Consider the following 144179-nt stretch of genomic DNA (forward strand, 5'->3'; position numbering starts at 1 on the left):
TAACAATTATTCTGCGATCCTTCCAAGAAATTCTAAGCTAAGTAAGATTATTTTTCTAGTGTTCACAGAAGATTATTGCATGTTGGCCCTCAAGGATTATTGAATGCAGTGCGTTTAAAATTCTGGCCATTAGGGGGTAGAGATTTGGCGCGAAAAACAGTACCTCTCTGTGTGACATGCTTTAAATGCAAACCGATTTTGTCTTCACAGATTATGGGTAATTTACCATACGAGAGAATTAATAGATCACTCCCATTTAGTGTTTCAGGTTTGGATCTATGCGGTCCCTTTTATGTAACTTACAAGCATCAAAGAAAAGGCGTGCTAAATAAAATTTACATTTGTGTATGTATATGTTTTGTGACAGGAGCAATTCATCTTGAGCCTCTGTCAGATTTAAGTTCTAGTGCTTTAATTGCCACTCTAAAGCGTTTCATGGCCAGACGTGGCAAATGTGCGAAAATATTCACTGATAATGCCCCTAATTTTGTAGGAGTAAATTCTCTGTTGAAGAATTCTACTATGTAATTAATTTTCCTGATAAAACGTTTGCCTCATATTTAACGTCCGAAAGAATAGACTGGAACTTTATACCTCCGAGGTCCTCTCATTTCGGAAGGCTATGGGAAGCCGGTGTAAAGTCCATAAAGCATCACTTAAAGAGACGATAGGAAATTTGCATTTTACATATGAGGAGTTTGAAACTATAATTGTGCAGGTAGAAGGAATACTAAATTCGAGACCTCTTACACCCATTTCCAATGATTCTGATTGTTATGAAGTTTTGACCCCAGGTCATTTCTTAATAGGGAGATTGATACAGGCGATTCCGGAGTCATTGATAATAGACGTAAATAAAAATCGGTTAATCCGGGTGGCAGAGGGCAACAAAAGTAGTTCAGATTATTTGGAAGAAATGGTCAAATGACTATTTAGGAACTCTGCGGCAGAGAAACAAGTGGATGATAGAGAAGGACAATATTTCTGTTGGTACTATGGTACTTGTCAAGGAGGATTATTTACCAGTTTGCAAATGGATATTAGGTCGGGTTATTAAAGTCTATCATGGATCTGACAATAAAGTGAGAACTGTTAAAATCAAAACAAAATCAGGAGAATTGAAAAGAGCGATCACAAAGATCGCCTTTCTTCCTGTAGAAAAATGAAATGATATTTTTGCATGTGTGTAGTATTTTGTTCTAGTATTGTAATAGCAGTAATTATAGTAATAGTATTATGTTGTTTATAAGTATATTAATTTTGTTTTAAGAATGTTTGTATAATTTTTTGAAATTTTGTAATTTCAATCCGGGGGAGTGTTAAATCCCTTTGAAGCCAGATGGCGCTGCCATCGTTACTGTTTACAAAGGGAAAAAAAAAGTTATTACTCTACTTTAGAGTTGGCTTAAATGGCGAAGCAGAGAGTGAGTGTGGAAGCCTGAATGTCTTTCACAAATTAGTAAAATAAAGAAAACGAGATATTACAGATTTGTTTGTTAATTAGTTAAGAGTTACAGTCCATTTAGAATTTAAGCCGAACCAAGCATAATGAAATACTTTTGGTGTAATGAGGTGGAAGATACCTTTTTTACCTTCCACCTCATTACACCAAAAACATCGAAGCTATTCTCTGTCTTGAGGTTTTAAATTGATCTGTAAAAAAGCCTTTTCAGTGCCTGCTATAGTAGCAAACCTGCCGTCACAAAATCTCCACAGAAGAGAAGGAATTAGTTCTATCAAATTTGAGCCACACACTAAACACTGATTTTGAGCGGAAGACGATTTTTGCTGTGCAGATACATCAAACACTTGGTTGAATTGGAGTTGACCTAGTTTCTTTAATCACCGGTCCCCTATGCAGCAAATAGTGTTCGTAGTCAACATCTAGATTTTCCTTTTCTTCGATCACCCTTAAATTACACCTGACGTTAAAAGCTGGACTGTATGAAGAAAATAATTTCTGTTAAAGAAGTTTGTGGGTGGTAGATTCTAAACGCTTCGAAGCTGAAATCTTATTGGTGGGTAGTGGGATATGATTTTCAGCCCATGGTAGTGCGACTTCATAACGCCCTTCTGCGTTTAGAATTTTCAAAATCTGCATCTTTGTTTGCAAATCCCTTTCTTTTCTACTCTTTTTTTTGACCGGATTTGTTTTTCCGAAACCATCAAGTCTCTACAGTTGTGGGAGATTGGCATAATTATAAATAAAATATTAATCGTAGAATTTGCATCAGTATCCGGATAGGGTATTTTTGCCATTAAAGTCCATCCTAATAGTGTTCCAACAGCCACATTGGTGTGGCACACAACTGTGTGGCACACAACAGCCACACAGTCCACACGACAAATGAATTACTTTTCCATTAAACAAATTACCCGCTATTTAAGCCCCTATTAACAGAGCGGTTTCTAATGATTTATTTTTTCAAGGATTAATCCATCTGTCATAATATGATATCAGAAAGTTCTTTAATATATGATTCTATTTTATAAATAGGGATGTCAAAACAAATTTCTTGCTGGTCAAGGTCTTCAGAATTGCTGGGATAATCATCATTTAAGCTATAATATAATTTATGCTATTATGCTGTAGATCATTTATGCTATAAATATTTTTACATATATTCTGTATCAAAAATGTTTCTTGGGATGCTCTTTATTACCAAATAAAATTTTCCTCCTTAATTTTCTGTTATTCCATTTCCCTTACGATAAATTTCTTGAATAAGATCGTTAGGAACCCGAGTCGATTTCTTTTGAGTGCACGAATTATTTTTCCTTCATTTGTACCCCGTAATCTCACATACAACGTTTGTAAAAATGCTTTCACGCGGGCATGTTCGATTACTTAATGCTGTATCACTAATCCCATTTTGTTTCACTGCTGATATGTTTTATTTTCGTTGTTTATGTTCCTTTAATTTTTCTTCATTGCACACAACTCTGCAATGTCTGCCGCGACAGTTTTCGCAAATAATTTCACATTTGCAATCACGCATCCTCTGCCCAATTCTACAACGCAAAACACAACATGATTTCTTCAATAGAAATTATCTAATGTCATTTTTAATGTAGCTGTATATGCTTCGAAATCATGCCCTTTTCTACAAAAAAGTAGGCAGTTTGTTTATTTTTCGCAGTGTCTGTGCCACTGAAAAGTCCAACGACAGTGGGAACGTTTTACGTTTCATTAGCAGATGCTGGATACCTTACTTTACGTTACTTTCGAAACCGAAACCTTCATTTGCGAGAGATATTCTCTCTTCAACCTCTGCTTCAAAATTTAGAAAGTTCATTAAAGTAGCAAGTTTGTTTGATGATTTACTAGTTTCAAGTAAACCTATGTTTCTTTCCCATGCTGTAATAACATCTTCAGTTAAACATAATACATGCGTATTTTTTAGACGTGACGTTTGATGTCTCGAGTGCTCTCAGATGAGTTTTAATTTTATCATACAGCTTCGAAAGTCACGTTGCTGTGTTTCGGCTAAATGAATTATTCAGAATTAAGCTCAACAATTCTCTCACATATACTTCTATGAGGAGATCATCTTTGCCGAATGGAGCTTTAGGTCATTCAGTTACTTGATAATAATTGTCATCCGACGAGAGAAAAGAATCAACGATATGTCTTGCACACGATGCTTCAACAATGGCATGAAATAAATGTTGCATTTTATCTTCAGGTGTAATGTTTCAATAATCGTGAGTTATCTTAAACTGATCCCAGAAGCCAAACTATTCCTTAATATAAACCACTGAATTTTTTTACGTTCAATTTTTGGCAGTTAAACTTCCGATTTTGAACTGCAGCATTAAGAGTACTGTTATTTACCGAATTAATATTAAGCGCTATTTTCATACCTTTGTTCTAAGGCCGTAAATAAACCACTGAATCTTTTACGTTCAATTTTTGGCAGTTAAACTTCCAGTTTTGAACTGTAGCATTAAGAGTACTGTTATTTACCGAATTAATATTATGCGCTATTTTTCATACCTTTGTTCTAAGACCGTAAATAGTTTTCATAATAACCGCGTACGTAGCATCCAAAATCACTTTGAGAGCATTTAGGGTCTATAAAATATTATAATTAACTGTCAAGAATTGCAAGATATCTTGGTTCAAAAATCACTAATTCAAATCACACATAACATCAAGATACATGAACACTACGAATCAGATTTCTAAACTGCCAAGTTTATTCACGTCTAACACACATTCAACTGGCGGTGCCAGATCTAAGAATAAGAAGTATATATACATCATGAAAGATTTACGCCCTCTTTGGCGATTAAAATATATTTCCACGTAAAATTTCTTACAGGGTCATCAGATAATAATTTTATTAATTTTGTTTCTACCAAATCAAGCTCCAACCATTTTTCTTATAACTCCGTCATTAGGATTTAGATTTCTTCTATATCATATACTTCTTATCCTTAAGAGCCTTCCAGTTTATTAGATATTCGTGTAAAAACTCTTCTTAAAGGAGTACGTAATTTCTTTAGATCCTCAATTTTTAGATTTAATAAGTGATCATACATTTATAATCATAAAATAATACAGTAAATAAATCCCTTAAGCCGCCATCCGGGAGCGCCATTAATAATTAGAAGATAAATAATAATATGGGAAAAGCTAAAACTTTCCTTTTTTCATGGTGAATAGCTGAAAGAGGAATGCTGGTAAAAGAACTAATTAACTTCATTTTAACACCTTCAACAAACAATATATTTATTTAGTATTTAACAAAGAATCTGAATGATATGAGATTAATTACAAACACGGTAAGCAGCGTTCATTTCTGCTTCCGATGGTTATTGATTCTAATGTCTCTCTTCTTTATTTCAGTCTTCAGTTCACTTCACAGGGGATGAAAACACAGAGAAATAAAACAAGTTTAATTACAATTCTACTAAAATTAGCTACCTAAATACAAAATTCCTAACAATATCCATTTCAACAGCTCTTGAAGCCATTTGAACGATTTTTTGGGTGACATCTGTACGTACGAATAGAATAAAGGGTTGTTTTTATAAAAAGGATTGTAAAACGGATTTAAAATGCATTCAGAAAGAATTTTCTTTTTACTTCATTGTACGAACTAAAAAGGAAGTACTGTAACCGCGAAAAATTTCGGGTATCATATTTCAACGAAAATATTCATTTCCACCGCTATCGAATGCAATGTAATGATGTTTTTGCTTGGTATCTGTATGTAAGGACAGAATAAAGGACTCTTTCCCCCCAAAAAAATTATAAAATTGATTTAAAATTAATTCTGAAGAGATTTTTTTTCGTGGCGTCTGTACGTACATATCTTGCATAACTCAAAAACGACTAGCCTTAGAACGTTGACATTTTGTATGTAGGACTGCTATAACATGTAGATGTGCACCTCCCATCTTGGTTGCAATCGGCTGCACCAAAAATATATCCACTTTGTTACTTGGCTCAGTGAGCTCAGTTCTTTATCCTTATATGTTTGTAAAATGTGCATTTTTTGCTTTAAAAATGATTGAATTATGTTGCTCTCGTTAAGATTTTTATACCTTTAGTTAACGTGCATGCAATAATTGTGGAATTACCAACAGCTTAAAAATTTTTTAATTGCGGCTAAACCTAAGTTTTGATTGCCATGTCAGACATGTTTGTTTGCATTTGAAACTCATCAGAATAGTGAATTTGTTGCCAATCTAGATAAACTAAGCTTCGTAGCAAGAAAGTAACGTCTTCTTTTATTTTTGCGAATTAAATTATGCTTAATTCATTCTGGAGTTATCATTTAAGTTATTAGCTTGTTTTTGCGTAAAAACTGTAATTTTAATTGTAAAAATTGTTTTTTTAATTGTTTTAATTGCACTTGGTATTTTATGTTTTTCTATATTTTTCAAATTTTAATAAAAATATTTTGAATTTTTATGTATACATATTCAAAGAGCATATTTATGTATACATATGCACAGCTTTATACATATTCAAACGTCTTGATTGCAACGCTTTATTAACCTTTGCTGTTTTTTGCAGTATTAAATTTCACGAATAAAATGTAAAATTAATTTTCTTAAGGAGGCTACTTAGATTCAAACCATTGCAATGACTTTAATTTAATGCCTACGTATATTTGAGACATTTATATAAATATCAAATAAAATTATCACAGAAAATTAATTTTAATTATGTAAATTACCAACAATTATATAAATTAACAAAAGAAATTATGTAAATTAACAAAATTAATTTTCATTATGTAAAATAAGTGATAATGTTTTTTTTTTTTTTTTCTCAGCTTAAATACTTAAATTTCCTTGTTCAATTTATTTAACAAATTAAGAAAATGAACTCGCGCAAGATTGTAGCGCCTTTTTATGGCATTATGGTACTGTAAAGAGCCCTCTAGATACGTTTGAAACCTGACAGTTAACTTTTTAATGTATTTCTAAAATTTCGCTGTAAATTTGGCATTCCTCCTAGTAGTTCACCTGCGGTAAGTTCTTAATTAACGTCACGCTTGTCAACTGCTCTGTATGCTACATATGTATCACAGGAAATACTAAGCTTTCATTCATATCAGATCCATCTGCGGCCGAACTGATAAGAACGCTAAAGACTCTTGATCCAGCTTGGAGTCCTGGTAAACGGACTACCTTCATGCTTGCTTTCTGTTGTATGTGAATGGATTAGCTGAAATGTGCAACGTCACTCCACACCAGTTTATCTTAATAAGTCCTGATCAACACATTTTTTTCCTTAGGAAGGCAGCCTACACGTGCTTTGTCATTATCAAATAAATCATTAACATTCCACTAGTGATCAAGCGGTTAAAGAATGATGTATGCTCGTAGTTTGCTCTGTGTTCAAACCTAGGCGAAGGGACTGAATATATTGTTAGTTTTCGTGGTTTTCCCAATGTGTAATACTATTAATAAGAACCTGTTTCCCTTAGAATGTCCTCTACGAAGCCATCCGTTTCTTTAGGCAGATAGCCTTCGTGTGCTTTCCACATTCCAACAACCAAACAGTTTCATAAATTGCCTGTAATAAAAGTACTCATTATAATTTTCGGACCTTTACAATGAAAAAAAAATTGTTTTTACATAATTTGGTAATGAGTTGCTTTCATTTTGACATGGTGAATAGTACGCGTAGTTAACGAATTTTTATAAAATATTTTAAAGGACATGATAGCCTGATTTATAGTAGGTAAACTACAATGAAAAACCAGTGGACTAGAGACATCAAGTTATGATCACACTCCAGTTTTATTTTGAGTGTAAGGACTGTTAAATACGATCATTACTCCAATATTTAAAATAAAGCAGACATCCAGGATACTTCTGCAGTATTCTTCCTGAATTGCTATCAGAAACTGAATAAAAAAATCTGATGTGTACACCACATGACTTCCTTGTATGAAGTATTAAATTATGCGCATTTTTTCTTGCATTTAATTTAAACTTATTAGATTGAATTAAATGTACTTCGTCGATAGCGCATAAACCACAGTAGAATAAATGCACTCTATTTGTTTTATTAAAATTCACTATATTTGTTTACCGTAGCGACACTCTGGCGCTAGGTTCACTTAACAGCGTTATATTTCCTTCATATTATAACTCAGAATGCACAAAATTTATATAATTTGAAGAATTATCTAATCGTTGCCACATGTTCTATTCAAATACTATAATAAATCTAGAACAATGTATAAAAGAAATTAAGCAAACAAAACAAAAAGAAACAGTGTTTCACAGACAGTTCAGTATTTCTCATTCCAATAATTTAGTTCTCAATTCGCGACAAAGCAAAATACATAAAAACTCAAAATATCTACATTAAAAATTTTGAACTAAATCTTAAACACTTATTTCCTCGAAAAATTCCATAATGGATTAAGTATGATTTAATTCGCAATAATAAATGAAGGCGTTACCTTTGTTGTTGCGAAGCTTAGTGTCTTTCTAGATTGGCAACAAATCTACTATTCTGCTGTTTCAAATATAAACAAATATGTCCGTCATGTTATTTCAAAATTAGGCTTAACCACATTAAAACAGCTCTTAATAATTCTACAAATATTGCTTGCAAATTTCCTAAAGGCATAAAACCCTTAACTAAAAGATAATAACAACATAATTCAATCATTTTTAAAGCAAAAAATGTACAGTTTGTAAACATATAAGAGTAAAGAAACTTAGATCACTGAGCCGGGTAACAGAGTGGATATATATAAATATATTTATATACGTTTGGTGCGGCCGATTGCAACCAAAATACGAGGTGCACGTCTACATCTTATAGCAGTCCTATATACAAAATTTCGAAGTTCTGTGACTATTCCTTTTTGAGTTATGCGAGATACATACGTACATACGTACGTACAGACACCAAGTAAAATTCTCTTCAGAATTCATTTTAAAGCAGTTTTATAATTATTTTGGGGGAAAAAGAGTCCTTTATTCTACCCTTACGTACAGATGCCACGCAAAAACATCGTTAAATTGCATTCGATAGCGGTCAAAATGCTGCCTGAAACTTTTCGCAATTAGAATACTTCCTTTTTACTTCGTACAAGGATATAAAAATAGTTCCCTCTGAGAAAAGAACATAAAATGCTGAAGTATACTTTGTTTCAAAGAATTGACGAAAAGAAAAAAAAAAGCATGTTATTATCATGTAATAAAAAGCATGTTATTATCATGTAATAAAAAGCATGTTATTATCAAAAAGAACTTGCTGAAATAAATGCTATAATTTACCTTTTTAATTTTTCAGAAACTGATACATTTTTTTTTTTTTTGTAATTTCTTTTCATTTAATCTTTTACATGAGCACCTTCATAATATTTTCTTTGTCATAAAGATTATATGTCAGCAATCTTATATTTACGTCAGGAAAAAAAAACGGAGTTTCTCCCCTTATTTTCTCTTACAAATATGCTTCATTAGGGTATGTAAGTTGTATGCTTAATAAAGTGAATTTTTACAAACAGTATCAGATGAAGGTAAACAAGTTTAAGATTAAAAGTTCTTTAAACGTTAAAGCACTTAACATTTTATTTGCAAAATTAAAAATATAAGTAAGATCTTTAGAAAGTTTTAAGGCAAGAGAAGAAACTTATGGATAATGATTGTGCCCCAAAACAGTTTTAATAAAACAGAAACAGTTTTCAAAAAACTGATGCCAGAGGACATTTGTTTAAAATGTAACCTTAACAAAGAATCAAAAATAGAATTTAATGTTCGCGGCTGTATTGATTTTCTAAAATGCGAAGCAGAGACTAGGGAAGCGTAAATTTCATTGTTGCAAGAAGACAAAAGAATTCTAACTTCTCGAATTCTTCTAAAGTAGATGTTAATAATACCTGAAGTAATGCTAGCAAAACGAATAATACTCATCATTTTCCAATACAGCATTTTCTACCAATTTAAATCATAACTTCGAATATTGTTATGGCATGCATGAAGTGTTTTATTGTCATGTCTGATGTAAAAGTCGCAAAATGAAAAGGAAAGAATGGCGTTCAAATATTTCTGTCGTTCCCATATAAGTGCAGAATGTAAATGAAAGATTAAGGAACGTAAAATGTGTCTGATTGAAACTCATAATTAATATTTTTACTTTAAAACTTAGACATCAAAGGCGGTAACTGAAGCGAATCTTCGCGAGTTAAAAGAGAAGGTTTTGAAAAATCCAACAATAAGTTTTGACTCGTCAAACAAATCGAAAACTAATGAAAACTAATTCAATCTTACAAACGTTCGCAGACAGAAATCACTATTCTTCCGAAACGAAACTATGTATTATTTTATTTATCAGCACTTCTTCAAAATCATTTAATTTGCTTAAAAATTAAAACTTTTATTTTAGCAAACAGAACATTAATTAGTCTACTAGGATCGGTATTGGCCACCTGGGCTCGATGAAGTTTTAAAAAGTGTCAGTGTGAGGATCAATAAGTCGATTGTAAGTCGATAGACAAATATGTAGCACCTGCATAATAAATCGGCATAATAAAGATCCCACTGGATGAAAAAAAAATTATTAGTAAAATTGAAGTTAAATTTTTGATTCATGTAAAGTTATTTCATGTAGTAGGACGAAATCATATGAAATAAATGTAATGGGGAAATAGAGAAAAATTATTTAATGTCATCTTAGATCAATAATATTTTTATTAAATGTACGAATTTTTTTGCGCTGTGTTCAGTATAAAAGAGTAAAATGCAGGAAAATACACGGAAAAAAATATGAAGTCCGCAAAACTTACTCAGAAGGTAAGATATATTGCTATACACAAGCCACTTGCAAAGCATAAAGATTTTCGCTTTTAAGATATTGAAAACTCAGTTTGCCACTGTGTTTCATAAAACCGTTAAACTGCCATATATTTGATCTTGATGTTAGGATGCAACAACAGCTGATCGCACTGATATAGGGTATTTAAGCACAAGTCTTATTCAAAGCACTATATGCTTACGCAAAGTTTTGGAGAAAGAAAAATATCCCCAAATAATACTTACCTACTGAGTCTATATCATTGACCTTTCCCTCTTCTTTCCTAGCGGAAGCAGGCTCTAGTGAAGTCAGTAATTTATTACAGGAAACAAGAAACAGTTTGAATATTTTTGAACGAGGTGAACAGTTTTGCTATTTGTTTTAATTCCTTTTAAAATTAATTTCTTACTTAAGCTTTCAATTTACAATATATTTTAAACGCATCATTCACATCACCCTTGCCCTAGGCCTTTGGGTCGCTGTTTCTCTCTAGTCATTCTCTAGTAACTCTAGTCATTTACTAGCTATTTTCTCGAAGTTCCACTGTTTAAATTTCTTTTTTAGTAATTCACAACATTTGGTTTTACTTTTGGTTTTGAATTTTACTTTTACCCCTTCCTTGAATTTTACTTGAACTTTACCCCTGCCTATATGGATGACGAAACATGAGTAGTTGAAGAATTAGGTTTGAGGGCAACTTCCTCTTGATAAGTCTGTCTCCTGCCTGCTCAACAATTATTCACAATTTATTTTTTTGGAATAAAAATTTTTTTGGAATAATATTTTTTCATGGTTTTAGATACGTGCACTTAATTTACATATGCTCTTAGAATTTAAATAATATTGTAATAATCAGCTCGCAGCAGTAATCAATTTCATTTTTATTTTTATTTTTTATTTTTGCAAGTAAAATTTCTTAATTAAATTTTAATTTTATATTAGCTTTATACGAATAGAGAATATTTGTTAAATTCAAATTTCCTTCCTTTCAGCAATGGCGCAAGAGATTTATTTAAATTTAATTTAACTTTACTATTCTTTTGAAACGTATATATACATATAATATTAGTGATTCTTCATTTGAAATTTTAGTTCACTTAGAGATTTCATACAAGTTCTTTTAAGATGTTATGTATCATTAATAAACAAATGTTTAATACTTAGTAAAATCGTTAAGGGCTTTATCATACAAATTACTCAATTCTTGTCAAATTACTTAAAGAATGTCCTAAATATTTTCCTTGGAATATGAAAAGGCCAAAGCTAAATGTTTTTAAGATTTTTATTTTGCGTTTCTGCTTGACATTACTGATCTTGTTATATATAGTAGTCAGTATTTTATATAGTTCTAATAAATGTGTTTTTATCCATGTAAAATTAAAAAAAGGATTAAATCAAAACTTTAACTTGCATACTAAGATATAGAGCTAAGAGACATACAATATAGAGCCAACGGACTACTTTGCTATAGTCTCTTGGCTTTGTATTTATTATTTGGTTATGTTTGGCTCTATATTTGGTTATTTCCAGTTCTCTCTTCTAAAAGTAGTGACTGTTTATAATAAATCTTTGGAGACTGTGATTTCAAAATTTATGGTTTCTTTATTAGCCTGGCATAACGCTAATGATTTGGATATCTAGATAACGCTTCAGGCAATAATGATTTGAAATTTCCTTATCGAAGCGCATCAAATTTATCCAGTTAGACTAACTGGAATAAAACGTAACTGAAACTTAATCACACTGAATTAAATTTTCATCTTGAACTCGTTGAATATATTCTTTTACTTCCATCCTGTCAACCTGCTTGCTGTCTGCTGCTGCGATTTCTTTATTCAGATATTAAACATGGAAAATTCATTGAAAAATAGGCTCGCTTACTACACCAGTTTAGCTTTGTTTCCTTAAAAATGGTTGTCTGCAATTATAAAGAAATATTAGATTGGCCGTGATGGCAAGTATCTCCGCTTTCTATACAAAATTCTCATATGTATGTATACCATGTTAAAAAAATTCTTACGCAGCGTTTGTTTTCGTAACTATTGGTAGTAGATATATACTTCCATTTACAAAATTGTTTTAAATGTCGTAAATATCCTTTTTAATATTTTTAAATTTTAAAAAATCAATTTTCCATAATGTGCAAAATTTAGCTTCCATATCGTACCTTGATTTCTCTATTTATAATTAGGAAAATTGAATGTCTATTAAAAATAGTTAAAAAATACAAAACGTGTGACTCGCGTGCGATAGAAACTGACTGAGATATTTAGTTTTAGCATTTGATGTCATATTCAAGGGTAGTACACGAACTGAGAACAGAAATGCTTGCATTTGTCCACAATTAAAATATTAGTTTTGAAAAATGTATCCGGTGTTAACAGATTATGTACCGAGCATTTCTATCCAAAATTGCCTTGAGGAGTATTGATCAGCATGGAACGTTTTCGAAAAGGAAATCTTATTCATAGAATCTTGCAGAATTAGTTTTCTTAAGTAATACTGGTAGGATTCAGTATTAGAACATGCAGAAATCGATATATTATTTGCATGAATTCAAAATTAAAAATATTTCTAGTTCAGTACTTAAAGAGATTTTGGTATGGGAGTTACTGATAGGCAAATATTTCTTGTTTTGCTTGAAAATTTTGCAAAATACAATTGTTGTAAGAAATAGCTGTAATAGTTGTGAGAAAGATTATATAGAGGTATTTGAAATACTTTTTTAATTGATGGCGATTTAGGATTTCACCTGGAATGCCTAATAACCCTAATACCCTTATAATAGTGCCAAAGAAAATCGAAGCATCATTACATCTGAGAAATATTTTAGAACTTTACAGTAGAAATTTAGATTTCGTATTCAGTCACATAGGACACCAAGTGATATGATGCCGTTCATGAGTTAGTCGTAATAGACCAGGACACCAAACGAATCGAAAGTCTTTGTGGTGTCTCTCTTCATGAGTCATAATTTCAAAGATCGTTTCGTTTCAGGAGTCAAGGTTGGGAGAGCATTAGAATTTCAAATCAAAACTTCAAGATCTCTTAGAACACAGAAATAACATTTATTAACGATAAACTTATATTACTTCCGCTTATAGCGGCCATGAAACATAATCAAGCATCAAATAAATATGACATGCGTCATTCTTCATGTTCAAGCGTCAAGTGATATATTTTTCATCGGCGCGCATCAAGAGCGCCACCTATCTACCAAAAAGACGGAACATACTCCGCCCCGATGAACATTGGTTCATTACAACATTATTATAAAGATTTTCAATTTTAGATTCAAACAAGTTTTCCAAAAGTTCAACAGCATATCATATAAAATAAAAATGCATAATGACAAATTTAAATTGAATAACAACATTAAATTTAGTACAAAATTTTACAAATAAAACATACTTACAATCTCTAGAAGGAAAACAAAATAATGAAACTGCTAAATTACCATAATCCACAATTGTGGTCCATTCTCTGAATCAGAAACATAATTGAATTAATAATAATAATAAAGACACAAATTATGAATATGCAATTAATTTTTTTTAGAGTCTTATTCACTCAATGGTAAGCGGGAAAGTTTATGTATAGGACGCTTCATTTCGCCCAATAAAGTTTTTAGTTTCACAACACGAACTTTTCCATCAGCACCAGGATATAGTTCAATTACTCGTCCAAGTCGCCACTTTAATGGAGGCAAATTTTCGTCCTTTATCAAGACTAAGTCATTGAGGGCTAAATTTGGTTTATCCCTCAACCATTTGGTACGCCCTTGTAATTGTGAAAGATAATCTCTAGACCAACGTTTCCAAAAGCTCTGGAAAATTTGCTGTGTCAATTTCCATCTTTCAGCAGGGGTTAGCTTATTATTTGTAAGATCAGGTTCAGGAATTGCTGTTAATGTAGTCCCAATTAGGAAATGTCCAGGTGTTAAAGGATTAAAATCTTCAGGGTCAGATGAGATGGAAACTATTGGCCTGGAATTCAAACACGCCTCGATCTGTGTAATTAAGGTGTGAAATTCTTCGTATGTCAGAACCTGGGTCCCAATAGTCCGCTTTAAGTGAATCTTCATTTGTTTCACTCCAGCCTCCCAAAGGCCTCCAAAGTGAGGGGCAGCAGGAGGATTGAAGATCCATTGAATATTTTCACCGCTCAGGTAGTTTTGAACTGCTTCGTCAGAGGAAAGTGTATCTATGTATCTTCTTAATTCTCGATCAGCCCCAACAAAGTTGGTGCCTCTATCGGAAAAGATTTTCTTGGGTTTTCTCTGCGTGACACAAATCTTTTAAGAGATGCTAGGAATGCTTCAGTTGTTAGATCACTGACTACTTCTAGGTGAATGGCCTTTGTGGTGAAGCATATGTAAAGGCAAACGTAACATTTATATCTCATTCCTCCTCTTCCTTTCCTACCTTTAATTAAAAAGGCGCCTGCAAAATCTAGTCCTGTATTCGAGAATGTTCTATCCGGCAATACGCGAGAAGCAGGTAGGTCGCCCATTATCTGACTGGATGTGCTTGTTCGATTTTTAAAACATTTTATACATTTCCAAATTATTTTTCTTACAATTTCTCGGCCATTAACAATCCAATATTTCTGTCGCAGAGCAGATAATGTTAATGTGGCTCCTCCGTGAAGGTTCACTTCGTGAAAGTGTTTGACTATCAATTCAGTAACTTGGTGACTTTTGGGAAGAATGATTGGATACTTTGTGTTTTCTGAAAGATTCGAGTTACAGAGTCTACCACCGACTCTAAGGATTTCTTCTCTATCAAGGAAAGGATTTAATTTCAGGATTTTACTGCTGAGATTCAATTTCTTCCCTGCTTTCAAAAGTCTAATTTCTTCTCTAAATTCTGAATTTTGCATGATTTTAAAAATCAAATTGCTTGCCTTATCCAATTCTTGAACTGTTAAAAAACCCTTGAGTTTTAAAGATGTAGGTTTAATATTGAGGCAGAATCTTAAACACCATGCAGTTACGCGTTTCAATTTCTTCCAGGATGAAAACCTGGATGTCAATTCAAATTCAGCCTCTTGGCTAATAACAGAACATACAGTAGTTTGACGCTGTTCTACCTGTACCTCTTCCACCATAGGCTCGATCAAAGGATCAAAAAATGATGAAAATAAAATTTTCTCTTTTAACCACACTGGTCCATTGAACCAAAGTTTATTTCCCACTAAATCAGAAGCTCTTAATCCACGTGAAACTATGTCAGCCGGATTGTCATTTCCCTTACAGTATTTCCATTGCGAAGGTGATACAACATCTTGTATTTCACGTACACGATTAGCAACAAAGGGTTTCCATTTATCAGCGGTACCCCTGATCCAGTGAAGAACAATTTTAGAGTCACTAAAACAAAATACATTATCTTCTTGGATATTAAACAATTTCCTTAAATATTTAACTATTCTTGCGGCAATAATGGCTCCCATAAGTTCTAAACGAGGCAAGGTTAATTTTTTAAGTGGGGATACACGGCTCTTTGAAAGAACAAAAGACGTACAGCAAGAATCAGGATCACGAAAATATGCAACAGCTCCATCTCCCTTGACGCTGGCGTCACAAAAGACAAAAAGCTCTATTTTATCGAAATTTACACATTCATCATTTAATATGTATTTTCTAGGAATACACAAGTTGAGAATAACTTCAATTTCAAAGTACCAAGTTTTAAATTTTTCACTCAAATAACTGGGCAAAACTGTGTCCCAATCAATACCCAATTCCCATAACTCTTGTAATAAGAATTTTATTCTGATAACAAAGGGTGCAATGAATCCAACTGGGTCATAAATTTTTGGCACAATCTGTAATACCTTTCGCTTTGTAACGTGTTTCCAGTCAACTGGTTGTAAAAGTTCTTGTACATCTAATTTCAATGTATCCTCATCCAAATCCCAATTTATTCCCAGCACCTTTACCGTTTTCTTATCCAAATTATCTTCCTTATTAATTAAACCAATATCTTGCCAATGATTTTTTAAAGATACGGAATTTGATTCAAATTTTCTTAAGTTCATACCAGCGTCTTGAAGAATTTTAACTGCATCAGTTGATAATGAGAAAACTTCTTCAACGGAGTCTGCTCCATGGATAAGGTCATCAACATATAAGGACTTATTTAACATGTCAACAGCTTTGCTATATTTCTTTTCATAACCCTTAATATGATGTTTGATAGTGGCGGACAAAATAAACGAACTTGTTGTCATTCCAAACGGCACTCGGCACATTCGGAAAACCTTAAAGCCTAAACTATTGTCACTATCGTCGTAAGAATGATCAAACCACAAGAACCCTAAAAAATTTCTATCTTCACTATCAATTTGAATTTGGTGAAAAGCCTTCTCTATGTCTGCACAAAATGCAACTTTATGTATGCGAAATTTTAAAATTATATCCAACAAGTTAGGATTTAAATTAGGGCCTGATATCAAACATTCATTTAACGATTTAGCTCCTTCAGACTTAGAAGAGGCATCATAAACTATTCTCATTCTTGTTGTTACTTTTCCTTCACGTATAACGGGCCTATGAGGCATATAATAACAGTTAGGTTCATTTTCAACAAACTTACATTGCTCAACAATCCCCTTTTCAACTTGTTCTCTAATTATATTACCATATTCATTATATAGGAAATCATTTCCCTTTAATTTATGCTTTAGTCCTAGAAATCGTTGTTTAGCAACGAAAAAATTATCAGCGAGTTGTGATTTATTGTTCTTTCAAAAGAGTTTTGTTTCGTACCTGCCGTTATTAAATTTTAAACTGTCGTTAAAATGCTTAATAGTATCCAAATCAGTTTCCGAAAATGTTTTGTTTTCATTTTCAATTCCTATCGAATCCAGTTTCCAAAATGACTGCAAATCAAATGTGTTTCCTTCAACGGCAGATAAAAACAACGCATTAATTCGAGTATTATTATTTTTTACTTTACCCATCACTGTGTATCCAAATATGGTCGGTACTATAAACAAACCATCATTTATCATTGAATTACTTCCTGTTTGTATATACCAGAAATGCTCCGCGCCAAGCAGAATATTTATGTTCTCATTAACGGAACATTAATTGTATCCGAAAGTTCCAAGCCTTTTTTAGTCATAAATTCTTTAATGTTTTGACATGTTGATGGCGCCTGGAAGTTTATTGATGATATTAATTCTATCCCTATAGCTTCTACAACAAGGCAGCGATCATCGTTTTTATTTTTTATTTTTAGACTATATACATCAAATTCTTGCGAGTTACCGCGCTGATTTCCAAACGAATAAATTGTTAGAAATTCTTTTCTAATGACTTGCAATTCTAAATCGCGCGCTAACTTGTGGGTGATGAAGTTTCGTTCACTACCTGAATCAATTAATAATCTTACGATTCTCGATTTATTTTTGCTTTGAGCAATAACAGAACATGTCTGTAAAAGCACACTATTTTCAGGTTTTAGAGTGTTACAGTGGGAAGTAGATACTAAAGTTTTATTTTGCGTATCTGCGGAGTTAACATCTTTCATTTCTTTCGATTTCAAACGGCAGAAAAGTTTATTATGATTTTTGTCGTTACAATTTTCGCATGGTTGTATTTTTGAATGACAAAACGAGCGCAAATGTGATCTCAGAAAGCATCTGTAACAGCGACCTTCATGTTTTAATTTCTTTCGTTTTTGTTCGTCGGAAAATTTCAAACATCCGGCAGATGTATGTTCGTTTGATTTGCAGAATATGCAAAACATTTTTACCGATGTGTTAAAAGTAGAAGCTTGTGATTTGACTTTATAATTTTTTAACCCTTGTTTAGGATTAACCCCTGTGTATTTATTACCTTTTGAGCTATTAATCAAAATACTTGTTTCTCGGCATTCAGTTTCGATTTTAATGAACTCTATTAATTCACTTACTTCTATATTTTGGTTAGATGTTCTTTTTCTATGGAATTCAAGAGCTAAATCTTCAGGTAACAATTTAAGAATTATTGGGTTCAATAACTGTCCGTATGAACCGCTAGTAACATCTAAACTACTTAAATTTCTAACACAGATTTGTAACTGATCATAGAGCTTTCTTAACTCAAAAACATTTGAAGAACTTTTAACTGGTTCTAACTGTAACAACATCTGCATGAATTTTGATATAATAACATCTTTACGACCAAACCTCTCTTCTAAACTTTTAATGCATAGATCATAATTTTCTTCAGATAAAGCATAACCAGAAACACAATTATATGCTGAACCAGATAATAAACTTTTCAAATATGTAAACTTATCTATTTTAGATAAACTTGGATTAGAATGAATAGCATTATCATACGAATTAAAGAATTCGAGCCATTTACTGGGATCACCAGCAAATTTTTCAATGTTTAATTTAGGTAACTTTACTGAAGCACTACTTGTAACAACATTATTACCATTCAGAGTACTACTAATACTATTACTAGTTGCAATTATACTTCTTTCAACAACTTCATTACTGTTAATTTTCTTTACTTTACTAACAATCTTAGCTTTAAACGTTATAATTTTTTCATCATACTCTTCACATACAAGTAGTTCGTTATCATATTCTTTTTCATCAATTATGAGAGCATCGATCTTTGAGTCAAGAGTTTTAAGTTTCTCATGGTATTCAATTAACAATTCATATGATGAATTTAGATCTTCTACATGTTCTTTACTTAATGCTTCCGATAATAATTTCTCAAGTTTATTTAGAAGTGTAGTAACTTTACTACGTACAATAGCACGTTTCTTTTTCTCTTTTGCTAAATCATCCATTATGTTTCGTTTTCAAAGATCGATACCAAGAACAAATGAATCAAAAGTCTTACCTTTCAAAAGGTAATTCCCCTTGTCGCGGGTTTCAGACACCAGGAAAATATGTGGTGTCTCTCTTCATGAGTCATAATTTCAAAGATCGTTTCGTTTCAGGAGTCAAGGTTGGGAGAGCATTAGAATTTCAAATCAAAACTTCAAGATCTCTTAGAACACAGAAATAACATTTATTAACGATAAACTTATATTACTTCCGCTTATAGCGGCCATGAAACATAATCAAGCATCAAATAAATATGACATGCGTCATTCTTCATGTTCAAGCGTCAAGTGATATATTTTTCATCGGCGCGCATCAAGAGCGCCACCTATCTACCAAAAAGACGGAACAGTCTTGTAACATCGCAAAAGTCACTAATGACGTTTTGATGTCATATTACAGAATATTATAGATTAGATTTGGTTTAGTTTATCATAACGAAGCACACTATTCTTCTAATGGGAGGAAAGCTTTCGTGGAGGATTCTCAAAGGAAACTGTTTCATGTACATGTTACAGTTGAGAAAAACTACAAGAGCGCCCATGCCATATAAGCATTCTGTACCACGCCACGCTCATAGAGAAAAATCCGTACTTGTGATTGGACATCTTTCAGATGACATCATTTTCTTTGGGCGTAATGACGTTTAGACGAGATTCTTACAGTTTCGTTGTCGTTGAATGGCGCGCATGCGTGACACGGAAGCGTGCAATTTATCGTTTGTTTTCTTTGAAACGAAAAAAAATTTAGCTGCAGCGTTCTGCAGATGGCTTTCTTAATTATAAATTATAAAACCTTTTAAAAATGAAGATGGCTTATCTTATTTTATAATTTATGAAATTTAATCTCGTAAATTATACAATTTTTATAATAATAAAATTATAAAATCTTTCAAAGATGTTAATATCCCAAGCAATCTTAAAGGGCTTAGATTATATAAATATCTGAGTTCAAGAATTTAGTGCAAAAACCAAAACACGGCTATCTCGTTCCAACTGTAAAGGCATTGTGTTTCGCGTAAGTATATTATTATTATTATTGTTTCATTCTGTTTCTTTCCCATTACAGAAAATATTTCCTTTGCAAATGTTATGTTATTTACATGTTAATGTACATGTCATTCCAATATTCTGTTGCCTTAAGTGAAAGAAAAAAGTGCATTCAAGTACTGTCGCTGAGTTTTATACAGGTGTATAAGAAACGAAATTTCCTTCTCTGACAAACATTTTTATGCAAAGATACAAAAGATGTTGCACATTAAAAAATGGGCAATATTCATAATTTAATATTATTCAATTTAAAATATGTATCTTTATTTCTGTGTTCCAAATCTATATCAAATAAATAATATCTTCAAAATTAAATTTTACTTTTTCAGACTGATTACAAATATTGTGAATTTACTGTGTACTATGTTAGGTCCCAAAGTTGTTTTTACTATTTCCGAAAACTGACTTGTCTCATGCTTTCGTAGATTCCATGAGCAGAGGATGGATACATAATAAACATGAAATAATGAATTAATTATCACAACACCTTTAATATGATGGGTTTCAAATTAAGAATACATTTATTAAAAATCGCTGCACTTGATATTAATACACATTTACGGAGGTAGCACAAGGAGAAATAATTCTTTTTCTCTCTAGAGGAAAAAAGTCATTACATTTCTTATATTAAATTCATCTTAGCGCAATGTTGTAAGAAGTGTAATCTGTTCCCAACAAAAATACAACGCACGTAATAATCTTTTCGGCACTGCTATTAAAATGCAAACAAACGGTATGGAGGTGTACCCTCGAGCCCAAGCAAAGTCAAGGCGTTCCTATGCGTATAGGAAATGGTGTCATCGGAACTCATAGCTAGTCACGAGGAGGGACCTTTCCTTATGTGGGCGCGATACAGAATGCTTATATGCCACCGGGTTCGAACTCAGCTAGGAACTATCAGTGTTCTGCGATTTTACCGCTCGGCTGCTGGTGAGCCTAGAATATTATAGAACTTGTAGGAATGAAAAACATCCAGCTGATTTTAACTGAAATACACAGTTTGGTTGATCTCATGTCTCGAAGTAAAAAATTAGGGCGCCTCCTGATTTAAAAAAAGATTTTCGACAAAGAAATAACAACGAAATATACGTTCTACATTATTATGCACAAATATAAAAGATACTCACAGGTTAAGAAAAGAAATCCATTCATGTAGAAGCATTAAAAACCTGCTTCGGAAAATGCTGAACAGAGAGGACCTGTAATAGGTGCCGTAAATGGCACCCTTTTGTCGCCTGCCCTCATTCTAACCGTGATCAGTGATGAACATCGCAAGTAAGATAATGAGCAACAAGGAAACCTTTTTAGCCAGCGACCGTTGCCACACAGTTGAAACGGAATTCAGAGTGAAAGTGTAAGGGCTTGATTTCACAATAGTCAAAGTTAGGATGTATAAAATCAATTTTATATTAGTTTATACTTTCAGGAGTTCTGTTTTTAACCTCTTCGCTCTCGAGGTCGAATGAACGAATTCATCCTGTGTGCCCGTAACCTCGGAGAGCTAAATCTCACTGTGCGCTCGACGACATGTGTCAAGTTTTACATGCGAACATAAAATATATTTTTATTTAAATATTCGGATTCTACATATGTTATTTATTTTTTTCCTTATCATATGAACAGAAAATCCTAATATTTAAAATTAAGATAAAAATTCAGAATAAATTAATGTGCAGTATTAAAAATAATGATTATATTCCAAAACTTAAGAATTAAGTAATTAAGTAAAAAAAACTTTAAAATTTAAATATTAGAGATTATAATAAATATCTTACTATCATATTTATCTACAAAACGCTTAAGTCGCTTGCACTGTAATAAACGTTTCCAGATTGTGACCAGCGTCGTTAACACCAAGCGTTTAACTTTGGTAGAATAAAAGGATAAATGATAGTCATCAAAACAATTCTAACACTCCAGAGATTCTATTCAGTAAGTTTTCGCAGCATTCTGAAATAAGTTATGAGCATTTAAAATCTAAAATAAAACGTTCCTTTTCAGCATATCAAATAGGGTACAGTGGGACGTCAATGACACTTTGTTCTCATTTGATATGCTAGGTTCAGGGGTGCAAAACTGAGCCGTTATCCGTAAATAATATGCTGGGAGCGAATAGTAAAAGTGTTCCATTTTCTAGATTCTTGCTTTTTTCTATACGGCTAATTACGACTCACGAATAAATTGCAACATTAGATGCCACACCACATTACTTGTCGTTTTTAAAATTGTTTTTGAAACTAAACACTACAACAGCCTCTTTCGTTCTAAGTACTACTACTTTGACTTAAGATAGAGTTGAATCATTAGGAGGGATGTGTTTGAAATTATAATGTTTCAGCTTTACTACAGTAAAACTTTAACAATTCACTATTTTTATTTCTATATAAAATTTATTATGTTTTGTCCTTCATCATAGTAAGATGTTTTTGCTTTAAAGGATTTTTAAGCTTTAATTTAACAGTTCCATTCAATTTTAATTACACATCAAAGCGCATGTTATTGTGAGCTTATTGTCCCAAGGATTGATATCCTTGGGATATCCAAAGATTTATTTTTTCAGTGTTTGTCGCTTGTTTTTTTTTTTTTTTTTATTTGTATTTAATTTTCTAAACTATAGTTATTTCCTAACCTTGGTCAGGTATTTGCAGACTGAAAATTAACTCTTACTTCTCTTCTGTGTTTAATGTTTCATGTTTTGTTTTCTTGTGTTTTGTTAGATTAATTGTTTAGTTAGATTTAGACTTAGTCTGCACGACATGTTTAATGTTTTAATCAAATGAATTATTTTGATGATTTACAATTATTTGTTTTCTTTTAGAGAGGACTCTTGCAAAATCGGGAAGTTTTGCTCTTTTCATTAGGAACAGAGCTGATAAGGACACAAACCGTTTTGTAGTTTACTAAAATTTAAATTTAAATTTGGAAATTTTTGTCATTGTTATTTCAGAAAGAGGCTGTTCCATTTACTTCTCTTTATACCAACCCACTGACGGCGATGTGGTGAAAGATCTAAGTTCTTTATATTTCATTTTTCATTATTATTTACACTACATTTTTGGTTTACACTGTTTTTGCTTTCATTATTTGTAATTTTTATACATTTGTTGACTGAGTTTACAGAAATAATTGAAACTGCCAGAATAGAAATTTCAGTGTGCTGTATTTGACGGGTACAATAATGATATTCCTATGGATAAATATATCTTATTGTTTGAGAAAACTGTCAAACAAAAAATATTACCGATAAGGATAAGTTGTTGATATTTTCCGAACGAAGCTCTGGCATTTTTTCAACGAGAATGTGTCGAATTAGACTGGAAAGCTGTAAAAAACAAATTCTTCACATATTTCTCCACCGCGGATACTGTTACCTTCAATGCTTCTATTAATATTACTTACTCTAAAATCAATGACATTGATAAGTATTTTCGTCAAAAATTTAAATGTGCTGCTAATCTAAAATTAGATGACAAAATAAAAATTTAATCCTTGAATCAGGATCTACCCCAACAACAGGAAATGTTGCTCACTGTGCAAAATGTCACCAATTTAAACGACTGGATATTTTATAAATAGGATATAACTAGGACTTGTTCCCTAGCTCAAGTTCTTCTACTTTAGGTTCACTGGAAAAGGTTAGTCGAACACCAAGATTTTTATCTCCAAGACAAAGTGTTTACCAGTCTCGGTATCACAGTCCCCGGCCGTTTCCTGCTCGCTATTATACTCCTCAAAATCAGGCCTGGAGAAATTTCCACCCTATACAAATAGATTATATATACAGGGCATTTGCATCTTTAACCTAAGATAGTGAAAATTCCCAAAAAATGCTCCGAAAAATGAAATTATTTAAAAATAAAAATTCAAATTAATGAAAAACGTCCCTGCTGCCACAGGTAAATGTAATATCTGAAAATATTTTAAATTCTATTAATGCACAAATTGAATTTCTTGACAATAATCCCAATACTAAATTACTATCTTTATCAGCAGGCTTCGCTGTAACTAAAGTAATTAAATTGTTACGCAAAATTAATAAAATCACTAATATTATAGTGTTTTATGTTGTGAATTCTAAGTTGACTTATTACTATCATCATCTTGTGTTTCTTTATTTAAATTGCAATTTAATTTAATAACTATGAAGTATATCAGTTCAAACATATTATAAATAAAGGTGTTCAATTAGATAATCTTTTCAAAATAATTTTGTATGTAAAAATAATGGAAGTACTAAAATATTTGATAATTATGCTGAAAGTAATGATATTGCTAATGATCAGTTGCAAAAATTATCAAGTAACTATAATCACATATTTTCTAAAAACAAATCTGATGTGGGTTATATCAATACCTCCACGAGTAGTCTTAACTTCAGAATTACCTATAGCGTCTCGACCCTATAGAGTTTCTCCTAAAGGCATAGTGCAATTAAAAGACAAATAGATGAATCATTAAATGCTAGTATAATAAAACCTTCATTTAGTCCTTATGCTACACCTGTAACTTATAAAAGAGGTGAACATGCAAAAACCAGATTATGTATTGACTATCGGAAACTTTATCAAATTACTAAAACAGATTTGGAGCCATTCCTAGAATTGCTGCTGTGTTAGATCAGTTAACGAATGTAAAAATTTTTCTCCATCAGACTTAGCATCAGGTTATTGGCATATAAAATTAAATGAAAAAGGTACTGAAAATTGGCATTTACTACAAATTTTGGTCTTTATAAATTCAATAGATTTTCTTTTCGTTGGAAAAATTCCCCAGCTGTTTTTCTAAGAGCTCTTAGACAAATATTAAACAAATAACAGTTTAAATTTGCTTTAAATTATTTTGATGACATTATCGTATTTTACCCAAATTTTGATGAACATCTTAAACATCTTAAAATAATATTTGATATATGTGGAAAAGAGAATATAAAATTAAAACAATCTAAGTGTAATTTTGCTAAAGAAAAAATACATTTTCTAGGCTATGAGGTTCAAGCAGAAAAATATCAACCTAATAGTGCAAATATTAAAGTTTTTAAAAAAATGACATCCCCCTAAAAATGTTAAAGAATTAAAACGATTTTCAGGAAGTATAAACGTATACCATAAATTTATTCAAAAGTATGCAAAGGTTAAAGCTCCTTTAACAAATTTACTTAAAAAATATAGTCCTTATAATTGTACTAAGGAATGTCAAGTAGCTTTTCAAAAATTAAAGGAATCATTAATTTCAAGACCCATTTTAACTTTGTTTAATTCAAAATATTCTTCTCATGTATTTGTGGATACATCTAAAGAAGCTGTTGTTGCAGTTTTAAATTAAGAACATCCAGATGGTAACCTACATCCAATTGCTTTTCATTCTAGAAAATTAAGGTCTTATGAACAAAATTATGCAAATACTGAATCAGAGTGTTTAGCAATTATTGATGCCATAGATAAATTTTATTATTATTTACATGGTAATCATTCTAATGTACATACTGATCATGCTTCTTCAGTTTGGCTTAAGAATATTAAACATCCTACAGGTAGGTTATTCAGATGGTCTTTGAAATTATCTATACATGACTCTGATGTAAAATACAAAACAGGTTCTACTAATGTTCAAGCTGATGTATTAACTAGAAATCCTATTTGTCAATATTTAAGTTGGCAAATTAATTTATTATCATTAGAAGAAATTAAGGAATATCAAAGATAATGTTTGTAACCCTAAATATAAGAAAATTAATGATGTATTAACTATTAAAACCCAAGGACTGTATAAAATTGTAATTGCCATATCTCTTCGCATTAAGTTACTTAAAAAAGCACATCTACAGTTCGGTAATACTGGTGTATCCTCAATTCTAAATTTATTATCTCCTCAATACTGTTGGCCAGGAATTGTCCGATATGTTAGAAACTGTTGTAAACATTACGAAGCATGTCAGTTAATAAGGAAAATAAACAAAATAAATTTTGTTTTATGCAACCTTTACCATCCGTCAGTGAACCTTTTGAAATATTGTTACGGATTTTGTATTTATCTAGCTATTTTTAGTATAATTTGTAATTAAAATTGTTTTATATTTCATTGCAATGCAGCACGAGACTTAAATGAAGAGAAAGCTTTGCGGAACAGTTTAAAATTCAGGAGCAAGCTCATTTAACATTTCAATAGATAGATATCTTGAAGTTGAACTCTTTTCCTATCCAGAATGGTCTCTTTCAGGATTAAAAAGCTTGTAAAAGCCGAAGAAAAACATCTCAATTCAATTGTTTATTTAGTGCTGTTATTGATTGTAGCGAATTCGTGGTGAGTTCGGATTAGTTTTCTCAGTGTTTTGAATTGAGTTCTATTCAACGTTTTATTAGTTTAAAATATAACTACTGTGAGATATTGCGATATAGTACTAATATCTCTGAGGAAATTTCAGCATTTTATTTTATTTGTTGTGATAAGAATAAATTTCATTTACTTTTCATCGAACTTGTGCATTCAATTCATTACGAACCCGTACGCACGCAACAGTATTGTCTATTGACACTGTTGATGGATTAAACTGTTATAATTCTACTAAGAAATATATTCACATAATAATTGATCATGCTACTCGGTATATTTGGACTTTTTCTTCTAAAAGTGTAACTAGTGATACTTATATAAATTGTTTAAAACACGTTTTTGAATTTCAAGTACCAAAAAAAACTTTAAGTGATAGAAATGCTGCTTTTATGTTTTCAAAATTTATGCACATTTTAAGGAATCATAATGTAAAACAATTATTAAGTTTTACATTATGATTCTTTAAAATGTTTACCATTAGTTTGAGGCAATAGAACTCAAACTAATGGTAAACTTGAACGCGTTAATCAAACAACTAAGCTAAAATGTAAGCTAAAGTCTTACTATCAAGGTAATATTGTATGAACAAAATTATTACTCTAGGTTACTGAAGAATATAAAGCCCTCCGCATTCTAAAAGAAAATTCCCACCGTCCCATATAAAGAATGAAAAATTACCTTATAATTCCTTACTTCAACTCTACTAGGAACTAGGAACACTCGTAACACCCCCCTACAAATTTTATTAGACTGATTATATAAGTTATTTGTCTTATTTCAGTCTTAATCTTGTGTAATTTTGTATTTTCATTAAGTAATATGAAAGATTTTTGAAAGAAAAGCTTTGACAATGCTAAAAACCAGTTGCGTTTTTCTAAGAAACGGAAGTTTTTTGATATATTATAATTATGCATCCCCCAACCATCAGCAAGATGGTACGCTGGTTTTGTTGGAGAGGGCATGCCAATTAGTATTGTGTATTGCATTATATTATTATGTTTTTATATTGAATTTTCAGTGGTATTAAGTATGTGTAACCACAATAAGAAGAATTTATTCGATCAATCATAAATTAAGTATTATATTTCTACATGAAATTTCGCAGATCAATCTGCATTATAATGGAAATATTTTCATCAACAGAAACTTGAAAGACTTTTTAGTGAACATTTGTGAAAACATTCCAACATTTACCTTGTGTAACTGTTTTCATCAAGCGACTTAACAAAAACTTTTTCATTGGACATTCAAAAGACATTAGACATTTTCAGAACTTGACTTTAATTATTATACAGGGTTATCCAAATTAAACTTCCCCAACTCAGAGGCCTGTGCAGAGTGTTGTATGGGTCATAATGTGATGAAATTTTAAAAACAGACACTTCAGATCATGCGCTCGAGATTTATTACACAAAAAAAATTAGTACAAGAAGTTGCCGGTAGGTGCCGCTGTAACACTAGTTAATGTGCATATTGCAGCAACGTGATTTGCAGAAATAAAACTTCTGTGCAACGTATCTAAAAGACGAGCCCTACAGAACTGGAAGACAGGCCTGGCACAGGCAGTTGTTTCCAGCTCGCTGATGCACAATGGCGACTTTGAAAGACAAAGCTCTATTAGGGAAACTTTTCTACCAGAATGACGAGAACTCGTATGCTGCGATAAGAGTATTCCGTCGGCTGAAGATCTTACCCCGAGGACCAATGACACCACGCGCTGTACGAGACATGATGAAGAAGTTCGAAAGAACGGGACAGCTGGGAATTTTACCAGGTAGAGGACGACAGGTTGTGGAATCTGCACACGTAGAAGACGTTGCTTTGGCGGTCGTGGACCCCACTAGCCAATCGCCACGTGGTGTTGTCAGTGTGCCAATTGTTTCTCGTGCTGTTGATAAGCCCTATACGACCGTCTGGCGTGTGATGCGTCGAATCCTCGATTATTTTCCTTACAAAATCCATAGTCGTCAGGAGCTGTCCGACGGGGATCCTGCAGTTCGGGAAACATTTGAGTTGCAGTTCCTTGCCAGAATGGAAGTCGATGCTGCTTGGCCGTGGAACATCCTTTGGACGGATAAGGCCCATTTTACCTGAATGGTCAAGTGAATACGCACAACTGCCGCATTTGGGCAAGTGAAAACTCGCGCGCAATCCATCAAGTGCCCTTGAACCCTCCAAAGGTTACTGTATGGTGCGGTTTCACAGCAACATTCGTCATTAGGCCTTATTTTTTTGAAGAGGTGACTCCAACAGTGTTCAAAACCTGCTCTGTCACAGGAAAACGGTATCAGGACATGTTGACAACGTTTGTGATCCCTGAACTGCAACAACGTGGCAGCCTCCAGGACACGATATTTATGCAGGATGGTGCATCTCCCCATATTCTTCGTGGCGTTCAACAGGTGTTACGGGCAACTTTTACCGATGCACGTGTGATCAGCCGCTGTTTCCCTTCAGCTTGGCCTCCCCGCTCGCCTGATCTCACGCCATGCGAATTTTGGTTATGGGGATTCTTAAAGGATCGGGTCTACCGAGAACACCCAGCAACCTTGGCATATCCTGAAAGACGCGATTATTCGACATGTTCGTGGAATTGATGTGGACTTACTGCGTTCCGCTGTGCTTTGGAATTGCTTTGGGAATGGAAAGAGTTATGGAGAACCACGGCACACATATAGAACATCTGTAGAATGTCTTGTTGATCTGCAGCGCCATCAATCGGCAACTTCTTGTACTATTTCTTTTTTGTTTAATAAATCTCGAGCGCATGATCTGAAGTGTGTGTTTTTAAAATTTCATCACATTATGACCCATACAACACTCTGCACAGGCCTCTGAGTTGGGGAAGTTTAATTTGGATAACCCTGTATTTGCATTAATTTATTGTTTAACTTATTTACAAATTATATTTTTGTTGCAATACTTGTAAATTATCTGTTAAGTATTTCGTAATCTGTATATGAGAACGGTCATGAATCATGACGAGGCATAGGAAAATCTGCAGGCTATGTCCTTGATGCGTCCTCATGTCTTTCCTCATATGATAAACTTTCTCTTGCTTCGCTAATTCACTAATGCCTTTTTGCCACTCTGCTCTCTCAACCTTTCTTTTGAAGCGGGGAATATGTAAGATATAACAAAATACGATAGCTGTTTTAAGAATAAATGGCGACCTCAAAATTAACCACAAAATTAAATAAATTCATCTGTTCTCCCAAATTCGAGGTCCTTCCATGTCATATAACAACCTAAAATTAAAGAATCATAGCTTAGAATATTGTCTGCATCATACTGCATTATACTGTCTGCTCGAAAATAAAGATCTGTAATTTATAGAAATCCAGTTTCATTACCTTCGTCAGAACGCATTCAACCCCTTGGCATGACGATTCCAAGCTGATTCCTCCTACTCATTAAATTATCACACATATACATATATATGTGTGTGCATGTGTGTTTATTATGTGTTATTTTGTTTCTTTCTGAAACCATTTCCTTTCTCTTAATAATAAGTTATTTTTCCCATCCTTGCAGGTGATCAAAATGCTGTTCTTGGTTGTGCTACTCTTTGCGCTGTGTTGGCTTCCTTTCCAAATGTATAACATTCTTCAAGAGATAGTGCCAGAAATAAATAAGTAGGTCTTTTTTCGTTTTCAATAATAATCTTAGTTAATGAAATAAAATAAAATTTAGAGTTTGATTCTGTAATTTATAAAATGCATTCTTAAATTATTTCAACACTGATCCCTTGAACATATTTAAAATCTAGCAAAATCCAATTTTAATTTGATGTTGGTTTCTAGGAAAGCTCTATGCATTTAGAGGAATCCCGTATAATAATGTTTCGAAATCTAGTACGAAGATTCGGTACTATTAATGATTGCACTTTCAGAATGCTTTCATTCGGACTGAACAACTGAATTTTCGCCTTTAACGATAAGAAATGAATTATTAAAACTTCTTGATTGAAGAATTCATTACTTTTACATTTTTCATATCCTTTATGTAAAAGAATTGGTCCGACGAATTTGATAAAATTGGATAAAATTTTTCACAAAGAGAAATGAATATGAAATGAAATCATCAGCATTATAGAGTATTTGTATCCTTGTAAAAAATTTAAAATATAGAGTATAAAATTGGATTAATTTTTTATTTATTGAAATTTTCAACGACTGTTAATTGATAGAGTTTTTAGCTTATAAAGCATACTGAATATATAAATTAATTTTTCTCTTTTCAGCTTTTCCGAAGTAATCCATGTGAATTAAAATTTCATTTACCTTTCCTTTCTAATTACAATTTTTTATTATCTCTATGAGGGGGATCGTTTTGAATGGGGTCATAGGAGTCCTTTATAGTGTAATAATAATTTATTAACAGATTTAAGTTACACACGGACATTACATTTAATTTTAAGAAAATTACATAGCAAGAGTCTGATACAACCTATCAGGTTCATTACTTCGCCTTTTTCTCAAGTATTTCTCTGGTTATTCACTAGCGGGCACAATTGTTACTACAGTTAGTCCAATAGTTTATACGAGTATTAGCAGCATATTTTATAGTAAACGATTGGTTACATTTCTTTTTAAGCCACTAAGTATGGTTAATAACATGGTCACTTCATAACATAGGATGTCTCTAAAAGAAGTTCTTCATTTCAGGCTGTATTCACAAGGAAACTAAAGCGTATAATAATTCAGCTTTTATTTTAAAAAGAAGTGACAAATATTCTGTTTAGCTTCTTCCGTTTTCTTGAATATTAATATGTTTCCACATGATCTTTCTTGGTTCCGCTGTAAGTTGTAGAGTGATTAGGATTTTGAAGCTGAAGACGAGGTTCGAGTCCCGGCGAGCAATGCACTCGCCGGGACTCGAACCTCGGACCTCTCGAATACGCACCACAAAGGCATGCTGAGAAGGCGGGAGAAATACTTTATATACTCCTCATTTTAAAGGGCGACTGGGAATTAGGGCACAAAATCGTCAAATCCTGGTGTCGGAGAATCATCATCCACCACCTATTTTAGTTCGGGCACCACTGTAGATTTATTAGGTTAGTTTTGATGTCAGAAAGCTAAAGTAATTTGCAATGCCTTCGCCGGGACTCTAACCACAGACTCTCGAATACGCGAGGAGCATGCTGACCACTAAACCACGAAGGCATGCTAAGAAGGCGGGAGAAACACCTTATCAAGTAATTAATAGGCTGTCTTTTCCCACCCAGTTGCAATGAAGGAGGACAATGAGTGAGCAAAGGAAGTTCAACCTTTCTTTTAGCTCAAAGATCTGAGTAAGAGATCTTGTTTAGATTAGTAAATCTCTGAAATCTAAGAAATATACTAGTCCAATTACGGCCTCTCTGGAAATTCAGCCATGGATCATCCCTTTGTCAAGTGTATGTGTTTGCAACTTATACCACGCGAGCATGTCAGGGTGAATGTAATAAATCCCTACCCTCTTTCGCAGGGCGCCAAGGAAGAAACATTAGACCAAGTCAACAAAATCCAGGTGGGGACAAATACTGTTAAGTTTTCCTAAACTATGTGTTCGAAAAATCAGACTGTGCTTTCACCGGGATACAAAATATGGATCTTCCTCTTGATAAATGAACATTGTTTGCATAACTTCTTGCACACTTTGATTGTCGATAATGCTATTAGTAAGGAGTCTCAAAAGAAGGGATCGCTGCAATATACCAGTTTTGTTTTGCTTATTTAATCTGTAAATACCCTGTCTTACGATGATGCGACGTTATGGATTTCTGTGTTTGAAGCGTTCTGTGACGTATTTAGTAGATCGTAAGAGTATACAAAATCTTTATTTTGTTTTAAAGGAACGTTTTAAACTATTATAGGTTTTCGGCAAATTCAGTATGACCTTGTATACCTCTTTTGCTTGCAATCCCATATTCTAAAAATGTAATAAGAGATCTTTTTCTATGCAGTGGAGATTGAAACAAATGCCAAGTATACACAAAGCAAAATTAATAAAATAGAAACTGCGATATCAACATTGCTTGGATTTCAAAAACCTTCATAGACTTACGCCTTTCTTTCCTAAATTAATTACACGATAAAGCTACTTTAAAATCTATAAAGGCTTACATATTTAGAGTAAATATGCTTTTGACTATTACACTGTTTTATAAAATATATGCTAATAAAATAATTTAATGTAACTCCTGAGCAATGAATACTGGATATACTTATGAATACTATATATTATACTGATTAATTTTAAGAAAACATATAATTTCATTCATTAAAAAGATAATTTAAAATTTTTCTTAATTTAATTAGGAGCTTCTAAATCTTCCGAAAACTCATAGTCATTTCAGTTCTCAAAGGAATATCTATGCCTGTCTATACAATCTGTAGTTTAAGACGCATTTATATTTTACAGACCATTATTCTAATTTAAAATTATTTTAAAAAGGTTATTTATTAGAAACGGAAGATTTGTAAAAATTTAAAAATCAACAGTTTTTTAAAATGATTAAGTTATCTTTCTGTCTAAATTATAAAGCATTTTATATGCAGATAATTTCATAATTAGTGAATTTTTAAATTTACTTAGTTCTATATTCAGTAGCTCATGTGCATCAATGTCTAAAATTTCGTTTTTTTTTTCAATTACCTGATGTAATGTAAACCGCTAATTGAGTTTTATATATAAAGCTGTGCTGCAAGTTTGTTTTCGTATGTTTGGGAGCTCTAGGGTTGTAGGATCGAATTCTTTTAGCTGTCATGCAAAGATACGATTTCTCGCACAGACGCCAAGAACTAGAACGCAGGGAAAAGGTTTATATCGCCCTTTTATTTTATTAAAACTGTTTAACAAAAATGTCCGTACTTCGTGCTAACAGTAACACCGTCTACAAGTGGTGGTAGTTAAAAAATAATTTACAATAATTTAAATGACAAAGAGTAGTGTTGGAACTACTTAAAACTAACAGGCTGACTTAGGAACCTACTACGGCAATATACTTTAATAAACGACGAGAAGGCATATCAGCGACTAAGTTTAGCAAGAGGAAGAGACAAAATAAAACAACGTTCGCTAAGTTGACGTAATTCAGGCTCTGTCTAACTTTCTATTTTCGCTCGTTTAAATATACTTCTTCACTTTATTTGTATCCTGGAAATACGAGAAGAAACGACGAGTTCAGGAAAGATAATAAAAGTCAGAATAATTAGTTATTCAAACTAAGGAATACTCTACATCTTTCCTCGCCAAAATTTAACTATCGCATAAAAAGGCTTCAAAAGCATGGATAAGATATTTAAATTCTAAATCTAACTGTAAATCAACCTTTACAATCTAAATCTTACAGCCATACAATTTTTCTTTAAATTGTCTCGTCTTATCTCCTTCTAGGTACCTGGAAAGAAAATAGCTTAGATGAACGTTTAACATCCATTTAACTCCTTCCTGCTTTCCAGAATGTGTACTGAATATGAGAGCGTGTTTCCATGTAGAATAAGTATAACATTGTCAACTAAAGCCCATAATGCTTGTTTGAAACTGGACGTACTAAACCTCAGAAATACAGCCTACATTCGACTCTCAGCCTTGAGATGCTAATTCTAGTGAAACTTATTTAACGTAGTGTTGGCTGGAAAGCCTAACTTTAATTTTTAGCGCCCATTCCAGTATTAGTTTGAATTACAAATTCATTCATACACATTTATTTCCGTTACAAACGTGCAAACTATTTTCGGTCGTAACATAATTCACAACACCTTTAAATATATAATTTCTTACTTGCCTTAGCTGAAAATAATTTTAAGTTAAACATAGGCAAAAGTTTCTAGATTCTTGAGTAACGAAGTTGCTTCGATAAACTACCAATATGTAAGCATTTTTAAACCCAGTCTATACGACTAAAAGTGAACATCTTCTTATTTACATCAAAATAACTTGTTAGTGATCATACAACTTCTTGTTTAACTACCAGATTTTTCAAATATCAGAAGTATGGTTATTCAAGAAACCCATTTTAGAAATTCAAGTTAGAGTATTTCGAAATACAAGGTTTCCCACTTATAATATCAGTAAAACATACGAATGGAAAAAAGGAAAATGATGAAGGACAGTCATTTCACCATGAATAACATTTTAAAACCTTATTACTTTTTAACAACTAGGTAGAAAAAAAGTAATATTTATGTTGTTACTTTATTTTCTAATTATTATCATATATGGTAATCACTGCGGTTGCGAAACAAATGCATATTTAAACGAATTGCCGCTTTCATTTGACGTGCCAGCCATTTCATGAATTTTCTTATTAAAATATGTAAAATATACTAGTCATTTATCTTAAAATGAATTATTTATTTATTTCGTAATCATGAGTAAATGTTTCCTCCTCATTTATCTTTAAAAGACAGGAATTTCAAAAGTCGTTGCTGATGATTTGTCCGTAATGTTATTGAATCATCATCTACTTTCCTGTTATTTCTTTACCAATATCCAATATTCAGCTTAATTTTTTATTGAAGTTAGATTACTCTTACGTTGCTGATTCCTTATGTTGTTCTCTCTAACTTTGTTTCAAGCAAATCAGCATACTTGATCGTTATTTCTATCAAATAGCAAAATGAGAGATTTCTGTCTGGTTCCTAATTGAATGCCATGTAATATTTCTTTGATACTCTGCTGTTGCTTTGCATTCTACGAAGGAAATCAGATACCTGAAGCACACTTTTAACTCAGCTTTCTATTGTAATCTACGTTTATTTTGCTTTTCTACTTTAGAAGTTCATTCCCAGGACTTTTCTATCACTGAAGTGAAACGAATACTCTACCATTTATTCAATAACAATACATATCTTCACTCTTAAATGGCAGTTTGAACATGAAAGTAGTCCAAACTTTCTTACCACATCTATCAGATCTCTTACAACCCAGAAAAAATTGTAAACAATAGAAATGTAAACTTTTACTTCCGAATAAATTAATTTTAATAAATGACATAAAGAATGTATACTGCAAATATTTTCCAAACGCACTTCCAAAGAATTTTAATGCATGTTGATTTAAGGTTAAGGGATGTTATTAACTACTAACAATTTTAAATGAAAATCTCAAAATGTCAAAATCTGAGATTTAAAAGCGAAGAGAATTTTAATTTCTCTCGAGTCATGTTATTTCTGCATTTATTAGTTTTCCCAGTTATGATGCATAATTTCATTTAGTTACATGTGTATACACATAAAAATGAATAACTTATACAGTACTGAAAATAAAATGCATTCTACGTTTTGTCAGTATTCTCATAATACTGTTAGTATTCTTTAAAAAAAAGTTCAGGAATATAAATTGGAGAACTGCCGTAAGGGAAAACAGTCTCTGTAGAGAAGAATAGAGTCTCCTTTTTCTGAGTTTTAAATTGAAGAATGTTGCTTACAGAAAAGTTCTTGGAGTAACTTCTTTGAGTTCTTGGGGCTTTAGAACTTTTAATGGTGAGTACAGTAACTAAACCAGAATAAAATAATTGAGAAACTTCTTTTCAAAATTCATCGATCGGAATTTTTTCTTCTGGTTTATTCCGCGTTAGATGTCGTTTCAACAGTTCTCTTTTAAGGCTTTAACTATCATCGCACATTTTGCGTGACTGCTTTCAACTGTCATAACACACCCGAATAGCGTTAACTTTTATACCTGCAATAAAATTTTCAGTTTAATTCAATTGTTGTTTTTAATTTTCAGTATTACAGTTTGAAAATATCAGTTTCAACTCACAGATTTAGAAAAAATATTTAATGACTAGACACAATTCACAGAGAAAGTGTCAACATAAAAACTGTCCGTGTGTTCTTAAGAGAGAGAAGACAATGCAGGATATACTGTAACAAATGCAGTGAAACTTCTCATAACTGTCACCTGTCTACGATGACTTCCCTAACAATGACCAATTCTTTTAAGAAAAAATAAATATTACTGTTGATAAATATAATATTTTTCTTTTAGATGATCATTCTCTAACACAACCAATTGATTTGAAATTACCGTCAAAATATCTTGTCATCAGTAAAATGTTTGTGCACCAAATCGAGGCATTACAAATTCTCATTCTAGCATTACAATTTCTTCAGTAGTTAATCGTTTATGTAGCACTGATATTATACTTTCTCTACTTGATTAACTTATCTCATAAGCTTGATTCGACGCTTATGATACAGCACTGTTTAATGGCTCATCATATTCCTAAATTATTTACATTACTGTCGTCACAGTAGTAAACATATAGAGGGTCATCAAGAGCCACTTTGATGAGCTTTCATACTTTCATACTTCGTAATGTATTTGGAAGCATATCCGGATAAGAATGTAAAAAACCCGAAGCTCAAATCTCAGCAACGGCATTGCAGATTTTTAATATTTCCTGCTCTGAAATCAACGGAATTTTTCTAGAAGTTCATTCAAGTTTTTGCTTTTTTCACAGTGTGTCCTGTTATATGTCCAGTCTTTTTAACTAGTAAATTCGATACAAAGTCCGAGATCTGGACTTATCGGGACTTCGGCCATTCTGGATTTGGGATTTTTCCAGATATTAGAACATCAGTTTAAAGCTTGTAAGATGGCATGTAGAATTTATAAAATTAAAAATATACAATCGCGATTTATAAAATAATGAAGCATTTGTGATCTAAAGCAGGGATGGGCAATCTTTTTCGGTCTCGGGCCAAAAAAAAAAAAAAAAAAAAAGTTTGGCGGGCCAAGATAAATTTTTCTAAAATTTTGAAAACAATATACAAGTAATACTATTTAAATATGTTAATGAGATGAATGAAATTGGGATTTCATTTTTGAAAGTTAAAAATATTGAGATTCGCAGTGAGATGTACTGATTCTAAGGAACGAGGCTAAATGCGCATCTGCGAGTCTACTTCTGAAACAATTCTTTCTAAGGTTCATAGTTGAAAACACTTGTCCACATATATAAAATGAAGCAAACATAGCACTGATTTTCTGTGCGTGAGATATTATATTCGGGAAACTTACTTTCGACAGTAATTTTTAAAACGCTAACTTTGGCATATTTAGAAACACCTGCTTGAGATGACTCTTAGATTGCAACTCAATTAATTCAAGCTGTAAATCTGACCTCAGTGCTTCACCATTTACGTTGAAAAAATATCCAATGGTAAAAATCAAAATGGTAAAAATACCTATTTCTGTTTGAATGACACTGAAATCTTTAAATCTGCGTTTGAACTCAAAATGCAGTTTTTTTCAAACCATCTTCATAATTCTTACGCTTCTCTTCCTTTACCGAGAGTATTGAGTTTAACCTTGGGAAATGAGACAAGTCGTTCTTAGCTAGCTACCAAGCAAACAGATTTAGTTTAAAAGCTTTGAGATGAGCCCATATATCGTCGATAAATTGATTTTTCCCTTGCATCTTGACATTCAAGTTGCTCGTATGACAAAGAAGATCTGTGAAAAATACAAAGTCCGAAAGAAATGCTGTGTCTTTTAACATTTCACACTCCGCTGAACACTGTTTCTCATGCAAGAATGACAAAATGTTGTCTTTCAGCTGCCAAACTCGCTCGAAAACACATCCTGCACTATACCACCTAACTTTCATGTAATACAGTATATCAGAGTATTCAGATTGCCCGGGCTGAAGAAAATTTCGAAATTTCCTGTGGGTAAGTAGCACGAGATCGAATAATATTTACAAGATTCACGCCTGCATGAAGCACGGGTTCAATGCAGATTTGCACAGAGCATCTTGATGTATAACACAATGTATAAAAACAACTTTGTTCCCGGGATAGTTTTGATTACAGTCCAAGAAATCATGATTTTTTTCCTGACATATTTGGTGCTCCATCGGTCGTAATATTACATATATTTGTTATAGGCATTTTCAAAGTTAAAAGCCCTTCCTGAAATTCACGAAAAATAACACATCCGCTGTAGTTCCCTTTAAAGAACGCACGCACGCCAATTCCTCGGTAATTTCGAAGCTCTCATCAACGCTTCTTATAAATAATATTAATTGGGAACAATATCATTTATATCAGTGATTTCATTCATAGCTATGGAGTAAAATTTAAACTGGCAGTCTTTGACTTTAATTGTGATGTCAAATTTTTTATGGATGTCTTCGATTCTAGAAGTCACTGTTTTTCGACATAAGCTTACAGTCTCAAAATTATTTTTCTTATCTGGACATAAAACATCACACACGTGGAGCATGCAATCTTTAACGAACTCTCCATCATGAAAGCTTTATTATTTTTGAGCAATATTTTATACTACAATGCAACTAATATGTGTAGCTGCTTCTTGGATGCTGTCTACCTTCTTGAAAATATTTTGTCGGCCTGTCTTGAAAATATTTTTTATGAAGGCATTCTGCGTTTTGTTTTCTTTAATATTCGGACATTGCTTCGTAATTGGAATTCTTATGCTTAGATGTGAAATGACGGGAAATGTTCCAGAACAGACTCACGGGTTCATCTTTTACATCTGTAAAAAAAATATTTCCAGGTCCATTCCTCATTAAAAGCACGGTTTTCTGAATCAACTTTACGTTTTTAGTAGCCTTTTTGGGTTAAAATATTTTACGAATAAACCAAAGAAGCACTAGCTACCTCAAGTAGCACGGCAACGTCGTAATGACGTTGCAAACTCGTCGCGGGTCATGTTACAAAAACGTTGCAATACGCCGTCTTTAAGACGCGCTGATGTCCGCGAAACTCCACTGTTTTGCAACCCTTGCAAAGATGCCTTCATTACATTTTTGCAGATGAGGTTTCTGTCACATAGAACATTAACTTATATATCTCCAAGATATGCAAATGAAAGACTTTATAAAGTAGTTAATAAATACTTTATAAAGTAGTTAATAAATGTTATCAAAAATATTTCATACAAAAATATACCGAAATCTAATAACCAAACTAAAGTTCCCATATTCATATCTAAAATAAAATAATAGCCTAACAAACAAAATACATGGCAGCACTATTTAAGAAAAAACATGAACTAGCAGTGTTTGAAAGCATAAATAGCAGAAGGAAGGTAACAGAACAAAAATTTTCAATTAATACAAAATGTTTTGTGTTTTTTTAATAGTAAGGAATTAAAAATGCAGTAACTATGGATTGCAGTATTTACTAGTAATGCTGATGTTTCTTAACACCATTTCTTTCGATCATATGTTAATGCATTTACTTATCTTTTCGTTTCTACATTTTAGAATAGTGGTAGATTACAATGATTATTTCATGCATATTTTATGATAAATAACTTTCCTTTTGATACTGTACAGAAATAATTTAAATATCTATACACATCTTTATGTAATAATCTTAATATTGTTTATCTGTTTAAATTTAAAAGAAAACTTTGTGATGATAGGTTAATGACATAAAAAAATTAAAAATTGTTATCAATAGAAAAATAAAACTAGAACCCTTAATTTAATGTCACATAAAATAATGAACATATAAACTGGTGACAGAGCTTCCATGTAATAGCAATAAAGTTGCTAATACATTATTTTTCGCAAAGCTTTTATAAAAACTATAAATTGCCAGATAGTGAAAAAAAATGAATTTTGAAGCTCTGTAAATGGTTTCATTGGAAAGTAATGTGTGTTTAAACTTACTACAGCAGAATTTTACAATGCATAGGTCTTTCAATGTAATTCAAGTCTTTCAAGTTCCATGTAGTCAAGGAGTCTCATTAGCAAAGTAGGAAGGCAGATTTTAAATTACACCTGCCTGGGAAATTAATGCAGAATCAAAGAAGAAAATCTTTCTTCAGCATGAGACATCTTTACAAGGTGTAAAGCTGTACAAGTTAAGCAAAGCCCCTGATGGGAATATGTTAAGGAAAAGGACACGTTAAAGTCGGCTTCTAGTCTGAAAATTAAGGAAATCTGTTGCCATCCTTATGAAAGTATCTTTCTTCGCTCTTCATTGTTTATATAATAATGTATAGTATACGATAACAATATATAGTATACGAATGTAATAATATATAGTATATGATAGTAAGCTAAGTACGTTAAAGTAAGCTCTTAGTTAAATAGCACACGATGAAACTTTTTGTTTCTGTTCATTATGAATTTTTTTTGTTATCACAAACACATAAAAAGTAAACGAAGAAAATAGAATATACTTAAATTTAATAAAAAATAAAACCTAATTTCCAACATTCATTTATTGTGATAATCTAATAAACATACATAACGGCAATATTTAAAAAAAAAAAAAAAAAAAAAAAACGCGAATTACACAGTATTTGGAAGAATAGATACTACACGAAAAGTAATAAAACTGCAATCTGCAATCAATAAAAATCATTTGGTGTTTTTTAACATTAAACAATATAATATCACGTAATTGTAGATTACAATATTTCATAGAAATGCTAATGTTTCCTTAGCACTATTTTTTCGATCATATACGAATGTATATACACATTTTTAGTTTCTGCATTTTAGGATAATGGCAGATTACCATAATCATTTCATACACTGTTTAAAATGATTAACCTTTTTTGTATACCATACAAAAGACAACATGCTATAGAATGTGCATTAAAACCGTTTTTTTAGCAGTATGCCATATTTTTTAATGTATTGCTTTCTTGTTAATACATATATCTAATTAATCGTTAGTAGTCATATTAAGTACTGGTACCAGTCCAATAATTTCTTTGTATTTTGAAAGTAATGAACTTACCATAGCAGCTTGAATTGTTATTGCTTCTGCATTGATTGCATTTTCAGCAAAACCAGAAAGCGCCTTACCATTCTATGTTACTTTTGGTTTTATATGAATTAATTCTGAGCATCAACCTTTCACTCTGAACACAGTAATCAATTAATATGAATGATATACGATATAGCACTTGAGACGTTATAACCGAAGCACAACGCTAATCAGGGTATCCAAATATTGCACCGCTGGAATCACTAAAGATTGGAGGACACCACCATATAATTTTAATCACCGGAAACACATAAAGCACTCGAAACAGAACACTATTTTACTCCACGATTGTAGCACCTTGCATCCGATATTTTGGAAACGATGTATCCAAAATTCAAAATTTTGATGTCGTCTTGTAGAGCAGATATTCACAAACAAAATAAGTGCAAATTCGGCATTCCCACAATGATTTCTCCTCAATTCAGAGGCTTCCAAACAGGAGCTCACAGCAATGCAAATTCACTCGCTTAAGGCAGTTGTAAATAGATAGGGACAAAACAATAAGATTCACAGTGCGTTCTTTGATTGACAGTGCATTTACTTTTAATATAAGCAATATTATTTACATCAACATTGCTTAATTCAATTTCAAACATGAAGTCAGTCTTTTCAAATGCCTTACAGATGGCATCTTTACCAAATTACTTGAAAAAAACTGCTTCATAACATGACGTATATTTCATATATTAAGTGTATGCAATAACTGCTGTACGTTTTTCATGTCTCAGATTTTTCGAACAGTTTTCATTTGCTTCAAAATAAACTGGCTATCATTACATTCCTGTACATCGTCCTCTTTCTGTATTGAAGCTCTCCAGTATTTAATTCCGACGGTGAATTAGAAAATCATGAAGAAAAATTCACAAAAGTAAAATGGAGTCTCAACTAATTGCGCAGTTAGCAACTTGTTCAAATTTGGCAGCAAGCCAAAGCGCGCAAACTTCGAGATGTTCGTTTATATAAACATTCACTAAATAAAATACGTGGAATGTCATCGGTCGAAAAGCAATGCAGTGTCACTTTCAGCGATTTATGCGATTGCATTAAACCTTTCGACGGTTCTTTTGATAATTAAATAGAATCTTTTTAAATGGCATCGAAGAATTATTTCAACTGAATCGAATTACGAACAATGTTCACAAAATACGAAACTTACAAAAAAATATTTATCGGGCTCTCTAAAACATCTGGAATGCTAATGTCGCCAAATCCCGAGTGCACCGTATACTAGGATTAAACAAAGCATTTTCGAATACATGGAGATGAACAGAAGCGTAAAAACATAACAAACAGTTCATCAGAATTTTTATAGGTAATGAATTTCGTATTTTTGTTCACAGTTTCTCTAATTTTTATGTCAACATTTCTTAGTAATTTATCAAATCCATTAATTTTGTCGTTTTCCATCAAAAGTGTTAATACTTCTTTCTCCTTTTCCATTAATTTTTCCGTTCTGCTTCTCCTGACAGTCAGTGAGGTTTCCGTCATATATATTGTACAGCCGTTAAATATGCATGGATATGCATCGTCTTTCAACACTTGACGTTTTCTCGGAATTCTCAAAATCGCCTCGTTTTTACCCGTGAGTGCATCTTCATGCACAATCATATCTTCGCGAAAATTGTACTTTTTGCACGGTACGCGGTACAATGTTTCATATTATGTCAGTATATTAATTCAGATAAATTCGTCCTTACTTCAAAAATAATAAAGTCATGTTTCAGTAGAGAGATAATTGTTAACATGCGATTTGCATTGATTTCGGAAATATGATTTTTTTCAAATACATAAAATACATAACTTAATAACTTACTTTATAGATTAGTTTCATTTTTAAATATTTTGCTATAATATTTATAAAAAAATATTTTAATTATTAATTATTTTAACAAAATTTTAAACAATAATTTAGCACATATTTTTAGTACTAATTAAATTTAATTATTCAAAAGTATTTACATTAAACTTATATTTCATTAGATGAATCTACCTTAGATTAATATATTTTGATGAAATAAAGTAATGAAACACTGCAAAATAAATCTTATGCGGACTTCAGATTCTTGAAAGGGCAGATGTAGTCTCTTTTCATCCTAAAAGTAACGTTGATGAATTATGAAAAAGATGATAAAATGACCACGTCTAAAAGCGGTCATATCATGACTTTCCAAATTGCCAAGATGTCGCCAAATTGCCAAGATGCAACGGCAAATATTTTGCGTCTTCGCTGCGTTGTAAAGACGTCGTAAAATTTACCACGACCACTTTGCAATCTCTCGGACCAGTTTGCAACGTCTTTGCTACTTTGCCCCTTAAAGGCCCCAATAGGATCCATTACATTGAAACTGAGAAAGCAGAATTTATTGCTAAGTATCTGGAATCTCAGTTTCAACTTCACAATATACATGACACAACAACAGAAAATATTATCTCTAGCTTTCAGAACAATTACTCTCCCAATCCACGCACTGACAACATACCCCCAGTCATGCCATCGGAAGTCCTTGAGTGCATTCAACGACTCAAGAAGAAGAAAGCCCCAGGGCACGACAAGATCTCAAACAATATGATTAAATAATTCCCAAAATAAACTGTGTTCATCTTCGTCAAAATCATTAACCTGATCCTGAAATGGCAATATTTTCCTCAAGACTGGAAGCTTGCTACAATAACCCCGATATTAAAAACTAGAAAACCCTCAAACATACCATATTCTTACAAGCCCATCAGCCTCCTGCCATGCCTAAGTAATATTACCGAAGCAGTCATTCTTCAAAGAGTAAAGCATCTAGAAGATAATAAAATCCCCATCCCTTTCCAGTTTGGATTCTATAAGAATCTAGGTACAACAAACCAACTTTACAGAATTGTTGAAACGATAACTGAAGGAATGAAAAACAAGAAGATCACAGGTGGAATTTTTAGACATTTCCAAGGCTTTCGATCGCGTATGGCGAGAAGCACTCCTCTACAAAATACACAACCTGGGTTTCCCAGATTACATTACAGACATAATTAAATCCTATCTGACCGGTAGACACTTCGTAGTTTATGTTTATGGCTCTTATTCTACACAACGTCCAATATTAGCAGGAGTAGCTCAGGGGTTCATCTTGGCACCCACACTTTTTAATATTTATGTGAATGATATTCCTACAACACCCAACACGACACTCGCAATGTACGCAGATGACACAGCGATCCTGACGCAATCTGCATTTGTTGCATCAGTCATACAACGGTTACAAGCTCACGTAAATATACTTGAGATTTGACTGCAAAAATGGAAAATCCTTGTTAATGTGAACGAGACGCATGCCATCTTGTTTACCAAGTAAAAAAAAAATGATAAGAACTTGCATTTGTATGGAGCATCTATCCCCTGGGCTAAGAAGATCCCTTATCTCGGGCTTAAATTATCTCATATTAACTTGTTATTAATAATTTAATGTTAATATCTTGCTTAACTTTCTTACCTTTTTACAATAAAATACCGACTTACCTTAAAGTTGTGGCAAAATTTATTATGTAACTTGTTACTTAAATCTCTTCATATAGCTCAATTTTTTTTTAATTTAGAAATTTTCTTTGTGTTAATGCTCACATAATTAGTAATTTTTAAATTTTATTTGATACGAGTAGGGTCTTCGGCCTAGGTACCCTGGTGTATACACCATTCCTCCGTGAAACAGAACGTCTTGGCTACGTCATGTGCTACTTAGGAAGCTATACTTTTAATAATTTCACCACTATTCATAATGATGTTATATGTTCGAATCCATCAATAATATTATTAGAATTCGCGCCAAAAGAAAAAGACCGCTGGCTGGAGCTTAGAATACCACTATCTGCCACATGTGAGATCTAATTCACATATATTGGATTCCCATATGTCTGCTCCCTGAGAAAGGTATACCACTTGTTGGTGCTAATCTACAGCTATAACTAAGAAATAACTTCCGCTTTTAACACTTTACCGATTGAAAGCTGTCTGTGGTTGCTATTTCCGTCGATCTTGTAACACAATAATAGAGAGAATAAAAAGATCATCAGTTCTTTGAAAAAAGGGAAGAAAAGGACTATTTAAACAAAGTAGAAAAGGAGATGGATATATAATATATAAATATATATTTCTTTTAATTTACCTCGTACCGGCAAATTAAAATTCTATCCGTGGGCCGGATGGAACCTTCCGGCGGACTGTAGTAGGCCGTAGCTGGCCCGCGGGCCGTTGTTTCCCCATCCCTGATCTAAAGAGTAACAAAATTTACAAAAAAAAAAAAAAAAAAAAAAAAAAAAAAAAAAAAAAAAAGCTTAATATTTATCTGTTTACTTTATTAAACATTTCTTTCAACGTAAGTTATTTAAGTTGCGTTTTTGTGCTAATATTTTCTCTTTAATTCTGAAGACAGACATAATTTCTTATTCAATTACAAAGTTCCATTGTTCAAGTCCTGTAATTGCTGAGTCAAGAATTCCGACTAACTTGTTAAACGAAATTTTTTCATTTTCAATAACATCTGTGTCACTTTCTTCACTATCAGTAGCGGTATTTTCTGGATATAGAACCATACGGATATAGAACCATACATTCTGGATATAGAACCAACCATTTCGCCGTCCGTTAATTGATTGATAATTGGAGCATTGTCATCGCAATGAAAAATATCTCTTATATAATCTTCATTTATTACTGCTTCTCCACATTTCTTTAAAAAATCCATTAATTAGAAAATTTAATCTTTGGTTTGCGATATCCGAAAACCTTCACATTTGCGGCATCCTATTCATCAATCTTACCATGAAATATGCTAGCTGGCCATAAAGTAAAGAATTTTCTTAAGTATTTGAAGGCACATCCTCCCATGATCTTGCGATGCTCTACAATGCAAATTTTACTCTAAAATCTTTTTAAAATTCTTGAATAGTCTTGCCATTATTCAAGAAATTTAACATGGATTTTAACAATTCTATTTTATATTTGCATTTCAGCACTCGCATTATTCCGATATCCATAGGCTGAATGATGAACTTACAATTTGCAGGAAAGAATAATACGGGTATTATCTTTCACTAAAACTTTAAGTGAAGTATATGAGCCGAACAGTTGTATACGATTAGGACAATTTTCGCTTTATCAGGTAAACTAACCGAATTCTGTCGAGCCTCGGGTATAAAATGATTTTAAAACCAATCTTTCATTATGAAGCAAACAGTTGTCTACAATTAGGACAATTTTCGAGTTATCAGGTAAACTAACCGAATTCTGTCCAGCCTCGGTATAAAAGGATTTTAAAACCAATCATTTATTAACACTTGTGCTATCCGTGTTCTTTTAATTGCACGATAGATAACGGGAAACGTTTTACTCTTTTAAATGCGCGAGGTCGTGTATTTTTTCCGATTACGAAAAGTTTTTTCACTTGTGCTTTCCTGTCGCATTTGCGTAAGCTTTACTCTCTCTTTGGAATCTTTGACACCAGTTGGAGTCTTTTCTGTAGAGGTTGCCAAGATATTTCACCGTAGAGTTTGCGGCCATAAAAGACCAGCTTCATGAGCGTTGTGTATGTGTTCTGGAGATAACTTTAAACTACTCATAAGTTAATAAATTCATCTGCAAACAGCTCAGCATCCTCAGTATCAGCTCAAGCTTTTTTACCTGAAATTCTTAATTGCCTTATACCGTGGTGTCGAATATCTCAGTTTTTAAAAAAAGTTCCTTTTTCTGTTTTATGTTTTATGTCATAGTTGACCTTCTAATGCCATACTCCTCGCATAATTTTGAGAAATATATTTTGAAATAGATATACCTTTAGCCATTTTTTGCAGCAATTCACTTTTTGTTTAATGGACATCGAAACATGCTTTCGCTTTGTAGACCCTGTTGCAGGTCCAGAAAAAGAAACTCTTTTCGACATTATCGAAAGTTGAAACTTTAATTTTCATCATATTGCTGTAATAAAAACAGCCTGCAAAATATAATTGAGCTGGATAAATCAGAAAGTTAAGGAACATCGCAATCTGCTACATTGGCTGAAATTCCTTGGAATCACTAAAGTATAATTTTAGCCTAGCTTAATAGCGTCAACTATACATACATTATTGGCTATGTATCATGAGATTGGCAACGAACTACGATTTGTTCCGCTAAATTTTTTCTTGCTTCTGTTCCGCATTGAGACAAGCCAGATTGTATTAGTTATTTATTTTACTTATGTAGATATATCACCGCTTGATGCAATCTCTGCGGCTCCTAAATTCTGCTACCAAGCGCCTCACTAAGTTCTAAATTTTTGCTGCCCCTAACTTTTGGATCTCAGTGCTTTCCCTAAATTCTAAAAATATTTTTATCCTTTGAATTTGTTGCTCGGTGCTTCCTTAAAATCCAAAAATCTTGTCTTCCCTAAATTCTGCCGCTCGGTGCGGCCACATTAAAAGCTCTGGGTTTATGTGAAAAACAATCATTCTTAATTCAAATAGAACTTAATGTAATCTCTCGGCCTATGAGTATCATTAACAAAATCTATTTTTAACTAATGGAAAGAAATTTTTGTTAAATTTTTCCTCGTCAATATTACTTAGCGCATTTAACTTTAAATTTGTAATCATTGCCAAGCGTAATAACGCCAACATAAAAGGCTACCATACTGTTTGCATTGAAAAAAATTATTAATATAAAAAGAAATTGTTTGGGCTGCATGAGTCATTACTCAAGTTGTAATGTGCTGATAAACATGTGGTGATGTAAGCAAAATGTAGTAAATAATGATTCGCCAGGTTGACGTCAGGGATATAAAAAATCAACAATGTTTCTATCTAGAGCAGTGATTCTCTACCGGTGGTACGCAAGAGAAAAATTGGTGGTACCCAAAGAAACAAAGTATTTTTAACTATTAAATTCAAAAATCTCGTGAAGAGGAAGAACAATTGACAGAAATTTTCCGTGATAAAACTCTAAGTGAAGATTTCAAAAATAACACACTTGTTAACTTTTGGCTGAACCGAGAACCAGACATAAAGAATATGATCACTCTTAAATAGGCTCAAATTTCACACTACATTTTAGAATAAAAGTATTGTAACTTGGATTTTTCTAATTAAAATGGCAGCCAATTTTTAATCTAATATTTGTTTTATGTATGCATAATTAATACAAATATCTAATAGAACTTTGCAAGCTAGACGCGGTGGCAACGGCAAACGGAACGGAACGGAATATTCAACCGGTTATGCAAATAGCAATACGTATACATATATTTTAATATTTGTATTGAGAAACTGAAATATAATCATTGTAAAATGCAGTGGTGGTACTAAAGGCTTTCAGTTTTTGTTTAGATGGTACGTGTTTGTCAAAAGGTTGAAAACCGCTGATTTTAGAGTGCTTCGGTTTGAGATGTATGCCAAGCAGATACGCAGCTGCGGAGCCAAATTTTTGATCACACAAATTTGTAATAAATTATTGTTTCTTTAATAACGAAGTATGTATTTAGTGCGGAAGGCAAATTAAGAATCGGGGCTCTCCACATCCTTTATCTACGGGGGGGGATGTGCATGCATAAAGTGTTTTTAAAAAAATGTTGTTGGCGGTTTTGAGGTCCGGATTTTAGATCATTCCGTATATTGGACGTCCGGGCAGAAAATAAGAATAGTCACAAAATTTTAATATCACTGTGAAATTATAAGAAATGTTTCCCTTCTACACTTTCCTTCATAGTATAAGTTCATATAAATCCAGTAGTAATTGCACACACACTATCCAATGAATTAGAAACCTTTGAGATTTCCATTTGAATGCGTGCTAGGGATGAAGTATGCAATTTTTTATGGCGTGGTTTACACGTGGTTAGAATGCAAGTAAAAGTAAGGTGTAAGAATGCTTTTCACGATAAATGAAGTAAAATGGGAGAAACCAAAGATCTTTCACCATTTGAAAAGGGTGTTGGGAAAGAAGACGCTGAACATTTGAGGGTTAGAAACGGGTAATATGATCGGATGAATCACGCAACGCATTATTCTGCACTGATGGAAGATGTCGAATAATGCAAGAACCCCATGAAGCCACGAATTCATCTTGCCTCACTCGCACTGTGCAAGATGTGGTGGGAGTATCATGATATGGGGCATGTTCTGCTGACATGGAAGTTGTGCCCTGGTGTTCCTCGAGGGTAAACAAACAGTCATGAGCTACCTAGATATACTGGTAGATCAACTGCACCTTGCAGTGTTGCATTTTTACCCTGATGCCGAAGATGGAAGGATAATGCAACTATACATCGTGCCAGAAGTGTTCAAAACTGGTTCGCTGAAAATCAGTGTGACTTCCAACACCTTCCCTGTTGACCTCATAGCCCGTATTTTAACCCCATAGAAAATGTGTGGGATATGGTGGAAAGACGCATCCGACAGCACTCTCCTCTTCTGTCTAATTTACAAGATCTACAAAGCTGCATAGCCAATATATGGTATTCTGTTGACGTAAATGCACTCCAGAAGAATGTAGATCCGATGTCCATACAAATCAGAGCAGTTTATCCGTGCAAAAGGTGGTCCGATAAGTTATTGATCGTGGGTTTTTAATTCATTGGAGAGTGTATGTAGAAGATCACGTGTTAAAATCCTCGCAAGATATAAAAAAAAAAAAAAAAAAAAAAAAAAAAACCTAATTGACTCTACAAATGACATTCGACTAAAATATTGCGGACAGTAATCCGTCACCATTTGGAACTGGCGAATGTGTCCCGCACCTACCCATTCGCCCTTAAACGGAGGGGAGGGAAATATAAGGAGTTTTTGGATTCCTAATTGTGTGATTTCGCAATGTTTTTGATAGTACGTCCGTTCAGTAATCGGAAGATTAAGAATTCAAATCCGACAAGACATAACTAGCTTTACAAGTAGTTTGCGCTGAATAAGCTAATTTGCTCTGCAAATTACTAATTGATATAAATCAGATCCATTTGATCATTTGAGAAGAACTGAAGCTCTAATTAGCATGAAAGCGAATACGCAGCATATCATCCATAGCATTTTACCATTACCAATATGTTTTAATGTTATATCCCCTTCCCAGTCACGTAATTGGTATAATTATTTACAAGAGGAAAATTGGGATATGTTTTGTTAAACTGTGATATCCAACTGTTTTAAATCCAGAAAACCTGGAACAGTGGGTTTTTTTATATGCTGAAGAAAATTTTGCAAACTGAATCACATGTAATCATGCGGAATGTGGCCCAAGAAATTAACTTCGAGTAAATTAACTTCGAAAGTAAATTAACTTCGAGTTAAATAGTACACAAACAAAAAAATTCATCTTTCAAATCATAATGTATTTCTTCCGCCTTGCCTTCGTGGTGTGGGGGCCTGCACGCGTATTCCAGAGGTCCGCGGTTTGATTCCCGGCGAAGGCGTTGCTAATTTTTCATTTTTCTTGCTTCCAAAAAATATCTAATGTCTCTAGAAAATTAACACAAATGTGCAAGAAAGTATAGCTGACTTCACGTCCCAGTAAGCAAATATTATAAATACAGTGCTCTGGAAGGTTGAAAGAGTTACAACGAAACAGTAATGAATGGTAACTTTTTAAGCCAGATTTTTTATTACTGTTAACAGTTTTCCTATAAACTTTCTCGTAAATCCATTTAGAATGGAAATAGTTCAGTGCTGATGTGATTTTAAATAGCATGGTGGTTTACAACTTATCTGTAATTTTTAAAATTTGCCCTTTAGGTATAAAGATGCTTTCGGGATCCATCAAAATAAACCGTGTTTATGTATAATCTATATTATATTCATATAATATAACATGCAAAGAAAAAAAACCGCATTCAGTATTTAGAATTTATATACAAAATAGTTATTTTTCGATGCAAAAAAGGAATTTTTTCTCCTTAAAGACATGAAGTTTAGCATAAAATGATTTTTCTCACAATTGTTCTGGAATACCTGTGCTACTTTTTTAAAAATCAGCATATTGGCGAAAGACTTGTTTTTCTTTTTCGTATACTATCCTCATAATCATCCTTTTTAAATCTTACTTGTTTTCGAAAACATTTTTGGTAAGTTAAAAAAAAAGAGCTTATTCAGAAAATTCTGAACTCAGTATTCGGATACTTTGAACAAGCAGTTTATATTCAATAAAAATCTGAAAATAACAAGACATTCAATCCTTAGATATCCTTTAGATAATATGACTAATATTTTCGGGTAAAAATGTTTCATTTTCTTCCTCCGTAAGAATTGCTTTTAGGAGATCTTTCGTAGAAATGTAACGTTTATTTTTATTTTTCCCAACTCCCTCTATACATTAAGATACAATAACACGCCGAACAAATATCAATTTAGAAGTCAAACAACAAAATCGATTTTTGTTGTTTGACTTCTAAATTAATCCCCCTATACATGTTGGATAGAATTTAAATCCAAAGTATAGGGAACAGTTTTGATAACTGCAGAGTAGCTGTATAAAAACCACAAGCGAATGCTTAGGGCTGTATTTTTAGAATCGTTATCCTGATAAAACTTGTATATATTTTGCATTCCAAAATTTTCATCCAAACAATTTCACGTTTTCATTAAGAATATTTATATATTTATACTAATTTATATTATTTTCTATAAAAAGTAAATTTCTCACCGGGTGGGGGCAGTGAAGCATACCCTAAACATTATGCTTCTATCTTCATGATTAAACAAGCAATAGATGTTCCGGATTCCAAAAAGAAATTCCACAATTGCTCTATACCGAAAGGCAAATGTAAATTTGCCTTTCGGTAATGCATAGAGCAATTCATCCATCAGATGAATTAAGAGATGCAAATAAATTAAATTTTGACTCGCCCGCAAATTTAAAAATTCAATACTATAAATCTTTTCTTGCCATGGATATTTTTATTATTTTCTTGCTTGCGAGGAATTTTCTTCTTGCTGACTGTCCATTGTATTCATAGGCTTTAATGATTCTTCTAACAGCTTTCCGGTTACTCTGTGATATCTACTTGTATGCTTTTGGTATGACAGCTAAAGCACGTGTAGGAACTACACAGGAGAATGGTTGAAAGAAACCTTTATTAAACTCTTTCAGGTTCACAATGCGTCGACTTGACGCTAACAAACTACTCCTCACTTGGGCGATAACCCAAATAAAAAGAACTAAACTAAAAATTCGAAGATATTAACAAGCAGTATAATTACTCTACAGGGTTCATATAATCCTGTCATCTAAAACGGTGTAAAAGTCTAGGGGGCAGCAAAGTTACGCCGCTTTAATCAGCAATAAAAGGAGCCCGGAAGCTCCCGTTACAGAGGTACAGCGCTTGCCCGCACTCTCTAACTTTCCTTACTAGAACTCAGTATTTATACTTTTATTTCTCAAGCTGGAATTTGCATTAATTCACGCGCGCTACCAAATTTAAATATTGTGGCATTGACAATTAGGGGAATGAAGGCTTAGAGGAAACTTTAACTGGTTGTTTAAAATAAATTGTAGTGATATACTGCAACTGTTTAAAAACTTAATGCTCTTAAAACACTCAGAGAAGGTTACCCGAACTCAAAGGGCCACTAACAGTACTCTTTAAAAATATGGAGACATAATTTAGAATATTGTTAATATTTTGATGAGTGTATAGGGCACCGTAACGCACCCTTAAATTTAGTACACTAACCACTTAGTATTTTAATTATTTGGATGTTTATTGATAAATTGTAATTAATTTTAATTGCCGAGAAAGTATTTAAACTCTTTGATTTGATTATTTATGGGGAATATATTTCTGATTATTTATGGGATCTGATTATTTATGATTAATTGCTGCATGAATATTTCTTCTCTGGTGTTTATGAGGTTTTGAATAAATGGAATTGGACCTTGTTACTCTGAGTTGATTGAATATCGAGTTAATGAGTTGAAGTTATGATTTTAGTTTGCAAGGTAGCATTCTGTTTGCCCAAGCACCAGCAACGATTTATTCCTCTTTATTTTTCAGGTTATTGATTTATTTAAATTGCGAATTTGAATTTTCTTTGAATTAATTAATTTTAAGACGTCTAATAGTTTGATTGGGTCTAGATCAATCACGCAGTTCCTCAACATGGTTTAGGATTTCAGACTATTTACTTTAGTTAGATACTTTATATATATATATATTTGTTTTTATTTCTGTTTCTGCCCGGCACCAAAGGCACAATTTTATGTAAAACGAATTTTATGTACCATCATTTTTCAGCGATGGAACAAGATAAAGGCTTAATCTAGGTTTTTGTTTTTGCTTTCTTGGTTTTTTTTGTTTTGTTTTGTTTTAGGATTGTAAGCTCTTAATATCTGCATATGGTTCAGGACAGGTACGCTGATTGTTACAAATTAAAGATTAACAAGTACTGACGCTTTTAAATCGCAATTTTCCTACTTACTTGTAATACGCGAATGGTTGTCAAATAAATATTGCTTTTTAATGAACTGATCAAATCGATGATATTTTAGCCAAGCCCACAGTGTAAGCTTCCCACAGTGTAAAGTAAATCTATTGACGCTATTTGAAGGGGAAACAGGTAACGTCTAATACAGAATCATGGCTATGCATCAAGTTTTAACAATGCTGCTTCTTGAATTCCGTTTCGAACAGCAAATTATATGCAGTGAAGGAAATTCTGTCACATTTTCATATGCATAAAAGAAAGGTAATTTTTTTTTAAATATGAGTAAACTCTCTATTTAACTTGAGAGTTTCAAGAAATCCAACAACAAAGGACTAAGTTAAATTATTCTGTTCCTTATTTAGGAGAAACATTCAGTCAGATTTAGCCGTTTTCACAAAACTATCCAAAGTTTGTAAGGTATATTTCAATTTTATAACAGTTAGTATTTTAATTTAGTCAACCTTTCCTATCTTGCCTCGTTTCAACTTACAACTCTCCACCAGAATGATTTTTAGGATCACGTTGAATGCGAATGAATAAGAAATAGTATTAAAGGAAAGTTCAACTTACTTCGTGAGAAAGAGCTATGAATACTGAGTAGCGCAAGTTTGTCTTTGGGCTAAGTCTCTGTAACTGTTGTTAAGCTCGGCCGTTTATTAGGTGTCTTTTGATAGTTCGTCCGCTAGTTTAGATTACGGGCCAACTACTTTAGAACTAACTTAGCTTCAGCTAAATCTCTTAGTGAGATAGAGTTAGTTCTTACTTCTTTATTTTTAGTTTAATCCCATTCTCGAACTAAACTCTACAAGTTTAAAAAATATTTTCTTCTTATAATGCAAGTTAACTTTTCAAAATTTTATATTTGATAGTATTTGAGCTAAAGAATTTGGAAATGTATCTTATTTGAAAGAGCCGTTAAGGATAAGCAAAAGGTGTATTTGTATAGCAATTAAATTTTCAGTTCAATACGATACATTTTTTCGGTATAATATTATTTACATAATTAAATTAAACCTTCTTCCTCAGCTAACTGCTGAAATAAAATTGATGGATAAGAACAACGGAGAAAAACTCAAGAATGTTTTAGTTGAGTGACAGAAATAGAACCCTCTATTACTAACTCAGTTAAATCATGCAAAATGATGCCCCATTATTTGTTACCATTTAGCTCGAACATGCTTCGATTTCTGTCTTTTGATTTTATGCAGGCACATGTTTCCTTTTATATTTTTCATTCTCATAGCTAGAAAAGGAAGTTTTGTTTCATTTCCGATGCTAAAATACTGCAAATTTGCTTCCATTACACCTATTTTAGTTGCTCTTTATTACCTGTCTTATCATTTAACTCTTTATCGTATCTGTTTGTTAAATTTATTCTTAATCTTCCTACATTCGTTTTATTGTCTGTTTCACTGAGGTGAAATAATTTATTTGATCGTAGCTAGAGTGATATGAAGTTTGGAAAGTCTTGTAAGGAATAGATTGTCTAATTTATTGAAATAATTGTCAAGCTAGAAATGCGAACAACTTTAATATTATGCACATAATCAAGAATAACTTCAGTTGCTTGCCTGATATTTTTCAAAGCACCTCCTTTTATAATTTTTTAAACGTGTTATATCTAAGAGTTAATTAACAACTAGGTCTGAACTTGTGACTTTGTTTATCCAATTATCTTGCTTTGCGTCATTAATTCTAAACTTCAGTTAGTTAACTGTTCATAAATCTTCATTTATTTGTGTACTTATAAATGTGTCTCTAAAATGAATTCACTGCGATAAATTTTCTTTTAAGCAAACCTTATTCACGCGTTTCTTGTTTAATGAACCATTTGTTAGTTCAAAAGGTTCTATGCCTTAACTTAGCTCAGTTTTAATTAAATAGTATTGAAATGATGTTCCATTTTATTCAGGCTCTTGTTTAAGAAGCTTATTTAACTAAAATAACTTGTTTCTCAACAATTACAAGAGTCATGTAAAATTAAATAAAGGAATAAAAATCATTTTAAAGTTAAAATTAACTAAATGCGTATTTAAATATGGCCTGTATCTAATCCAAATATTAACGTAAATTTACATGGTAAAATTAAAATTTATTTTTCATTTAAATTTTCTGTTTTGTTCAGTTGTCTTGAGTCTGGAGAAGAAAAATATAATGTTGTTAATTCAGTAACAAGTCCTAATTTGTTTCTATCATGCTTGTCTAAATTGTAAAATTAAGTTTTTGAAAATATTCAATAATCTTGGTGACAGTAGTTTTTATTTTAATCATTCATGAATTTAAATATTTGACATTCAGTTTCAGTAACAGAACAATAGTCTTGCAAAATTCAGTTATCTAAATGCTAACAAATGCTGTTCCAAAAATTCAATAAGTCTGCACATAGTAAATCATATTTTAATAAATTAGTACTTATTTAAATATTTATTATTTAATTTCTGTAACTGAATAATTCGCGTGTAAAATTCCGTTGTCTGTCTTAATTGTTAAATTGGATTTCTCTGAAAATTCAACATGTTTGATTTATTTTCATAAATTACTTTGTTTCCAAGCTTTTGTTATTCATTTTTATGTAAAAACGTATATTTCTTACTTAAGGTCTTCCAAAAGTAAAGGAAATTAGTTATGCTAATCAAGATTTCAATTTTTCAATCAATTTTCTTTATAGAACATCGTTTCTTATAGAACGGGTGGGGATCCTAGTAAACTCTAATTAACTTAATTATTAAACATTTTTGAATGGAATAAAGTTTGAATAAGTAACAGCTTTTATCGCATTATACATATAGGTTTCAATTTAATATTTGCTACTACTTTGATGGTTTGTTTGATATGGCTTAGCTGACTATGGCAAAGCACACTAAGGTTATTTGCCTAAATAAAGGAATGCCTCCATGAGGAGGACTTTCTAGGGGAAATTGGCACATATACACTTTGCACATGTGGAATACAACGAAAACGTCTATGCAGCTAGCCCCTTCGCATGGAACCGAACCCAGGTCAAACCTAGTACTGAACCTACTACTGTTCAGCGATTTTACCGCTCAGCCGCGGGTTGGCGGCTACCACCTTCATGTGTACTTGATCAGGCTAGTATAATTTCATGTTCAAATAAATATCATTTGTTTTTCATATTAGATTTCTTTTTTCAAATAATTTTAATAGACATTTATATGTCAGCTCCTGTTTAATATAAAGCTCCATATATTATGTCGAGTTATTTCGCGTTAGTATGTACACGTATCCATTGTGCGTTTTTGTTATAAATGTATTTCTTAAATTTTATCTAACGTTTAATTTAGCTTTTCCTTCATGTTTTGTTAATAGGAATAAAGGTTTAGGTTTTTTTTATGCTGGAGACGTGAAAAACGTGCAGTGCTCTCAACGGGACTTGAACTGCAGATCTTCTGAATACACGTTGAGCATGCTTCCAACTACACGACGAAAGCACGCAGAAAGGAAGGAAAAAACACCTTACAAACGGAACATTTGTGTCAATGCTTGAAACTGAGAAAATGAGTTTAATATTTACATTCATTATCTTGTTGTACATATTTCTCTTAGATTCACTGCACTTGTGTATTCCTTAATTAATTAATTAATTATAATAACCCTCAATGACTAACGCGCATATTATAAGATCTAGACTATACTTCGTACCTCTTCTTCATATCAGCTTCATGACAAGCATTTATACAATTAGAACAAGCCCAAGCACTCCTGCTTTCTGCAAAATATTCTTAATGTATTGACATTTTTTTATTATTGTTTCTTGGTGGTTGAAGAAACAGTCTCATTAAAATGTCATTCGTTATGCCAATCTAATTGTTTGTCAGAAATATTGTTGGTAATTAGTTGCACATATCCATGGGGATGCTTTCCTCACTTCATCAGGTTCAATGTTCCGTCTTACTTTCTTTGGGAACATGCAAGGACCTGACTCGGAACAGGGAGCTTACTAAAGCTATGTTCAATAACTGTGGGAAGTAGACAAGATACACAGGAAGGGTATACAAGACCCTTTATTTTTCACTCTTTACAATAATTTCCGTACTTCGGAATAAAAAGACCAACTACTTGTGGTCTGAACGTAAGAATATAAAAATATAACTAAACTCTAACTTAAATTTGGAATAATCAACAAGGGCCTACGTGTAAGATTGGCCGGATATTAACAGGAAGCCGTATGTAGTACAGAGAACTGTTAACACTACAATACGTTTAAAATTATCACGAGGATTAAACCTCTGGCCTGGAAGGCAAACAGCAACAATTATCTCAGGATCCGGACGGTTTCCATACAAGATTTTGAAGACGTGAATTTTTCTTAAAATAAAGCTTGAGAGATTTTCGATTCTTTGCTGATATATGCTGAAAAGTTCCGGTTCTAATTTCGCACGATCCCTTACGACAGGGAAGGCTTTTACTAGGGCAGTCTTGAAATTCTCGTAAGTATAGGTGGGACTTCCTGCTTGACCCAAGAGACTTCTGCCTATACATTTGAACCAGTTAAGCGCTTGGCCCCTCAAAGCGCTGGTAGCTAAGGTAACTTTTTGAAACTCGTGCACGGGGTAGAGCATGAAGTGGTCATCCAATTTTTCCAAAAAACTGGTTACCGATGAGTTTCCATTAAATGTTGCTTCTGGTTTCATCGAAGCGCGCATGGTCTGGACGATGTAACCAAATCCTTCCAGGGCGGCAGCTGACATTTCTGGATTCTGAGCCGCTTCTGCAGGCAGCACAGGTTCTTCTTGAAACTCGGCCATGGTTATTCTTCTTCGTTGGGCGCCACTATCAGGTTCAATGTTCTGTCTTACTTTCTTTGGGAACATGCAAGGACCTGACTCGGAACAGGGAGCTTACTAAAGCTATGTTCAATAACTGTGGGAAGTAGACAAGATACACAGGAAGGGTATACAAAACCCTTTATTTTTCACTCTTTACAATAATTTCCGTACTTCGGAATACAGAGACCAACTACTTGTGGTTTGAACGTAAGAATATAAAAATATAACTAAACTCTAACTTAAATTTGGAATAATCAACAAGGGCCTACGTGTAAGATTGGCCGGATATTAACAGGAAGCCGTATGTAGTACAGAGAACTGTTAACACTACAATACGTTTAAAATTATCACGAGGATTAAACCTCTGGCCTGGAAGGCAAACAGCAACCGAGTAAAACTTCTAAGGTAAGCGGCCTCCTTCGACTAGCTCCTTCCTCTCTCTCGCTTGGCAAAAAGCCACAACTTAAGTACTTGGCGTTCGCCAGACAAATTTTGCATAAATAAGTTAACGCTTTTAATTCTGGCCGGAAGTAGAAAATAAGAAGTCATAGTAAAGATTTAAAATAAAATAAACGTTAGTAAAACTTAAGATCCTTACAACTTAACGACAATTACGCGTATTAAATAAGCTCTATACAGTACAGTATGCCTCATCTGCAAAAGGACGACTGCTGGGAATCGTGGACCGCGCTTATTCTGAGGTCATCAACAGAAGTGTATTTCATGGAGTCAAGTCAGCTCTGGACTGGTTGTTAAGTGATAGGAATGTGCAGTTGCTTACATACTATAATTTCACTAATTTATATCTCGTACATTTATTGACGACTCTGCATTCCAAAATCTCAGAGTAAGTAGTTACAATGGTAAAGGTTTTCTGCTAACAATATCTTAGTAATGTAATTTTTAAGTGATCTCTCATTATAAAGGTGCAGATCGGTTCTTTGAAACTTAGCGTGAGACCGTTACCCCTCAAACAGTGTAGTACTGAGTATGGAACGCTCTGTAAGTATTCTAAATCGAACACGCTTCTTACGTTTGAAGTTGGAAGCGGTCTTGGCCAAGTGTGAAAAAATATTGTACTACTGGTAGAAACTGCAGGAGCTGATAGCTTCATTTTTGAAACGTTTCTTTAATGTTCTTTTTTCCAAGGATTTTTAAAATAAGAAATTTATAGAGTTCATGAACTTAGCATTATGGGCCAGAACTGTCAGAGACTGACTTGACAGTATACCTAAGTTTTAAAACTCCTAACTGAGAATATCAATTGTCATATATTTTTTTATTTTAAAGACAGAAAGTATATACAAGGACATCTACATTTTTGTTTGAACAAATTAGCACCAAATACTCTCTAGAATTAAATTTATAATTTGAAGAAATTTAAGTTTCTATCCTTATTTAAATTTATATATAATACGAATCGCTGTTTTCTAAACGTATGTTTTATGTTTCAAGATGTGTCTTTGGCTTACTGCAGTTCTTGATTTTTCTAATGCTGTTTGATGCAGCCAGAATCCTAAAACCTAGTTTAAAACTTACCAAAAATGTAATTTAAAACCTCCTATTCAGGACAAATACTTAAGTAGGATAATTTAATATAGGAATATTTATGCTTTCTTCATCGTTTGAAAATATTTAACACTCAGGATGAGATTTCTGCTTTAAAATGTTTTAAAATGAATTGATTTCTTTATCTGTAAGTACATCTTTTGGGATAAGAACTACCCAGCCGGAAAGAATTGCAAATAAACAAATAATCCACTACATCCGTCTACACTATTTACAAATACGCATTTGGGCACCCATGCAAATTCCAAGGTCTGCGGTCCTGATATACGTCACGCCCTCCACCATTAAATACCGGGTAAGAAACAACATTGGCATTAGTGGCATGCAAAATGTCACGAAGTTCAGAGTTTTATGGTTTCTAGAAAGGTGGTGCTGCCCAAAGAAATTCGGAAGAACCGCATCCAACCGATGGCTCACATACTCCACGGATTTCAACAGGCAACCGAAAGTGTTGATTCGATGAATAGCATCTGTAAGAAAACACATCTGCTCGGTTTTGACGGTCATGCTGCTGCCCATAAGCCTTTGATCACAAAGTCCAACCGCGCTGTACCGTTAATGTGGTGCAAAGCACTTCAACAGTGGAGCATTGATCAATGGAAGCGAATTCTCTGAAACAAAGGATTAAGGTTAACCTTCTACCATTCGCACGCAGGGTCTAGGTCTGGCGTTTGCCTGGAGAACGCCTAATGCCCTAATGCATTTGCCTACAAGTTGGGCGGAAGTGGAATTATGATTTAAGGGTGATTCTCCTGGTATGGGCTGAACCATTTGTCCATATTCGTGGTAAACTCAACACCGACGCCTGTGACTATTTTGGATGACGGTGTGTTTCCTATGTTGTGGCACTTTTACGGATTGAACCCATGTTACTTTCAGAACGACATCGCCAGATGTCATGTTGCGAGATCCACCATGGACTGGTATGGTGACAATGGGGTTAACCAAATGAACTGACCTGCCCAAATCCCAAATCTGAACGCTATCGAGAACCTGTAGGACGTGTTGCATCGCCGAATGCAACAACCGTCTAATATCGGTAAATGAACTTGTATGTCTTCTCCAAACCGAGTGGAAGAAAATTCCAACAACCGTCATAAAAGGACTTCTGGAACGCATGCCGTGAAAGGTTGAAGCTGTAATTACCGCTCGTGGAAGCTCTCTATTGAATTTGAATAAATTTCATTTTTCTTTTTTATCACAGGTGTCCAAATACTTATCGATAGATAAACTTTCATAGCCCTAACGATTTCCTTACGAAACAACATTGGCATTGGTGGCATGATGCAAATGTCACGAAGTACAATGCGAGAGAATTTATGCAAATGAACTAGTCTTTAAAAACCGCTAATCATTTTCAATTTATATAATTAATAAGTTGACCTCTATAAAACTTCTTTTCCTAGACTTTTATAGGAAAGTCAGTAATGTTGATTCCGTAAGAACTTTTATTTCCAAATACTTTTCTCTGATTACTTATGAATTCCAAAAATTTAGTTTACCCATGTATTGTCAATAAGATTTGAGCTTGAACATCTTTCAATGCAATCAATTATACTTTCGTCATAACATCAAATTAGGTATACAGCAATTCAGTGGTTCTACGAGACATGTTTTCTACTTTGCTTAAACTAGGTAATACAAAACTATATTATCCAGTTATATAATATTGCTTTATATCATTAAGCAATTATCAATTTTATTAACCCTTTTTCTTGTTTGTAATCAACGGGATCTTGATTATGCTGACCAATAGCCGGTGTATTTTCGGCTATTCACTCCCAATTCACCCTTTACATTTCTGACCCCTTTTAAAATTTCATCAATTTTCAGACGGGTCAGTGCTGAACCCGTTGGCGGCCCCTGGTTTATCAAACAAAATTTTGCGTTTTAATTTATAGTGTTTGAAACCCAAACCTCTGCTGACCAATTGTAATTATTTCCACGTGATAATGAATTTCATGTGATATAACTAGACCACACGTTATTTTCTGCTGAGAAGAAAAATCAATACATCTGTTCTTTTATTATATTTGTTTAAGAAATATTCAATTCTGGAATTTGTAATAGAATTCCTGCTGAAATTCTTCAAAAATTAAATTTTTGATGAAACTTAAAGATCAAACGAAAATACATATATGATGTTTTTAATATAAATTTTAAGGCATCGTTTCCAAGTATCAAAAATTTTTTTGCTTATTTTTTAAGATTCTAATATGTAATATTTCAGTTGCCAGGAAAGTCATAATACAATCCGTTTAAAAAAAAGAGTCTTTTATTCTGCCCTTTTGTACAGTTGTCTCGCAAAAACATCGTTAAATTGCATTCGATAGGGTCTGTTCGAGCATAAACATATAAGTACTCAGGAAACACAAACACCAAGATTTAATGGACTGTAGCTTTATTTCTTTTAACTTCTGTTTGGATGGACACTCTTGCCATCGCATAGGTGCACCTCCCATCACGCAATCAAACACAATAATCATGGCCGCTAGCTAACCACGTTGTCGTTTTCTCCCATCGTGGTTGCCAGATCACTTCTGCCTTAACATACCGCCCGGGTTGGGCATTTGTTACATAGTTAACAATGACCAAAATTAAACAGTTTTAAATCACCATACAGTCCAAATCATATATCACAAAATTTAAATTGATACACATGAACAAAAGCAATAAACATAATTAACCACAGAACATGAAATGCACAACATCTAAATTAAAATACAATGCATATATATAACAATTTTTTGAACTCAGGAAATATACTTGAAATTATGTAACATCTACTGGTAGTACAGCTAATTTAGTTATTGGTCTTTTTAAAAAACCTGACTTGGTTCTTACAATACAAACTCTAACCTTTTTATCCTTACCATAAATTACCTCTTCTATTTTACCCAGTAACCAAGTCGAAGTGGGCATGTTGTCTTCCTTTACTAAAACTATAGTGCCCTTTTTAACGTTATCCTTAGAGAAATACCACTTAAATCGTTGCTGTAAATGACTGATGTAATCATTTTGCCATCTTTTCCACAAATATTGCGTTACTTTAGTAGTGCGCTGCCAGCGCTTTAAAGAACTATCAGAAAAATCAGTTAAATCAGGCTCTGTTATTGATGTTAAAGGTCGCCCGACTAGAAAGTGTGCGGGCGTAAGAGCTTCTAAATCATTGGTGTCATTTGACAAAGGGGATATTGGACGTGAATTTAAAATTCCTTCAATCTGGTTCAAAATTGTAAGAAACTCCTCAAATGTAAAAATCAATCTCCCAACTGCACGCTTAAGATAAAACTTAAACTACTTAACACTTGCCTCCCAGATACCTCCAAAGTGAGGAGCCCTGGGAGGGATAAACTTCCAATGAATTCTTTCAGATGTCAGATATTTGGTTAAGAATTCATCAGGGTATTTCAACAAATTGTAGAGTCGCTTCAATTCATTGCTAGCCCCAACAAAATTTCGAGCGTTATCGCTAAATAAGGTTGCGCATTTACCCCTTCTAGAAATAAATCGCTTCAAAGCAGCAATAAATGATTCTGTAGACAAATTTGAAACGATCTCGAGGTGGACTGCACGAGTCAAGAGGCAAACAAAAATTGCAACATAAATCTTGTGCACTACGCTCTTCTTCTGAGTTGTCTACTTTATACCAAAAGGGCCACAAAAGTCAACACCAGTATGGTTAAAGGGAAAGGATGGGTTTAGTCTCTCTAACGGTAAATTTCCCATCTTTTGATCCAGCAATACTGGTTTTACTTTGGCACACGTAACACATTCTCTTACTATCTTTCTAGCAAGATTACGCCCACTTATCGGCCAAAATTTTTGTCTAACACTATGCAAGAGCGCTTGTGCTCCAGTATGAAAGTTTCGAATATGGTAGTGTAACATAATTAAATGAGTCAGTTTATGATTTTTTGGCAGGATAGCAGGGTGCTTTGTGTTAAAGGGTAAGTTAGCTTCCTGCAGTCTACCACCTACTCTAATAACTTGAGATTCATCTAAAAAGGGACATAAAAATTTTAACTGACTATTTTTACATACTTCCCTTCTCTTACTTAAGTTCTTGAATTCTTCAGGAAAGTTTTGACATCGGACTAAGGAAAGTAATTTATTTTCGCTTAACGAAACCTCATCTATTGTCAGATGACCTACTTGTTTTTCCTTGGATCTACAATTTCTTATAAATTTTAAAACATAAGCAAAAACATTAATTAATTTAGCATAACAATTAGTAATACTAAAAACATAATCCAAAGAGAAGTTTTAACAGTTACGGTCAAATTTACATTAGAAATAAGTTTCAGTTCGCGCACATAGTTCTCATTTGAATTTTCAAAGTTATTATTAACACTATAATCAATGACCTGTTGATGCAGAAAATTTGGTCCTTGAAACCACAAAGAGTTGTCAGCAATAATTTCCGGTCTCAGACCGCGAGAAATTAGGTCAGCGGGATTGTCTGCGGTTCTGACATGTTGCCAGCAGAAATCCTTAGTTAGCTCTTGGATACGAGCTACTCTATTTGACACAAACACTTTTAGAAGATGAGGAGATGTAACAATCCAAGCTAACACAATTGTTGAATCTGTGTACAGAATAACTTTGTCAACATATAAACTCAAAGATGTTATTACCTTACACACAAGTTTGGAAAGGAGCTCTGCTGCACACAACTCCAGACGAGGAATGGTTATTACTTTGATAGGCGATACTCGAGATTTGCTGCAAAGTAAAGTCACTTTAACTTCGCCAATTTTAGAGAGACAGCGCAAGTAAATTACTCCACCATATCCAAACTTTGAAGCATCAGCAAAACAATGGAGCTCAGTTTCTTTAATTGATTCTATTAGAGTGCAACGAGAGACTTTGATTTGTTTCAACTCTGGTAGGGCCTTTTGAAATGTCTCCCATTCTTGTCGCTCTTTGAAAGGAAGTGGATCATCCCACTCTAGATGTAAAAGCCACAGCCTTTGCAGGAATATCTTAGCACGCATGATTACAGGCCCTAGGAAACCTAAAGGATCAAACAGTTTAGCAATATCTGCCAAAACCGTGCGTTTTGTACAGATTCTTGACGAACTAGACACAGTAAAACTAAAAGAGTCTTCTTCTGGATTTCATCTTAAACCCAGAGTCTTTACGGTGCTTTGTGAAGATTCTCCAAAACGATACTTTTGTTTTTCGAATGGAACTTGTTCTAAAAGAATTTTTTCGTTTGAGCACCACTTGTGCAATTCCATTTTCGCAGATTGTAGCATGTCTATTAACTGCCGCTGCAATTCTACAGCAGTGGTGACATCTTCTGCACCAGACAAAATGTCATCAACATAAAAATCGTTGAGTGTCGTTTTAGAAGCCAATGGATACTTATCTTTTTCATCTAAGGCTAACTTCCTCAAAACTCTTGTTGCTAAAAAAGGCGCTGATTTTGTTCCATATGTTACCGTAAGTAATTGATAAAGTTTAGATGCATCATTCAACGTATTTTTCCAAAGTATGCATTGAAGTTTTCGTTGCTCAGGATCTATACGAATCTGCCGATACATCTTGCATATATCAGCAGTGAAAGCCACCTTGTGTTTTCTAAATCGTAGCAAGATAGCAAACAGGTCATCTTGAACTACACCTCCATTCATCAAACAGTCGTTTAATGAAAAACCAGACGATTGAAGGAGCCGATGCGTCGTATACCACTGGTAACTTAGTTGTACTGCTGTCTGCCTTATAAACACCATGATGAGGCATTATGTATTTAGGAGTTTCCGTCACACTCTGCATTTTTTGCATTTGTCCTAAACGCTTCATATTCACTCATGAACTCACAATACATCCTAGACATGTCAAGGGTTTTGTCTAGTCTCTTCCACAAATTATTTAACCGTTGGGTGGCTAATTGCGAAGAATCACCCAAATGAACATCTTGCCTTAATGGTAGCGTCACTACATATCTACCCTCAATATCCTTCTGATGGGTTTTTCTAAAATGATCCTCACATTCTACTTCTTCTTTATTTTTTAGTTTGAGAGATTCTGTAACAGCCTCAATTTCCCAAAAGGACTTGATTAGTGAATTTAAGTCTTCTTCGACATAAATCCGCACTGAATCGTATTGCCTGAATTTGAACCAACATTTACACCGGTAGCAATGTATCCAAATACGGAATTTTGAAGAGTTAAATTAGAATTTCGTGGATGAATTTGATCAGCCTTCAATAGTTCATAAAAGCATTCTGCACCTAACAAGGCATCTATTTTCTGGGGCTTGTTAAAATGAGGATCCGCTAGTTTGATCTTTTGCGGAAGCTGTGAAAATGAAAATTTAAAATAATTCACTGGTACCAAATCATTAATTTTAGGTACAACAGAGAATTCGAGAGCACGGTGGTAATCACGCTTGTTTGATATCACAGCAGTAAGCTTGGATTTTACCGATAGAGCTTTTCCATTTAAACATGAAATTGATATGTTAAATTTACTCCCTTTTATTCCAAGCCTATTAGCGAAATCATAGGTGAAACACGAACACTGACTTCCGCAGTCAAGTAAAGCTCGACAAGCAATAAAATTCCCGCAAGAATCTTTAACATAAATAATAGCAGTGGATAGTAATACCTCCTTCGAAATCATTTGTGAAGCAGTTACAGACGAACCACTAAATTCCGAATTGTTTATTTGGTTGCAATTAGATAACATTTCAAAACATCTGGCGTCAGGGTTTAGATTCGAGTTGTCTACTAAAGGAGGGTCAGAATTATTAGCCGGTGCTTCCTCCTTCCCCACACAACTCGCTATAGTAGCAGGTGAATGCGAAATGTCTTGATTGGGAAAATGCAGTAAACTATGGTGTTTTTTCATGCATTTTGAACAGCTGAATTCTGAACGACAGTTCTTTGCAGTATGAGTCGGATTAAAACCCAAGCAATTAAAGCATAATTTATGTTTCTTAACAAATTCAAGACGTTCACTTACAGTCATTTTCAAGAAAGAATTACATTTATACAACTTGTGAAAATTGATACTTTTACAACAAATACATTTAAAATCTTGACCTTTAACATTTGACACTAAGGCAGTCACCTTCTGAATAGGTTGACCCTTTTTTGAATTAAACACATTAGATGACTTTGACGACTGCAAAGTTCTAGCATGATTTTTTAGAAATGTAATAAGCTCAGATAATTTAGGTAACTCACTTGTTTTTGAATCTCTTTCCCACCAAAGACGAGTGGAAACATCCAATTTTTGCAGCAAAATATATGCAAGAAATTTTTCTGCGAATCCCTCTATTTTTTGGTCTAATATTTCCAGAGACCTTACACTTTCATTCACTGTGTCTACTAATTTCAAAATAGAAGACGGGCTTTCATTTTGTATGGGAGAAATTGACATGAAACGCTTTATCTGAGCGAAAACCTGATCACGTTTATTGGAGTATCTCTCTTCTAAAAATCCGAAGCAATTTTATAGTTATTGTCACAAATTGTGACTGATTGAATAATCCTAGCTGCTTCGCCATGAAGCGATAACTTCAAATACGAGAGCTTTTGGGAATCCGATAATGCATTATTATTATGAATGCTTGAAATGAAAAGATCCCGAAAGCTTAACCAATCTTGAATATTTCCACTAAAAGACGGCAAGTTTAATTTAGGTAATTTCATACCTTGTGCACTGGTATTTTCAATCTTTACATTACTTGCATCTTTAGCACTAAATTTTGACGTTTGTCGTTTAACCTTAACCCACAAAGTATCAATACTGTCTTGAACAGTTTGTTGTTCAGTTACATATTTGTCAAACTCTTTTTCATCAACTATTACTAATAATTTATCAAAAATATCTGAACATTCATTATTAAATTTTGCACATTTATTTTCGAAAAGTTGTAACTGAAATTCATCACAGGTATATTTTCCGAAGTCTGATGTCGCTTTCGTTATATTTGACTTTAAAATTCTTTTCTTAATTAAAAATGCTTCCATAATTAACGTTAATTAATAATACGAACATATGAGCAAATTCACTTACCTCCGTTTGAGGTAATCCAAATGAACCCGAAATTTGTAAATCCAAACACACACTAATTTTTATGTCGAATGCGAAGTAACATATCACACTTTTTTATCAATTTAACACTTCACCTTTAGGCTTTTTAACCAGCACTTTATCCATAGGAACTAATCTTCCTACCGGGTTGCACGGACCACAAAATGTGTTCGAGCATAAACATATAAGTACTCAGGAAACACAAACACCAAGATTTAATGGACTGTAGCTTTATTTCTTTTAACTTCTGTTTGGATGGACACTCTTGCCATCGCATAGGTGCACCTCCCATCACGCAATCAAACACAATAATCATGGCCGCTAGCTAACCACGTTGTCGTTTTCTCCCATCGTGGTTGCCAGATCACTTCTGCCTTAACAGGGTCAAAATAGATATTTTCGTTGAAATATGATACCGGAAATTTTTCACGATTACAATACTTCCATCATTTCGTATAAAGGAATAAACAGAACCTGCGTGTAATCATTCTCAAAACTGACAGAGCTGTATTGAAAATACAGGGTGATCAAAAAGTCAGTATAAATTTGAAAACTTAATAAATCACATAATAATGTAGATAGAGAGGTAAAAATTGACACACATACTTAGAATGACATGGGGTTTTATTAGAACCAGAAAGAAAGTTCAAAAAATGTCCGACAGATTACTGTTATCGGGCCTTTTTTCTTCGAGGAAATGCGTGATTCTGGTTTTGTAACTGCTACCGTGACGAGTGAGAGGTACGCCGATATGTTACAGAATCGCATCGTCCCCAGCCTGGCTGATAAACACCTGCTGGAACGTACGTTTTTATGCAGAATGGCGCTCCACCCCATATTGCTAGACGCATGAAAGATCTCTTGCGCGCGTCGTTTGGTGATGATTGTGTGCTCAGCCGCCACTTTCGTCATGCTTGGCCTCCCAGGTCCCCAGACCTCAGTCCGTACGATTATTGGCTTTGGGGTTACCTGAAGTCGAAAGTGTATCGTGATCGACCGACATCTCTAGGGATGCTGAAAGACAACATCCGACGCCAATGCCTCAACATAACTCCGGACATACTTTACAGTGCTGTTCACAACATTATTCCTCGACTACAGCTATTGTTGAGGAATGATGTTGAACATATTGAACATTTCCTGTAAAGAACATCATCTTTGCTTTGTCTTAATTTGTTATGCTAATTATTGCTTTACTGATCAGATTATTGCTTTTATAATAAAACCCCATGTCATTCTAAGTATGTGTGTCAATTTTTACCTCTCTAGCTACATTATTCCGTGACTTATTAAGTTTTCAAATTTATACTGACTTTTTGATCACCCGGTATATGCTAAAATGTGTTTCATGTTTTGACATATGTTTAATATTGCAAAGCAGGCCATATTTTTAACATGCCACATTTTTAATTTGACTAAAAATTTAAACTTTTTAAATTATAGGAGCTTAGAAATAAATCAGGTACTCCGTATTATTAAGATATATGATATACGGATGATGAATATCTTTTATTCATTAAAATAATATTTTAAATATTTATAAGAATTGGTTGTATTATAGAGTTTCTCACTTTTATTCTGTTAAACTAACTGTCGAGGAACCTAGTGAACTGCTAAGCGAATAATCGTTTGATTCAAAGAACAGAGAGCGAAACTCAAGAAGGGTTAGTTACCCTTTATTCACTTAAAATAAGATTAACAGTTAGCCTCTTTCTTTGGGCGTACAGCATAACCTCCACTTGGGCTTACACTCAAAAGTAAGAGATTAGATCTAACTAATGACTAACTAAGAGATTTATTCCTGCTAACACTGTTCCAAACTAGTTGACCCGTTTTTTAAATTAGGCAGCGAACTATCAAATACGGCCGAGCGTAACAACAGCTTAGACAGACGTATCCCAAAAGCAAAAGCGCCGCTACTCAGGAATCCCAACTCTCTCTGTCGAAGTCCGTTGAACTTGACTTAAATACTATTCTCCTCCTCATTTGCATTTAACGCGATTCTAAAAAGTCATTCTGGTAGGTTGTTGTAAGTTTAAACTAGATAAGATAGGAAAGATGCATTAAATTAAAATAACTGTTATAAAATTAAAACGTACTTTACAATATTATATATTATAATAATTGAATTTATTCCATATTTTATCAATTATATATACTATTATTAAGACCAAAATAAAACTGTAAATTTTTTTGGCGTTCACCGAAAAATCGCGTGCAAAACATCGCAGGAAAAAATATGGCAAAGAGAAAACATCGCAGCTCTAAAATATCGTCGTAGAAAATAAAGAAGTTAAAAACATAGCCGTGGAAAACATTAAGCACCTTCAAATCATCGCATCACAATAACATCGTAGACATTTGTTCTTTAGACTTTAAATGTTTCAAAAGTATATTCATAAAGATTTGCCAGGGCTAGAAGGAATTAGGAATATTTTTATCTATATATATTACATCTTTGAAACAACTAAAATATTTTTGATAAAAATGCAAGAAAGATAACTTAAGCACTCAGAAACTGAAAATGTAAAGAAAATTAATGCTACGCATTAAAGGAGTTTGAAGCTTATATAATTAAATATTAAAGATCATTATTCAATTAATATCTTTTATAAAGCTGAATTGGTAATTTTGCATAAAAAGTACAGTTTAAAGAAGATTAGAAACGGAAGGATGAGGGACTGATTGAGGTAATCTATATTAAAATTGTTTAATTAATTATTAAATTGTAAAATAATTTTCTTTCAATTTGTTTATCTGATATTCTTTTTTAGACTAGATTTTTCATGAAAAACTCCAAATATCTTTATCAAAGAGATTAATTAAATAATAATCTTTAATAGTAAACTGTATAAATTTAAAATTCTATTAACTGTTACGGGTAATATTAATTTTAGATTCATTTTCAATTTTAATGCTTAAATTTCGTTCTTGCTTTATTATCAAAAATTTATTAATTAATTCAAAAACATGAAATACGCAGACATATTCCTCATTTCTACTGGCGCTCACAAATCATTATGCGAATATAAGTTTACAGCTTTTGAAACCTGAAAACAAATTCCTGCGATATAGTCATGCGATGAGATGTTTTATGTATTACTACGATATTTTCTATGACCTTGTTTTATAAAGTCTGTGGGTATTCTTTGGTAACATACAATCTTTGACCCTATGTAGAAGACGAGTACCGAATTCCCTCTATATCTTTAAGTATAACTACTACAAAAGAAAGGTTTAATTAACTTTTTTTATTTAAAACTAAATTAAAACAGATGCACGCACTTCGTGCTCACAAATCGCCACCAGTTGTGGTTACGTAACAGAAAACAAGAATCCCTAGTAAATTAAGAATTCTAATGACAGTCTCCTTAGCTTAATCTAACGCTAAATCGGCTGCACACAGCAAAGCCGAGTTGAGGAATATCAGTATAAACTAAAAGGTATCAAACACCGAACTAGAGAGCTAATTTTAAACTCGCAGCATAAACAACGGAACTAAATCCGCTACTACTCTTTTGAACTCTTGAAACGCAGCTTAAATCCTGCTTCTGAAACAAGTTTAAAATTTCAATCAAGTTCAAAATTTACATTCAGGCAGGAAACTGAAATCAGAAGGAACTAAAACTAATTCGTTAAAATAAAATAAATCCTTACAGTTTTAAAATTGCGATGTTTTAGAACATCGCAATTTAGAACATCGCGATGTTTTAGTTTCGATGACGGTGTTTTATATTACTTACGTTTTAGAATTGCGATGCTTTTCCCTTGCTTTTTTTCATACGGTTTTTACTGCGACGTTTTCGCATTGCGTTGTTTTTTCCGCCATGTTTTTTGCTGAGATTAGTTTCGCCTGTAACCATTATTTTAAGACGAATATTTATTTCTATTAAATCATTTGAATTTTTTAAACAGCTGAAACAATGACTTGAAAAATTACGTAAATATTTGATATTTCAAGGGCAATACTCTGGGAACTATTTCCAGATTCTGTGGAGATGAGCGAAATATCTTACATCTTGAGTAAAGGTTTAACACCTGCCAAACTACGTGTTCTAACAAATACCAGATTTTTAAATCTTTTGCAAGGGGTTTCATTCTAAAAATTTATTGAAAAAAGTATTCTTCTTCAATTCAAATTTTGACCGGTGTATAACAGGAAATTCAAATTTTATTTTTCGAAATTTAATTTTATATTTTATCTTTTTCTCTTTAACAATTTGACAATTTGTTGGATACCATTCGAGAGTAATTAATGCGCTTTTGATATCAATTATTACTTGTGTTTCCGTCTCTCTTATTGGCATCAAAATTAAATTAAAATTTGAGTAAAGACTCTGCTAATTAGCATTTATAGGAAAACCATACAATATAATGTACAGAGAATAAAGTTGTTCCTTAAGTTAGAAAAGGCTATGAACATTTATATCCAGAGGCGAGTTTCGCTGAATTATGACCAAAAACTTTCGCTTTCCGATAATATCCATTAGAGCACAAATAAATATCTATTATGTTTACATATGGATTCGTTGATATGAATTTAATTGACCGTGTCCTTCGATCTTTCCCACGAGACGCAGGATGAGACAGTAAGAGAATAATTCACGTACTCAGAATTCTCAGTCTTTATACATAAGGTCCTAAGATTACCAGTGTCATCTGAGCTCAATAACTGATATTTATAGATATGTAGACTGTGATTAAACTCTGAACTCCTAATGAGAACCCGCTGAATCTGGAGATCGGTTTCTTCTGATATGCTTTATAACCGTAACTGTAATTCACATAGTTCCTTAAGGCAGTAATTTTAGGGACTTCCGAATTATTCTAATTTTAACCATAATTAAACGAAACTGTATAGTTATTGAAATTACTTCCCTTATGGGTTTTAAATGAATTACAACTGGTGTCAAAGAGGATTTCGATGAGCTGTTGCAATATAGTAAATCTTAACGGACTATCACATTTAAAGTAAAATTTCCGATTTGAGTTAATGAATGAATTACAATGTTTATTCCTAAATATTGCAGTTTACACACCAATTTAAAAATAATATGTTTTGAACCTACTAAATCCGCATTACAATTTATAAACTCAATTATTTCAATTTACATACATATTTCCAAATTTAAGATGATTTTAAATTATTTTACTGAAATTTTGAGGGCATTTACACATATTGCACTAACTCAAATATCAGATTTAGGCACCAGGTTTCGCTTTAGCAGGATATAAATGAGTACTCGGAAATATAGTTATGCATTTAATCGCATCGTGTATGGTAATGGGGCTTAGAAGATAAATCATACCAGCATATATGTTGTTGATATTATTATAGAGGCACAGCCCGGATCCTCCTAGCCGGCATATGCCGGCCGTATGATAAAAAAAAGGGGGACTGGTCAGAAAAAACAAGGAAAATAAAAGTCTAAAGTCTGAGTCTCAGTGCCGAATTCCAATTCTATCTTTATTCGTATTTATAATTTTCATTATTGTCTCTTTAATAAAATCTTTAAAATTTTAATAGTTCCTTTTAAAATCTTCCTTAAAATTCTTTCTATATTTCTCTCTTGCACTCTGGGTAAGCGTACATTCATCGACGAAGTGCCTGGCGTCTCCAAACTGTTCACATAACATTTATCATTATTCTGTAGGTGGAACCGATTAAAATAAGTCAGGAAACGCTCATGATAAGTCAGTACCTGATTTATGTCAACATTATTTATAATATTTATCTTCTTGTTTAACTTTATATTTTTCATCTACTCTTTTTTATTATTAGACGACTCCCAGTAAAAATCCCATCCTGTATAAATCCAGTTTTCCATTTCAGCAATGGTCTTCTTTCTTGAATCTTGGATATCAAAATTAACAGGTCCATCCCCTAGTGCCGCCATTTTAGCAACGATATCCGCCTTTCACCTACTGTAATTTAACAGTATGGTTTCTTTCAGCCTTTTTAAACAAGTCTTTATTTCAGTAATCAGTCGATTTTTATGATTTGGTTGGGCGAGTGCCTGTGGCGCAGATAGGGCATCAGTGGAAATATTTATAAAACATCGAACTGTTAATTTTTTATTAATCCAAGTCAAAAATCTCTGTCAATGAGTATAGTTCTGCTTGATAAACCAAATTCATTGGTTTAAGTTTTATTCTCAAAATGTCTATCTCCACTCCATGAAAATAAATTATCACAGTGCTACCCACTCGTCCATCAATTCCAGAACCATATGTAAAAACGTCTATTTCGTCACCAGAAGGAAACTCAAGGTCATAAAATAATCAATATTCGTGTCATTGGGTAAATAATGCCCTCATTTTCTTGTTGAAAGGCCTTACTTGTGAATACTTTTTGTCCAATTTCAGTATCTATAATAATTTTATTAGAAAATAGAAACTTTTTGTAGTATAATTTGTATGAAATCGAGAGCAGCCGAACACCCGCAAGGACCAGGGGCGTAGCTAGAGGGGGGCAAGGGGGGCATCTGTCCCCGGGCGCCAAACTGATGTTACGACACTTTAGAATTAAATGTTTTCCATCCTTGGCAACCAGTAGGGGGCGCGAAATCTTCAGTTGTCCCTGGGCGCTGAAAACCCTAGCTACGACTCTGGCAAGGACGCAGGCAACTTCAGTCGAAACGGTTCTGAAGGCTCTCGTAATGGCAAGCATCCAGCCTCTCTGCAGGGTGTCCTGCTTCATTCTAATCCAAAGTACCTCCTCTGCCCGGCAGCCCCAAGCTTCGATTCCATATAATATTTTAGGGATCATCACATTTCTAAAACATTATGCAGGATCATCCAAACTTACTTTATTGATTCAAATTGCTCACCTTTTCGTATATTTCGGACACTTACCGATGTTCCTTCTTTACAGCTGAGAAGAAATTTCATTCTTAGATGTTTCCTCCCTACGCAGTCGTTTTCTCCACTTTGCCGAGTCCTCGGCAATAATGCTGCATTAAGATCACGTCTCTAATATCTAATACTTACTGCTTCATTTTTAGGCCTTTTTACTCAATGCAAGATATTTTCTTATTCAAAATGAAAGAAAAGGATATTTAAATTTGAAGATACTATTTGCTACTTCCCATTGCAGTATAGTAATACACTTCATTTACTTCAAACGTGCAGCTATATTTTTGAATTACTCACAATATTTTCTCGAATGGTAATCTGATTCTATCGATTATTTCAGCTCAAAAATAATAACTGAAAATTAAAACTTCTTTAGTTTTCACACGATCACAAATGTGCAAAAGTTTGGAGGGCCAATAACTATTTGGGATCAGTAATTCTCCCAGAGATCTGGAGATGTGGAGTGATATTTAATTAAAACTTCATATTTTAATTAACTAGAAAATATTATGTAAAGAAAAATTCGACAAGATTCAGAAAGCTCTGTCCATAACTAAATTTTAATTCATGAAACCCCATTTCGTAAAACATCTGGAATATCTCTTTAAAGCTCGCATTAAGGATGGCATAGCAGTCAAGAACAACTACTTGATGTAATTCTATAGTACTTATTTAAATTATTTAATTTATTATTAAGTACTTAATTTAAGTTAATTTACATTGTTGGGGGGAGCACAAGTGATATCTTTAAGAGACGAGAGTATCAAGGATAAATTATCTAAAGCAGTAACCGGTTTAATAATTTTAAAGGTCATTTAAATAAAACATTAGCTGTAAATAACAACGCTACAAAGGACAGATGTGCCAATTGTGCGTTAAAATTTATTATAATTTTTTAGAATCTGTATCTGAAACCGAATACTATATGATTCTCGACTTTCTAAAACCTTTATTTTCTAATCTCGTTAATTTTTTTAAAAATGAGAAAAAGAAAAAAAAGTAAACATCTTTAATTTAAATTTGTTAAATATTTGAGTGTCGCAAAATTTGAAATATGAATTTAATAAAAAAATCTGATGTGTACACCACATGACTTCCTTGTACGAATATTAAATTATACGAATTTTTTCTTGCATTTTATTTAAACCTATTAGATTGAATTAAACCTACTTCGCCGACAGCGCATAAACCACAATAGAATAAATACATTCTTTAAAATTCACTTTGTTTACGATAGCGACACTCTGGCGCAAGGTTCACTTAATAGTATTATATTTCATTCATATTATAACTCAGAATGCACAAAATGTATATCATTTAAAGAATTATCTAATCGTTGCCACATGTTCTATTCAAATACTATAATAAGGATAAAACTATGTATAAAAGAAATTAAGCAAACAACAACAAAATAAAAAGTTTTTCACAGACGATTGAGTATTTCTCATTTAATTAATTCAGTTCCCACTTCGCGAGAAGGCAAAAATACATAAAAACTCAAAATATCTATATTAAAAATTACGAAGTAAATCTCAAACGCTTATTTCCTCGAAGACATTCTAGAAAGAATTAAGCATGATTTAATTGGCAATAATAAATGAATGCGTTATCTTTGTTGTTGCGAAGCTAAGTTCCTCTAGATTGACAACAAATCCAGTAGTCTCCTGTTTCAAATGTAAACATCAATGGCCGCCATTAAAAACAGCCTTAGCGGCAATTAAACAACTTTAAAATTGCTGATAATTCTAAAAATATTGCACACAGCACAGATTTACTAAAGGTATAAAATCCTTAACCGGAAGATAAAAACAACATGATTCAATCATTTTAAAGCAAAAATTGTACAATTTACAAACATATAAGAGTAAAGAAACTGAGATTACTGAGCCGGGTAATAGAGTGGGTATATACTATATATAAATATATTTATATACGTTTGGTGCTGCCGATTGCAACCAAAATACGAGGTGCACATCTACATGTTATAGCAGTCCTATATACAAAATTTCAACGTTCTTGAAGCTACTCGTTTTTGAGTTATGCGAGATACGTACGTACGCACGAACGTATGTACGTAGACGCCATGAAACATTCGCTTCAGAATTAATTTTAAAGCAGTTTTATAATTTTTTTGAAGGAAAAGAGTATTTTATTCTGTCCTTACGTACAGATATGACGCAAAAACATCGTTAAATTGCATTCGATAGCGGTCAAACTGGATATTTTCGTTGAATTATGCTGCATGAAACTTTTCGCGATTACAATACTTCCTTTTTACTTCGTACAAGGAAGTAAAAACAAATCAAGCATGCAGTTTTTAAAATGTATGTATATTTATTAAGACGATTCAATGAAATTTGGTAAATGAAGTATATAATTAAAACTCTTATACTGATGGTTATTTCCTTTATATAATTTGCCCACCAGCGGCAGAGCGGTAAAGTCGCTGAACACTGGTAGTTCGGTCCGAGGTTCGAATCCCGCGAACGGGCTGACTGCATGGGTGTTTTCGTTGTTTTCCCCATGTGTAACGTGTATACGAGCCAGTTTCCCTTAGAAAGTCCTCCACGAAGGCATCCCTCCCTTTAGGCAGATAGCCCTAGTGTGCTTTGCCATAATTAAATATACCACACCACCTCTATATAATTTACTTAAGTTTTGAATTTAGGTTAAAAATTTTCTCTGGAAATTTTTAACTTTGAAACAAGAGGGAGGAAGAAAACTAAAACATTAATCATACAGTTATAATTTTTTCTAGAAAATTTAACATATAAACAGTAAAATTGGAAGGCCAGCTTCTACCAAAAAAATTCAGAGCCACCGTGAGGTAATATTAATGATCCAGGTCCACAGAAATCGTGTTCGTTTTTGAATGAAAGCTTTTGCTGTACACGAATAAAACTATCCTTCCAAAGAATAGTGTTAAAATATTTAACGGATTTTAGATAGAAGTCAAGAGATTTGAGCTTTCGAGTCTAGGTTCTTTTGCAATAGTCGTGGATTTAAGAATTCGAGAATTCGAATGTTGCAACTCGACATTTGATAATTTATTTTTAATGATTTTGTAGCATAAGACAGAATTTATTCTGCGATTGATACAAATAATAATGTTAAAATTTCAAAAAAATTGCTCAGATTTCTAAGTTTGCTAGTTTATTATGAGGGTGCACCTCAAAATGTGGTTTTAAAATTAAAAATTTAAATTAAATTTAAAAGTTTGGATCAGTTAATCAAGGCCCTGTAGCGTGCGTTTTTAGTTTTTTTTAAAGACATTCCCGATTCTGTTCCTAAGGGGACAGTAGATCTTTACAATGGCGCCAATCTAATGCAATATCCTTACATTGACAATGACTGCCGCACTGTCTCTAGATTTGCCCGAAACATATCTAATTCCAGATAAATAAAAAAAGTGTAGTTCTCTCATCCAGTCATGCCGTTTGGTTCTATATCAAATTCCATAAGCTCTATGACCATTTTATAAGCTCTCTTTTATTTGATCTTATATAAATGCGTATATAAATTAAAGACGTAAAACGTTTTCATAAAAAAATTAATATTTTGTTTAATTTTGCCGCTTAGCATAAATTAATTTTTTTCTTGGAATTTCACAGAGAAAAATTTCTTGCTTCCTTATATATGTATAGACGAAGTTAGAAATATGATTTAACAAGACGTTAGAAACATATTTTAGTAACAGCGGTAATGGTACAGATATCCATAATTATCAGTTTGATCAAATGTAAATCAAGTGTATCTTAAATTATAAAGAGTGTCTAGGATACTTAAGAAAGTAAAAGATTTAAAAAATACTTTTAATATTCTTCAATAGATGCGAGTTTTCAGCAGTAATAATCGGACTGATAAAGATCTGATGTTAGTCGAAAACGACGGTGGCATAGTATAACATCACAAGAATTGGAAGGACTCCATAAAGACATTCATGGCATAAAGAACTAGAAGGAACCCATTCCCGTTTACTGACTGCAAACCCTCTCAGAATTGGCTTTCATAAATAGCTTCATGGTTATGATCCAGTAACTTATTTTTGTTTCCTTCATTAATCACAAAAGTGCGGAATTTTCGGTTTGTAGGCAATACTTCAATGTTTTGTCAGAAACCTTTAATTCTACATCCAAAATACTATAAAAGGCTTTCATAATTGAAAAATGTTTTGCAGTTTATCTCGGTGAATTCTGATGTATTTTATTTAGTGAAAGTTGGCATTGCGAAAGCATGTTTTCCCAGATTTGCGAAAAAAATTTCTACAAATATGATACTGAAACACACACTTATCACATTTGTAGAAATTATTTTCATAAAATTATCTAATCTCTTTAAAGGAACTTTCTAATTATTACTGTAACTTAAAGGTTTAGATCCTGCAGCCATCTTTCTCGACGAAGTTGTTTCGCAGCCGCCCATATATTAGTCTTTTTGCCATATGAAATTTATGTCTTATTTATTTTAGCAATTTTTACATTGAAATTACTGCCATAATTTAACCGGCATTTCATTCTAATGTGTAATGGATAGACTTCTTTTAAAGTTACGTTCATGACATCATGAAAATGCCTAACAAAAGTGAGAATTACGTTCTATTTAAACAGTTCTTTAAATATTTCATTTAATGTGTTTAAAACTCTTTAGTAATTAATAGTACTACAATCAGATATCAAGTTATCTTTAGCAATTTTATAGTGTTATTCAATCTTTTTAGTACTAAGTTCAGAGAAGATTTTTCTTATGATTTGCTGATAATGCATGGAACGAAAGATATCAGTATGAAATTTAGCAGCCTTCAGCATTAACTGCTCTTCGTTATTTTACATTGCAAAATGAATACATTTCGGAAAGTCTGATTAACAGTCTTTCTTCTTTAAGGCGCAAATGTATTTTGCTGAGTTGTAGAGTCGTTAGGTTTATCGATGCAGGAGACGTGAAGAATGTCCAGTGCCATTGCCGGGATTCGGACATTGGACCTCCAAAATGCTAGCTGGACGTGTTATCCAATTACATGAGGAAGGCACGCGGAAAAGAGGGAGAAAATACCTTATAACGTTTCAGCAATTATTTCATCGTTGAATAACATGAACCTTGCACTGTTCCTTCTCAAAATGCACAGAGTTTTTTTACATACTGGATGTTAATCTAATGTTGAGTTATTTTTAAATTTTAAAGTTTTAATTATTTTGAACAAACTTGTTCCTTTATTTCGTATTTGTGCTCAGATAGCAGGAACGTTTTTCATGCTATGAATTCAAAATTCATATCGCTAATGAATGAAAATTACGCTTGAAAACTAAACTTTTTTTTTTTATTATTATAACAGAGCATTCAGGGGCTATCTGCCTAAGGGAAGGATACCTTCGTGGAGGACTAAGGGAAACTGGCACTTATACATGTTACATAAGGGGAAAAAACACGAACACGCCCATGCTGCTAGTCCGTTCGACGTGATTCGAAACCTGGACCGAAATATCAGGATTCAGCGATTTTAACGCTTGCCCGTTGATGGGCCGCCTGACTTAATGATGTAATAAATCTTTATTAAACATCTTTATAATATACACACAAAAAATGTTATTTAATATCACCCAGAATAATCAATTTGAATTTTATCTGCAAATGCCTTTGCACCCTTGCTTCATTAGTCTTTAAATTATCAGAGATAATGACGTTGCTTTTATAATAATTTTAATTGACACTGGCAGAAGCATTATCGCTCCTTTACGATTGAAAAATCGATTTTTAGATAAAATAAATGAATTCAGCTTGATATAAATAGGCGCTGTATCTGTAAATACAGAATTTTTTTTAAAACATAATCAAATTAACCTTTATGGCTTACATACAATCGCATTTTATTGATTATGCTTCATAGCTTTTATATTATTTCTATCAAATTTTTAATGGTTGCTAAATTTTTCTAAAGAATAAAAGCATAAGGTTTTTTAAATAACTAAATTTTATCGCGCAAATTTTTTATTTAATATACCTTTCTTACTTTTTAATTAAAATATTGCTTTAGAAGAAAAAAAACAGCTGGTGCGTTGAAGTTTATATACACTGCTATTTAAGTAATTGATAATATGAAAAAATGAGATCACTGATTAAAGTTTTAAATCAATATCCAATGGTGTAATTATATATATTAATTACCTGTAACTGAACGAAAAACTGCTATTGTGAGCATGCGTTAGTGTATGAAACATGAAGCTTAGATTACTAACAACGTGTTCGATAGCGATGCATGTTGGAATTGGGATGTGAAGTAGCATTTAAAGTTAATGTAACGGCTGAAAATGATCAGCATTCAATGGTAACCATTCGAAAGCATTATTAAGGAAGGGGGAAGTGGCGGTTAGTTGATAGACTACAGGAAGAGGTAAACGCAAAAGAAGATGGCCCAAAATTTGAAAACCAAAGCATAATGATGTATCTCTCAATATATCAGGAGTCATATTAAGAACTTAAATCATTTATTAAGCAGTGAACTTAAACCATTTTTTAAGAAGTGTGTAGGGAGCCTGGTCAAAGCAGCTAAAAAGAACAGTAGCATTGGAAGACTTAAAAAATGACTCTTTCCTTTTGTACCTTGATTCCTTTTCTTCCAATATACATCCAAACTGAAATCAAATACATTAAAATCTAGCAGAAATTTTCATGTATGATGAATGTGGAAGGAAAACTTCTGTACGGAATTTTCCGGCCTTAACGCTGAGAGGGTTATAATATGTTTAATTGATAGTTTTTATGGACGGTTTGCAGCATTAGTATAATTTGTAAAAGATAATTCAATTGACATACACTACTCACATTAATACAGAATCGCTTACTCTTTTTTTACATACCATTACCTAACTGTAAATTTTTATACATAAATTATCGAGCCTTATGCTATTAATCTACTAACTTACTAGGTTGTGTCATGCTCTCAGTAGAAAAACACAAAAAGAAATGAATGGTTATCTGTGCAGTGACTACGACATTATCATTTTATAACTACGAGTAAATGACATCATAAGTTACCGCGAAATGAGGGACTTCCGAGACTATACGTTAATTTAGAATCATGTAGAGGACAGAGTAGATCTATCCTCCGTATATATGTAAAGACAGTAGATATATCTGACAAGAGAGTGGATATAAGTGTAAAAAATCTCATGAGTTTAAGAAGGAAGCGCAGTTTATTTTAATAATCTCTCCTGACATATTAATGGAGAAGAAGCAACAAAAAATACATAAATTAGCGATAACAATATCCAGAGGAAGATTAATATGTTTGATTGTCATAAATTACAAAACAGTTCAGAATCAGCGACAGTAATGTTCCAGGAGAAATCCTAAAATTGAAGGATATCGATTGAAATAAAACTGATTCAGAAATCATTAAAACCAATTCGTACAGAAACCTTATTTAATATAAATTACCTTGTCTGCAAGAAGATTAACCTCAAATTATTGAATATTCGTACAGATCAAAATTATGGAAATTTAAAAATGATGGAAAAAAACTTCTCCTCTGTTATGAAACAACTCCTTTTTTAATATTCACCTCTGACAGAAATGGGTATTTAAATTTCATAGAATTTACGAAACTGTTCATCAAGTTTTGGTTAAGTTAGATGCATAAGTGCAAGGGCCACCTTTTATTTTACTCTGACGAAGTAGATATAGGCCCCTAACACTAGCAATCCAGAGTTACAACGCCTTCCTGGGGCCTACGGTACCATTCTAGTGCCGAGTAGCTGCTGTTGGCATAATGATTTGGATGGAATCACTCTGTGTTGCAGAGTTCTAGACCCCTTGATGCCGCCAGAATATCCATTATTTGGGTTATGCGCTTCCTCATGTGGCTATTACTGATTGCGCATTTGACGTTCGGAATCACATCTTGTTCTAGTCTTGGTCTTCTCAGGTGAGAACTTGTTCTTATGATGCATGTGAATAGGTAAGGCTCTGGATGATCCGTAACCCCACATACGCATAGATCTGAATGTGCGAAACTCCTCTTGTAGAAATATGTAGAGAAAGGGCCGTGATCAGCAATGGCCTGATATCAGCCAAGTTATTTATCTACTGACGACGTTTGGGGTGGAGTTTATGCTCAGATATAGATCGTATGTGCGCCTGTCCTGTTCGGGGAATCCCGTCAGTCTCGCAATGCTTTTTGAAATGTGTTTTCGAGTTGCATCTTGAGGTTGCAGCTTGTCCATGAAACGGTTAATTTCGTTGCATTTATACCTTTAGCTACTTCTTTCACTAGAGCATCCATTTCCTCATTGCCCTTGCGGCCAATGTGCTCTTTGATCCATGATATTATGAAATGCTGGTTGGTTGTGTTAGAGGCAATGTTGAGGATTTCCTGGACTATTGTGGATCTATTCATCGGGGAGGCTATTGCGTGCATGGCGGACAAGCTATCTGCAGAAAGATAGGAGATTAAGGTGTGGTGAATACTGTATTTGATGGCTTCTAATATTGCAATTGATTCTGTTAATGAAATTTAAGGGAAGCATATGCCTTTCTTCTGCAAATGCACTTTATAGATCTTGAAGAGATAAAGGAGGCATTTGGCATGCTGAAGTCCAGTGGCTTAAGGCATCCCCCATATGGTAATTAAAATCCAATATGGGTAATAAATCATGTGGCAATCCATTTGAGTGATATCTTCTGCTTTCTTGATACCGATAGTTCTGTATCAATATATTATCTTTCTTGTTTTAAACTTTGTCATCTATTAGCGTGAAATCCCTCTACAAACAGAACCTCTTAGTAGCCTTATATGGGATTCAAAGACCTTGTCCACATATACCTCTGACTGGTTACACAAACTCCACCAGAGTCATATACGGATAGGTGTGACCGTTATGATACATGTCTAAAATCACGGTTCAAGCTATATCTGGACTCATCAATAAAGAATACAAGTTTTCTTTACTGTTGGCTTTGTTGAACAGGACGACGTTATCATCTTAAACTGGTAGATGAAGTTAGCGAGGCATAAGCCACTATGTTTCTTGTATAAAGACCAACGTCATGAACTTTGAAGCACTAGAAAGGCTGACATGAGTTCCTGTATCAACCTGTAGGTCTAAAACCAGTTCTACTGTAGTTGTTTCGCGGTTTCTTCACGGTAGGTGTTTCACGGTCACCCTCTCAGCGTCAAGGCCGGAAAATTCCGTACAGAAGTTTGCCTTCCACATTCATCATACATGAAAATTTCTGCTAGCTTTTAATGTATCTGATTTCAGTTTGGATGTATATTGGAAGAAAAGGAATCAAGGTACAAAATGAAAGAGTCATGTTTTAATTAAAATCAAGAAAATATCGCTTATTCATGACATTTTGAGGAACTTTGAAAGTTCAGGGCTAAACCCGTAACGCTCACAGGGATAATTTAAATTTATGATAAATTATATCAATTAGGTTTATTATTAAAATTAAAATATAAATTATTAATAAGTAAGTTTAATAAGTAAGTTTATTGCATTTAAATTGCTCAGTTTGTTAAGAACTTACAGCTGAAATTCGACAGAAAAAAAAAAAATAAAAAATAAAAACTCATGGAAAGATAAATAACACTATGCTGAGAACTGCTTATTTGTCTGATCGCATGAAACATGTATTAAATATCTTTTATCGACGCATTTGCTGTAAGTGCTATAGAAAATGCGCTTACCATAAAATGTGTTTAGTAATTTTTCTTAAGAATGACTAATACGTAGTAGTGTAATGTAGAGCGGCATGCCATAACAGCCTAAATATTTTAAATTACGGAGCTAAATAATTTTCTAATATTTAGTGCGGATATAGCAGACTGTAACAGATTATTTTTCTTTAAAATTACATATACAATCATTAGCCAAAGCATAATGATATTCACCTTACGACCGTTTAGTCTCCTTTTTGGTACTCTTAACAGCAGCAACATATCGGGGCATCTACTTAATAAAATCTCTTGGCAAATCCCCTCAGAAAGATTGTTATCGATTTGCATGAAGAGATCTTGCAATTCTGATATATCACAATAAGAAGCTTGGTGAGCTCTGATTTGGCGATTCGTGAAATCCCAGACCTATTCGATATGACTAAGGTTCAGAAAGTTATGAGGTTAGGATATCAACTGAAATTCATTCGTATGCTCCTCAAATCACTGTAGCTGTATTCGGCTTAGTAACAAGGAGCATTTTCCTGTTGAAAGAACTCATTCCTTGTGTGACAGACAAAAGCCGTGAAAGGATGAAATTGATTTTTCTCCGTCTGAAGTTGTCATGGTATGTTCCACAACAATAAATGCTACCAGAAACGTCCTCGAGAATGTCCGCAACATAATATATACCATTGGCTTATATGCACCTCACGGTACATATGTTGTATAATTATGAGTTCCCAAATTCTGTTCAACTGTGTATTTTGAGACACTTGAACATCCACTGTGTTCGGTTATCAGGTGAGGTACCGCATATTTGCCTTTACCATGCCTGGTAGTCTCCAGTGTCCGCATTCGATGATCAAGCTGGATAACAGCCTCATCGTTTCAATGTTTCACCGCCCTTCTTCCATGATTCATAGGAACTAGAAAAAAAAGCAATTTGACATCACCCGACAAAGGAAGCCGTTTCAGAGATACTCGTTCCTTAGCCTATATACCATCATAATCTGACTTTAATAGCAAGCATCCTTCCTTATTACACGCACGCACAAATAAAAAAGATCCGCAGTAGCAAATTTCCATATTACCATCTACGTCATTCTGGTGAGTAACTTTTCGCAGTGTAAGGGTGATCATAAAGTTTGACTGAGCATTATATGTTAGTCTGATCCAGAGGAACTCCCCCATGCTAATGGCTTTTTTCTTTTTTTTAACTTCGTTACGCAGCCATTTTATGGTCAGGCATTCACCCAAAAAAAGATGTTATATTTAAGTTCTTCTGCCATCTCATCAACGAGAATGTTGTCACGGGGATTAGAAAAATATTTGCCACCACAGAGAAGAGGAGACATTACAAATTCCCTTACTTTTATCTGGGATTGAACACATCACCAATTAACACACTAACCGCAGAGCCCTAATGATGATGCTGGCATTCGTGTAATTACACTTGCACTTTATCAAATAATTCTATAATTTAGTACTTTACATTTCTATTTTTCATTTGATACGAAATGTATGAAAATTAAATTTCCTAAAAAGCATTTTTAACTCTGAATTTCTGTCTTTTCAAGCTTGAATCTCTCATAATATGTTTACATTTGTAATCATCACTAAAAACGAATATAGCCATATGGTGATAATTGGGATAAATATTATTTTTTATTTCTTTTAATAACTTTTTTTGGATTTTGCAAACAATCTAGAAAATTGGAAATAAAATCTCTAGTTGGAGGGAGCATTTGGAGTTATATCAGCTTAAAAAGGAAATCTCTGCCTGACAGCTCTTTCAAGGTAAAAAACAAAGTCAGCAATAAAATACGAAACAAAGGATAAAGAACATACTGATACTCATTTTATCTGGCTGTCCTCTTACATTTTCGAATCGCAGTGATACAAAAATATTCGTTTAGTTTCTTGACGTCTTTATCGCTGTTTTCCACATACTACTATTTCATTCTTCACTGAATGTGGAGCAGAGAAGAATCCAAATAATTTTTTTTTGAATTGTATTTAATTCAGAAACAATCTCAAATTTTCTTTACTAGGACATACCATTGATATACAGTGAAGCACAGCTTATATGTCCTTCAAGCGGCAGCTCAGAAACGACATAGATATGAGAAAATTGTATGATTGAAATTTCACTTAATAATGTGATACAGGCATTTTAGCTGCATAATTTTAGTACTGATACTATAATTTTATTCCAGCCCTGCTTTTATATAAATTTTATTTGCGATCCGTTTCATTTTTTTTAAATACTCTCCATATTTTAAAAACTTTAAAATATTTCATTTATGAAATCATAAACTGTATAATAGTTGAGATAAAAAATTAAAATAGCTTACGAATGAAAACTTTATTTCACTTGCTGATCTTGATTAACTAATACAGTTTTAAAAGAATTTTAGCAAATGTTCAGTCTTTAATTTTTGCTAAAGAAAGAAGTATCAAGTGTCATCTGATGTACGATTACTTATTTTTGAGCTTTATGCAAAGAACTAAGAAAGCAATAAGCAAAAATCAATCTACTTAGGCCATGATTATTACATGACGCAAGTATGAAGTATCTCCCGTTAGAAAATGCGGATGTCAAACCTTAATGTGCATTTTTTCCAGGAGGTGAACTTTCTCTCAGTCATTGACAGGATTTGATTCATTTCCAATCTAAGCTACCACACGTCTTTCTCACCCAAGTATCCCAACGTATAGTTCCCAAATATTACCGAAAGATGACTTTTGGAGAAATGCTTTCAATGTGAAAATTGAAAAATTCAAAAGTTGATTTAATAATTCAGGGAAAACACTGCCTATAATCAATGTTATTTGCTCTATGAAAGAAATATTTTACTATTAACCTCAATATAAATGAATTGGGACAGAGATGAAATAACATATAAAAGATATATAAATAAAGAAAAATTTGAATGGCATTTCGCTGCAATATACATGGTGTCCCGTAAATGTTGGGACAAACTTCTAAGGAATCATAGCAGAGGTAGAAGATAGGAAAGGAAACAAGAGAGTAATTAGTTTTAAACATTTCCTGGACATGAATACAAATGGCGTACGACAACTTGAATGATACAACAGACGCTCGAAGTCTGCACCATCAGACGCCAAACATGCCTGACCCCTACGGACCATTGATTGCCGAACATGTTCAAGCACATCGAGAGTTTCGTTGATTGTAGCAGCTGCGCAGGCGATTCTTGCCACGAGATTCATTTCAGACACAACAGGATTGTGATACAAGACACTTTTGATGGCGCCCCACAAAAAGAAATCAAGGCTCAATAAATCAGCTGAGCGTGAGGGCTAGGGAGCCGGTCCACCAGGCGCAATCCATCGATGCGGGAATGATCTGTTCAAATGGCAACAAACATCCAGTCCAAAATGAGTCGGGGCTCCATCATGTTGGAACCACATGTTCACAAGCTCTTCGTTCGTATAGCGTTCCATGGTCTTCATATAGTGCCTACCGCTCGAATGAGGCATTCCTCACTTTCCACTAACACTCTTCTGTACAACATCCTCTGGCGGCGTACACTGACATTTCTGGACAGGGATTCCTTTGCAATTATTAATCCTTATGTTGTGCTCTACCTCCCCCAGAAGATTGTCGCAACATTTACGGGATACCCTGTATAATACAATTATATTGACAAGATACTGCTTGTCCAGTTAAATTTGTGACCGTTTATTAGTTAATTGCTTTGAACTGTTTAAATAAATTGTTATTACAGATTAGTTAAAATGAAAAGTTGAAGTAGTGCATGAGAAAATCATAATAAAACCTAACGTAGTCGAAAGATTAAAAGATCGTTTAAAAAAGCGAAGCAGTAAGCAGTTTTTAATTCATATACTCATTCTGAACTGTGCATATATGTATTTATACACTTAATAAATTTTCAAGGTATGAATATTTAAACATTTATCTTTCTTTCTAGTTACAAGTACATCAATGTCATTTGGTTCTGCTGCCATTGGCTAGCCATGAGCAATTCCTGCTATAATCCTTTCATCTACGCTATTTATAACGTAAGTAATAGTAAATATATCTCATTTTCAATTATAATTATTTTCCTACCATTTCAAGCATTTTTGGCCTAATAAATAAACAATGATATGGAACAAATTCATAACTTTGCTGGTATTTTATAAAATGTTCTACTTGTTACATAAACACATTTTTAGCAAATTACATGCGATGACAGTAACTTAAATTATGACGACTGAATCAATAACTCATTGGCTGTAAATAAGATCAGTCAGTAAATTACACATGTTTGTAAATTAAAAAGCGGTGATGACTCACCAAATTATTCAATGATGTGTTGTCGTTGTTTATGTGTAGATAGTATTCGTAAAGATCTATATGAGTTTATTTTCTTAAATTCTATTAATTAATACCAGTCTATGTGTTTCTTTGAATGAAAAATCTGAAATGTAGAATGAAGAAAGTGAATGTGAGATACAGAATGTAGAATGTAAAATGTCGAAAGTGAAATGTAGAGTTTTACTAAACACTCTCAATACGGTGATTACGGAAGGCAATGTAAAAGTATTTTTTATAAGTTTATAATAAATTACATACGGAATTAAATAAAAATTCAGTGTTGTAAGGTAGTCTTTACATTTTTTTAAGTAAAATCAAAACGCTTCAAGCATTTACGCAAAACATGCGAGAACGATTTATTGATTTATAATGTTTTCCCACTCCTATTTATAATTTAAATTTATGACTTAATTTATAATTAATAAACGAAAAATTTAAGAATTGGATGCAAGATAACTGTAGCTTGGCTTGGAATTTAATAATCCCGTCTTCGATGAAACAACAACCTTGATTAAATTCATAATAAGCTATTTTAATTTGTATTGAAAGGGAAACATTTATTAAGTACGTCTATTAACGCTTTTTCTCAGTCTCTTGAGCTGAAACAACGGAGATTTTTTTATGCTTTTCTTGCATTCGCTTGAATATTTGAATACATATTTTTTTAATGTTTTCTAGTAAGCTTTTCCCTACGAATATATTTATAATTTTTTTACATACACACATTTCGGAGAAATAAATTTTAACAATAGAGAGTTACCGCAGAAATTTTAAATTGTAATGTAGAATAAGATGAAATATTATGCTTTTGTTGATAATTAATTACTAAAGTAAAAATTTCAGTGTTAGCTTAACATTCCCTAGTAAAGATGAGTGTTACTTCAATTAATATGTTATACATTATAACTCCTGATAGATACTCTTGTATGTAGAGTTATTAAAATGGGGTTTATCATCATAAATAAAGAATACTTTACAATTTGTGTTAAACACCTTTGAATGATGTTATTTCTGATTGCATTATAACAACCATAATAACTAAATTTTGGTTACTGTTTTAATAGTTTCAGAATGCTATTTTATGAAATCTGATGCATCCGCAATAAAATTAAACAGGCTTAACATGGCCAAGAATGGGAAAATTAGATTCCTGTTTGCTGGAAGCTGTTTAATAATAATGAAGATACGAAAGGAAGTCTCTGGATCAGAAGCAGGAACCAGATTTTCTATCGCAGATAATAGTTTTAAACTTTTCTTTCACAAAGCAGGCTCCTATGGAAATTCTTTATTTTTCAGATAGGTAACGTTCGGTCAGATTCTGGTTCTTGCATTGTAGCTGTTGAAGCCACGTTTATGGTTAGATATTTCACTGCACATTCCGGATTAACTTTACATTCCGAATTAGGGCTAAATTTCAACTGAAGAAAAAGGGAAGACAAAAGGCCTAATTAACTACATTTTTTGAGCAATAATGTTTCGGAATATTTTGAATCGCTCCACTCTTTTTACGTTTGTTTCACATATAATTTTGACCTTAAAACAGTTTCTTTATATCCGAAATCCCCGTCTGTTCTAAATCTAGAACCAGTGTTATGCATGCATTCTCAGATAATGAAGTCTATTCATTAGCAAAAGAGCAGACTGTAACGATCTGCGTAATATATCAGTGGCAAATTCTAGGTAGCTGAAATTATCAGTGCACACCGGTAATTTAAATTAATTCCCTTTCCTTTCCGGATGCCTTCATGGTAACTTCTAACTCGCAGTCGGGAAGTCTGGAGCTCGAAACTTGGAGAAGGATACCGCTCATTTTTCACGTCTCCTGCATCGATAAACCTAATAAATCTACAAAGTATTAAACAAATTAATTTTAAATAAATGTAGTCAACATTTTTCTGAATTTTTTTAAGTTCTTTTATATATGAAACGTATATTTTTCACGTTGTTTGCGTTTTCTCAGTTGAGTACAATTTTCATGAATTGTTATCGGATTTTAACACAGGTCTGTGATATTTCAACCTTCAATTCAAAACTAGCCTGAATCTGACGCAATGAATCTTATCGAAATGTGATGAATCGTCTTCGAGGTGTGATTTTTTGTAATTTAGCTGAATCTATCTAAAACTAATTCGGGATGCAAAAATAATTACAGACGACTCTTTCGTACTCATAAATCTGTACATTAGAGGAAACACTGAGCAACTTAAAAACACAAGTTTGGAAGAAACAAGTTTTAAAATTCCACCTACCGTATTTACTACCTTTGCATCACTTTTCTTTTTGACATTGGACGTCCGGATTTCAGATTTTGTAGTGTATCACGCTGATATTATTTCTTGTGCCTTTAAAATCTTGATCTATTTTTTGTCTATAAATAAACTAATAATAATTCCTGCTATGTGAAGACTACAAGGGCATTTAAAAAGATTTTATTAGTCGTACCACTACCGTATTTACTACCTTTGCATCACTTTTCTTTTTGACATTTGACGTCCGGATTTCAGATTTTGTAGTGTATCACGCTGATATTATTTCTTGTGCCTTTAAAATCTTGATCTATTTTTTGTCTATAAATAAACTAATAATAATTCCTGCTATGTGAAGACTACAAGGGCATTTAAAAAGATTTTATTAGTCGTACCACTACCGTATTTACTACCTTTGCATCACTTTTCTTTTTGACATTTGACGTCCGGATTTCAGATTTTGTAGTGTATCACGCTGATATTATTTCTTGTGCCTTTAAAATCTTGATCTATTTTTTTTTTTTTTTTTTTTTTTTTTTTTTTTTTGTCTATAAATAAACTAATATTAATTCCTGCTATGTGAAGACTACAAGGACATTTACAAAGATTTTATTAGTCGTTTCATTCATTTTCTCAAAACATTAATTTGAAAAAGACGGAAGGATTTGCAAAATACAACCATGTTTCGGCTTGACTGCGAACTGAAACCAATTACGTAAACCGCGTACAAGTACAAATATTACTTGTACAAATATTATTTTAAATTCAGAAAAATCATTGTGTAATCAACCAATTCATTTACAAAAACGTTCTCGTTCTTTAAATAATGCTTATCAACCTTAGAAATGTATTCATTATGTTATAAATAGTATTAAACAAATGTGATAAATTTGTAGCATATTTTATCCAAATACGAATCCCGTTTACAGGAAAGCACGTTCTTAACTTATGTCAAAGAATAAAAATTACAATAAAATTACTATAAAAATTAGATAACTGCATTATTTCATTTGTTCTGTACCATAATAAGAAATAGTGGGCAAAATATTAATATTTAAGCATTTTTCTTTTTCTTGTACGCCTCTTTGTTAACAAAACAGAAATTCTTTCACTTACGTTTCTATTTCGATGTCTAATTTTCTGAAAGAAACATATAATACTCAATGCCTTTTTTGGTTTATTAAATAAATCATATTTAAGATAAATAATCTATAACTTATAATTTTTCAATTCTTAACATTCAGTTATATTAGCAGAATAAAGTTCAGCCTCCTCCTTTCTTTTGTGTTTCTTATTTTGTTAATTCTTCCAAGGGAATAAACACTTTTGTTTCATTCAAAGGGTTACAAAAATTATCTAAAACAAAATCCAATCGTTAAACTTCAAAACCTAGGAAACGGAATTTCAGCGGGCATAAAGAAATTTTTGAAATAATACCTCTTGTAATTATATACTCATTAAACGTACACTCTAGCTCACCAAGACCAAACGTTAAGATCTCTGAACACTGGTACTTTGACTCGGTTTCAAATGCAGGCAAATGAGCTGGCTTCATGCAGTTTTCGTTTTTTCCCCGTGTATAATGAGAAAAACGACAAAATATTAGTTTCTTTTAAGAAATAATAGTTTTCCTTTAGAAGCATTACGAAATGTTAGTTTCCTTTGAAAAATTTTTCCCGAAGACGTGTCTTTTTTTTAGAAAGATATCCGACATGTGCTTTGCTATAATCCAAATAACCTATGTTGTAAACAAAGCCTTATGATATGCATATTTGTAATTTTCAATAACATTGCTTCTAAAAGTCTTGCGCAAGATTATTAAAAGTTAAAGACATTTCTATCGAGACTTGGCAAAGTTTCTTTAAAACATTTGTTTAATATCCTTTTATAAACTTAATTAATAAAAGTGTCTTCATTAAAGTTTCATAGGCTGCTGAAATAAAATCATTGCATGTATATTTAAAGCATTTTTTTAAAAATTTTCCTTAAAGACGTTAATTTATACTTATGTCCAAAACGTCTTTTTAATTAATTGTTCAGTTACAATCTAGAGTTGTCTGGGTTCTTGCTGAATAATGGTCTTGAAAAATACTTAGAGGATAGTTGAGAGAAGTAGGAGCGAACAATGAAAGAATGAAGGTAATGATTAATTATTAGGTACCACAACTGAATTCCAGTGCCACTGTGAGATTTCTAATTTTCCTGAGCAAAAATCATCCAATCCTTCACTCTATTTTTAATATATATATATTAAAAATATAATTAATATAATTATCATAGTGAATTATATATATACAGAGTGATTCTAAATTGTTTTTAAAATTATCAGGGGTAATAGTACCCATCCAGACGTTCAGTAATTACCATAGAACATAGGGTCGCATTCCACTCTCAGAAGCAGAAAAGAGGAACATTAGAATTTCAATTTGAACATGCAACAGTGTTGGGAAAGCGAATGAACAAGACCAAAAGTTGCGCAGTTAGATTTATTGTTTAGTGAAAAACTCAGAGAAAGTGCTCAAAATGCCGACCTCGCGTGTCGTTGCACAGTTGATATCGGCGAAGAAACGACTGGCACACCCTCTCGAAGATTCCTGCTGTCGTGTTAATTTTGACTGTGGCAACAACGTTTATGGCCACGAGATTTTCAGCTGAGTCCACAGATGTCTCTTACACTAAAGATTTTGTGTGCTCCCAGAAGAAAACGTTCAGTGGGTTGAGGTCCGGTTCAATACATAGTGCGGGATATGTGGCATTCAAAACGTTACGGACTGTGACGGAAAAATGTGCTGTGGCTCCATCGTGTATAAACCGCATGGCTCTCTGAATGTGGATAGGAACAGCCTGCAATAAACTGGGAAGCACTTGTTCCAAGAAGATACGGTATGCCGGTCAAGCGGTTTGGCATGATGTAAGGCCCCTCCAGATACCTAGGATACCTACCCAGACGTTCAGGGAAAATTTCTGCTGGTGTTTATGAGGGGTAATGCAGTGGGGATTGCTGTCTGACCAAACGTGTTGATTAGTGCACTTTGAAAATGCCTTCTCTTCTGAATGTTGCCTCATCACTAAATAACATTAATGCAGGAAACCCTGGATCATTATTCCCCATTCCAAGCATCCATTGCACGAAGTCTGCTCGGCGGGGGTAATCATGTGCGTCCAAAGACTGCACGTTTTGCACGTGGTAGGGTTGCATGCGTTCCTCGTGTAAAATACGCCACACAACTGGCTACGAATTACCCATTTCTTATGCCACTGCTCGCGTACTTGTAGAAGGAGCTGCTTCAAATCTAGTCAAAACTTGCTCTTCCATTTCTGGCGTTTGTGCATTTCGCGAACGTCCTGCATTGCTTTTTGAGATGGCAAAAGAGCCAGTTTCCAGCAATATTCGATCAACTCTGGAAAAGTGTGGATGAATTGGTATCCGACAAGTTGTAAATCTCTGTGCGTACAATCTTCATACTTCGCATCCATTCCCTTTTGCTTCACCGTATGTGAGATGGATATCTGCCAATTCCTCGTACGTGTACTCCGCCATAGCATTCACGCCCTAGATTCCGACGATATTATCCAGGTAATACTTGAAGTGATGTTGTGCTGTTTTCAAGGACACTGTGGGGGGTTGCTATATATAAATATATGAGTGTTTGGTACGTGTGTATGTGTGTTTGTATGTAATTTATTTCCTTGTAGATATCTTGATATCACAAGAGAGCTTGATGAGGGAAGGTATCAGTTAGCTTTTTAATCATGGCCGAAAACACTGTTGCGCAGATGGCTGGAATTTTTACAAATCAAAACTAGCTTGACGGTTAAAACACCATTTTTATTTTTGAAGAAAAACAGTTCTTTAGAGACATATATTTTCTTTATTGATATAACACTAGGGTTGCTAAACTATTCCTGTAATTGTATAAACTCAGTTACATTTTAGAAAAATAAATGAAAAACTGAAGAGGTGTGGAAGGAGAGAGTACACATTAAGTAGCTGGATTATTTTACAAGCTTTTTTCCTTTGTTCAAGTTCTGAATGACAATTAGCTAAAAGCTCCAGTTATGCGGATCTGTGCAGAGAAAGAGTGACGTCAGTGTAGATGTCTTGAAGATTGTTGTACTTATATTGAAAACCGACGTTTAAAGGTTATTGCCAAAAAAGTTAGTAATTTGTTCCAGTTAAACTTGAATTCTTTTAATATAACAATGTCAAATACTTAATTCTATTTTTCTTGCTTTTTTAAATATTTCATGTACGTTTTCATATTGGCAGCGGGGTACTGACGCTCATGGGCTCTCTTAGCATTGTCTCGAAAGAAGTGTATTGCTTATATTGGTTCATCGAACTCAAATCGTATTCCAAACGAATATCGTGTAACAAACAAATTTTCGCATCAAAACACAACGTACAACACCTATAGTATTTTAGCGTCGAAACAGCTTATTTAGATGGACATAATTCAAAGTGGACGGATACCGAGGTAAAAATGTAATTTAAATCTGAATTGAAATCTACACAGATGATGGTAAGAAGTTCAGAAGATATATTTTGGAAGCTTGTCATAAGTGGTTAAGATGATCAGTTTTTTCCCCGTATTATGAGCTTATAAGCGTGAAAATTGCAAGGACATTCGACAGCTGTTTTAAAAAAGTAAAGCAACTATAAAACCATACAAAACTGTATTTTTACGAGGACTTAATGAATGGCGTTATAAACATATGCTCTTCGTATGTGGACAGTTAAATTAAGAAAATGAAGGCTTAGGCGTCATGATATTACGAATATATGAAGCAAAATCATATAATGAAGATATTTATTTCTGTATTAATCATAATTAACTAGACAAAACTTGTTGAAATTCAATTTTAGGTTTTGCTGAAAAGAGCTTTAGATTTCCTATCATTATCTGGGCGGGAAGAGATATGTAACCCAAATATGATAAACATAAAAGTGATCAGGCTATAGTTAACAGAATAAATTATGTTTTGTATTAAGTAAACGCTGGATAGTTAAAAGAGAATTTGCTGGTCAGGATCGCCTGCCTCACCCGGTTTGCGCACTCTGTATCTGAGGAAAAACGATCTTTAAAGAATATTCAGTAGAATGGTAAATATTTCAGTTTTTCTAAAAACAAACTTCGAATTAGTATTTAAGTTGATTTTGACGCATTCATAAAAATAATTTAGCCTCAATCATTTAGGTTCATTTGGCATCTCAAAAGACATGAACTAAGCATTAAACACTGCTAAGAAATAAGAGATACATCAGTCTTTTGCAAGATGACATTGATCACTTTGCAAAAAGGCCATTCTCTGAGAGATTTTTAAATGTATTAACTCTCTTTACTTATTTACTACTTGACGCTGCAAAAGTTTTACAACTTGATGCAGCAAAGTCAGATGGGAAACCATCTGCTGCGAAGTCAGATGCCTTGAAGTTGCATAGCGATTTTGTCCTACCAAAGAAAATTGATAGCTGTTCTCGGATATCATTTTAGCTCTTGGACAGCTTTGTTTTTTCTGATGTCTAACACTTCCACGGCTGAGAACTTATCATGAGATGTCCTTTTAAGGGTCAATTAAATATCGGGAGGCATGGGACAGTGATTGGTAAACTGTCGCTGTATCAACAACTAACCACCACTGGCATTCCCTAACTGGTATCTCTAATGTAAATTTAACAATAGCTGCTACCAATTTGCTTAACAGCTAAGATATATACTCGAGTCCCAATAATCATCAGTAGTTCGTTAGCTTGCATGCTCCTATCTTACATATTATAGAGTGAATTAACAGAAGCGTAAGCACGCGTTTTCAAGTTCAGTTGTTTCGAATTAGCACACACAGTTCCTTTCAACAAATATTTAGAAGTTCGATGGATTTTCAAAAAAAAAAAAAAAAAAGATCTACGTCAATTACCGTTCCTCAAATTATCCTTTAATTTTCCCACGTAAATGAATGTTTTTAATATCCAGTTCTACAAAACATGTGGCATCAGAAGTTGGTTCTGGTAGTTACGAGAGAAATTTCGAGGTAATTGGCTAATTCGCCTAAATTGGAGAGATATCGACACGATGGCGATAGTTTCAGCAATTGAATGTTGTAGCCAAATTTGGCGAGAAACAACAGAGATTCGCCAAACTTGGCTACCACTTGGCACTATTTGGGTCCGCTCTCTATGTAATTGTAATCGGTATTGCTATTGAATAACTTTAATTGATCCCTATATGTGACTGCAATCATATCCCGTCCTTATATATAAGTTTAACTGTATATGCTATCCAGTAATTTTGGGAAATGGAAAGTACCAGATCGGAAACCGTCATGTCAGTATCGTATGTCTTGTGAAATGGTTTTCGTGTCCTTAAGTCGAATTTTATTGAAGCACTTTATTTAGTATATCTGATAAATTGACGCTCGTTATAAGTATTTTATAAAATTCTGCATCTTATGGAGTTTTTAATGAAAACGAATTTAATAATTCATATTATGAATGAAATTTTAGTGTATCTTAATCCTGGGTTTCAGAAAGATTAGTTTGGAGCAGTATGCTTGTATTAATACTCCCGTGTAATTTATAACTGGAATTAGGAAAACCTACAAGGTTTATTATTTGAATAACAAGTAAAATAACGAAATTTTTAATGTGTGAGTTTCCAAAAAAAAAATAATAATAATAGATAAGAATTTAAAGTTCCATTATGTGTAGTGGCGTACATTTTTTCTAAAGGATTTTTAGTCCTTTTTTTTATTCCATTTATTCCAAAATATAAAACAAAGGACTCCCTCTTACTTGCATTTTAATTAAATTTACAAAATTATGAATAATGTTGACACAAAATTCATCATATAAAAAAAATTAATTTCAAGTAATTTCGAGTAGCTTCATTCTTAACACTTTTCCGCTTTTAAATCTTTTGTGATATTATTAATTTATTACAACTTCAAAGTTTCCTTAAATTCTCACTATGTTAGTGGTGCTATGTATAATAGGAGAACGGCATTTAGAAAAAAAACTATTTTTTAAAATCTTAAAGAAAAGTTTCATTATTCTTCTATTGTGCGAAGGTCTGACATACAATTATTATATTTATTTAGATATACAATTTTTAAAAATTGCTTATTCAGAAATTGCTTATTCGTTAAAGCGTATTAAAAAAACGTATGAAAACGCATTCATAACCATAGAGTGTAAAATAGGATCTAATGTAAAATTTACCTGTCTTGCTTTCGTTCAGAGTTTATACTTTTCTTTGCATATATTAGTTGCACTCTACTGATTTCTTGCAAACATCAATTAGATGATTAGATCTATCAATGTGTGTGGATATAAATGATTAATTTTTGATTGAATTTCAGAAAAAAAAAACATTTTCTAATAAGAATGGTCGATATTGAATTATACTAAGTCGAAATACGTTGTAAGGATTCATCGCGTTCCCTCTTAAGTGCTGTTACGAGAAAATGTAATAGCACATTGCACATATTATTCTTTTTAATTTAAAATTATCTCTTCCTCCGAATAGGAGATACCGCTATTTAGTGGATAAAATTTATGATTCCATTAGTGTCTACTAATGGCAAATTTCAGTATGTTATGCTATGGAGAAAGGAGACCACTTTCGAAATTAGTTTTCTGCGAAGCTGTGGAAAGCTCAATTAAAACATTTATGTTACTCACAATGGCAACCATAATCGCATAAATAATAATTGTATCATCCAAAATATGGAACAGATCTCTCTGAAAGGAATTTTAAGTCATACGTTCCCAAACCGTTTAAAAATGCAAATATTTTATCATTTCTTTTATCTGATTTGTTCTTCGTATACGTACTTCGTATAAATTAATATCTTTTACGTTCAATTAGGAGCTTTACAGCTGAATTCTTACAATATTTTGAATGGTATCCCGATCACACACTTTCCACCGGCTGAGTTTCATAAAAGTTCCATTAGTTACGCGAAGACAGTATGTAAGAGAAGATAAATGTCATTTCAAGAAAAGAATTTATTGATCATGCTTGCAAAGCACTGCAAATTTTATTATTGATTAACTATGTTCATAACTCACTCTGATTACTGAAAATGGAAACATCACAGTACATGTCATTTTTTTCCTCTTGCATTGAATATGTAGCAGAATTCCAGTACAACTATCCCAATGGCTTGTTTTCTCCAAAATCTTTAAATCTGAACTTTTATTTAATTCTTTTGTGTATTTTTAATATTTTCTTTAATTTAAATAATACAGAGAAGTAAAATAGGAAAAACAACCAAATAATACCTGACGAAGCCAAAATAAACTTTTGAGATTTTTTTGTTTTTTGTCTTTTCAGATTTTTTTGCTAAATGAAGATATAAACGAAAAATCTTTTAAATATTAAAAGTCTAATTAGACTTCTTAAAAAAATAGCTTCACTATATTGCTTTGTTTTTCACAAGTTATGCTGTATTTTAATAAGCTATCATTCGAACTTGATAGCATATTAAAATACAGCATAACAATTATAACAAACTTCTGATCATGGAATAAGTACCATGGATGAACTAAATATTAAAACTTGTAAAAACCCTCTGTCATGGTGTTGACATTTATAATTCCGACGTAATCACAAATTTTTAATAAAATAATCAAACACTTTCCATGTAATGAATATTTATTTTTAAAGAATAATATGTAGAATTTTCCATAAGTTTCGATTCTTTACAAAACATCATATTTGATCAATTTATCGATGTACCTCAGTGGAATTGTCACCTGATGGTTTCTAACAGCGTCAGCCTTTTTGCTTCCTTGTATAAAGTATTGAAATTGCGAAATATTTCGGGTATCATATTGCAACGAAAATATCCATTTTTAACGCTTTTGAATCCATTTGATTAAAGTTTTGACTGACATTTGTACGTACGGAGACAAAATAAAGGGCTCATTTTCCCAAAATGGGGTCAGAAGAAATTTTTTCGTGACGCCTGCACGTGCGTATGTGGGTATCTCGCATAGCTCAAAAATGGGGAACCTCAGAACGTTGAAATGCATATATATATCCACTGTGTCACCCGGCTCAGTGAGCTCAGTTTTTTAATTCTCGTATGTTGGTAAATTGTTCATTTTTGCTTTAAAAGTAATATAATTATGCTCTTGTTCCGCTTAAGGTTAATCTGCATGCAATAGTTGTGGAATTACCAACAATTTAAAGGTTGTTTAATTGGTACTAAGTCTAATGAAACACCACTTGTTTAGATTTTATGATTAGTAGAATAATGAATTAAGTCAGTGTGTGCTATAAACTTCGGTGGCTTTTTATCGAAGTGGGACCAAAAGTAGACAACTATCTAATGAAAATTATGACGCTTCTATAAGTTTAATTAATGAAAGATTTGGTAATATCTTCGCACATGAGTAAACTCTTGAATCTTGAACCGGTTAGAAGTTCGTCCAATGTGAAAGCACTAAGAACACTATACGATTCCTGTGAAATCAATATAAGAAGCTTAAATTCATTAGGTATTGTGTCGGAAGCTTACGGAACCCTCTTATGACCTGTTATTTTAAAGCTTTTGCCAGACGATATGAATCTGGAGTTTAATAGAAAAAGAAACTCTAAACTGCAATATAGCCTAACAGAACTTCTCGAATTCATTAGATTGGAAGTTGAGAATCGGGAAGCTTCTAATTTAATAATAAACTCAAAGAAAAGAGACACAAATTACGATGTTAAGCAGAATAAAAATAATTACTTAAAAGAGGCAAGTGTTCCTACTGCTTCGGCGTTAGCTACAGTAACTAAGCCGTATTGTTTCTATTGTAATCAGAATACACATGATGTAGGAAAATGTGAGAAAACTAATGAGCATAAAAGAGCGATATTAAAATACCATGAACGTTGTTACGAATGTTTTAAGAGAGGTCATGTAGCTTCCAGATGTAAAATGAAACTTCAACCTTGTGAGTTGTGTAATGGTTTAAATCATAATAAGCTATTTTGTAAAAATATTCTTCCTAAAGTGGAAACAGTTTCAGATGTTAAACAGAAAGTAGTTACAGTATCAGATTCTAAGCAGAATGTAGTTGCATCCCTGTCGTTTAACTCTGAGACTGCTGATAAAGGTGTATATTTACAAACTTGCACTGTTTACGCTTCAGATACAGATAATACTATAATCCAAATAGTAAAAATCTTAATTGATGGTGGATCACAGAGGTCATTTATTAGATCTGACTTTGCTGAAAAACTAAAGTTAAGGACTTTAAGGAAAGAAAGGTTATATATTTATTCATTTGGGTATAACCAAGGTAGAAGGTAGACTAATAGAATATAATGTTGTTCAAATTACCCTGAAAAGTATGCTTTTCCCTAATGACTCAATCACTATTGAAGCTCTTGTTACAGATACAATTTCTGGAGCGATCATAAAAATTCCCTCCAAAAACATTTTAGAAATATTAAAATCAGAAAATCTAAAATTAGCCGATAATGGTGAAGCAGCTGAAATAAAAATATTGTTAGGATCTGATTCATGTTGGGAAGTGCAAACAGGCGAAAAGAAAAGAGTAAAAAAGTAAATTATTTGCGGTATCTTCTATATTTGGTTGGTCCTTAGTTGGATCTTTGGAACATGATCAGTCTAGTGCCTGTATTTTTACAACTGGTACTTCTCATTACTTGAAGGAAGATAATAATTCAGTTAATGACTGTTTGCGAAGGTTTTGGACTTTGGACCACTTGGGTTTAGAGGAAAACGAGAATCCTGACGATAAATCAGTCATTGAGAAATTTGAAAAAGAATTGTATTTTACTAATGGTAGATATGTAGCTCGTTTGTTATGGAAATCACATCATGCAAACTTGGGTAATAATTTAGAAAATGCCAAGCGACGTCTAGTATCTTTGGTTAATAAACTAAAAAGTGATGAATGGCTTAGGGCGAATTATGATAGCATAATAAACGAACAGTTAAAAAATGAAATAATTGAAGAGTACGAAATTAAAAGTTGTGATAGTAGTAAAATGTATTACATGCCACATTCTCCAGTTGTAAGAAAAAATGTATCAAAAACTAAAGTCCGTATCGTGTTTGACGCATCTTCGAAGTATAATGGGGTATCTCTGAAAAATTGTTTGATGCCTGGCCCAAATTTGAATCCTTCTGTTTTGGAATTGATATTGCGGTTCAGGCAATACAAAAATGCGTTCTCAGCAGACATTGAAAAGGCCTTTCTCCAGATTGGAATCTCTGAAATTGATAGAGATGTATTACGGTTTTTATACTCGTACTTTGATAATAATTGCAATTTCAAACATTATAGAATGACTCGCGTTCCTTTCGGTGTGTCATGTAGCCCTTTCATTCTGGCGTGCACTATAAAAACATATAAAGAAAATAGAGTTAGAAAATCCAGACATTTTTTAAGATGTTCAACTGTTCGATCTACGTAGAGGATGTTTTCTATGGTGCGGATTTTGTGGAACAGGCTTTTAATTTAAGTACTGGAGCCTATTGTGTGCTTAAAGATGCTGGAATGAATTTGCGTCAGTTTAATACAAATTCCGAGAAACTAAAGGAACTTTGGGATGATTGTTAAATAATTAAATCAGAAAATGAACTAAATTGTTCTTTAAAAGTATTAGGGCTTAACTGGTGTACGAGTAAAGATGTAATTTCTTTGAACATAGACAACTCGTGCGAAACATTAATAGTTGTAGAAAAACCACAAAAAGAAATATATTAAAGGTGACTGCTACTATTTTCGATCCAGTAAGTTTCTTGGCGCTATTTGTATTACGTTCAAAATTGATAATGCAAAACCTTTGGCAGTTGGGTTTAGAATTTGACGACGAAGTTCCAACTTCCAGTTGTGGTCCGAGTGGAGCGGTGAAATTGAAAAGTTAAAGAAATTTGAAATTTCTCGAGAATATTTCCCCGGCAAATTGAATCAAAATAAAGATATCGAACTTCATTTATTTTGTGATGCATCTATTAAAGCGTATGGTTCAGTTGCATATTTTAGATCAGTTGAAGGACAGGTAGCATTCATTATGGCAAAATCTAGAATTGCACCAATAAAACAAAAACTCACACTTCCAAGGTTAGAGTTGCTAGGAGCATTAACATCGGCGAGACTTGCTAAACACTTAAAAGAGCTGTTTTCAATTCATGAAGAAAATATTTATCTGTGGACTGACAGTATGATAGTGGTTCACTGGATTCATAGTGTTCCTGAACGATGGAAAATGTTTGTAAAAAATCGAGTATCTGAAATACAATTATTAACTTGCCCAAATAACTGGAGACATTGTAATGGGAAGTCCAATCCAGCGGACATTTTATCTCGAGGATGTTCAGCCGAATATTTGTTGTCTTCAAGATTATGGCAGTCTGGGCCAGACTGGTTAGTTGAATCAGTGAGTGCTTGGCCTAGTAAATTTATCGTGACAACGGAGTTTTCTGATGCTGAATTATAGCGGAAAAAGTGTATAAATGATACGACAATACTACCGTCTATTGCAGAAAAATCTAATTCTCTGTTGAATCTTGAAAATGATAGTAAATTAATTAGAGCTATTAGAGTGACTGCATGGATATTTAGGTTTATTCACAATCTGAAAAATAAAACTGACAAGAAAACCAGACCCTTGATAGCAGAAGAACTTTTCGACGCAGAATTATATTTGATAAAAGAAGTTCAATATGAACATTTTTCTGATGAAATTAATAGTAGTCTGGACAGTTGATTTCAAAAAGCTCAAACATTTATGAACTAAATCTTTTTCTAAACGAGGAAAGAGTTTGTTAGTAGGAGGAAGACTACAAAAATCCACTTTAAGTTTTCATCAAAAGCATTCTATAATTATTCCTTCAAAAACTCATTTTACAGATCTTCTAGTAAGTGATGCACATGAACGAGTTCTTCATACAGGTGTAGTTAGTACTCTCATGTTCCTCCGTGAAAAGTACTGGATAATTAGATCCAGACAAAATGTGAAACGTGTTATAAGAAACTGTGTACTGTGTCAGCGTTATAATTCCTGACCGATGCGACAAGTCATAGCACCATTATCTCCGTCTAGAGTGCTAAGAGTGTTAATATTGTGTGACAGTATATTTCCTTACTGAAATTGTAATCTTAATGCTACTAATGTTGTATTTATTTTATTTAATTGCTATTTAAAGTACTGTATATTTAATATTTAAAGAAATGTATATATTAGAAAATTTGAAGGTTGTAGAAATGTATAAGTGTGTTTAAAATTTTAATTTAATTCTGAGAAAAAAAGACAGGTTTCTTGTAATAATTCTAGTATTTTAGTTGAATTATGATAAACTTGATTTTGAAATCATTTGTTTAATATTATCTTGAGTTATATAAATTCTTGATTTAAATCCTGATGCTTGAACAGGAATGTTATAACAATAATTCTTGATGAAATTTACTTGAAAATTTACTTGATATTCTTGAAACGTATGGTAAGTTTTACATGTTATTGATGTTTATGTGACATTTCTTGATTACAAAAACTTAAATTTGTACTGAAATGCATAATAATTCTTGAAAGTGTTTATGTTACTGATAATCTTGATAGTTTTGAACTACAGTTCAGCCGGGCCCAGTTTGTAAGAAATCTTATGTGGAAATATATTTTAATCGCCAAAGAGGGCGTAAATCTTTCATGATGTATATATACGTCTTGTTCTTGGATCTGGCATCGCCAGTTGAATGTGTGTTAAACTTGGCAGTTTTAGAAATTTGATTCGTAATGTTCATTTATCTTGATGTTATGTGTGATTTGAATTAGTGTTTTTTGAACCAGGATAACTTGAAAGTTTTGACAGTTAATATAATATTTTATATTTTTGGCGCCCAACGTGGGGTATGTGCACTAAAACGTCTGTCCTCCCACCCGCTGGCCGAATTGCTTATTAGGAAAAACTCAAATTTAAGTTGTAAAAATTTGTTTAGGTTTTTCTGTACTTTTTTAGGTTTTTCTGTAATTTTCAATTTTAATGCCTGTCATTCATAATAAATCAATAATTAAAATAATTTAATTATTGATTAAAATAATTAAATTATTTTAATTAAAATAATTGATTAATTATTTTAATTTCTGTGTTTGTGCTGTAACTTTATTCATAAGTTATTTTAACTACGAAATAATTTTTGCCTTGCCGAGAAGTGGGAACTTTTTTAATTGAAAAATATATCTCTGATGAAATTCGAGGAAATAAATTTGAAAGGAAAAGATGTATAATTTAATAGGCATTGCAAGGAACTCATGTCGTATCTACACCAGATTTTTTTTATTTGACTAGAATTAGTTCAAATTTTCGGGATGAACCGACAAAGTGGAACTAGTCAGGAACTTTAGAATGAATGAAAGGTCGAGGATCATGACACATATGATAATAAATTAAGAATAATGATGTACTGATTAACCTTATTTCACATGCCCGTAGAAAATTATAAATATAATGCATTTACCATCCCTTTTCTCGAAACATTAACGCTAGTTAAACTGTGAAGAAAAGTTGCAATAAATGCATTTTTCAAAGAACTTTCTGTGTTTGTGCTGTAACTTTATTCATAAGTTATTTTAACTACGAAATGAATTTAATAATAACGATATATTTCTTTGAAAATTTCAATATGCTCTGCTGATTTACTTTAAAGCAGTGTTTTATTCCATTATTTCAATTTAAAACTCGCCAAAGAAATCTAAATATGAACAAAAAATTGTGAATATGATTTAAAGTTTTGAATACGTCCAATATACAATGAGAGAACTTTATGCGTTTTATTATTTAAGAAGTCCAATTAATCTGAATCACTTTAATTCCCTGGCATCGGAGAATAAAAATAAGATTTCAAATTTCAATAGTTATTTATTATTTTGAAATTAATTACCGTCATTATTAACTGAAAAAATGATTTAATGAAATTTTTAAAATAACGTGTCTCCATTCTGTTCCGTTTATTTTACATAATTTTGAATGCTGAACTATAGTAATTAATATTTTGATGCCAAGTAAATGGCTAGAAGATTAAAAAAATGGACAATAAAATTAAAATATATAAAATTAAACAAAAAATATATTTCTTTTATAATTAAATGAAAGAAAATTGACTAAAATCATAATGAAAACTAAAATCATAATAGTGCCAGATCCTCTTTATCGGATGCTTCGGAGATTAAAAATGTGTAGTGTTTGAGCGCTTAAATGAATTTAACTTAAAGTTCCGTTTCTGCAGTAAATAGAATTTCAGTTCCTAATACAAAGCTTTTCTTGAAGAATTTCATGGAAAATACATTGGTTGCTTTCCTTTGCTAGTAAGTAAATAGTAATTTTTATAGGTACTCTAATCTCGAAATTGAAGTTTCGGGAATGACCAAGTAACATGAACAGCTGATGTTAATATTTATTAGAAGGGATCCTAATACAGGTGTCTTTTCTAATCAACAGAAAAAGTAACTACTCAATCATAATATACTAGTAACTACTCAGTTTGGTATTTCAATATCCCTTTGAAAGGAAAATGTTAAAAAAGATCAGGTTACTTTAAACAAAAGTCTTTTGGGGATAGAATTTCTGAGAATAATTTCCATTTTACAAACTGTAGTTTTCCTTACGAACATTTTCCTTCTCACATTTTCTCTACAGTTATCTTGTGTATTAGTATTTTTTATAATTTTGGAATACTGCACTGGTATCACAATATTAAATATTTTCAAGTATTTCTAGACGTGTTAAATATAGTCTACTTTCAGATATGTGTCTGGAATATCAGAATCTAAAATCGTGCATGTTTTGTCTTTAGTTGGAACTAATTGTCATTTTCAGTATTATTTCAAAATTTACGTAAACTTTAGAATGAACGGCTGAATCTACAGCTGATTTGAGGAACTGAAGACTTCATATCTTCGAAAAATACTGATCCTCTGAAAATATAATATTCGAGATATATGTAATGGGGTTAGCATAGCCCATTCTGATTATCTTCCCACAGCTAATACTAATTCTATTGTAAATAGTATATCGAGCGCTAATCTTTCAGAGGATCAGATGAAATTATTAAAACATAACTTGAATTTTTCGAAATCATCTAAACCTTCAGTTCTTTAAATGATCGCCCGTATCGAAAGAGCATTTAAATTCTCCACAATTTCAGAAACCCAGAAAGATACAATTCGCCAGTCAATTACTCATAACGTAAATTTTAATAACAAATCGTTTGCTCCAAATCTTAACGAAAAGGAAAGGAAGGCCTTACGTGAAATTCATTCTAATCTTAACATTGTAACTTGAAAAGATGACAGATCCTTGTTATGGACAAACACGCACATATATTGATGGAGTCACGAAACTGATAGTTGAAGGTCCATATTTCTCGATCCCTAAAGATCCTTCAACTTCCCACCTCACGGAAGTTAAAACAGCTGCAAAATCGTCTCATATACAGTCCAATCGGCGTAAGAAATCACTCATTCCACCTACTGTTAACTGTGCTAGGTTTTGTGCTCTCCCCACAAAGTTCACAAAATTGGAATTACTGATCCTATAGTTAATTTTGAACTATAGTTTCCAACTTAGGAACGACATCTTATCCTTTGGACAATTGCATAGTTTCCATATTTTCTACTTTACTTTCTAATAACATTTACACTGTAAAACATTCTTTTGAAGTCGTTGATCAACTTAAAGATATTTCTCTCCTGCGCTCCATTATGGTTTCGTTCGATGTGAAAACTCTGTTTACTAATGTTCCAGTTCAAGGATCACTTAAATGCCTTGAAACTAGGCTTCAAAAATTCCGTTTCTCGTAATCTGAAATTTAAGAGTTAAAACGTCTGTCCTCCCACCCGCTGGCCGAATTGCTTATTAGGAAAAACTCAAATTTAAGTTGTAACAATTTGTTTAGGTTTTTCTGTACTTTTTTAGGTTTTTCTGTAATTTTCAATTTTAATGCCTGTCATTCATAATAAATCAATAATTAAAATAATTTGATTATTGATTAAAATAATTAAATTATTTTAATTAAAATAATTGATTAATTATTTTAATTTCTGTGTTTGTGCTGAATCTTTATTCATAAGTTATTTTAACTACGAAATTATAATTTATTCATAAGTTATGTTAACTACGAAATAATTTTTGCCTTGCCGAGAAGTGGGAACTTTTTTAATTGAGAAATATATCTCTGATGAAATTCGAGGAAATAAATTTGAAAGGAAAAGATGTATAATTATATATATGTTAATTTCATTTACTGAAGTCTCTTTGAGTCAAACTCACTTCGTTTTCCAAAATAAATATAATCACCAAATTGAAGGATTAGCTGTGGGTAATCCCGCCAGTACTATACTTGCTGATATTTACAAGAAATGTTTTGAAGTCAAATTATTTGAGGAACTTACTTTCCGTTTCTGGATTCGCTACTCTGCTGACACTTTCACGTTTTTTGATGGTAACAAAGAAAACTTATCACATATTTGCACACATCTAAATCTAGTCCATATTCCATGTCTTTTGGTAATGTGGACTTGGTTGCTGATGCGCCAGGATTAATGACATCTACATACAATGGTTTCCCAAAGTAACGCAATAAAAATTAGCAAATTTCGAAAGCGTATTTCAATCTGAGTAGCTGAAAACCGCTGTGGATGTCGATGGAAGTTTTTAAATATTGTATATTACAGCCAATCATGATTGACTGTCACAACATACGCTACTTAGGCAGTCGTTAAAGACGCCGTCATTCTGATTAAATTGAGGAGGTTCATTTAAAGCCTGGCAACTTTCGTAAGTCCTAAATCTGATGATAAGCATGTAAATATCTGGAGAGAACAAGGCACACAGAATCTACTCATACAGCATCACACATTTAGAACTCTAAGGTGTGGGTTGGTATTTGAATGGGATATTCAGCTACACATACGTTTTCAAACATAGTTGTGTGATGGTTGCGCGGTATCGGAATGAAGGCCTACATCTTATCTTCAAATGTATGCATAAGCGGTTAGTCCTCACTTTCTCCTTCTGGATGATAATGTCCGTCCCCAGCGAGTCAGCAGCTTTGACGAGTATCTGGGTAACGAGTGCATTTCTAATTCTGTTGCTGTAATCTTATTAAAATTTTTTGGGTGCTCTCTTTATGCGTGTTTGATACTTGCAGTAAGTCTCCGAAAAATGCAAATGCCCTAATAGAAGAAGGGCCGTTGCAGACATTTGCCGTAGTTGATTACCTCACTGAAAGTATGAGTAATCTCTGTGAAATTTGAGTGAAAGTCAGGGGTGGTCACATGCCTTATTAATGTACTTGTTTTCCTTTCAGCATCAATTTTTGATTTGAGCTCTAAGCATCAATTTGTTAATAACGTGAATGTGATGTCATCATTTAATGAATGAAATATAAATATTGTTTAATTTTGGTGCACAATGCTTGTTTTCTTTAATGCTTAAATACACTTCCTAACTTCATTGTGAAATTAGGTGTTAATCAAAGCTTTTCTTTTACATTTTTGTTTATTTTATCATCGTATGCTTAAGTTTTGAAAGCCGGTGTAGTAGCGCATGAATACATAATAGGGTATACATTTTCAGCGAATTAAAGGTTCAAAGAGGTAACTTCACAGAGTGACAGGAATGCTCAGCATCAGTTCTGCGCCATCACTATATAATGAGGGTTTGCATTTTACTATTAGTGTAAATCATAGACAATATACATAAAATGAGATTTCTTTACTTCAAACCTCTCAAGGACGACTTCGTTTAGATTAATGAACATCTCATAGTTGACAAAATACTATATCTTGCATCACAGACGAGCTACCCTTAACTTACCCAAAATATGCTGATGCAATGATACAACAGTTCGTGTGATGCTTTCATCCACTTAAAACTCTCCGAAAACATGATTCGAAAAATGGGATAACACAGCGGGAGTCAAGATGGGCTCAATAATGATGCTCTCGTTTGTGATCATGTGAAAAGCATTATGTGATGTCCCTTATCTCAAGTTCATCGATTACTATCGAATCTCATGAAATGCAGTTCGCATTATGCAATATGTTGACTGACAGATGCAGCAACATTAAATTAAGATTTTATCTGACATAATGATCGATTTGTTAACAAATCACTATGTTACTCAAACTTCGGTGGTCTTATTATTGTACCACCTGTAAACAACCACGATTTTTATGAGGCGCTGAAGTTTTTCAAGATCCGCACTCTTTTAGCCGTATTCCTCTATTGTTCCCTGTGCAAATCCTAACCCATTCCTACTTCAGAAATACAGTTCCCCATCTTCCAGGAACCTATGAGTCAAATGCTGACAAATTAGGCTAACGACTCGAGTTTATGAATACTTCACAAAATCAGAACTGCCTCTGAACTTCTAATTTTGACCTGCTGTATCCAAATTGGGTAATAATTATTTCCACCTGGCAAAAGGCTTCCTTAATGTTTCGAGTTCATAGAATTTATATTTTGTTTTATACTATTTACAGCAATCCTGACAAGTTGAATAACTCATTAATTAAGCATTAAGCATGCTTTTTCTCATGGTCTTAGTTTCTACTTCGTTTCAACTGTGCAACTACTTAATTACTTTGTAGAGACATTAGGATTTTTTTTTTTTTTTTGGAAGTCGGAGAGATGAAAAATTAGCAACGTCTTCGCCGGAAATCGAACCACGAACCTCTGGAATGCCGGCTGAGCGTGCAGAACCACTACACCACGAAGCCACGCTAGGAAGGCGGGAAAAATACCTTCTATACTCCACCTTTTAAAGGGCGACTAGTGGTTTTAGGGGGACCTAATCGCCAAATCCTGGGTGTGGGGAATACTCATCCAACACCCTTTTAGTTCGGGCTCCACTGTAGAGACATTAGGAGTTTTTGGAAACCGGAGAGATGAAAAATTAGCAACACCTTTGCCGGGAATCGAACCACGAACCTCTGGAATACCGGTCCAGTGTGCAGAACCACTACACCACGAATGCACGCTAGGAAGGAGGGAGAAATACCTTATAACTTAAACAAATTCAGTTCAATATATCTTATCAATAGAGAATTTCTTTTTTGAAGAAAGTGTTTTCAAACCAGATTCTACAAACCAGATTTGAGCACAAACAATAAGCTAATTTTTTTTCTAAACCTTTGGGGAAGAAATTCTTTTAAAATTATTTCAGTAGCTTAAACAATTTGCTTTCTAATATTATACTTGCTTGGGCTTTTAAATTTCCTCTTGCTGATTTTTTTCACGATGACTTCAGTTTCTTTCATATAATTATCTGCGAGAACCGATTTATTTTCGCTTCACGATGACGTTCCATATATTTTGCTCACAGAATTCCAACGTAATGTTTCAAGATAGAATTTCAAGAGCGTCTCGTTTTAATAAATGCCTCGCGAAGAACCATCTAAATTTTTAATAAATGCATTCTGTTTTTCTGCTGTTCTCATGAATTTAATATAAATTATATTTCTCACTGCTGAAAACCTGCTTCTTCTCAACAGAATTTTTTATTTTTGTCTGAGTAAGAAAGTAATAGTTTAGACTTTTTATTTTTTAATATGTTAGTCATGCTTAACGAGATATTTAAGTCCTTTTGCAAGAATATTTTCAGAAAACATAGTGGTAGTGTTCTTTTATAATTAATGAGATCCCTATACTAAGGATAACCATTAGAGATTTTTTCGAGCTATTGTATTATGTCAATAATAAATCCGCACTAAATGACGAACAGTTGAAAAAGTAAAATGTTTAAATATTAATATCATTTTGTATAAAAAGTTAAATAATGCAGCACATTACTTAGTTGCTATGAGATATATGCCATAAGGAATGCATTTTCCCTAATTAAATAATGCAATATCTTAATACTTGTTATTGAAAGTTAAATCAGTAAAATCCGTGAAATTTACAATTTTTAAGCAAGAAAATTCTTATTAACATTTACTAAATATGTGTTTACCTTTAAATAAAGATTCATATTTATTGAAATCGTTTAGCTAAGAACTGATTAGTAATTAAAATTATTGTTATTAAAGGATTTTGTTATAATTATTGGAGTTCTTATCAAAAACATCCTGGAAAAATATGCGGTAAAGTCAGTTTAACCTTTCCTTCTCGATAAGGTTACAAGAAGGTTTATATAACACGATCCTAAAACATTCTTCATACTCAGAGATCTCAAAAATATAAAGTCCTTGCATATTGTCTCAATGCAGTTAGAAAATTTATTTATCGCAGCCATTGCTAATTGTGCTACATTTCAAGCCCTCTCCTTCCCGAAGTTACTAAAACTGACATTAAATTTCTCACCATCCTTTCTAATTTAGACACTACTTCCTACTCACTAGCAAAATATTTGGTTTATTGATTTTCTCCTCTACTACCAAAAAGCACGTTCACAATAAGACATTCAATCGAATTTATCAATAAACTTTAACAAATCCCCCTCAGAAATTTTTTATGGTTTCGTTTGATGTCGAAACTTTATTCATTAATATCCCGACGGAGACTGCTTTAAATTTTCTAGAACCTAGACTTGAGGATTTCGCTTTTCGCATAATGAAGTTAAAGATTTAATGTTCCTTGCTTAACGTTGTCTCAAAGAAACGCATTTTGGTTTCCAGAACAAGTATTTTTAGCATCCTGAAAAATTAGCCGCAAAGTATCCTCTTAGTTTTATTCTCACGGATGCCTACGTGTGCCGTTGTAAATTAAAGATCAATTATTTTGTAAGCGTTCTTTAATTCAGCGGGATTGTAATGAAAAGACTTATTTTCTCTTTTGGAATTGATAGATCGATGATACATTTCACTCTTTTTGATGGCAACAAAGGTGATTTAATTCAAGTTATCTCAGTTATGAATTCTGCACAAGATACTTCTATCCACTTCACATTTCATTTCAAACATCCAAATCGTTTCCATTTCTTGACATATTAGTCATCCGAAATCATTTTACTTTTTTGTTGTAGTGTATCAATTTTTTGTTGTAGTGTATCGTCGTATTAAAACAGCTGATAGTACTTGTGTTAAAATAAAATCTATCTCAATCAGTATTATGTTTTCTTGTGGTCATATTTGGGTCCTTTCTCAGAAATCCCCTCTCCTGCTTTTTTGAGTATTTTTAGACCAGATACCACAGGCAAATATATATGTAGAGATAAAAATTTTGAAAACATGTCAAAACATTCTACTTTATTGTCTACAAATTTTCATACTACATTCAGCAACTCACTTTAAACGAAAGCAGCTAGTCCCTTTGATATTACAGCAGAAATTCACTAAATCAAAATTTTTAGTGACTTATACTAAATGTAGTAATGTAGAATTCAAAACATGTGCTTCATTTTAATTTAGTTTTGTCTTAATTAGATTATTAATTTCTTATATTTAAAACCATAAATAGAAGCAAAAAATATACTTAATAAACTGAGCAGAATGTATATGTGACTGATGATCATATTAATAATTCTTTGCCCTAAAAGAGTAGTCTCTATAATGTTTGAATACGTATTTCTTTTAATTTGAAGAATAATTCTTTCTTATGGATGAATTCCAGACAGCACCTTTTTTGATAACCTTGTAAACCTTTTGTAAACAATTAATGGGCATTTACAAGACTTTTTACTGATTTAAATTTAGTAATGTAGTGCGTTTCCTCACATTAAGCAGAATTCTAAGTTATTTATTCTTCCATCATTTTTATAGTTCTGAAAAATGAATATTTCAAGTATTAGTTTGATATTATCGAAACATCCTAAGAAATAGTAATGAACTGCTGTATTGTTAAAATATCTCAGGTAGTCATTATTTTAGTTACATATTTGATCACAAAATTGCGTCGGCTGAATAACTTGTGTGTTTTCTGTCATAAGGAATAGGGTAGTTTTTTTTTTTTTTTTTTTTTGGTTTAAAATGAATGTTGAAGTCATTTCTATAGCAATATATAATATTGTAGATTTTCGAAACAGGAATTATATGCAATATCATCGCCGATATTCTAACTCCGGACATTTCAGTTGCTAGCCGGACGTGCCTACCAATAAAGCATAAAGCCACGGAAACGCAGGATAAGGAGGAAGAGAATACTTTGCAATACAAAATAAAGATACGTTTAGCGCTTTTTAGTTCCAAAAGTTAGCTACAAGAAGCGACAATCGTTTTTATATCGATAAATATTAGGCGGAGCAAAATGAACTAATGACTAAACACCTGCTTATGATTATATATTATAATTACGTACCTGCTAATTATTACGACTAGGCATAGTGAGTATTTCCCTCCTTAAAGTGAGAATGTTGAACAAATAGACCAAAGTTTTCCCGACGAAGAAAAAATGTTAATTTGCGAAAATGTTAGGAACATATGAATTGGAATCAATTTCTTAATTAAAGAAGAAAAGTTTTTTGCGAATGTGAAAATTTCTAGAAAATGCGATCCACCAACTGAAGAAGCTTTACGTGTAATTTTTGCAGAATTAAAGTCAGAACTGCCAGAGCTGCCGAAGATAATCGAATTCCGTAACTGTTATTTTCCCTTCATTTCTATTTAGCGTATTTTAGTTCGTGAGAAGCTCAAGAATTAAAACTGATTTGAATTTCTGTCTCAAATAAGGTAGAGAAAACAAGTGCTATTACAACACAGAATATCGTAAATGAGTCGAAAAACCATGCATTGCTATAATTTACTGTTATGATGTCTCTACAGACATCTGGGAAGAAGTTTTAGTAGACTGGAACGTCGAAACTCGTTTAGTAAGCAATATCTTAAATGATCTTGTCATTCTTCATTCTCAAAAGTAAATTAAAAACTCTTATTTGGATCAACATTTAAGTATCATCTTAAATATTGATAATTCTGCTATTCGAAGGTACACTTTTACATTTTCAAACATTGATTGACAGGCCATATTGCGCGCTCAAGTTTTGCATAGACTAAAATGGTAATTACTTTCTTTACCTCATATTTTCTTGTTGTTGAAACAGAACAGTAGCATAGTGGAAAGAGTTTCACACTTGTTGAAAGGCATATAGGGGTAAGTATAGTGGTAGCATAATGACAGTTTTCAGGATATGTGGGAGAAAATGCTTTTGGACCAATTTATGAAGAGCTGAAAGCAATAATTAGACAAATAAATAAAATTTTATCACTAACTTCAGCTTAGTCAGAATTTATTCCAACTTTGTATAGATTTATTAGGTGGACGTTATAACGCCTGACTCTGAAGCTTAACTAAAAAGTGGTCAAACATTACAACTTTTACTGTGTTCATCACTTTAACAGCAATGCTTTGAAAATTTAGGATTCGGCACCAATGAAACTGCAATCAAAAATAAATTGTTGCTTTTATTGCGCTAATTATTACATTGAATTTCTTCGTTTGTTTACTGTTCTTAATGAAGTTATGACAATTAAAGTTATGTAGAAAGGGAATATTACATATAATTTGCTGAATTTTATTTAGTAAAAATCGAAATCAGAAACTATAACGTCGCGAATTTAGAAACATTTGTACAAGACATGATATAGTCTATCATTTTTACAAATTCGAATATTAAAATGATTTGTTATTTCTCTTTCCGGTATTCATTTTAATTGGTTCGTCTTAGTAATAAAGTGCAAAGCTCGGAAAATATGTCGGCTTTTATTTCTACGTGAGAGAAATTTTAATAATTTTATGCGTTACCTTTCACTTGATTTGTAAATGAATGATATGAAAAGTATAATGTAATTAATTTGTGTAAAAGCATTTTTAGTAGTACATGAAATTTAGAATCGTAAAACCAGCTATCCTAATACTTTCTAGGTCTTAAAACTTTACCCAAAACTGATGTTGGCTATGGTATAGCAGAAAAAATATTTAAAAGAAAGGGAAAATGCATGCGGTATATTCTACAAATCAAATAGGTGTTAACAATACTAATTCAGAAGTCAAACAACAAAAATCAGTGTTATATTTTCAAAATTTTCACAGGACTTGTTTCGATGGTTTTACTGAAACACCATCCTCAGCTGCAAAACCGCAAATGAACACGATAGGAAATAATGATTAGATAAGAAAGCCTGGACAAGAATAAGCAAGTGGCGCCGTCTGTTGATGAAACCAGAATTAAAACATAATTTCTTTAAAGGCCGAAGGCCGAAGGCTGGGGTATTTATAGGATTCCTTGCCAGTGTGGTTTAATTTACATTGGCCAAACTAAGAGAGCCTTAAAATGTCGCGTCAAGGAACATGAGGCATATGTCAGAAATAAGGGAACACAGAAATCTTCTGTTGCTCAACATTGTTGGTCCGAAAATCACACTTTCAATTTTTCTGCTGCCAAAATTATTCAAAAAACATCTTCCATTGGAGAACTGGATTTTCTAGAGGCATTTCACATTCAAAAAAAAAATCTTCCTGTTCTAGTTAACGATCCTAATTCCAATCCATCTTTGCCTTCGGCCTTTAAAGAAATTATGTTTTAGTTCTTTTTCATCAACAGATGGCACCACTTGCTTATTCTTGTCCAGGCTTTCTTATCTAATCATTATTTCCTATCTTGTTCATTTGCGGTTTTGCAGCTGAGGATGGTGGTTCGGTAAAACCATCGAAACTAATCCTGTGAAAATTTTGAAAATATAACGCTGATTTTTGTTGTTTGACTTCTGAATTAGGTGTTACAAGCTTAGAAACGTTCTTTCTTTCCACCGACAGCGAGGCAGCCGTTCCACTGGGTAGTTAGCATATCGGCCTGGTAGCCCCGCTGACGGAAATAACTTGATCAAAATAACACCCTTATAAATACATATTGTGCTCAAGACGACTGCTGGGGGCAGTGCAAACAAATGCTAAACGAAGACGATAGTGCAGTGAAGCTTAGAAACTGAATTATTTTACTTCCCTGAAAAATAAAGGCATTAAACAAAATTAAAATGAAAATATTTAACTTTTACTAGCCCTTATATAAAGCGCTCGATAAATTTCTAATGGGAAGAATGAAAATTTTACCGCTTTCCTTTGCGGTAGAATAGTTCAGCATAGTGATCATTAAAAGAGTGATTCTTTCTATTAAAATATTTCCTTCTCCTTACTAAAATATCTCTTTCTTCTTCTATTAAAAGGGTGATTCTTTCTTTTTTTAAGGATTTCTATATTGTAAATAATCTCTAGGTTATTTATACAAACAAATGTTTTCTCAATTCTTTAAACATGGTAAAAGCTTCATATTTTGTAAATTGTGAAACAATCAGCAGTATTTATGTAATTTAGACACTTCCTTTCTTTCTTCCTTAGGAAAGATTCAACACCGAATTCAAGAACAAATTCAGATTCTGTATGTCAGCTTTAAGACCCCAACCTAGTGAGGACAAGACCATGGAAATTTCGATGTCTTCGAGGTATGGCTGACTAACAGCATATTTAGGACGTCATAATGAAACGCGTTCTCGAAGAAGAAACAGAGGTTTGGAAGTCTCCCAGGCAACCGATAGTGTCTGAAAAAATGCCTTGCAAAGGATCAGAAATAAGAGCTCTGCGTTTTTACTGACAAAAAGCATGGGAGCGTTAACAGAAGTTACCATTTTTATTGCACTATACATCATATTTATAGCTGCCGAAATTCATTAGTTACTTCTCATGTTCCAAGGGATCATCTACTAAAGTCATTTAAGTCTGTCTCACGCATTTGCTTCAGAACATCCTGGATACAAAATACTTGAAACATGATGAGCTTTTAGTAAAGAATGTTTAATATAAAACGTAAAACTGTATTCTGTACTTATCAGAACAGATAATATTCAGTGAAGGTAAAATTCATTGTTACGTGGACTTCTAGCATGTTTTAAGTGCCAGGAACAGAAACAGGAAAGTATTGTCACGTACATTAAATCATAATAAAGGCTCCCAGATAGAATCCTCGTTAAATCTGGTTACGTAACTGATAACTAGATTGTATTAATTTGTATAAATCTATTCTTTCAGAAGAACTTTGATTTCAGAGAAAGAATATGACCGAAAATCAGTATATATAGGATTTGTTTTACAAAGCAAAACAAAAAAAAAAAAAAAAAAGTAAATTGAATTATTGTTCCCCAAAAGTAAAGTTTTTTATTCAAAGTATTTTAAATTTTAAAATTATATTTATTGTTTGAAAGTAATCGAATTTATTGTGTTGTAAAATTTTTGTCAATGACTCTTCTAGTATCAGATGTCAGCTTTCTCAGCTCTTTTTAATGTAGTTAAGAATATTTTATTTCTTTTATTTCTGTTCTCGTTTGCGAAAAAGCCAAAACTAATTATTTTAGAAATACAATATTTTCAGAAATAGTTTTCTTCTTCCTGCAATGATATTTTAAATATGAAAATAAGCTTTACATAAGACTTTATAAGGTATTTCTCCCGCTTTCCTAGCGTGCCTTCGTGGTGCAGTGGTCAGCACACTGATCCGGTGTTTCAGAGGTCCGTGGTTCATTCCCGGCGAAGGCATTTGTTAATTTTTCATCTCTCTTGCTTCAAAAACAGTCCTAATGTCTGTACAGTGGCGCCCGAACTAAAAGGGTGTTGGATGATGATTCTCCTCACCCAGGATTTGGCGATTGGGTCCCCTAAAAACCCCAGTCACTCTTTAAACGGCGGAGTATATAAGCTATTTCTCCCGCCTTCCTAGCGTGCCTTCGTGGTGTAGTGGTTCTGCACGCTGGGCCGGTATTCCAGAGATCCGTGGTTCGATTCCCGGCGAAGGCGTTTTCTCATTTTTTATCTCGCCTGCTTCCAAAAATATACCTAATGTCTCTACAACTTAAAAGATTCGCCTGGAATACTTCTGAATTACACTAGGTTTCCAAGCTGCAGGTTTCCCACTTTATGTCAATGAATAAGGAAAGAATACTCGAAGAGTTCTTTGAATTTCTAGTATATTTGTATTGTGACTACCTGTGGTTTAATTATACAGTTGATAATGATTATTATTGTTCGAAAACACGTCAAAAATAAATTTATAGTTCCAAAAAGGAATTGGTTTGTAGTTTCAGACCGAACTTAAAACTGAACTTCTGTTTTAAATTGTAAAAATAAATTTTTGTTTATCTTGTAGCTGGTAGTCAAACTTGTCCGATGAAACTTTATCTAGAGAGATCGACAAGTAAATGTTGTCAGTCTATTCTCGTTACTGGAAAGTATCAGGTTGATTAGAGAGCACTAATGCAGGATTGGAACTTTGCAAAAATTCATATACCAAAAGTATAGTAAAATGCTTTCGGCAGTCAACCTATTTTACAATTCATTACAATCTTGACAAAATACCTTTTCTTTTCTCAATTGCTCATAATTAAACTTTCATTAAAGTTATTAATATTTAAATGGTGTCATACGATAAGCTGCATATTCTCCTCACTATGCTTTATGAGCTTCGCGAACATGTAAGTACTAATGAAGGTAGTAGATGATTTTTTAAATATTCTCAGGTACTAGCAATGAATGCAAATGCCAAAGGCGTCTTAAGAAGATCCGAAATGGGATTTTTAGTCTTCAGGGCAAGCTTAAAATTGGGCAACTAAAGGAGGTGAAAGAAGATGATATGAAAATGCTGATAGATTTAAATTCATGGATCACTAACAAAAACTTAAAACAAAAAAAAAAAAAAAAAAAAAAAGAAGAAGATTCAGTGAATAGAAATTTCATTCTGTATTCAGTGAATAGATATTCAGTATTTAGTGTATAGAAATGGATCACTAGAAATGAATACAAATCATTTCTCGTGCTAATTTTTGATTTACGTATACGTTCACAGCTGAAAACCGTCAACAATTATCGATATTTGCTTCTTTGCTTTCCCCTCACTAAAAAATTTAATGGAACTTTTTTTAATTGGTATTGTAACTGGAAATGTAAAAAGGATTCTTTATTACAAGGTTAGTTGAAAGCAAGTATTTGACACCAAACAAGAAGCCAAATCTCTCAACAAAACCAGGATTGCTTTCAAAGAAAGTTTTTCTCTCTGTTTATATAAGTTTTTATATACTACTCTCACTATACTGTGTCTATATAAGTTTTTCACTCTGTATAAAGTTTTTCACTCTGTATTGTTCACTGTGTTCGGGTATAAAAAGGTATGCTTTATTTTGAACAGCTAGACAATGGTCAAATCATTAACACAGACAACTTTTACCACCAATTAGATGTTTGAAACATGACTTAATATGTAAGAATCTTTCATTGATCAACAACGTTATTTTACAGCGGAATAACGCTAAATAAGTACTACAAGAGTGATTCGATAAAAGTTCAGGGAGAAATTCTTACTCAAAGTCTGTCCACTCAGTCAGCTCAATTATTATTTTTATACGAGTCACTGCAACATATTCGTTTTGGTAAAAGCTTTCATAATAATCAAGCAATCAAAAATGTAATAATTGAATATTTTATTGGAAAACCAAAAAAATTCTTCAAAATAGGAATGAAAGATTGCAAAAAGAATGAACAAAATTAATTGAAAATGGTGTGTTCTACGTAAATAATAAACACTGTGCAGCAATGTTTTTCATTTGGTTTATCTGACTCAGTCCTGCATTACTTTCCAATCAATCTATATTTCCCTTAAAATGCATATTCGTCTTCTTTTTTTAATATTTATCTGTCAAAAGTAAGAGCTTATCCATAATACATAAATATGGTTCAGATAAAGACACATCCGTATTTTATTTCATCCTAAGGTGCTTTTCATGTGGTTTTAATCATGTTTGTACAATTTTCTGAAATGTCTTTTTCATTTTGTTATATCGTGAAATAACTGCAAAAGCAGTATTTCATATATTGTCAAATGAACGTTGCATTTTATATGTGTTTAAATTATGAATGTAGTGATAAATGTATAAATATTATTCAGGTTACCTCCAAAATTTTAAAAACGTCTGTTGTGCACGCTTCCTTTCTACTTTTAAATATAGGTTTAGAAAACTTGGTCGAAATGTTATTAAAGCTTGAAACAGCATTTTCTGTTTTTACGTCATAGTGTAAATATATCCATCTGAATGTAATAAAACCTTGTGTGCATCATTCTGCAGTGTCATATACCATGTATATAACTGCATAAGAAAATACCTAAAGGATTAAAATTCAGACTTCTCCTGACCACTTTATAATAAGACCTAATGAGTTTAAGAAACTGAAATTCAAATCTACAAAACCAGAAGAGGCTAGTTGAGACCAAGGTAATAAATTCTGTACATAACGATAGTCAAACCTTTGTTATTGACATACGTAAATTACATTTAACATTACTTGTATTGGCTATTGATTTATGAAAAGCCTGAATTGGAGTAGTTATTGCAGTACATGAAAGTAAGCTCAATAAATAATACCTAACTTAATAAATTATATAAATTTTAACAGCATTTAGATTACGAAATATTAACCAATAGTTCAAATACTGTTACGTTTAAAAGTTGTTAAGAACAATATTAATATTTTAAACTCGTGATTGATTTAACTTTTTTTTATTTGGTGCCGGACAAAGAAACAGAAAAAGAAAAAAAACTCTCGTAAAAATATATGAATCCGTAAACTTGTGATTGAAGTTAAACTAAATCTCTTAAATCATTAACATCTGTAAAACAAATTTTATCAATTCAAAGATCAAACTTTTAAGGTAATCCTTAAAAGTGTAAGTAATCAAATGGTGTAATCAAATTGATTATTTTTAACAAAATACTCAATAAAGGTACTTCACTATCAAACTAAATTCTGCAAATGCTAACTTTCTCTAAAATAAACTATACCCTCTGTCTTTCCTGAAATAAATCGCAATGCAACGATAGCCACAAACTCTTTCATTTTAATATAAACATCGAACACCTCAAAACACCATGGAAAGGTATATCCCACAAGTAAGAAGTCAATCACCATTTCCAAGTGAAATAATCCGATCGTATAGTTTCAACACACTTAAAATTAATTTCCCAACTACCCGCTAAGTTACCTACGTTCGAATTGGAAAGAACCAAGTTTTCCTTAAGGATCACATGAGGGACATGAATAGACAACCAAATAAAAACTCAAATACGAGTAAAACATACAACATTAAATAATTAAAGCATTTACAATTTTTTTAGAATATTATAAACTTAGATAGCTGGCCAGACTATTCATACAAAACATTATCTATATTAATATTATTATTATTATTCACAAATTTACATTTGACATTATAAATCATGACCAATATTCTGCCAGAATTATATAATTGTCAATGAACAGTAAAACTCATTTAGTTTCTGAAATTTGTCATTTTAAAGGTTTTTGTTTTCAAATCATACCAAATTATACTCACTTAATACACTCCTTTAAACAGTTACACATGAATTAAAACTCACATCTAAAGCTAACTTTGAGGAACATACAAATTTCCTTCATCAGGAATACAGCAAAAATTCATCTTCTGAAATTTAGTGATTAATTAAATTACTTAATATAATATTCGATATATATTAAATCAGAGACATTTTCTTTAAGAAACATTAAGACTTTCCCTCTTCTATTAAATTAATTTAAGTTATATTAGTTAAACATTTTTAAAACATATAACTTCTCAATTATTAATTAACCAACCAGCAACATTTCAGATTTTCAACTGACATTAAAAGTGCTGCTCATACCTTAGAAATTAGCATTCCAAAAATCATAATAATTAATTATTAAGTAAAACACAAATGAAACTAAATCACTCATAGATTTCAGATCACAAAGGTCCATAAATGAAATGGAATGTTTTCTCCCAATTAGCACAGTGGTTTCCAGATCTGTGTAAATAGGGTCCAAGATAAATGGTACGTTTGGGCTGATCATTTATTCCTCAAGATTACAAGGGTAAAAAGGTAAGAAAAACTGATCATTCTTTTCTTTCTTTAGTGGTGTCCAAGCTGGTGATGTCCAAAGCTAATTTTCTCTTAGGAAAATGCACATGTCGCAGGCCCAACTGCACCGCCTTAAAGAATAACCGAAGAAATGATCATCCTTGAGATGTTCGCAAATGATCGTCTTGAAGATGTTCGCAGACACGTCAAACGGAACTCTTTTTTTTTTTTTTTTTTTTGGAGTTTCACGCCCTTTCCAGCAAGCAAGAAATTTCCTGAAAACTTTAAGCCACAAAAAAAAAAAAAAAAAAAAAAAAATTGCAAGCCAAAAGTCTCAGCAACTAATATTCACTTTTCCCAAATGAAAGGAGTTCATCTTATCAGCTACGAGAACACTGACACTGTTTGATTATTTGCAGGGAACTTTTCAGCACTGCCACTTTTTGGTAATCCACATGCGACTTTTTCATTCGTGGCTAAGAAGAAGCGCGAGAAACTAATTCTTTGATCGCCGGAAAACTGAATCACAGACCGCGTCAGCTTCTAGGCCTCCAGGCTGCGGTTGAAAACTTTATTGTCCCTCCTCTTTTTATTTTTAATTTTATATGAGGTTAAAAAATCTAGAAAAATCTGCTCCTGCCTCAAGTGCAACAGCTTTTAAAACCTCGGTAACGCTAAAATACGGACCACCTCCAAATTCACTATTGGCTCAAACTATAAAATTGTATCTCTCCAATCCAACACTTAACTTTCTAACCAACGAGAAAAAGAGCAATAATTTATCTCCAAATTTCCGAGAAAATCTAACCCTCTTATTGAAAGTGACATACCCATTCCCGCGCAGACAACAAGGAATATTTTCAACCGTAATTCTGTCAAAGTTGCGACACCAGTACGTCATAAACATGTCACAAATTTCTCTTCGGGAAAGCTGAAGTATTTCTCGCCTCCGAACGAGCAAACCGCATGTTCAGTTTGGAAGAAAGGGCACGGACGGGAGCGCAACAGCCCCCGACCTTTGACTCCCAACCGGGTAGCTTCATGGGAATTAAAAATTAAGACATTAACTTTGCACTGTAAAATAATACATAACAATTCTATTGATCTCTAAACATGACATCACTGATTCTTTTACAATTTACAAAATATATCTTTCAAATATCTAATTAAAAAACAAGTTTAATCTGTTTTATGTAGTTAAATTATGTTACGTACATAAAATATTTACATTATGTTATGTATTTAATTATGTTATATATATATCATTGTAATATACATAAAAGAAAGGATTTGTGTTTATGCTTCAATGTATTTTAAAAAGTGTCTATTAGTTTTTATATTGATATCAGAAGGCAAAAACTATAGAGCAATTTTAAACTTTACTTGATATATAAGAATAGCAAATTATAATATAATAATTTGTTACTTAGATTAAGATTAGAACAATGCTTAAAACCTCGAAAATCTTTTTAATTTTCATGACAATTTTTATTTTGTTTTATTTATTGTAAAGTACTATCTTATTTTTTTTCTATAAAAGTTATTATTAATTTTTATCATGAAAAATGATATATTTCATCTAGGTAGTTATTGTTTACAAACTGCATGTGATGGACAAAAAATTCAAATAATTTGGACAGCCTTATTAGCTCATAGACTTAAGCACATTTAATAAATGTTTTTGCTTGAGGAAAACATGCCAGTACTAGAAATTAAAAAGCAAGAACTTTTTTCTCTTTGTCCAGTGTACCATTGGATCAGTTTATTTTCTTTGAAATCGAAAGGATTAGCTGAAGGACTGGTAAAAATATCCCCTAAATTTTCAGTGACATTAAAACTTTCTGACCGACACTGGGTTTCACTAAGAAAGCCCAAATTTCCGAAAGCTACCATCAAAAGAGGTATTTTCTCTATTTTAATGCCAAAATGTCCCTGGTAATTTATATCTGCATTTATGTACTTTTAATATATTGCCTTAATTTCTTGGGCAGATTTCAAGATGCCATATAAATATATACGCTGTCCAGACATCACAAAAATATTGTAAGTCAGATATATATACGGCCTTCTTAGTCAGAGGTTAAGATCTAGCTTTTTAAATCAACATAGCATCAAAATATTTCACTATTACGTTCCCTAAATCACTGAGGACCACATTTCCTTGAGGAATAGCGGCATCATCTACTAAAATGTGACTGCATAGTATAAAAGTGATATTAATAGGGCAAAACGGATCCTTGTGACTAAGAGATTAAGCTGTCCCTTCTAATTAATATCAAGGGGATATAAATTATGTTCGCTTAGGCCACTAAATAGCCATGGAACTTTTAACAATTCAAAACAATATTCTCAAATTGCTATGCTTTATCTGACTACTCATATGCATAGGGATTCTGAGCAAAAGGGCAGATAAGTTTTCTCCTGCCTAAATTACATTCTAACTGATTTCACTGTCCACAAATTATTTCCTTTTTTTGATACGTTTATATACGTTGACAAACATGAACACAGATTTATGTAAAACAATCTTTCCAACTCCGGTCCTGTGTGTCCTGTTGCAGAATCTTGACTGAAAGAAGATTCGTATGATCGGCACTAAAATATTTAAAGTAACTATATAAGCAGAAAAATTATTTACATAGCGGAAAACTGAAACACTTTATTACACAATCTGGATTAAAATGATTTTCTCGTGATCGGTGCTCAAGCATTAAACGTAACTGCTTAAGTAACGGAAAGGATTTGTTGGAATATTTTAACATAATTATTTCCTAACATAACCTGAATTTTAGTGCACGTCCCTATCTGTATATCGAATATGATTCATTTTCCTTAGGTAGTCCTCCACGAAGCCATCCTTTCCTTTAAGTTGATAGCCCTCGAGTGCTGTATCGTAATCAAAGCAATTCAAAACAATCCAATCCATTCTTTGCTGCAGCACATTATTGCTCAAAATTCTCTTTCAGATTGTAGGTTGTGCATATGTGTATCAATTGTATCTGTGAATTGTATGCAGCAAATGCTATTTTTATAATTGCCCCCCCCGAAAAAAACTAGGATTTACGTTGACTTCCTTTTTTTTTTTTTTTTTCCCATTACCTGCAAATCAGTTATTAAGTAGCAGTGAGCTCTGCTATCGATTATCGTTGTAGTTTAAATTGCTTTTCTGCTTCTTTGACGTATGTCAAAATAGAAAATATGCTTTGGTTTAACGGACATTTATTTCCTCTCTGTGTGAAAAAATGAACATAAATTGTAAGGAATGTAGAAAAATCAGATTAAAAAAACTTTTATAAAAATTAACCTCATTGCATATATTTTAATAATAAGTAGGGCGAAAAATGTTTCATTACATAATCCCATCTAGAAGTTCTACGAAATATTCTTATTTGTTCGAGGTTTTGCATTATTGTATTCTTGGTCAGTGTAATAAATGAATAAACCTCGAGAAATTCTTTTAGTTTCTAACATTTAAGAGCCATACTGTTTGAATTTTGATCTTTTTTATTTTCATTTTATCTCTTTGCGTTTTCAAATTTGAAGTCAAAAAATGTTTAAATAAACCTTTCTTTAACAGAAGAGAACTCAGCTTTTGAAACAAATAAACTATATAACAAACTATATGAATTAAAATTACACTACCCAACGAAAGATAAGGAAAAAGTGTTATTAATCAAGAGAAAAAACGCGAAATCGGGCAGGAGAAAGTCGTATGAAATAAATCATTGCATGTTACAAAGGTTGCGTACCTAACATTATGAAAAGATATGTAAAGTACGTTTATAAAAATACAACATGATTAATGAAATATGAAAACATGCTTTTTTACTCTGAGTGATAACAATAAATTTAATATCGAATACTCCCTCGTTTGACCTAAAAATATAGGATCTTGCTCTCTTTGGCCACATAAACTCTACTAGATCCTACTAAGGAACCTGGCGACTTCTTGCATAGGAATGAAGTAATATCAGTACAGACGAAGGGTAAAAATAACCCTTTATTCTCAACTACAGAACAGAAAGGCACATATCTTCGTGCTTTACGATAACACTGATAGCTTGCGATGGAACATAAAAATCGGAAACCAATAAATTCAAGTCTAAAGAGAATTGCTGGACTAGTACCTTAAATTAAGGCTAACTAGGATGACTCAACAACCTACCCGGCATGATAATTATTTAAATGGTCAAAAGGCGTATCAATAACTCCTCATAAAAGGCACGAAAGGTGTTGTGTAGAGAATTTGTCTGATAACGGTATAAAAACTAGGTGAATGATTTTCTGATTTATAGAAATTTTAATTTTATTTGATTCTGAATTATTTATTTTAAGGCTTTAATTTTGGGGAAAAACAGATGCTTCTGGGAATATTATTTAGTTTAAAAGAATATTATTTATTTTCCTCTATTTGCAAATCTTGTACAAACTTTGATTCATTGTGAAAGAAGCAGGGAAAGGGAGGCAATTTTTTTGTCAAGTCATGATTTCGCGCGCTTGTCCTTTAGAATGTTCTAGAAGGAATTTTCATTGTAGAGTTGACCTTAAGAGAGGAAGTACGTGACAAAAAGGTCAAAGGTTGCTACTTGTCTTTCAATGTAAGTCATTCAGGTTTTTGGCGATTGAGGGTCCGGTTGTTGGCTAAGTGAAGAAGGGCGCGCATGCGCGATCACCCTTATTTCCGCATTCTGGAGTTGAAAACGCAAATTTTGCCAAAATTAAGGGGGCGATAAGTGAAGCCATAGTGGGAGCCCGCGTTTGTGAAGGAGACGAAGGAAATTCGAGTTGGATTCACTCACTTACTGACTGGCGTGTGGAACTTACTTGGGACGTTACTCGTGAAGCTTGCTCTTGGGATGAGTAAGAACAGGCGAGCCGTAATTGCCTAGAAAAAACGTTTCTGGCCGGAAGCTGCAAACACGCTCCCTTGCCGAGTTCTGGTAAAGAGGCGAAATTTGAACGAGTTACCTGCGTGTTGACTTAGGACTTTCAGGACCAAGCGGATAGCCGTCCTGGGCAGCAGTGCTCCTGTTTCTGTTTTACAGAGGTAAAATTAGTTTCGTCACTATGAAAACCAGTTACCTGCGTGTTGACTTTAGGCTTTCAAGACCAAGCGGATAGCCGTCCTGGGCAGCAGTGCTCCTGTTTCTGTTCACAGTGGTAAAATAACGTCGACAGTATGAGAACCAGTGTAAAGATGAGCCCGGCCGACGTCAACGCTTATCAAGATACGAGTCCTCCACTTCAAGATGTCTAACCAAGTTCAGTGCTATTTTTTTGTGTTTGAACTTTGAGTGGGTTTTCAATAATTTTTCTTGGAATGTAAAAACAGCGTCGACTCTTAAATTAATTCTCAGGCCTTAAATTGTTTCCCTTTCCCCTTTTAAATTACCAGACAAACCTTAAGTTTTTTTTATATGAATTTAAATGAAAAAAAAAAGGGTAACTGACAAATTGATGACTTCTCCTTAGACTCTCAAATGAGGTTAAGATTTTTGTTATTGTGATGTAATTGAATAAACTGATATTTAATCTGGAAACCTATTACAGTATGTTTTCTTTATATATTTAATATGTTTTTCCTATATATCTTGTATATGTTTTTCTTATGTTTTCGATCCTCTCACGGCGCGGTCCCGGAATGCATTTTTTCACAACGCAAAATGCTTTACCGTTTCACTATACGATCACTAAAAGTTTGGGTAATTAGCAAAAATTAAGAGTTTAGTTTCCTCCCTAAGAGGAAGTAGAAACCTTTCACGGCAAGTAGTTTCTTATTTAACAGTGGTACCTTGAAGTAAAGCTATTTAACCTTGGTGCCGAAACTTCTATATAACATTGGTGCCGTGACCTCTGCTTAGTGAAGGATCGAATCAGTAACTTATTTTTTGAATTTATTTATTTTGTATAACTTACTGTTTTCAGAAAGTGTTAAATTTTATGTGTGAGGACTAATTAAGGTTTTGATTTGAATTATGTTTGCTTACTGGTTACTGCAGGATATTAATTCTCTAATTTAATTTAAGATTAGGTAAACTGTTTTGGTATAATATTAACTAAAAAGATAGTGTTTTAGGACGTGTGATTCAATGATTTCATACTGTGCATGTTAGGTTGTTGACCAGTACAAAAGTATTATATTCTGAGAAGGTGTGTGAAATTGATTTTGAATTTACCTATTTTTAGTAATTTACTGTTTTAATGAAGGAGTTAAGTCTATGTGCTAGGATTAATTAGTTTTTTGATTTGTGTTTGCTTATTTGTTAATACGAGAGTGATAAATTTTGAAAATGTGTGTAAATTTCAGGAATTTTGGACTTTAACGTTAGGCAATCAGAATTGAACTTTAAAATTAGGAAAAATATATTTTTTAATGTAGCAGAATAGGTACTGTACATTTTTACTGTTGAAAATCCTTGAGTGTTTTCTGGATGTATATTTTTGATTTCTGATTTCTGATACAAGATGGAATATGAATTATTTCACGATAATCCTATGCTATTTGTGTATCCTTGTAACAAGTTTCGAGTGCTTGTCAGTAAAAACTGGACTCATTTTTTGAGTACTTCTAAGAGAAAGAGACTCTAATTATTTTACTGAATGAGTCAAGCCATAGCTATGCCTAGCTAGAATTTTTTTTGTGTGTGTTTTTGCTACTTATTTAACCTAGAATCTTGTGAAATGTGTAATTGTGAGGGGTAACGTTAGAGAAATTTTGATTTTTTTTACTTAATTGAATAATATTTTGTGAAATGTATGTAATGTTTTCATGATTCTCTAGCGTAGTATATTATTGCTTTTTGATTACATTGTTTTGATATGATTCCAGTATATTGTGTAATGTGTTAGTAATTTAATTTAGTATTGAGCAATGAATTTTATAAGTTCTGAAGGCATAATGATACAAATGAATGAGTAAAAATTGTAGATTGTTTTTCAATTGCCAAATTCTGTTTTAAGGTTAACATGGGTTAGATTTGAATTTTTGCCTGAGATCAGCAATAGTGATGGTTGCATATTTAATTTTGTTTTTTGGATTGAATTCTTCAGCTTGAGGGAAGTTCTGATTAGTTAAATGAGTCAGAGTAATTGAGATTAGTTATCTTCTGAGTTTTAAGTTTGTGAAAAGTTGTCAGGTGAGAATTGTTTAAACAGTAGAAATTGAGTTAGTCTTGTGAATTGTAGAAAGTGAATTTTAATGAGAATTTTGGTGACAACGGGAATTGGTTTTATGAAATTTTTTAAATAAGTTGAGAAGATTAGTTACTTTTGCTCTGTACTCATGTGTGGGAATTTTCTGTTGATTACAAGTAGTTTGTCTTGAATTTGCTAGTGAATCGTAATAGATTTTATTTGAGTTATTGAATTTTCTTTCTTGGTTGGACTTGTTGCTGAATTTGGGGTTAATTTTTGTCTTGACATAAGTTTTGTATTTGACTTGTTAGTGTCAAGTTGGTTGTATCAGGTTTTTGTTTTGTTTTCTGGTGGTTTCTGCCAAGGTCCGAAAAATGTAAGTTCTCTGATGTTTAGTTTCTGTGGAAGAATTGAGATTTCTGTGGTCATAGGAAAATAGTAGAATCTGAGTTATGGATTTCATTTGTGTGATTTTTAGGGATTTTTGAGTTACGAGTTAGGAGTATTTTTTTTTAGTTTAGCACTTTTGAGAACTTTGCATTTGTTGCTTGCAGTTAGGTCTTGCGTGAAGTTGTAATGTCCTGAAAGCTCGTTTTCTTGTAAATACTTGCACTTCATCGTGGCACTTGACCTCTTACAGCGGAGCAAACAGGAACTTGTTATCTGAGAAAACTATTGTTGTAGCTTTTTCATTGTGTTGGTTCAGGATAGTAACGTTTCAGTCAGCGCACTTTTCTTTCCGAGATTGGAGATCTTATGTTCTCTTTCAACGTGTCTGGGGGTTTGCTTGATACGTAAAAGTTTGGGTCTGTCATTCATAATACAGCGCTTTTCTCAGCTTACATGGACGCGGTAAAGAGTTACTTTGTTTCTTTTGTTTGGGTGGAGGTGTTGCTGAAAGCTGTTACTTAGGTTACTATACAACGTTTTGGAAGAGTCTGATGCAGAATAAATCTCAGATTTTGCCTAAATTGGGGGGTTTGTTTTGAACACTTTTTTGATTTGTGATATTTTATTTAGTGTTCTAGTAACGTGCTTCAGTCCAGCTTTGATTGATTTCTTTGACAAGTTGAATTTTTTTTTTTTTTTTTTTTTTTTTTTTTGTGGACCTAATGGATTTTTAGAATTACTGAATTTTTGTTGTCTTAATAAGGGGACTTAAATATGGTGTTGTTACTCACTAGTGTTTATCTTGAAGTTTGAATTTTTTTTTAGCGACACTTCACTCTTGCTGGTTGATTTTTTTTGGCTTGATTTGAATTACAGTGAAATATTTTTGACTTGATATGGTTTAACGTAATGATTATGTGTGTATTTGTTTAGGTATTGCAGTTTAAAATTTTTTTAAGCATCACTGATCTCATTGCTCATTTGAATTATGTACGAAATTTTTATAGTTTAATTGTATTTTCATTTTATGTGTATATGTGTATCTTGGTAGTATCTGTTTGTAATTTTTGGCCAAACGTTATTTTGTATATGCATTGGGTTGTATTATTATTATTTTGTGTGTGTTTTGGATAAAATTTTAATTGGTATTTGCACAGCGTATTCGTTATGTTAATTCTCGGAATTGATTTTGGTTGGATTGAATTTTTGGACAATCACGTTTTCTTTCTTTCTGATTTTTTTGTGTGGGGTAGTTTCGGCTGGTTCCGAGGTTCCTTGTGTTGTAACGTTCTTTTCTTTTCTTTCTTTTCTTGGCCCTGATCAGGCCGCTTCTGTTCTTAGACGTGATTGTTTGGGATTCATTCCTGGAAGTTATTCAATTTCGTAGTACTTAGGGGGTCTTTACTCTTTGTTTGAATACGTTCATGTGACATATTTTATTTGGAATTGTTTGAATTATTAGTGTGTTTATTTTCTCAGGAATGTATTTTATGTATCTGCGGCGCGTTAATTATCTTATTTTTATTTATTTTATTTTATTTTTTTTATTTTTTTATTTTTTTTTTTTTTGTGTGTGAACAATTGGATTAGATTATTTCTTTCTTCGGGTGTGTGTATCCGAACACATTCAGTGGCTTATCTATCGTAAGGGAAAAAGTGACAGATAAAGTCTTCTTCAACTTTGAAAGATTGATTGTTCTTCCTTGGTCGAAGGTGAGACGTAGGAGGGTGAAATCTGGTTTCTTTTAAGGTCAAGTTTCTCTACTAAAGCTATTGGTGGTGCTGAGTTCTTACATTACGGGGTTGTTGCTTTCAGTTTCTCGCGTTGAAGGCTGCAGGGGGGAGTTGCTAACACAATGATTTCTAACTACAGGGTTTTCCCTCGCTTGCATTGACAACTCCGTACTCATTTAATGTACTCCATGATTGTGCTCAGCAGAAATTGTCACAATAGTCAGGTTGCATACATTAATGGACTGAAAAAGAATGAATAGATAAATAAACGTTCAGAAATGTGGCCACACAGAGACTGCAACACTAGTGTGATGTAATGAACTGGAAAAAAAAGGAGAAATTCTTTTTGTCATAAAATTATTGATTGATCTTAGACATATTTTGTTTGTGATTAACGCCTTATTTTATATTTTTATTTTTGTATATGTTCTGAGTATTTCTAGGTTTAATTAATTAAGTGATTTAATTGATTTTTTGATTAATTGTTTTTGATGATCTTCCTTGAGTATTTTAATTAGTAATTGCTTTGATTAATCTTGTTGTTTTACTTGCACATTTTGGACTTGAAATTTAATGTGTCAGTAACGTCACTGTACCAAGGAGTCGTGTGAAATATTGTTACATTATGTTATCCTTTAGCCTTATTGCACGGTATGAGTCATGGTATTTCAAGAAGTGTTTGTCTTCTAAATTTTGGTACACCAAAATTTAATTCCTTAGGGGAAAGGAAATGTTGTGTAGAGAATTTGTCTGATAACGGTATAAAAACTAGGTGAATGATTTTCTGATTTATAGAAATTTTAATTTTATTTGATTCTGAATTATTTATTTTAAGGCTTTAATTTTGGGGAAAAACAGATGCTTCTGGGAATATTATTTAGTTTAAAAGAATATTATTTATTTTCCTCTATTTGCAAATCTTGTACAAACTTTGATTTATTGTGAAAGAAGCAGGGAAAGGGAGGCAATTTTTTTGCCAAGTTATGATTTCGCGCGCTTGTCCTTTAGAATGTTCTAGAAGGAATTTTCATTCTGGAGTTGACCTTAAGAGAGGAAGTACGTGACAAAAAGGTCAAAGGTTGCTACTTGTCTTTCAATGTAAGTCATTCAGGATTTTGGCGATTGAGGGTCCGGTTGTTGGCTAAGTGAAGAACGGCGCGCATGCGCGATCACCCTTATTTCCACATTCTGGAGTTGAAAACGCAAATTTTGCCAAAATTAAGGGGCGATAAGTGAAGCCATAGTGGGAGCCCGCGTTTGTGAAGGAGACGAAGGAAATTCGAGTTGGATTCACTTGCTCACTGACTGGCGTGTGGAACTTACTTGGGACGTTACTCGTGAAGCTTGCTCTTGGGATGAGTAAGAACAGGCGAGCCGTAATTGCCTAGAAAAAACGTTTCTGGCCGGAAGCTGCAAACACGCTCCCTTGCCGAGTTCTGGTAAAGAGGCGAAATTTGAACGAGTTACCTGCGTGTTGACTTAGGACTTTCAGGACCAAGCGGATAGCCGTCCTGGGCAGCAGTGCTCCTGTTTCTGTTTTACAGAGGTAAAATTAGTTTCGTCACTATGAAAACCAGTTACCTGCGTGTTGACTTTAGATTTTCAAGACCAAGCGGATAGCCGTCCTGGGCAGCAGTGCTCCTGTTTCTGTTCTACAGTGGTAAAATAACGTCGACAGTATGAGAACCAGTGTAAAGATGAGCCCGGCCGACGTCAACGCTTATCAAGATACGAGTCCTCCACTTCAAGATGTCTAACCAAGTTCAGTGCTATTTTTTTGTGTTTGAACTTTGAGTGGGTTTTCAATAATTTTTCTTGGAATGTAAAAACAGCGTCGACTCTTAAATTAATTCTCAGGCCTTAAATTGTTTCCCTTTCCCCTTTTAAATTACCAGACAAACCTTAAGTTTTTTTTTATATGAATTTAAATGAAAAAAAAAGGGTAACTGAGAAATTGATGACTTCTCCTTAGACTCTCAGATGAGGTTAAGATTTTTGTTATTGTGATGTAATTGAATAAACTGATATTTAATCTGGAAACCTATTACAGTATGTTTTTTTTATATATTTAATATGTTTTTCCTATATATCTTGTATATGTTTTTCTTATGTTTTCGATCCTCTCACGGCGCGGTCCCGGGATGCATTTTTTCACAACGCAAAATGCTTTACCGTTTCACTATACGATCACTAAAAGTTTGGGTAATTAGCAAAAATTCTTAAGAGTTTAGTTTCCTCCCTAAGAGGAAGTAGAAACCTTTCACGGCAAGTAGTTTCTTATTTAACAATGGTACCTTGAAGTAAAGCTATTTAACCTTGGTGCCGAAACTTCTATATAACAAAGGATAGATTCGTGTGCGCTGATTAGCAAAAACAAACTATAAATAAGCTCCAAGGTTTACCCCTTTAAATACTCCCTTCACTTAATTTTAATTTAGCATCCTGGCGAAGAAATGTCAAGGGAAATTGAGGAGTTCAGGAAAGATAAAAATTTGAATACTTGGTTAACTGAACTAAGGGAAATGCTACAAAAATAGGCTTCGCACATTCCCTCCATGCGGTTAAATGACAAGTATTTTATTTATCAGCAGAAACCACATCTCTCAATCAATATGTCTTAATAGTCGTTGCAGCTCGTTTAACGAAGGGGAAGCCAAAGCAGCTACTTCACTTCTAATACGGATCCATAAATGTTCAAGAAGATTATGGGCTAATGATCAAGCTCGCTAACATATTCGCTGAATACTTTGCTCATGAAGATATTCGTCAACTACATTTGATTTATGGAGGCTGGCGTTATCATCTATTAAAATAGAGAAATCTCCATGTGAATATGGAGGATATCGCTGTATACGTCTGAGTAATGACAGATCTCACAGAAATACATATAGTATGGCGGTCTAAATTGATCCCTACCTAAAAGGGGATATTAACGCTTCGATTTGTTTCTCAACCTATTATATTTGATTGACTGTATCCTATTTCTTCCTTTCTGCATGTCATATCACTACTCAAGTCACACTGTAGAGCAGCGTTTCTCAACCTTTTGACTAAAGCGTACCATCTAAACAAAAATTGAAAAACCTTTAGTACCATCACTATAAAGTACTACTGCCACCTTGAACAAAGCTCAGATCGCATAAATTTACGAGTGTTAGAGAAAAAACTCAATCAGGATGTTGGAGTTTTAATTTTTGAATTTAATAGTTAAAAATACTTTGCATCTTTGCGTACCACCGGTTGAGAACCCCTAGAGAGTACATGGATTCCTTTGTGAAGAGTTCTGAGTGTAGATTCTGTCTGCTTCACATGACTTACATCTCTTTTCATCTTAATTATTTCATGCTCAGTTGCTACATGTGCAAAATTGAGTGAAATGTAAACAGTAGAGTTTCTGTCAAATACTTTATGCATGTACTATCTTCTCCACATTTTGTGCTTTTAAAGTAATCGGCAACAAGATCACATACCGTCATGTTTTATCATCATTTAGCCAAAGACACAGGAAACAGTCCTTTGCAAGTTTTCATTAGTCGATGACCTCAAACTGATCCTCTCAGTATCGCAAATTTGGTGCGAAATTGATTCTGTATAGTCTGGGGATGACGTTAGCTGACAAGAGACTTTAGTATAGCGGAATTTAGTCGCCTAGTCCTAACTTCAGTTGCAGGCCCATTTCTTCTCAGCCAGCTGCTCAGCATTGTGTAGAATGCGGCTAATCAACCCTTTGGGATATCATTTAGAACGCTTGGCAAGGAACTTTAAGGTAACAAAAACACTTTCTCTAAATTAACTCCTTTATATGCTTAAATCAAGGTCATTCATTCCTAAATTTATATTTAAGTACCGCCTTTTCTTAAATAAAAAGCAACGCTTTGTCATTGCGGATATTTGTATTACTTCTATCATTTACCTTTTATGCGTGCTTTATTTGATATCCTTATCAATTATTTTGGCACTACTATACTGAAGAAAATACATATTTTCCCTTTCTTTTGAAAGGTAGTGTACAGAAAATTCAATTTTCAGCCGTATTTATGTGAAAAGATATATGTATATTTGTCTCCTAATATCTTTCAGAAATGCATGTCTGAAACCTGTTATGCAACAACTTTAAAGAAAATTTTTGTGCTACGTGATTCTAGTTGAAATTCTGAGAATTTTATCTTTTAATATGACAAACAGAAGTCTAACTATATAGTGCAAAAAAGTGTCATTTCTTTCAACTTTCGAGAAAAAATATAATATTTTCGTTTTTTCATTGTATTTTATCATTGTCGGGTTTTATCAGTGTTGAACATTTATGCTTCAATGTCTAATATAAATATAATTATGTGAATTAATAATTATTAATGAGTGTAATACTTTTCTGAATTTATTCTGTATTGAGTGTTATTGAAGTTTACTGAAAGAATTCTGAAAATCATTGTGCAAAAAATTCTGTCTGCTGGAAATGTATTAATAAACATTATTTCACTGTGTATTAAATTATTATTCCTAAATTCTGAGTACTAATTCACCTAATAATAAAAATACAATTTCGTAAATATTTTATTCCTCAAAATGTTTTCCCTCTCAGACTTCTTCCCCGACATGAGAAATTGTAATTTCTCTGATATAAGAACTGTTAACGAATGTGGTTTAATCTCATTTAATCGTTTATTACCTCCTAAAATTAGCGTAATTTCACTGAAATAGATTGGTTGTTGCGCTATAAATACTTCTTTCCTTATGCAAATGTATACATATAATAAAAGCGATGAATTTTCTTCCTTTCATACCCGTAACAAATAAATATAACAATGATGCTTAAAAAGAGAAATATATACAGCATTCATTCAGGTGATAAATTCCATTGCATTTAACAGAAATGAACCGGAAAAGATATTAAACAAAGGTAAAGTATAATTTGAAAATGTTTGTAATTATTGATATTTAGATTTATTAAACTGCAGCGTGTAAACTGAGCTTTACATCAGAATTTGTGCTCAGAACTTTCAATTTAATAAAATCTGCTATTCGGTTGAAATTATACATAAATTATATAGCTTAGAGCCAGTTTACCAAAGTTTTACCTACTAAAGGCAAGAAGCGTTCAGATTGAATTATTGACTGATGTAGAACTGAAGAATAGAATTTATGATATACCTAGGAAGAATTGCAAAACTTTTTAAGATTAGTTTTAAGCAAATGAGAGCTTTCAGGATAATGTTGTTATTTTGCTTACAGTGATTTATTATTCATAATGTTGAGATTTAAATATATGATATTAGAGCCAATATATATAACAAAAGCATACAATTTGTAAATTGGAAGAAAAATTTATACCATCCTGGAAAAGTTCTTCAGATTGATTTTAAAAAAAGAGAAACTATTAAAATTTATAACAGAGTATACAAATTGAGAGGAATCATTTTTGAATAAATTTTTTAGGACAAGTTTTAATATATTTCGAAGAATTTTTAAATATTTTAAATTAAATATGTAAATTAATTATTCATATTTTAATATTTTAAATCGCCTCTTCAAAGGGATAGTAATATAAAGCTTTAAAACCTGAAAAATTAAGGAGTACTGATTCATGTTTCGTTCCACTTGACATTTTGAGCAAAATTAATATAAAAATAAAAGAAAAAGGAAACAATTTCCATACAAATACATTTAAACGCATTCTTAAAAATTCCACCGATTACTCCCCACGAGATTTCCGTCTCGACAAAATAATACAATACATTTTAAACAAATTAAGATTTCAAATAATACTAAAAGGCAAAATATATATATGTGTATATTTCTGAATACTTAATTTAAAACTTCAAACCTTCCATGTTACAAAAAGCACATACTAGAAACAGTTAATGCGTGAAAAAAAATTTAAAAGCAATGGAAAGAAACCAAAAAAGACGGTCTCTGAAAACAACAGTAGTAATTACAAAAGCTCAAAGGGAATTGTTACGTTTCGTATTTTCCGTATTATGTCTTATAGTACGGAAATGTTATAAGTAATGAAACGGTTATAAGTAATGAAACGGTTATAAGTAATGAAAAGTACGGTCTTATGTTATAAGTAATGAAAGTAATGAAAGGACAAGTAATGAAAGTAATAATGTGTTTACAGTAAAGATTTTAAAAGTAGTTTTAAAATCAAATTGTAATGGAAAGCAAAATATTTAAAGAAAAAAAAGGTGTGAGCGTATGTTTGTGCATGTGCTAGTAGTATGCACTCATAATACAGCATCCTTATATATATTCAGCATTTCTGTCATTTTTTGTTTCAGTTTTCTACAGTATCAAGAGTTTTATCTGTATGGTAAATATTCTCATTTTGTTTTGAAGTAAACTATTCTAAATTTTCTTTTTTTTTCTCCTAATTAAGATAACCACAAATGAAATTATGTGCAAAGCGGCATCTACTTTAAAGTTTTGTTTTGATAGGGTCCAGAACCACCTGTCTGTCTACATTCGATTATTCCAGCATTGCGTTTCTGCAATAGCGTTGCGTTAAACTCCCTTTGTTATTAAATAAAGATAACAACATGTGCACTCTTTCCTCGCAAGATATGCAGTATTAGTGATACGTATAACCTGTCTAACTTTCGTTAAGCTTAAAGAAGTGATTCGATCGAGGATCTTTCCCACACTTTCTTGGTGTGTAGGAGCGTGCCTTTTCCTTAATACTGCATCAAAACAGCACAGTCTGTTGTGAGCGTTTTCGCATAAATGAGTAGCCCATCCATCTGGTAAATTGAGTGAGCGAGTGAGTGAGTGAGTGAGGGAAAGATTATGGCGCTAAACCAAGGATGATTATAACGCGCCAAACACGAGATGGGGTGATTACAATTGATGAAGTTATAATACAATAAATAAAAACAAAGACAAATGTATCAAATCCAGAGGATGAAGTCATATAAAAACAAGTTAGAAGCACACATTTAAAATTCAAGATACAATCTTCAAAACAAATTACATTACGTAGTAAAAGCCAGTCTCTTTTAAATAATAAAATAAATTACAATTGATCTCTCTTCCGATTAAACAGTCGAGAGATAAGTCACAGCTATTAAAATACTTCTGGCGAAGACTATTAAAACATGGACACTCAATTAAAATATGACGTACAGATAAACAAACATTACATTTAAAACACACAGCCACATTTTCAGCTTTGAGAAGATATTTATGTGTCACTCTAGTGTGACCAATTCTGAGGCGAGTCAAAAGAACTTCCTCCTTACGATTTCCAGCAAAATCCCAATGCTCAATTCTAGGCTTGACGTTTCTCAATTTGTTGTGATGCTGAACATCCCAAATCTGCTGCCATTTTTTCCGGACCTTTCCCTTGATGACACAGCAGATATCTCTAAAAGGGATAAGGCGACTGGACGGTTCAACAGCAGATTTGGCTGCGATATCTGCAAGCTCATTTCCTTTATTACAGCATGTCCAGGAACCCAGCAGTACAGGACTTCATATCCTCGAATCGTTAAGTTTATGTGAATTTTCAGAACATCCACTACCACAGGATTCTGAGTGTTGGGAAAAGCTTCCAAAGATTTAAGAGCACTATACGAGTCTGTATAAACTATGAACCTTTTGTGGCAGAGCTTTGAGATGTACAGAAGACCATAATATATTGCAGTTAGTTCAGATGTTAGGACTGAGAAAGCATGGTGCAGGCATCTGCCCTCTATGTAATTTTCAAATACAAAAGCCATTCCAACATGATCTTTTCACTTTGATCCATCTGTGTATATCGGATAATAACTGCTATATTTGTGCCTGTGCTCAGCAAAGAGTTGTCTGTAAACGATCTCGTTAGTGCTTGCCTTCACGTGATGTTTGAAAACATCAAGAACTGAATCCGTGCATTTTCCCAAGGTGGAATTTCAAAATTCTGTACTGCTTGGGGGCGCATATCAGAGAGGGAAAGTTCCTCAATGACAGGGAGAACTCTTAATGGAAAAGTAGGAACACAGGATGGACGTGTTTCAAATAAAGTGTTACGCACATTATCAAGTAAGCGCAGCTTATTGGGATGTTCAGGTTGGGAAAGAATATTAAAATATTGCAAAAGGGACAATTGCTCACGCCTCAGATAAAGTGATGGTTCGTTCGATTCAACATAGAGGCTCTGGACAGGAGAAGTCCTGAAAGCTCCTGAACAAATCCGCAGAGCTTGATGGTGTACAGGATCCAGTTTCAGCAATACTGATGACCGGGCGGATCCGTAGACAACTGAGACATAGTCCAGTTTAGAGCGGACACGTGCTCTGTAAATGCGAAGCATAGAGCAACGCTCTGCACCCCAGGATGTGTTCCCCAACACTTTTAAAATATTTAGTATTTCGTGTTTTTAGACACTTCTTTCTCAGGTTTAAAACATAAGAAAGGAAAGTCAATTTTCGATCGAACGTCACTCCAAAAAATTTTACTTCGGGTGCAACTGGAATAATTGTACCATTCAGATATAATTCAGGCTCAGGATGGAGACCTCGCTTCCTACAAAAGGGAACACACACAGTTTTCTGTTTGGAAAAAGTAAATCCCTGTTTGTTTGACCATTCTTGGATCTTTTTCAGAGCCATCTGCAATTGCCTCTCTATGTGTCTCATGTCTGCCCCTCCACAGCTAATCTGCAGATCATCCACATATAGAGATCCTAAGATGGTGGGAGGAAGTTCTTTTAGTACAGAGTTTATTTTTAAAATGAACAGGGATACACTAAGCACACACCCTTGAGGCACACCCTCTTCCTGTTCAAAAACGTCGGACAAAACAGAGCCAATTCTTACTTGAAAAGTTCTAGTGTTCAAGAAATTCTGAATGAAAATTGGTAGGTTGCCGCGCAAGCCACTCTCATGAAGATCGCGAAGTATACCGTATCTCCATGCCTTATCATAAGCTTTCTCAATGTCAAAGAATATTGAGACAAGGTGACTTCTTCTGACAAAAGCTTTTCGAATAGATGTCTCTAACAGGAGCATATTATCTACGGTCGTTCTCCCCTTTCGAAAACCGCTTTGATAAGGCGATATAATATTATTCTTTTCCAAGAAGTAGACTAGGCGGCTGTTTACCATCTTTTTAAACAGTTTGCATACACAACTGGTAAGGGCAGTTGGCCGATAGTTGGCAGGATTCCTTGGATCTTTCCCTGGCTTAGCAATAGGAATTACAACAGCTCTCTTCCATGCACTGGGAAAAATACGCTCCTTCCACACTCTATTGTAAAGAGTGAGAAGGGCAGTCAGTGACTTATAGGACAGATGCTTTAGCATTTCGTAATTTATGCCATCAAAACCCGGAGAAGACTTATGTGTCTGCAACAAAGCTCTCTTTAATTCCAGCATAGTAAATGCTCTATTGTAAGGCTCAGATTTGGAAGAGTTGAATGCGATTTGGAAGAGTTGAATGCGACAAGACATCTTAGAATGGCCGAACCGCTGGCACTGGAAGCATCGCATAGAGTTTGAAATATAAAGTCTTACAGGACAATTTAGGTAACCGGCCTTAATATTCTTTGGCAGATCAGGCGTTTCGAAGGTAAGAATTACGTGTTTCGTATCGATCAACTTACCTTCTTTACGCATCTTGATCCGCTTTGCACCACAGATATTTTGGCTGGATAGCTCGCCTGCGATCTCTTCTTCGGGAACACACAGAAGGTCGATTTCCGAGATTACACTACGAAAGTAATTCAAGGTCTTGTGTGCTGTCACAGTGACATTCGCTTGTCCAAGTTTGGTTACTTGAAGTAAAGAAGCAGAGTGGGTGGCTGAATTCGTATCAACAAGGAAGTCTCAAGAGCGGAGACGCTTTATACATCTGGGCTCACCAATACAAGAATGAATGTACTTATATATTACAAATGGAGACATCTTTTGCACTTCGCCAGAAGGACTAGATATAACAACGAAACGGGGATAATTATTTGGATTATTTGCATCTGTACTTAGTTTTTTAACAGTAGATTTTTCGGAACTAGGTTGAGCGACTTGAGTAACTGGAGTGACTTCGAAATCTTTAATAAGGTAAAAGTGAGAAATAGCCATATTGAAAAAGGAAAAGATTCGGGTCCGACGGCCCCGTCCTCTACCCCCCCCCACAACGGAGCCCAACAAGGGAACACAGATTCCTGTGTTAGGGCTAGCCGGACCTATACGCAAACTGAAGCCCCACAGTCGATTTTCCCGAAAGCAGGTACTCCCGTGAGCTTGACCCCAAGTCACTGACACAAGGACTAGTAACCTGCCGATTGACACCCGTGAGGACGACTAAGGTGCCTCCCATTTAGCTGAAGCAGAGGCCAAAGCAGTGTGTTGGGGACAGTACCTCGCCCCTCAACTACCAGGACCCTCCTTTCCTGCGACACGGGTCTCCACGTACGGCAAACACGTGGGCAGTTTTCTCGCCACTCGAAAACTAGAGACAAGGGCTGTTCCAGTTTCTCGTGACGAGCCCCAAACTCCGTAGAGAGAAACCACGAGGGAGAAGGGAAGGGAAAAATTCCAGCCAAGAGGAGAGGAGACGGAAAAGAGGATAGATCACTGGGGCTCCAGGATCGTGACACCCGTCTCACCAAGAAGATGATCGCCTGAAGGGCTAGGGTACCTCGGGATTGCCACACCCGTACTCACAAAAGTGAGCCTCCTGAGGGTTCTCGTAAATTGAAGATCCATTGTTCGAATTCCGTTTAAGGATTGTTGTTTACTAAATCTTCTGTTTCTAAACAATGTAATAATCTACAGGGCAGCATAAATTAAAAATGTGGTGGACAATGACTCTTCATCACCTTTTTGTATGTGTCTCCTGTGTTTTCTCACAAATGAGACAGAATGTAAGGAAATATGGCATCACCCCTTGTGCGTGCTTTGCAAATGTAAGTAGTATAGCTAGATACTGTAAGATCGTGTTTTGATTCCCGGCAAGGAACAGCTGAATTATGTGCTTCTTGAATATTAATAAATAATTTGAGTACTTTATTCTGCCAATTTCTCTTCATCTGTATTTAAACTTCGCGGAGGAAGTTACTTGACTGCTATAAAAGGAACTGAACATTCTTTTACTTCACGTTTATATTTCTGTTGTTTTCGTAGAACTAATTTATCTTAAAGGTATTGTCATTCTTATGTATAATTTATCCTACTTTTTTTTCTTTTGCACTGTATTTTGTTTAATTATTACGCATTCTTTATTGATAGTTTTTATCTATAATATTATTTCTCTAAGTTTTTCAGTTTTTGCGAGATACATTCATCAGCTACAATCTAAGATTCAGTTTTGAATACTTTTAAAAACTTGCTAACTTGACTTTCAAATCTTTAAGTTCCTTCGTACATAGTCCTCTTACATAAGTTCGAATCCCGGCGAGGACACCGTGCACTTTTTATGAATCGATTATAATAAACCTACTGACTCTATAAAATAAAACAAGTCAAGCGCGTAATAAATTTAGTAAAGTAGGACGACTCCTGATAGCTTATGTTGCCAATAAAATAAGTTTAGAATGCATTTTTGGTAGTGTTTCTATTCTGTGCTCAACACAGCTCAATACTTCTGTATAGTACAGTCATAGTAAAAATTGTGTGTCATATTTTTATATGATTTATATTATCCTAGGTTTCTTAAATGTTCCAGATGCGCTGTGCTCTTGCAAGGCTCTTGCTCTTGTAATTTCGAAGTAGTTTGCAAGTAAATCCCGAGACAGCTTTCTGTGGCTCCAGGAATTTGATACCTTTACATAAGTGCAGGACGTGTGACAAACACCTATTTACTTTTGTTAGCTTCCGGGTGTCCCCGTCCTTCGTCACTTTTCACTTGTCACATGTTCTGTGTTCAGAGCTAAAGAAATGTTTCAGTGTTTTCCACATACTAGGATGACATTCTTGAGCTCGAAATCCTTACGCGGCGA

The 144179-nt window shown here is 33.0% G+C and overlaps 1 protein-coding gene across 1 annotated transcript; it reads left to right on the forward strand.

Annotated features, from left to right (window-relative positions):
* The first annotated feature begins 29350 nt into the window (after positions 1 to 29350).
* LOC118201320 (neuromedin-K receptor-like) lies at positions 29351 to 119817 on the forward strand. The gene is made up of 3 exons (XM_035373407.2): positions 29351 to 30131; positions 88535 to 88625; positions 117456 to 119817. Exons 1-3 carry the CDS (start codon positions 30040 to 30042, stop codon positions 117567 to 117569), a joined length of 297 nt encoding a protein of 98 aa, XP_035229298.1. The 5' UTR covers positions 29351 to 30039; the 3' UTR covers positions 117570 to 119817.
* Positions 119818 to 144179: the final 24362 nt, after the last annotated feature.

Source organism: Stegodyphus dumicola, chromosome 4 (assembly GCF_044657685.1).
Source record: "Stegodyphus dumicola isolate Sdum_Otavi_A_Nest chromosome 4, ASM4465768v1".
Lineage (NCBI taxonomy): Eukaryota > Metazoa > Arthropoda > Arachnida > Araneae > Eresidae > Stegodyphus > Stegodyphus dumicola.

Bases quoted from the DNA above. Each gene is read 5' to 3' on its own strand.
- LOC118201320 (XM_035373407.2), top strand. From the start codon at position 30,040: ATGCTGTTCTTGGTTGTGCTACTCTTTGCGCTGTGTTGGCTTCCTTTC. The intron at 30,132-88,534 runs GTAGGTCTTTTT...CTTTCTTTCTAG, and splicing joins ATAGTGCCAGAAATAAATAA to TTACAAGTACATCAATGTCA. The intron at 88,626-117,455 runs GTAAGTAATAGT...TTTCTTCCTTAG, and splicing joins TCATCTACGCTATTTATAAC to GAAAGATTCAACACCGAATT.